The sequence below is a fragment of the Bos taurus genome, chromosome 24 (assembly GCF_002263795.3).
Source record: "Bos taurus isolate L1 Dominette 01449 registration number 42190680 breed Hereford chromosome 24, ARS-UCD2.0, whole genome shotgun sequence".
NCBI lineage: Eukaryota > Metazoa > Chordata > Mammalia > Artiodactyla > Bovidae > Bos > Bos taurus.
This window is the reverse complement of record NC_037351.1, coordinates 24,382,829-24,527,007: the sequence shown is the minus strand read 5'-3', so window position 1 is coordinate 24,527,007 and position 144,179 is coordinate 24,382,829. Positions and strand designations below refer to the sequence as shown.

Genomic DNA, 144,179 nt, shown 5'->3' with positions numbered 1-144,179 from the left:
ATTTAGAATCTTGGTTTAAACACACTGGAATTCTAACACCCATGCTTTTGCTTGCTGCGTTTTGATTTTTAGGACTAAGAGGAGTCCAAGAGGCCAGCTCTGAAGGCAGCTTTTGATGTGATTGTGGAGGTCTGTCACTTACCAGTTCAATTAAAATTGAAAAACATACAGAAAATCCTTGGAAATCTTTGTGGCATCATGGCCCCAAGCATTTGCAGCTGTGCCCATCGAGCTTAAGCTGAAAGAACACTGGCTCGTGACGAGTTTTTGGGTTTACTGAGAACAAATTGGTGGTGTTGATCATCACTGGGACAGAGCAAAGGCAATGGAGAGCCTGCTGGAATCGTGTTCATGGAGACTGATCTTTGTAGCAGTGTTTTATTTTCAAGTATCAGTAGGGAACAAACCTCTGCTGTGTGGTTTTTGCTCAACATTTTCTTTATATAATATAGCTTGGCCAGATTATTATAATCTCTGAGGACTGTATGAATGACTGCAACCTAGAATTTGAAGTCTTTTCCAAAGGGTTTGTTTTTAACCATTGTGTCTGTCTCCTGCTGCTTAAATCCCTCACAGATGCAGGGAGATGGGAAGAGGATATTCTTTGCTCTCCACTGTCTATCCCTCTCTGCCTTCTTATTTATTGTCTTTACTATATGCCTGCGATGCAGGAGACGCAAGAGATGCAGGTTCGATCCCTGCTGTCTAATCCCTGGCTCAGGAAGATCCTCTGGAAGAGGAAATGGCAATCTGCTCCAGTATTCTTGACTGAAAAACCCCATGGACAGAGGAGCCTGGTGGGAAACAGTTCATAGGGTTGCAAAGAATTGGGCACGACTGAAGTGACTTAGCACACACACAAGCACAGAGGTCAGAAACTCTGGGTTGTTGGCCCCTGCCTGACTCTCTCTTTCTGCAAGGCCAACATTCATGCTTTATTTCAGCACCAGATGCCTGGAATTCCATTTTTTTCTTTCCTGAACCCCTGCAATGACCTTTGGCTAGTCTCCTTGCCACCATTTTTGCTCCCCTAGGGTTCGTTCTTCATGCAGTAGAGAGAATGAATGTATTAAAATGAAATTCAGGCTTCCTCTTCTCTTTTGCCATTTCAGGGATGTTATGAATGCTTTAGTATGAAATTCTGCTCATCTGCTTTTGGCAGAGCTAGCTTCTCGTCCTTCAAATCTCACCTCAGTGGACACCTTCTCAGAGGGGTCTTCTCTGATCAGCCTGAAGTGTTTACATCCTCATCTTACTCTTTGTCTCAGGCCCTGTTTTTGTCCCTTGTAGCTTTTATTGCAGTTTGTACCTGTTTTATTTGTCTTCTCCTATAGTATTCACCTTCTACAAAAGCAGGGATTCCAGTAGTTTTTGCTTCCTCCCCATTAAATCTCTCCTACTTAACATGGAATCTTGCTCGTGCTCAATCGCTTTGGGGTTGTGTCCAACTCTTTGTAACCCCATGGATTGTAGCCCACCAGGCTCCTCTGTCCATGGGATTCTCCAGGCAAGAATGGGGTTGATTGCCATTCCCTTCTCTAGGGCATCTTCCCGACTCAAGGATTTAACCTGAGTCTCCTGCATCACAAGCAGATTCTTTACCATCTGAGCCACCTGGGAAGTCCTAGGGAGATGATCTAAATGAGAAGCAAAGGGAGAACTGCCCTTCTCCAGGGACTGCACACAAACCCAGGATTTGGAGCCGCATCTGGCTGCTCTATCTCTGACTTATATGTGAGAGGGGTGGAACCACTAAGCGTTCAGGTCCGCAGACCCAAGATCACAAAATATTCATGAAGTCTCCCATTCTATGCACTTCTACCATCTCTGCAAGCAGCACAGATCAGAAAACTCATCCCCTTCTTATACCCGGAGAACAGAACAGATGTAGAGAGAGATGAAATCGTTTGCCAAAGGTCACAGAGTTCATCATGCTTGAGGACAAGGACCAGGAACTCAAACATTTCTTTATTCCAAATTCAGAGCTTTCTCTAGCAGATGCTTCTGCCTGAAAAGCTGGTGTTTCAGTTCTTGTATGCTAAGCTCTGTTGCAGCATTTCTTCTGATGTATGGCCCAAATTCTGCTTCAGTGGGTCTTGCTCAAAACTCATTTCTTTGGTGAACCATCTTCTAATCTCAAATGACCACAGGCTCTCCTTAGATGGAAGCTCCCAGACATGGTCTTTGAAAAATTACATCATAATCCTAAAAGAAATGAAGGAAATTGAAACCAATCTTTGTGACGTACTGTTTTTATTTGGTTGCTTGTGCTATTTAGATGAGGGGGTTACAGGATAAGGACTATATCTTTTCCATGTTTTATACCATGCTTAATAAGTTCTCAGAATATAATAAATGTTTCACAGGCCAATGAAAAATTCCAATGCACATAACCTACCAGAGAGGTTATAAAATTATTCATGGCTGACATTGATGAGAGGATCAGAGCTTTTACCCTACAGGGAGAGGACTGTGACTGAGAATCCAGGAGTTATTCTCAGGAAAACCAGATATAGCGTATTTCAATAAAACCAATTTCCAGCATGAGTTTATTAAGACATATAGAAATGTACATAATAATAAAGTGCTAATTTATGTTACCCTACGATAAAAATAATAATTGGTGCTGGTTATTTATCACATGATGCACTCATTTTGGAGAAGGAAAAGGTGACCCACTCTGGCATTCTTGATTGAAAAATACCAGAGAGGAACCTGGTGGGCAACAGTCCATGGGGTCAAAAGAGTCAGACACGACTGAGCGGCTAAGTACACACACACACACACACACACACACTAATTTTAATATGATTTTCAAAAGAGGATAGATATTACTGATTGAGCAAGATAACACATGGGGAGGAGAGCATGTATATAGTAAATATCACATATATGTAAATGGTTATCTTGATGGAATTATTTCAGATGTCTGAACAACCGAATAAGCATTGTGAAATTAGTGGAAAATAAACTTTCAAAGATGTTGGACAAATAAAATTTGAAATGGAACCATCTACCCTCTATGACAGTTGCATGGAATGTCAGAGAAAATATTACCTGGATTGAGAGGTAGGAGAAAAGATTATCTGGAATAGGAGGGAGGAGAAAATCCTTTAGTAATTTCTGAACATTTGCTTCCTTATTAGTTGTATTTTCTGGAAGTCAATTTTCATCGCAAATAAAACCAATTACTAATGTGCGTGTTACTGAAAGGTTTATGTGCTTATGTGTCCTGTAATAGTTCAAGAATACTATAGAAGGTGAATGCAAAGAAATTTTGGGGTCAAGGAATGAGTATATAGAACCACTGGGAAGCAGAGGCTGTGAGGGACTGAAGGTGAGGTCAATGGTCAAGGCTGGTACAAGTGGGTGAGAGCAGACTGACCTGGAGGAAGATGTCCTCAAGTAAGAGCGAGGTAGGGGCGTGGACTCTCTCAGTTTTGTGAGAGAGACTGCTAAGTTAATAAATGTAAGGTGCTAGAGGGATGATTGACTTGTTTGATCATATATTAGGTGTCAGGTATATATTTCACCTTGGGGCTCCCCAGGTGGCTCAGTGGTAAAGAATCTGCCTGCCAATGCAGGAGAAGCAGGAAAAGCAGGGGAGTTTGGTTTGGAGTTTGGTTTGATCCCTGGGTCAGGAAGATCCCCTGGAGGATGAAATGGCAATCCACTCCCGTATTCTTGCCTAGAGAATCCCACGGACAGAGGAGCCTGGTGGGTTACAGTCCATAGGGTCACACAGAGTCGGACATGACTGAATGACTGAGCATACATACACACACACATTTTACCTGCATTTCTGTGTATCAAAACACCTTATGTGAACACTCTAACAGACAGGAGCAATTATAAGATGCTCTGAAATCACATTATGAGGGATCTCTAACCTAGTCCAAGAGGATTAGGTTAGGTTTCCAGAAGAAGGTGAATGTCTTAAATCAGAGTGGAGGGGAGGTGGGGAGTAGGCTGGAGAGAGGAGGGCATTCAGAGGGCCCATCAGAATGGCAGAGAAATAAGGTGAATCCCTCTCCCTCAGACTGTAGTCCTTCTCATCAGGGTTATCTTCGAAGTAATTGCCCAGCGAGAGAGTCATCCCATACTTAACCAGAAAAATTGAGTGTCCCCTCCAAAGTTAATGGTACCTATTGTTCTTGGTCATCAATATATCTGGTCTCCTCTCCAGCCACAGAGAAGGCTAAATTTCCCTTATCCCCATGACATAGCCGTGGAATTTGCTTTGGCCCATGACATGTGTGCAGAAGTCAGCTGGGTGGAGGCACATAAATGATAGTGTGCTGTTCTCCCTAATTCTCCTTGTGTCACCGAACCAGGAGATCACGCGCTCCAGACAGTACAGTGACAGGAGGGCAGAGCCTCTGTCCCTCTGGATCGTCACTCAGTGTCTCAGAGAGGCTCTGGGGGGTCCCCTTGACTCATAGCAAGTTTTGAGTGAGAAATAAATTTCTGTTCTGCTAAGCTGCTAAACTTTTTTTTTTGGAGAGGGAATGTTCATGACTGCAACATAACACTGTCTGTACTGTTTGACTTTATCTCTGTTTAAAACCTTTTTGTTTTTAGATTTGTGTCTTGTTTTCATATTCTTTGACTCAGTTTTTGCCATAAAGTATTGTCTAAGGGCTCTTCACAGCATCTAGATTTTTGCTGGAATTAAATGACTTTCGAAAATAGCATACTATTATTTACAAATCTTATGGTAAATTTCAGATGGATGTGGAAGTGTCAGTTGCTCAGTTGTGTCTGACTGGACACCATGGACTGTAGCTCACCAGACTCCTCTGTCCGTGGAATTCTCCAGGCAAGAATATTGGAGTGGGTTGCCATTGCCTTCTCCAGGGGATCGTCCCAACTCAGGGATTGAATCTGGGTGTCCTGCATTGCAAGCAGATTCTTTACCAACTGAGTCACCAGGGAAGTACAAATTTCAGATGGGAAATGCTTCTATTAAAATCCTAAATGGGGGCTTCCCTGGCAGTCCAGTGGCTAAGACTCTGCAGTCCCAGTGCAGGGGGCAGAGGTTCGATCCCTGCTCAGGGAACTAGACCCCATATCCTGCAACTAAGAGTTCACATGCTGCAACTAAAGATCCTGCATGCCACGACCAACACCTGGTGGAGCAAAAAAAAAAAAAAAAAATCCTATATGGATAATATACTGCAAAAATACTCAAAACTATACTGTTACTTTCTATGTTTTCATGCTTGTTTTTTAGTTTTTGATTTTGTTTTACTGGTACAACACATTCTACATTTTTCCTATTGTCACTAATTAAAAAAGAACTTAATTTTCAAGTAACATGACAGTCATATTTATTAGGAAATGTGAGTTAAATCCATATATCCTTCTGGAACTATTTTTCTTTTTATAGAGAATGTTTCCACTACATTGCTAGATCTCACAGTCTGCATTAATTAAAATATGCATTCATACACTTCACTGAAGCCAGAATTTCAATGTTAGACTCTTTTGGATGGTGTGAGAAGGCTGGACCCAAACTTGCAAATTTGGCTCAGTTTATTACCTAGAATCTACTATCAGTTTTGTTTCTCAAAGTAATTCAAATGCAAAGTTAAAAACAGGTTAATGAAAATTCAGGTGTAACTACATCAGTAAACTAGATGATTAAGATGGGTTGTTGACCTGAAACAAGGGCAAAATTTTCAGTGAAATTCTGTTTATTATGTAATTTGAGAAGGATAAAGGGAGCATAATCTTTTCTGGGGTGTTTTAATTTGGAGACCCAGAGAAAGAGTAGGAAATTATAAGATTTCCTCCTTCCTCTGTCCAAGGGATTCTCTAGGCAAGAATACTAGAGTGGGTTGCCATGACCTCCTCCAGGGGATCTTCTCATCCCAGGGATCAAACCCACATCTCTAATGTCTCTTGCATTGGCAGTAGGGTTCTTTACCACTAGCGCCATTTGGGAAGCCCATAGAAGAGCTTGCTTGCCACCAAACATAAAACAGATTGCTCATTCGACTTTTTCTTTCTTCCTTCCTTTTTTTTAGAGGAAAAACAAAACTACTTTTTATTGTAATATTTGATGGTATCTTATTGTAATTTGAAACATATCATGGGATTTATAAAGTGAGCTGCGACCCCTCATAACTTTTAGGAACCTAAAGGACTTGTTTGAGATATCTTCAAACCTTTCTGTGACAGCATTTACATAAGAGCTGTATTTCTTATTATAATGTGTTTATCCTCCTGGACCCAGAGAGTTTACTTACTAAGAGATGAAATGATTTGTGTGCTTTATTGATGAGACTCATCTTATCTATGTTCTATGACGATTCAAGGATAGTATTCGAAATAAATTTCCAGTGTACCTTTTTTTAGTACTTGTTTATGCCTTTCTGTTCCATTTATTTGCAGGCTCACTTTCTAATTTTAAGAAATCCATTCTTTCCTTTTTTGGAGGCCCTGTCCCATGATTAAGCACAATGCTATGTTCTATAGGAAACAGTGGAGATAAATGTTGAGATGACCAAGATGGTGAAGAAATTGGCTGTGTATCATAAACTGGAAAAAACAGTCTTTGTCCTGAGTCTGTCTACACTTTTTGTTCCAGATTCTGTCACATTTCTGCACGTTAGTTCTTCACCTTTCTCTCCCACCCCTATTCCTGCCCTCCCCTCCCTACTTCTCCCTCCTGATACAGCCCTACCTGACGTCCACTATCATGCTCGTTCTGCCTCTAGGCTTCTTGAGGGAAATAAGATGAGATGTTTTAAACTTCTTTTGACAGAAAGAGGCATACTGATCATCCTTTCCCAACTCTTTGTCATGCAGGTTACAACATTACTTCTCCAAGTCAGGCGCTGACTGAAGAGAAACAGAAAATGGGAATGATAAGATCTACTCTGGAAAAACAATTTAGCACCAGACTGTTTCACGTAGCACATATAGCTTACTGCTATATACAAATGTCTAAATTACGTGGTGAGAGAACTAGAGATTAAAAATTGTGCCTCAGAGATAATAAGTGAAAAATAAAGTAGAATAAAGATTCACTTGAGAGCAGAATTATGCCATTACCAGAAAAATTAAATTCTGTATCTTGAGATTCAGCTTTCCCTTGTGGGGTTCATCCTGAGCGCACTTGTTTCCCTTTCGTTCGGTTTCTCTTTCCTGATCTGCGTCCTCTGAGAAATCAGTGTCTTCAGGTAGCTTGCTAGCAGAGCCACTGGCACTCTGAGCAGGAAATCAAAGTCAAGCACACAGACTGGATTGTCGAAGATGGAGTTTGTGGGTGGTCTCCGCAGTTCTTCTCCAGTGATCATTTCCAGTGCATCATGCGGTCTGTAATAGCTACTTGGTGGAATAGAATCAAAAGCTTCGAATGCATATATTCAGTTATTTCAGAGTCTATGCATGTTTACTTTTTTGATTCACATATATATATAAACACACACACACACATATATGTAAACACATGCACAGTACCCTGTTATCAGGATACTGTACAGGGCATGCTTGAATTAAACAGAGCGAGATAGATGGTCCTAGGTGACAATGAACACTACTTTCAAAACATGGGCAACTCACTTACCATTAACATGGTTGATAGAAATTACTCAACTATTGGGGTAAGTCCCCAAATGAGGACACCTTGTATGTTTTCACCTTTGCATACGAGTTGTTTCAATATGCACCAGGACAACAGAGCCATGAATCCTCTCAAACAAGTTATATTGGGGTTTTTATGGTGATGGGGTTTTTGTACTTGAAAGGATTCTTGGCTGTGCTGTCCTATATTGGGGTTTAGAATGTACTATAAAAGTGTACTTATTTTTAAATGTTAGGTAGTGTATTTCTTATTCTAGTTATATTTTACTTTCACTGATGGTGAAAATTTATATTTCTTGAGCACAGCTGAAATTGGAGAAAGGTAAGGCTTCCCAGGTAGCTCAGATGGTAAAGAATATGCCCACAGTGCAAGAGACCTGGGTTTGATCCCTGGGTCAGGAAGAGTCCCTGGAGAAGGGAGTGGCAACCCACTCCAGTACTCTTGCCTGGAGAATCCCATGGACAGAGGAGTCTGGTGGGCTCCAGTCCATGGGTTGCCAAGAGCTGGACACAGCTGAGTGACTAACACACACACATTGAGTGCAAAGGGAAAATGAGGTGGAGAAAAATTTGCTTTGGACAGAAATTTCCATTTTTTTGGTCATGGTAGAAAGGAGACCAAGAAGGATTATGAGCACATGGATAACTTACATTTTTTATTATGACCATGAACTTATCCACCTTATTTTTTTATAGGAACATTCAGGACTTATTTTTTATTAGGGGAGTAAAATATGTTTTATAGGAAAAAAATACAAATCAGCACATCCAAAAATTCACCTCAGTTTAAAAATAGATTGGGATTAGATCTGCACTAAAAGATCTGTGCCACATATTAAGAGTTATCCCTGAGGAAAGATTGTTAGTTCAGTCATTTCATTTTTATGATTCCTTTGGAGAGAACTAGAAACTTGCTTTAAAAAGTTGTATTAGACTTGTGTCAGAGATAACTGTAAATTGCTTGAAAAAGAAGAAAAACAACAACAAAAAATTTCTATAAGCTTTTTTTCCCTTTAAAGAACCACACTGGAATGGTAGACAGCACGACATGGGTGTGTGTAGACACACCCAGCTCTACTGATGTTTGATTCTCAAAGAAGAGCCTATAGCAGCAGATTAGCAAATAAATGTGCATTTGTATATTTTAAATTACAATAAAATCTTTAAGGTACTTTGTGTCTTTTTTCTTTTTAACTTTAATTGACTGGGACAACTTGTCCTAATCTTCTTTCTACCTTTCATTCTGTGCATGATCAGTGGCTCAGTCGTGTGTGGCTCATTGTGACCCTATGGACTGTAGCTCAGCCGGCTTTTTTTTTTTCCTTCTGGTCCATAAACACGCTACAGCTTGCTATGTGTTTAGAACTTCGATATCTTTTATCAGTGTTTTGTAGTTTTCAGGTATGTTTTGTTAGATTTAATACCTAGTGTTTTATCTTTTTTGAGTGACTGAAAAAGTATTATGTATTTTTTTCTGTGTCCATGTGCTCATTGATGGTATAGTGGGGTAGTGTGTGCTCAGTCCTGTTTGACTGTCCTGTTTACAACCCCACCAGGCTCCTCTGTCCATGGGATTTCCCAGGCAAGGATACTGGAGTGGTTTGCCATTTCCTCCTGCAGGAGATCTTCCTGGCCCTGGGATTGAACTTGCGTCTCTTGAGTCACCTGCTTTACCATTAGTGCCTCTTGGGAAGGTATATAGAAAAACAGTTGTTTTTTGTTATGTTTATCTTTTCCTGTTATCTTGCAAAATACACTTATATGTTCCAAAATTTTGGGGGGTAGATTTTTGGAATTTTATCCATAGACAATCATGTTTGGTACAAACAAGGACAAATCTATTTCTTCTTCCTATCTTTGTCTTTTTCCCTCCTTACTTGCTTTATTGCAAGAGTTACCATTTTCAGCACTATAAAGAGAATGGTGAGAGCTGATATCCTTGCATTGTTCTTGCCTTAGGAGAGAAGCATTCAGTTTTTCATCATTAAGTACAATGTTATTGGTAAGTGGTTGGTGGGTTTTTTTTTTTTTTGGTACTGTTCCTTCTTAAACTGCAGTGTTACTATTTCTATTTTTCTGAGAGTTTTTATTATTAATGAGAGGTAAATTTTGTCAAATCCCTTTTCAGTCTCAGTTGATATGATCACATGAAGTATAAGTGGTTGTTTTTCACCCTCAACTACTGGGAGGGAATTCATTCTTTAGGACCATGGCATATATATGGCTATTGCTGTCTGCCCTAAAGCTGACAGTCTTGCAATAATGTCTGGTCATCAGGTCCTTGCAACTCATTCTGTATCTTTCTTAGGACATTTTCTAATGATGTTCTTTCAGCTCCTTTTGCTTTTTAAGCTCTCTTGGGAGTATAGAAAAATCTAGAGGCTCTTCTATATGAGTCTTGGGTGTTTATTGTGGTAGCATAATAAGGGTGGAGAAACCAAAATTATATTGACAAGTCTCAATTCAGGCCTGTTCTTGACATATGTGGGACATGAGATGTCTTAAGTCCAATTATAAAAAAGCTATTAAAGAAACTAGCAAACTCTTAAAGATATGTCCAAACTCTTACCTTAATAAAATAGCTCTATAGTGACAAAAAATGAATACAAATGTGGTTTGTATATGACTGAAAGTCAGCAAAGTATCTAAGGTCGTTGAATTTAATTATTATTTTGCATTTACGTGTGTGTGTGCGAAGTTGCTTCAGTCGTGTCCGACTCTGAGACCCTATGGACCATAGCCCATCCAACTCCTCGGTCCAGGGATTCTCCAGGCAAGAATACTGGAATGGGTTGCTATATCCTTCTCCAATTTTGCATGTATGTGCGTTTTATTGATAGGCTAGTGAGGTTTACATAGGTAAAGATAAAAGCATGCATATTTATATATTCAGTTTAGTTCAGTTCAGTCGCTCAGTTGTGTCTGACTCTTTGCGACCCCATGAATCGCAGCACGCCAGGCCTCCCTGTCCATCACCAACTCCCGGAGTTCACTCAGACTCACGTCCTTCGAGTCGGTGATGCCATCCAGCCATCTCATCCTCTGTCGTCCCCTTTTCCTCCTGCCCCCAATCCCTCCCAGCATCAGAGTCTTTTCCAATGAGTCAACTCTTCGCATGAGGTGGCCAAAGTATTGGAGTTTCAGCTTTAGCATCATTCCTTCCAAAGTATATGTTTATTTCATAAAACTTACTTTTTGTATGTTCATTTCAGTAAAATCACTAGTTATGTTGCTATTATCAATATTTTCACGTAACTTGTATTCTGTTGATAACAAGGATAAATTTTACAGCATTTGCAAATGCATAGTGCTTCTTATGTAGTTTTTTATTAATTTCAATTTGTATAAACTTATGCTGAGACAATAGTAAATAAAATCAATAAAAATTTTAAGGACATATCTATATTTCTACTTCTGTATTTTGGTGGAACCCTACCTTTTATGCTGACAAAAATAACAAATTGTAATATGCAATGTTATTGCCATATTTAAAGGTGGTTATTGCCATATTTAAATTTGTGTTTACTGCCTAATTGGGTTGTTTTACCCCTTGAAGTTTAGCCCCTTTGAAATATGCCTTCAAAGAGGCTAAACTTCAAGACTCAGATGTCAATGCTTTTTACTCTAAGGGGAAAATATATCACGAAGGGCTATTTTTGAAACAGTGGAGTTTACTAGCAAGTGAAATCCATACACAGGTGGTCAAGAAGGGCAGGCTGGAACCGTCCAGCACTAGCTGAAGATGAAATCCACAGGTGGAATTTCTTATTTTTCTTCTTCCTCCTTTTTTTAAAAAGCTTTTTTTCTTTTTTTGATGTGGACAATTTTTAAAGTCTTTATTGAATTTGTTACAATATTTCTTCTGTTTTACATTTCTGGGTTGTTGACCACAAGGCTTGTGGGATCTTAGCCCCCTGGTCAGAGATTGGACCTGCACCTCCCTGCATTGGAAGTCTTAGCCACTGGATGCCAGGGAAGTCCCTCTCCTTTTCTTATGGTATTTCAACTGATTGAATCAAGTCCAGTCCCATAACTAGAATAATATTTCTTACCTAAAATAACCTGACTATAGACTTTAATCACATCTACAAGATACCTTCACACAACATGTAGATTAGTGGTCGGGTAACTGGAGTCTTCTTGACCTCCATAATTGTACGAGCCACATCCCGTAATAAGTCATCCCATAATAACTCTTCCTGTAATATATATAATATATATTATATATATAATATATATATGAGAAGAGTATATTTATATATTTTTCCTCTTGATATATATATATATATATATATATATATATATATATATATATATATTTCTCCTCTTGGATCTGTTTCTCTGGAGAGTTCTGACTAATACAGCAGTTTTTAGAAAGTATATATATTACATTTACTCTATAAAGATTCTATGGAAATACAGAGTACATCGCACCAAAACCCAACTTTGGAAGTGAATTCATTGAGTCTCATTTGTGCACTTTTTTTGCTAATCTCTGTGCTCTACAAGGGAGACCCTGACTCTCGTTCACCTTTGTACTTGAAAGTTCAGCACAGTCTTGCTGACAGAGAATGAATTCAAATGTCAATAAAAGAAAATGACAATAGTTAACATTAACTGAATGCCTAAAATATTCTAGGCAAATGTACTAGGAACTTCATATGTAGCCGACTCATGCAGGTTTGCTTGGGACTGAGGGGTTTCTGAGATATGACACTTTGAGTGGTAAAACTGTAAAGATCCTAGTCAAATTGGGATAGTTCATTATTCTGCCACATGTATTAACTTGAAGCAAACTGTAGAGTAATGAAGAGTCATTAAACAATAAAACATTGTGCACTTATGAAAGTATTATCCTTAAAGCACAGGAGTACTGAGAAAAGTTCACTAGCTGTCTTTAGTCCCACTAAATTTCCAGGTCTTCAGTGAATTCCTTATAAGCTACAAGTTCTTTACAAATGGCTTTTATGGTCTTCCCTTGTGGCCCAGCTGGTAAAGAATCCGCCTGCAATGCGGGAGACCGGGGTTCAACCCATGGGTTGGGAAGATTCCCTGGAGAAGGGAAAGGCTACCCACTCCAGTATTCTGGCCTGGACAATTCCATGGACTGTATAGTTCATGGGGTCGCAAATAGTCAGTCATGACTGAGCGACTTTCACTTTTTAAAAACAAACTTTTTATTTTATATTGGAGTATAGAAGAATTGATGCTTTTGAACTGTGGTGTTGGAGAAGACTCTTGAGAGTCCCTTGGACTGCAAGGAGATCCAACCAGTCCATTCTGAAGGAGATCAGCCCTGGATTTCTTTGGAAGGAATGATGCTAAAGCTGAAACTCCAATACTTTGGCCACCTCATGCGAAGAGTTGACTCATTGGAAAAGACTCTGATGCTGGGAGGGATTGGGGGCAGGAGGAGAAGGGGACGACAGAGGATGAGATGGCTGGATGGCATCACCGACTCAATGAACGTGAGTTTGAGTGAACTCCGGGAGTTGGTGATGGACAGGGAGGCCTGGCGTGCTGCGATTCATGGGGTCGCAAAGAGTCGGACACGACTGAGTGGCTGAACTGAACTGAACTGATAGTTGATTAACAACGATGTGTTAGTTTCAGTTGTACAACAAAGTGATTCAGCTATACATGTATACATATTTATTCCTTTGCAAATTCTTTTCCCAATGAGGTTGTTACAAAATATTGAGCAGAGTTCCCTGTGCTTACTTGTGAAATCTAAAAAAAAAAAAAAAGGTAGAAATGAATTTATTTGCAAAATAGAAACGGACTCACAGACTTAGCAAATCCAGCGTTATCACTGGGAAGCAGGGTGGGGGGACAGTTAGGGAGTTTGGGATAGACATGTACACATTGCTGTATTTAAAATGGATAACCAGTAGGAATCTACTGTAAAAGTGCTTTTTTAACATAACAAAATCTGTGTTTCCTCAAAATGTACAATAGGACAAGATTACAGAGCACTCACTTTATTTCGTTATTTGGAAATATAGTTACTATTGGTAGAGGTTTCTCAAGCTGTTACATTATCTCATTTAACTCTGACAACAGACTTTTTGGGTAGAAATTACTATTCTCTTTTATAGATGAGGAAATGGAGGCTTGGAAGAGTGAGATAATCTGCTTCAAGTCACAGACAAATAACAAAGCCATGAACAGTACAATTGTAGTCTTTGCTCTTTCTAAGGACTTGCCTGATGGCTCAGCAGTGAAGAAGCCGCCTGCAATGAATGAGACTCAGATTCAATCCCTGGGTCAGGAAGATCCCCTGGAGAAGGAAAGGGCTACTCACTCCAGTATTCTTGCCTGGGAAGTCCCATGGACAGAGGAGCCTGGTGGGCTGCAGTCCATGGGGTCGCAAAGAGTTGGACACGACTTAGCGATTAAACAACAACAAAGGCTGCACAAACTGGATCTCAAATAATAAATCTGATGTGAAGAGGGAATGCCCAAAATGTATATGTCAGTGGTTCTCCAACCAGAATCCCACCTCCCGGCTCTGCCAGCATAAAGGAAGGCGCTGTCTGCTCCCTGGTCCCTAATCAATGGGAACACATATTAGGTTCTCCAAAGGGTGCTCTGGATTGTGCTTTGGAAGCAGGACAGAGCAGGCTCAGTGTTCTAGAGCAGGAAGGTATCTTTGCTAGTTAGCAGAGATCTTAGCTTCTACTCAGTCAAATAGCTTTGATTTCCATGAGTGTCTGGAGAGTAGTAAAGTGCCCCAGCACTCTTGAATCCTACAAATTCCCTTTGAAAATCTCTAATAAATTTACAGTCTTTGCATCAGAAGTGTTGGAAGGTTTTAAGTTACTGGACCTTTTTAACCACTCCAGCAAGTCCTCTGGGAATATGACCCTCACATAAGAAGACATGCAAATCCAGTGCTCAGATTTCCTGCTGCAGGGAGCTCGCTTGACTGACAGCCCCAGTGGCTGAGCTCTGAATTGGTCACTGTGTCAAAGCCACTGTCCTCATGGATTGCTGCCAACCAACGACCGAGTGGGTCTCGCGTACTAATACAGACCTGTTCCCTCCAAGTAGGGGACTTTTCTGATGAGTGATGTTGGTTTTAGAATTTCTGACTGACCTCCTTCAAACTTTAGAGGCTAACTGGAGGCTAAGATTCTCCATGTCCAACTCTCCTTTCTTCCCTTCCTTCTTCACTATGGTCAGACCTGAATTGCATTTTTTTTTTTGGCCATGCTGCGTGGCATGTGGGATATTCATTCTCTGACCAGGGATCGAACCCCCACCTCTTGCATTGGAAGCTTGGAATCTTAGCCACTGACCACCATGGAAGTCCCTCGAATTGTATTCTCAAAGTTCTTCTTGTCTCTGCTACTGCCTCCTCCATCTCCCAAATAGGCCTTTTCCTGAATACATGTTTTTTCACGTCTGTACCTATCATGGTGTTTGCTTCTCAGAGGACCTAAACTAACACATATTGGTACTGAATACCCACTGTCTTCAGTTTTGAAGACTTAGCCAAAGTTCTAACCTGAGACAATAGGAAAAATTGCATTTAATATCCTGCTATGTATGCCATGAGTTCAAATTTTAGAGTATTGGATTTCATACCAGATATCTGAAATCAAAGCATTTTGGGAGGAGGTAAGAGAGTAGACTTGTGTCAATGGAGCACTTGAAGACCAATCATTTAGTCTGGATAATTCCCCAGGCTTCCGGCTCAGTTTACTTGTATAAATGGAAATCATACCAACCGTAAAGAAAAGGGAATAATGCTAGAGGATGGTTGACTTGGGACACTGAAGCGAGTTATGTGGCTTCTGAATTTCTCCTTCTCTTACGAATAATGGTCTTGAGTACAACCCTTCTGCATTATGCTGTCTTCACCTGAAATGTGTTAAATTTTTTCATTCTACTCAAGAGAAAAATATCATCACTCCCATTTTGCAGATAATGAAACTAAGGCTGAGAGAGAAGACTGTAACTTGCCCAAATTAACCCAGCTAGGAAAGAATCGGATCAAAGTTTGGATAGGAGGATCAGTGGCTACAGTCTTTACTCTTTTCATCCATTTAAAACCCTATTCAGTAATCTTTAAGGTGTTTCTAGTTATTAATTTTATGGATTTGTGCACCTGAAATTAAAAGGTAACACTTTGCCTAAAAGCACATTTTAACTGTGCATGGGTTTTTTTTTGTCAGTGAAGGGAACTACCTTATTGGACAATTGTAGTTTATTTTTCATTGGCTGCTTTACTGAGCCTCATCAAATGTATTTGCTTTGCAGAGCTGCAGTGGATTAATCTTGAATAAGTAATTTGGAAATGTTTTTATTCATTTCTATGGAAACCATCTATCTGGATTTTCATATATCAAGATCATAGAGATTTGTCCCAGTCCAATTGCAATCTTAGTTACAGCAGTGTCGGCTTACATATTAAGGGCATAGTTTTGCTCTGATGGCCCTTCAGAAATCTGTAATTGGTGTGGAACACAAACACGAACAGAATGTGTCTTAGGAGGTCCTGTGAGTTAGGCTTCAGCAGATTAGCTGAGTCTTTCTTGATGGAACAAGCCCTTTGGAATTTATTAACACTCTGCTTCGTCCATTAACTACTTATGTCTTAAAATCCACTTGGTCTGCGTTCGCTAGCGTTTTAAAGAGTCAAACCTGAATCTGAGACTTAATTGCCATCCATAGTGATATACACCAGACAAATTCCTTCACTTTTTATCCCCAAACAGGACATTTTTTTCCCCCCACTTTGGGATAACAATACTACTTTTATATATTTTCCTTCAGCAGAGAAAGCATATATATATTTTTTCATTCTTAGAATACATCATCCTGCTTCTAGTTTGACTTTACTCCCTACCCCTCAGTGGTTTTAGGGCTTTTGGAGCTATATTATCTCTTTTCTTCTGAAGATTACTGAGAGAGTTGTGTGTTTGTGTGGGGGTGGAGATTGGAGGCTGTGAAGGGCAGCCTGCCTGGAGATTATGAACCATGTTTAAAGAATCATTACTGTGAGAGAGGGCCTATAAAGCTAGGAAGTATGGTAGAAATTCAAGCCAAAGATGTTAATCCTGGGAGAGTGTGTAACAAATATGCAAAAAGATACGTCTCTTATCTATTTGCTATCTATATATCATCTACCTAGCAATCTTTTTATCTATCATCTATCATGTCCATTTGCCTATTTATCTGCTTTTTCTGTTTTTTCTTTTTCCTTTCATGTCCGATAATTTCTTAAATTTCTTAAAATATTGATTAGCTACAACTGATTTATAATATGTAAAGCAGCACCTAGTATGCAAAAGTATTATCAACCTAGAAATGCTAGGCTTTTAACATAGGAAGAAGTCATACTTATTTTCATGAACTCTGTTTATATACATATTTTTAAATTTTTACCATACTTACTGCTATGGTAGCTACATCAGCTTTCTTTTGATATGTCCTTGTATTTAATTTTTGTCTCCTGTTAGGATCATATCGGAGAAGGCAATGGCACCCCACTCCAGTACTCTTGCCTGGCAAATCCCATGGACAGAGGAGCCTGATAGGCTGCAGTCCATGGGGCCGCTAGGAGTCGGACACGAGCAACTTCACTTTCACTTTTCACTTTCATGCATTAGAGAAGGAAATGGCAACCCACTCCAGTGTCCTTGCCTGGAGAATCCCAGGGACGGGGGAGCCTGGTGGGCTGCTGTCTATGGGGTCGCACAGAGTCAGATACGACTGAAGTGACTTAGCAGTAGCAGTAGCAATAGCAGGATCATATAATGAGCTGTTTTTAAACCAGTCTGATAATCTTATTCTTTTATTTGGAATATTTAGTCCATTTATTTTTAGGTGTGTGAGTGCTCAGGCATGTTTGACTCTTTGTGACTCCATGGACTGCAGCCCACCAATTCCTCTGTCCATGGAACTTTTCAGGCGAGAATACTGGAGTGGGTTGCCATGCCCTCCTCCAGGGGATCTTCCCAACCCAGGGACTGAACCCGCATCTCCTGTGTCTCCTGTATTGGCAGATGGATTCTTTATCTCTGTGCCACCTGAGAAGCCCCATTTATCTTTACTGAGCTTACTAATATATTTAGTTTTATATCTCTCATCTTATTTGCTTTTAATTTGGTCTGTTTGACATTTTCTTTTCTCTTTCTTGCTTTTTATAGAATTATTTTCATTATTCTACTTTCCTCCTATTTATTTGTTAATTTTACATTTATTTTTAAAAATTTATTTATTTTTAGTTGAAGCATAATTGCTTTACACTGTTATGTTTGTTTCTGCCATACTACATTTATTGTCAGTGCATGCTAAGTCTCTCCAGTCGTGTCCGACTGTTTGCGATCCTATGGATGGTAGCCCGCCAGGCTTCTCTGTCCATGGGATTCTCCAGATAAGAATACCTGAGTGGGTTTTCATGCCCTCCTCCAGAGGATCATCTTGATCCAGGGACTGAACCTTGAGTCTCCTGCATTGGCAGGAGGGTTCCTTATCACCAGTCTTCCCTGGTGGCTCAGTCAGTAAAACTGACTGATCTGCCTGCAATGTGGGAGACCTGGGTTTGATCCCAGGGTCATGAAGATCCCCTGGAGAAGGAAATGGCAGCCCACTCCAGTACTCTTGCCTGAGAATTCCATGGACAGAGGAGCCTGGTGGGTTACAGTCCATGGGGTCACAAGAGTGACTAACACTTTCACTTTCTTGATCACTAGTGCCACCTGCTAAGCGTGTTGTTATTATTAGCAGCAGTAGTTTAATGGTTAACCTAGAGATCACAACCTGACATGACTTATTAAAATTATTTTTTATCTCTTCTCTAATACTGCTAGAAACTTAAAACATTAAACTCTGCTCCAACCCTGGGTCGGGAAGATCCCCTGGAGAAGGAAATGTCAACTCACTCCACTATTCTTGCCTGGAGAACCCCGTGGACAGAGGAGCCTGGCAGGCTACAGTCCATGGGGTCTCACAGAGTCAGACATGACTGAGTAACTACACCACCACCACCTGTCTTTCGAATTATTCTTGTTATACATTTTAATTATCTCTACATTTTAAATTTCACAATAATTCCCAATTATTTTTGTATGGCCAATATTTATTTATAGTTACCCACATATGTATCATCTTCTGTCTTCTTCATTGTTTGTTTTTTCCATGTTTCCAACTGTGATCATCTTCTTTTTCCTGAAAATCTCTCTTTGGCATTTCTTTTAGTGTAGGCCTACTAATGATAAACTTCTTCAGTTTTTATTAGTCTGAAATTCTCTACTGTTATTTTCAATTTTGAGAGGATTTTTAAAATCAGATATAGAAATCTGAGTTGGCTTTTATTTTCTTTCAGTGCTTAAAAATGTTATTATAAATTCTTTTGGCTCCTATCATTTCTGTTGAGAACTAAGTTGAAAATCTCATTGTTGCTCCTTTGAAAACAATATAACTTTCATCTCTAGCTGTTTTTAAGATTTTTTGTATAAAATAGATAACCAACAGGATGACTTATATCACACAGGGAAGTATACTCAATATTTTGAAATATCCTATTAGGGAAAAGAATCTGAACTATATTCAATATTCTGTGATAAACCATAATAGAAAATAATATAAAAAAGAATATATATATATGTGTATAACTGAATCACTTTGCTGAAACTAATGCAACATTATAAATTATACTTCAATTTAAAAAGAAAAGAAAAGCATACAATGACAAAATATTTTTGCTTTTCAGGAATTTCACTCTAATGTACCACGTGTGTTGCTTTGTTTTATCCTGCTTGGGGTTTGCTGAGCTTCTTGTAACTGTGAGTTGATGTTCTTTAACAGTTTTGGAAAATCCTTGGCCGATATACCTTAACATATGGCTTTTATGTCATCTCTCTTCTTTCTTTCTAGAACTTAGTGATACATATGTTAAACATTGTAAGTGCTTACCAGAAGCACTTTGTCCTTCCTATTCTTTTTTCTCTTTATGCTTCCTTTTGAATGTTTTCTATTAATCTTTCTTCAAGTTTATTAATCTTGTGTTCTGCTGTGTCTAATTTTCAGTCAACTCCATTGACTGAGTTCTTAATGTAAGATATTAATTTGTTTTAGTTTTAGAATAACCATTTGATTCTTTTTAAATTTTTATTTTATATTGGAATAGTTGATCTACAATGTGGTGTTAGTTTCAGGTGTAGAGAAAAGTGGTTTCGTTATACGTATACCTATATTTATTCTTTTTGAGATTCTTTTCCAATGTAGGTTATTACAAAGTATTGAGTAGAGTTCCCTGTGCTCTACAGTAGGTCTTTGTTGATTATGTAGTGTATATATGTTAATCCCAACCTTCTAATTTATCCTTCTCTCTAACCTTTTCCCTTTTGTAACCATAAGTTAAAAAACAACATAGATCCTAGTACTCTGGTGAGATTCTTCATCCTTTCATTTATTTTGTTCACTTTTCCTATATTTTATTTAACACATTGATTATAGCTATTCCCTTGCTAACTCAAAAATCTGGATCAGCAGGTCCATTTCTATTCTGTTTTATTCTGTTGGTTATAATGCATATGGAGCTGTAGTTTTCTCAAGTCTAGGAATTTTTGACTAAATGCACTGTTTTGTGTATTAAATAATGTACTATAGTGGCTGGATATAATTTTATCTCCCATTGGAGCATGTGTCCTCTTTTTCTGTTATGCAGATAGAATGAGGAGGTGGCTATCTCAATTCAGTCATGGATATAGCTTGGCTAGGGTCCCTCTTCCTAGGACAGGCTCTCCCAGGCTTTTGCTTGAGAGCCTGTTCTTTGTGTCCTCAACCTTGAAGTCCAAAGAAAATCCAGCTCTTCCCTTCAGCCATTTTCCATGTAACTATTCTTCCAACTCATAAAACTTTAAAATTTGCAGATGTCCTAAGGGAGTGAGCAGTCATGTATTTGAAGCAATTCTTTTCATCTGGCAAGTCTTGAGATCGTGGGAAGTTTTTCCGGCTTTCTAGAAGTTTTGACCTAGTTCCCCATCTTTCTGTACAACACCAGAACTCCAGAAATTTCTTTCCAGGCAAAGTTGGCTATGTGTTTAGGGCTCCTTGGGGTTTTCATTGTGTCACTTCAGTTCTGTGTGACAGCTAAAGTTGGCTGGTTTCTCTTTCCCATTGGATTGATCCTCTGCCTGGGCTAGGGTTGATCAACATGTGGCCAGGACTTGAAAATGTCCCTAGAGAAAAAATACTGGCCATCATAAATTCACCTCAGAGCATGTTTCCCTCCCTAGAACTTGAGTTCATTTAGTCCTAGTTGCTTTTATAGCTCTCTAATGCCTTGAAAAATATGGAAGTCTTGGCCTGCTGTGGCTTAATTTGCTCTATCTAAACATGAAAATTCCTTGACCTCTCACTATTTCATTTTCTTCATCAATTATTTATTTATCTAGTAGTTTTCTATATGAAACTGGCTTAGTTGTTATTTATTGTATTTTCAGAGATTGTCTTTACAAACATTAACTGAAAAAAGATCCATTCATTTTCTACTTAGTACTGACTTTGTATACTTCCTTTGACCCAGCCTGACTCCCTGGTTCTCCTAGTTGGACATCAACTCTTTTCTGGAATTCCCACTTTGCCTTATGTGTATATCTTTAGAGGATGAGATGGTTGGATGGTATCATCGACTTAATGGACATGAATTTGAGCAAACTGTGGGAGATAGTGAAGGACAGGAAAGACCGGCACTCTGCAGTCCATGCGGTTGCAGAGTCGGACACAACCACGTGACTGAACAACGACATTGCACGTATACCTTGCACTGTAGTGACTTAGGGATGTGTATATCCTATGCAGGGACCATCACAGAGCTTTGTCCATGGTGGAAGGAATACATGAACAAAACAACAACAGCATAAAACATAAAAATGCTCTAGGGATACCAAGAGAATTCTTGCATACTTGTCACTGATGACGAGGTCACCCAAGAAGCAGTATTTGTGTTGTTTTCTGAGCCGGGGGCCAGAATTACACCAGTACCATCCCATTTGTGTACTGGGGCAAAGATTTTCATAGTAATGGGATGTTTATATGAAGAAACAAGAGTTTCTGCATGCAAATTCTGGCTTTCACAGTCATTAAATAGCGGGGACATGGTTAAAATGACAAAGGCAACTAGCTTGCACACACACAGACCAAGACTGTTTGCAGGGTTCGTCATATTAGCAACGGTTAGGTTGTCTTTAAGAAAATCCATATACAACTTACATTTTCAATATGAGGTGGAAATAACTCCACTACTCCAGGGATTCTAATACTTCTAAAGTCAACCACTGCTCATTCATGGAGCACCACATTGGGAAAAGCATTGTGGAGAAATATGCCATTTCAGGCATTGTCCATTGTCCACCAAGGGAATTAGTTAAAACAAGCCACAAATACATCATAATACATCATCAATATAATAAGATATGTGATAGGTAAACTATATGAAAAATATAGATAGTAAATATTATAATAAATACTGTAAGGATTTAGAAAAGAAGATGACCACCCTAGTGATGATCTAGGGAGACTTGGATTATATTTTCTCATCAGACACATAGCCTTAAGGCCTTTGGCTTTAAACTTCTTTCTTTCCTTAGAGTTGGTTTAACATGGCCAATCATGTTGGAAAAGAAATGAATAAATTTGACATGGCATCCCATCCCAGCTGGCTTTAATAATCTGAATTGCTTTTAAGACAAACTTGTGAGAACAAGTAAAGAACTTCCTGCCAAACTATATGAATGTCATCTGGCCTGAAGTGAGAGCTTGGTGGTGGTCTAAATCCATTCACAAGGAGGGTACAATTTACCACAACTATTCTGGCAGAGCTTGGAGGTGGGGGAGTTGCAGCTTTGCTCATTACACGTTAATTGAGGAGAGGGATCAGAGATGGCTGAATAAACAACATCTCTGGAGAGCTAGAAACTTTCATGTATTTCAAAGAGTATGTTATGGTGAAACCATATTAGTAGTTGAGAAGAACATGAATTGTGGAGTAAAACTGGCTTGAGGAATCAGAAAGAACACAAAGGAATGTTTGTTTGAGGATTACATGTGACACCAGTACATAAATCGAAATTTGTCAGTGTTTGAATGTTTGTTCAGCATACTATGATTATTAAAAATTAGTATAGAGACCACCTTGTCACATGGAAACATGTTTATGAAATGTTGAAGATTTAAGAGATCAAGATATAAATTCAGGGACCTTCCTGGCAGTCCAGTGATTAAGACTTCACCTTCCAGTATAGGGAGTGTAGGTTCGATCCCTAGTCAGGGAGCCAAGATCCCACATGCCTTGTGGTCAAAGCCCCAAAACGTAAGCCAGAAACAATATTGCAACAAATTCAATAAAGACTTTAAAGAAAGATATAAATCCAGTTGTACAGAATGCAAAAGTGCAAATGAAAAAGATGGGGAAGAGTCTGGAGCCCAAGAGACAAGTCATTGTGTTAAACGTAATTTTCTTTCATCCCTCCGTATTTCCCAAAATGTCCATAACTCGATTATATTAATCATTTAAAAAACAGGACTTTTATTCGAGAAATATTTCATGACTTCATGGTTTTTTCAAAGACATATTGCTTATTATCTCTACCCTCAAGGAACGCTGAATCTAGTAAGGGGGTAAGACATAAAATCTTATAAATAGTATGGAGTATTGAAAGTAAGAGAGCCAAGGGAAGTCAGATGAAAACCATCACACAGGACTGTTGTGATCACGAAGGCTTAATGAAGGCAGTGAAGTTTGAACATGACCTTTAAAGACAGGATTTTAATAGATTGTGTTGAGCATGAAATGGCATTCTCTGTGGAGAAATTGCACAAGCAAAAGGCAAAGATGGAAAAGCATAGCTGTTTATGTGGAAAAGCAAGGATTCACAATGCTCAATGAGCAGAACAGCAAAGAAAAATGTGACTTGAAAGCGAGACTGAGGCCAAATTTTAAGGTATCATTGCCAGGCTAGAAGTTGGATTTAGTCATTGCATCGTAATAGCTGATTTGTGTATTTTTATTCAGGGTTTACAAGGTGCAAAGTGTTTTCACATTCTTTACATATGATTTTTTCAATAATGTTCTGAAGATGAGATTATCACTCTATCTGCAGATGACAAAACTGAAGTTGGAGGAACTGGAGGATGCCCCAAGTTCACAGAGCAAGTTCCTTCTGCTCATTCTTCCCAGTGGTTCATTCTCAACAACCATATAGCATTTGCCATAATGCACGATTGTTATTCTTCATTTTCCCCTCCAGCACATCCTAGTCACTTGTGGAAAAAGCAGCCAGTTCACCAGGATTTCCTACATGATTTCAAATGATTGATCTAAGAAATTAACTTTGTTACAGGAAAATATGATGGTTGGAGGATGGGCTTAGATTAAAGCCTTAGGTTGAATCCTAGTTCTGCTGCCTATGAGCTGTATATCAAATAGTTTATCCCCTCTGAGCGTGTGTCCTTACTTTTCATATATGATTAACATTTGCTTTATAGAGCTGTTTAGAGGAGTAAATAGGAAAACACATGAAATGCCCAGTAGTGTGCCTGACCCATAACAAACACGAAGTCAGTGGAAGTGTTATGTTGTTATAATATTGCTCATATAACTTTGAATCAGTAACTAAATCCTATTCCTTTATTCTACTTTCCTAATTTAGTTCGATCAGTTTCCAGATGACCCAGATTTGAGGGTCTTGACTGGGAGTCAGGAGCCTGCCATCTCTCTAAATGTAGGGTGACTTCATCCTGCAGCCAAATGTTCCCCTTCCCCCTTGCCTTTTCTCATATGTCACTTTGTTGTACAAAGGGGATTTGGAAGGTCAGAGAGAAAGAGTCAACCTAATAAGTGAAAAATGGAAGGAGAGATCACAATCAAGGACCACTTTACCTAAAGTGATACAATTATTCTGAGCCTGAGTAGACAGTCCTAAACGTCAAGTCACTCCAACCATCTTGTTTTCAATAATATCAGTGAGCTAAAAACATTAAGGTAATGCTACTTCTGCTAATGTTAAGAATTGACATTTACTGAGTCTTTAATATATACTAGGCAACAGCCTCAGAGAAGGCGATGGCACCCCACTCCAGTACTCTAGCCTGGAAAATCCCATGGGCGGAGGAGCCTGGCAGGCTGCAGTCCATGGGGTTGCTAAGAGTCGGGCACGACTGAGCGACTTCACTTTCACTTTTCACTTTCATGCACTGGAGAAGGAAATGGCAACCCACTCCAGTGTTCTTGCCTGGAGAATCCCAGGGACGGGGGAGCCTGGTGGGCTGCCGTCTATGGGGTCGCACAGAGTCGGACATGACTGAAGCAACTTAGCAGCAGCAGCAGCAGCAGCAGACAACTGCCTAGAATAGAATAGGCCACTTAAGCTTCAATTTGTAGATGACTTTTTCCTTAGTCCTACCCCATTGTGTTGTATTCTTGACACACATTCTCAGTCTGCATCTCTAGATAGAACTGAACATTTTGTTTATGCACCAAACCTGAGAGTCAACCAGTGTAGGGAAATTTTATTAAGAAACCCAACCCAATATATGGCTTCTCAAGTGATGCGAGTGGTAAAGAATCTGCCCGCCCATGCAGGAGACATAAGAGATGTGGCTTCGAACCCCTGGAGAAGGAAATGGCAACCCACTCCAGTATTCTTGCCTGGAGAATCCCAGGGACAGAGGAGCCTGGCGGGCTACAGTTTGTAGGGTCACAAAGAGTTGGACACAACTGAGTGACTTCACACGCACATACAACCCAATATAAGGCCCGTATCTAATGCGCAAGGCAGAGTAGCGCTCTACCATTGTACCAAACATACTAAGTATTTGGATATTTTCTCCTCATATTGACCTTTCTTCTTTTTTCTCACTGCCATTTTATTTTCCACCAAAATTTCAGCATTCTCTAGGTCAGGTGCTTCTATGGAAGTCAGGCTTGATCAGTCATGGTCTTCCTTCTACTTCATCCACAGGAACTCAGTCTATTAAGATACTCACCAGTGTGTATTAATTGGCTTTGCTATGCTTTACTAATCCAATTTTAGCTGGTTTGCTTGTTCATTTAAAAATATTTTGACCTAGAGAACCAAGTTTAATCAGGATCCTGGAATTTATAGTGATGCCTTTGAGGATATGCTCAATAAATACTTGATACTTAGCATGTTGATAGTGATAAGTGATATGTCAGGCAGCTGGGAAATTGGAAATTTGGCCCTCAAAGGGGAGAACAAACACAGATACTAATTTTAAGACCACAGACACAGCCTAGTTAATTTTTTAAAATCTGGTCCTTATGTTTTCTCTTCCGGTTTTAGTCTAGTCATGGACTTAAGGAGAAGGAAATGGCAACCCACTTTAGTATTCTTGCTGGGAAAATTCCATGGGCAGAGGAGCCTGGTGGACTACAGTCCATGGGGTTGCAAAGAGTTGGATATGACTGAGCACACACACATGGTCTTAAAGTAGGTGGACCCTGGGATTAGGAGAAAGCCAAGTATAATTTCTTAACTGATCATGATAACTGGTCAGCACTAGAGCTTTTGAGGCTTCAGAGTATTGGAAAGAAGTTCTGCAACAACTGGGCATTGGCTCAGGAGGAGAGGAGGCTGCTATAGAGAAGGGCCTTTCCTGCTATGCTACAGTAGCATGGTGAGCTGAAGATTCAGTGGGTAAAAGAAACTCTATTGCTCTTGCTTCTGTGGAATATTGGGGAGAGTCAAATGGCCCTTTAATTACCAGTTTAGTCATCAATAATGGAAGATTTGCCAGGGAAGGATTAAATACTAGTTTGCAGGCTCTTTGCCTGGAAGTTTGCCCAAACCTGCAATCACGTGCCTCAGTTTCTCCTACTGTCTTCCAGAGCCCCATCCTTTCCTTGCCCTGCACGACTTCCCCCCCGACCCCCAGATTTCTAAAAATAAAATGAACCACTGTATATTTAGAGAGTTGACTTAATTAAATATGTGATTCACTTAGGGTTAGGGTTTAGGGTTAGGGTTAGGGTTTCTAAGGGGTTACCCTTTAGAAAGTGTGCAAGTATTGCTTCATGCATAAGGTGCTTCTAATAATTTCTATAAGTACTGTTATTAGATCTTGGATAAGTATGCCTCATTGTAACATTTTTACAATGGAAAAACCAGATTCAATTCATGATTTATAACTCACAACACTTTTTCTGAAACATTCTGTAGTTTTTAGCATTAATACTACATACATATATGTAGGGCCAGGAAGCTAAATAAATTGATAAAGTGTATCTGCAGAATAAAAATATTTATGCATTTACAAATTACAAACCCTCGAATAACTTAGTGGGTAGATTTATACACATGCTTTATAAGTCAGAATATGAGAGACAGTTGAATTAGTACATAAAGTTTTTATTTAAAGTTTTCCCCTTCCAAGCAAGCTTCATTTACACATTCTAATACTGTACAAAATTTACATTCTCTGTGATTTATTTATTTATTCACTCTTCACTTTCTAATAGCTTACGCCTTTCTGAAATACAGAAAGCTTTGCTTATAGTTCTCATAAATGCTTTTATTTATTTTGGCTAGAAATAAAAAATAAATGAAGAACAAGTCCAAGGAAAGCAAATACCCTTGTATAAACTGACTTTCGGAAGAGATGGGGACTATTGACGATAAAAGGTTTTGAAGGAGACCTTGTATTCTTCATGACATCAGCTGGGAATTTTATCACAAAGTACTGTAACCTTTCTTTCTATGTATTCATATGTGATCAAGGAAAAAGAAATGAAAAGCTGATTCCACTGGATATATATATTTATATATATATATTTTTACAACGGATCCTTTGGATCTGAACATACAAATAAATACAAAAACAACAAGGATTGCACTTTACTGTAGAAATGGCATTGGATTCCAGTATACCCATCCATCTTGACATGCTCCACAGTGAAACCTTGTCACCAGGGCAATTTTAATTGGTGGCTTCCCTATGTGGTTATTTCTGAACGACATACTTTTTGAGGGATTTGAAAACATCTCTGGGTGATTCACAAAATATTTTAGGCTTTGATTTGTTCCTAATTATTGTTGTGGCAGCTCTGAAGAGCTTGAGAATCAAATCCACGTTTCTGCTAGTTTTTCTCTATTGTAGGTCACACTGATATTGTCTCATGCTTTTCTGACCTTCTGCTCCTAAATTCCTTGTGCTTCTCAAGACAGCTAGTGATGGCTCACTTCACTGAGCCCAGGCATCTCTGCTGACAACAAAGAAATGTAATGAGTTGAGGGGAAGGAGGGTTCATCAGGTGCTTTTCTAGAGGCACATCTAGAGTCTTTTCTAGAGCCAAAGGTGTGGAAGAGGGAGAGGTATTGTTTGAGGAGTTACAGTTAGCTCCTTAGGCTCTTTGCGGCCCCATGGACTGTAGCCTGCCAGGCTCCTCTGTCCATGGGATTCCCCAGGCAAGAATACTGGAGTGGGTTGCCATGCCCTCCTCCAGGGGATCGTCCCAATCCAGGGATTGAACTCATGTCTCTTAAGCCTCCTGCATTGGCAGGCGGATTCTTTACCACTAGCTCCACTTGGGAGGCCCTGTTCGTTCCTTATATGCTGCCCCAAATGAGAAAGCCTGAGCCTCTATAAACTGAATAGTGCATTTTGTTTTAATCTTTTGGATAAAACTGAGGACACAGAATTTATGACTCTGGCTAGCCTAGAACTGACAGGGCAGAAAGAAGTTGCTACAAGAGCCAATATCTTTTTCTTCTCCGTCCCCACGAGGTGCTGTAAGGGGCAGAAGGTATATAAAATGAAGTTCTATGGAAACAAAAACATTCCTCTTCAGTCTTACATGATTTTCTTTAACTGTGTTGCCTACAGAATCTGTGAAACTGCCACAGGTTAGGAATATAGAATCAGTGGCCATTTCTGTAATGTAGTATGAGTGTTTGGGTGGGTCAAATTTGGAATCATTCATGAACACAATATCCCCAAAACTTCAACATAGATCACATGCAGGTAAACTACAATGCACAATACTGATCTCAGGTCTCTCGGGGGGCACTCCTCTGTATTTTCTTTCTCCTGTTGAAAGTCGAGATCCACGTGAGGGATTTCGTAAAGCTGAGACAAGTTAAAACCAGTCTGCAATGGAAGAGTCTGTCACCACAGGAAGTTTGATGTGATCCGAGTTACAGACAGAGTTTCCGTTCAAGAACAGGTCTTTTCCTTTTGTAGCTTCTTGTAAATCATCAGACACTAAAGTGGGTTTCGGCAGATGTACCATTAGAATGCATTGTTCTGGCTACAATAGGGATGTCACTTGTCACTGCTTCCTAGAATGTGTCGTTCCGGGGTTTCCTGGTGTTATTTGTTGTAAGGTACGCAGGCGGGCAGGATAACTGTTGCACAGGCTGGCCCTGCCAGCGGTTCTGCCACATCTCCTTCGAGTTCTGTCCAGCTGCCTTTTTCTGGACAATAGCATATTGTGGATGACTTGTAGGCTCCCTGGAATAGAGGGCAGAGAGACTTAGGGAAGGCTATTCAGAGAAGTGCCATGGCAACCTTATTTATCACATCTACATTGGGATGGTTTACAAATCCTTTATGATAACTTAGCCCATGTTGGAAATTATCCCTTGTTTAAGTTTAAAAAAAGAAATAATTATCTTAAATATTCAAATAATTGAAGTAAATTGGATTTTAGATTATCACCTCACTTTTCCATTTCTTATCTTACTACTATAGAGAATCAGAGACAGAGGGTTCAAAACCAGTTTAAAATAAACTGGAAATGAAGGTTTGTCAACTTATTCACATGTTGATTTATTTGTTTTCAAGGGGCCACACGAGAAATAAAAAAATGTCTTTGATCCTCTTTCCTTTGTCAACCTCAGCGGCTAGTGCTTGTATAGTTCCCTTTCTTAACCAAAACAGCCTTTTTTTTACCATAGGCAAGGGAAAAAACCCCAAAATCCCAACCAACATAATCATTTTCTGGTTCCAAACATACATACGTTTGCAGCTAGCAATATACGCCAGCAAATAAGGATGTAGATGAATATCTAATGATATATGTCAATACAGTTCGCTTCCACAAGACTATAACTTTTAAGGCTCTTCAAGACTTTAAATAACAATCTTGTTGGATGCAAAAGAAATGAGGCTAATTAATATTATTAAAACCCCAAATTAATCTTATAAAACCAACACATATATATAGGAAAATACAGTCATCATTTCAAAGGTGGCTGTGTAGACCATTAGACTTATGTGTCTTCTGATATGTCATTTGAATTACATAGCCCCCCTCCTGTATATTCTTGCTATTAATAAAATAAATAAATAAAATTTTTTTAAAAAGCTGAACTCAGGTCCTTACCAATAACAGTCTATAGGAACTATGGAGACAGAGGACTGTTTTAAATATCAACACAAGGAAATCATTAGCCAATACCAGAACGTTGGGTATTCTATAAGATAACTGACCTTGCTGTTTCAACAAGTCAACGATATAGGACAGAACGAGAGGCAGGCGTAATTCTCCAGATTGTGGGGGATGTATGAGATATAATAGCAAAATATAAGTGAGGCCTTTTGAATCCTAATTTGAACACGTCAATTTGAAAAGCAGCTTTTTTTTTTTTCCAGATCAATGGGATAAACTTGAAAATGGATAGGATATAAAGGAATTACTGTTGATTTTATTGGGTGTAATAATAATAATGTGTTTATATAAACAAGTGATTTTTTTAAAAAGAAATACTGGAGCATTTAGGTTGAAATAATGTCTAGAATTTGCTTCAAATTGCTTCAACCACATATTTTTAGAAGCAGGAGAGATAAAGTCAGCATTGCAAAGCACTGATAGATGTCGAAGTTGGATGGTGCACTGAAGAGGGCCCACTGAGCTCTCAGTTCTTGCGTATGTTTGGAAATTTTTATGGTAAAGAGGGGGCAAAGTGGAAAGCAATGGCAAATTACATAATCCTAAGGAGAATCTGTGGATAACCGAACAATTATTTTCCATTTTCTATGCTTTGCCGGTCAGAAACTTTTCAGACTTTCCTAAACAGATTTAACAGACATCTGTAAAACCACTTCAGCCCGACTTTTAACTGGAAAGCATGAGGATGGGAGAGAAGCAGAGACCTACCGCATTTTGTGATACAATTGACCAGAGAGCAAGCCAGTTCTACAGCAACCACACTGATTCTACTTTACTGCTTAAAGTAATTTACTGTGTGCATATAAACATGATGCTCGTAAAAGGTATTTGTGTGGGTGGTAACACATTTGGAGGGACATGAAAAGTAAGCACAAGCAAAAAGGAGGAAGAGGAGGTGAACGTAGACACGTACCATACTCCAGCTGTAGCCTCCCACCAGGTAAATGCTGTCATCAAGCACTGCACAGCCAGGACCACTGCGACCCTCTAAAATGGGTGTCTGGAGAATATTCCACTGGTCACCTTTTGGGTCATAGCATTCCACCAGCATTACATCGAGATGGGAGAAACCTAAGTGACATAGCAAAATGGAATCATCAAAGAATAAGGTCTTGGGGTTCCAATTTAAGGCTAGGGCTTCTTTTAAAATAAATGACCAGAGCCAAGAAATAGACAGCTATACCTTTGAAGACGTATGTATAAATTTGCGGGTGAAATCAGGAGTTGTCAGAAAGATCTAACAAGCAAACAAATAAAAAATCCTCCCAAACCCCAACCTTTGATATTTTGGATTAATTTAAAGCAAAAATGCCTGGCTAGATGTCGTTGGAAAAGGTTGATTTACCTTGGAGTATCAGTAAAGATTTATTTAAATCTTATTAAAAAGCTTTAGCAATATGTAAACTGTGAACTTCCAGATGTTCAAGCTGGTTTTAGAAAAGGCAGAGGAACCAGAGATCAAATTGCCAACATCCGCTGGATCATTGAAAAAACAAGAGTTCCAGAAAAACATCTATTTCTGCTTTATTGACTATCAAAGCCTTTGACTGTGTGGATCACAATAAACTGGAAAATTCTGAAAGAGATGGGAATACCAGACCACCTGACCTGCCTCTTGAGAAACCTGTATGCACATCAGGAAGCAACAGTTAGAACTGGACATGGAACAACAGACTGGTTCCAAATAGGAAAAAGGGTTCATCAAGGCTGTATATTGTCACCCTGTTTATTTAACTTATATGCAGAGTACATCATGAGAAACGCTGGGCTGGAGGAAACACTGGCTGGAATCAAGATTGCCGGGAGAAATATCAATAACCTCAGATATGCAGATGACACCACCCTTATGGCAGAAAGTGAAGAGGAACTAAAGAGCCTCTTGATGAAGGTGAAAGTGGAGAGTGAAAAAGTTGGCTTAAAGCTCAACATTTAGAAAACTAAGATCATGGTATCCGGTCCCATCACTTCATGGCAGATAGATGGGGAAACAGCGGCTGATTTTATTTTTCTGGGCTCCAAAATCACTGCAGATGGTGACTGCAGCCATGAAATTAAAAGATGCTTACTCCTTGGAAGGAAAGTTATGACCAAACTAGACAGCATATTGAAAAGCAGAGACATTACTTTGCCAACAAAGGTCTGTCTAGTCAAGGCTATGGTTTTTCCAGCGGTCATGTATGGATGTGAGAGTTGGACTATAAAGAAAGCTGAGCGCCGAAGAATTGATGCTTTTGAACTGTGGTGTTGGAGAAGACTCTTGAGAGCCCCTTGGACTGCAAGGAGATACAACCAGTCCATCCATAAAGGAAATCAGTCCTGAATACTCATTGGAAGGACTGATGCTGAAGCTGAAGCTCCATTACTTTGGACACCTGATGTGAAGAGCTGACTCATTAGAAAAGACCCTGATGCTGGGAAAGATTGAGGGCAGGAGGAGAAGGGGACGATAGAGGATGAGATGGCTGGATGGCATCACTGACTCGATGGACATGGGTTTGGGTGGACTCCGGGAGTTGGTGATGGACAGGGAGGCCTGGCGTGCTGCGATTCATGGGGTCGCAGGGTCAGACACAACTGAGTGACTGAACTGAACTGAACTGAAAAAGCTTTAAAATAGTAATAGTTAAAGCAAGCATTTTATAGACTGCTTATAATCTGGTTCTTTCCTAAGTGTTTTATATGAAGGAACTCATTTAATCCTCTCAACCACCCTATAGATATTCTACATTATATTCATTTTATAGATGAGAAACTGAGGAACACATGGAATTTTAACCTAAATAAGTCACATAGCCTGTAGCTAGGCTGAGATTTGAAACCAAATCAATAGGCTTCAAAAGTCACTTTTACAGACTAAACTTTATTGCTTTTCTTAAGTGAATATTCAATTCTCTCAAAATCTTTTACTTTTTTTAACAGTCTGATTATGTAAACACCTGTGATGATGTGCTTTAACTATTATAAACTTGAAAATACATACTTAAAAATGACACTTATCCAGTACTTATTACATTTAGGGGTAGATATGTATTGCTAAATAGCACAAAAAATGTCCATATCTAACCTGTGGTTTAAGAAGGGTATATGATTGGAAAATAAATGTATGAACAAAGGTGAAGTTGCTTAGTCATGTCCAACTCTTTGTGACCCCATGGACAGTAGCCCACCAGGCTCCTCCGTCCATGGGATTTTCCAGGCAAGAGTACTGGAGTGGGGTGCCATTCCCGTCTCCAGGGGATCTTTCCGATCCAGGGATGGAACTCGGGCCTCCTGCATTGCAGGCAGACTCTTTACCATCTGAGCCACCGAGGAGTCCCATATATGGGTATATGATTGGAAAATAAATGCATAGAATGGCCTTATGTGCTATGCCCAGATGGCCTGCATTTCATCAGTTTCAAGAATCATGGAAAGTCAGAGCTGGAGGAGATTTGAGAGACCAACTTGACCGTCTTCTTCATTTACAGATGAGAAAACTGAAGCTCAAAGTGATTCCACAGTGTTCTCAATATCACAGCTCTCTCTGCTTTCCTGTGAAATTTAGTGCTACACACATGCACACAAACTACAAAAAACTTGCTGCAATATACATAATAAGGAGGGAAAAGAGCCATATGTGGTTCCAAAAATACTATGTTACTTATTAAGTAAGCAAATGGAAAGAATTTGAGGATCATAGATGGTTTGATATTCAACTCTTCAAAGAAGTAATTCTAAATTTAGACACGAAATTCTGTTTTCTTTAAGAAAAATCACATTCATTTCTTCGTGCAGCTCTAAATTAAAAAAAAAAGTTCTTTACGATGATTACAAAAACAATTTTCTGGAAAAAAAATCCATTACTATAATTTGGTGATAAGGGATAATTTATTTTACTGAATTCATTGTTACAACCAATTGTTTGTGCTTTTCAGTTATTAATGCTCTTGTTTTTTATTTTCTGTAGACATCATTATTCATTTCTTTAATGTGTGTGGTAACTTCAAAATAATCCTATCTGCAGGACAGCCAAAATAAGTGCTTGCCCAAGGGTACTGCTAATTTGCAAAGAGTAGATTTTATTTGGTCAACATGTTTTATACTTGGTTAACTATGATTATCTAACGAGAAACCCCCTTAGCAAGAAACATGAGATGCAAATGTTATTGTGATTTAAAAAAAGAGGACCTTTCAAATGATTTCCTCCAATTGCATATAAGCGATCATTCATTACAGCCAAAGTGTGGATGGCACGTTTTGTGTTCATATCTTGTTTTCGAGCCCAGACATCCATGACGGGGTCATAGCAATATAGCCACGGGACATACTCTCCGTTGTGTACACCCCCTGTGAATTAAACATAGACACACAAGTCAAGAAACTGCCTTGGAACTGAACTTTGCAGCAGAAAGTGGAGGAATGACTTGCCTGAAATGTATATTTTCCCATTGTGCACTGCTCCTGCATGAGCCGCCAGAGGCTGTGGCAAAGAAGACACATAACGCCATTCATTTGTTTCCAGGTTATAGCACTCCACGCTGGACAAGTAACCAGTTTCATTCCGTCCACCAATCACATATAAATGTTTGTCCAACCGGCATGCATAGAAACTGGCTCTTCTACAATGAAAAAAAAAAAAAACAACAACACCCCTCTAAATACAAAGTAGCCCAATCAGTCATCAGGGAAAGTGGGGGCGTCCTGCTTCAGAAAGGGGTGCTGTGTGTGCTCAGTCGCTCAGTTGTGTCTCTGTGACCCTTTGGACTGTAGCCCGCCAGGCTCCTCTGTCCATGGGATTCTCCAGGCAAGAATACTGGAGCGGGTTGCCATGACTATCTCCAGGGGATCTTTCTGACTCAGGGATCGAACCCTTATCTCCTGTGTCTTCTGCATTACAGGAAGATTTGTTACCTGCTGAGCCATCAGGGAAGCCCCAGAAAGGGTACAGAGCTTTGGACATTATACATATGACTCCTTGTGAAATCAGAGACCTTGAATAGTAATCATCCGTAATCCCCATCCTGGTTAACATTATTGACACTAAACTCACAGTAGAGGGGAAATTTACAACTCTTTGTTTCAGCTCTTTTTATCTTGCTTTTATACACTATTCAAGTGTTCACTAATGTTTGGGATATTTGGTACCTTGTAAAGATATCACAGCTCAGTAAGACAAAGTGAAAAATGAGGTAGATAATGTAACAATAATAAATTATCTTGACATTCACTTTCTTTATGGTCCTTCAAGGGTCATTGTTCCCAATTTATAAGAGAACTACATCATCAAAATTTTTCTTCAATTATCTTTTTTTTTCTTTTATCCCCCAGTATGACTGCAAGTAGAGAAACTTATCGGACTGAATATAGTGTTGAAATTTTGCTCTTAGGAATTTCATCTGTGTAGCTTTTGATGTTCTTACAAAGCCATAGGATATTTTTAAATCTCTTTTCAAGAAAGACTATTTATTAAATTACCCCACCTTCCCTCAAAGACAAAAGACACGCAAGTTGTATTGAAAGGACTGGAGACAGGAAGGCCTTTCTGGGGAGAACACAATCTAGGAGTCAGAGACTGAGGACCTGAAGTAGAGTTCTAGCAGAAGACACGGAAAGTGGGGATGCGAGATATAGGAGAGGAAGACGTAAAGCTTAGCAACTAATAACATACAAGAGCTGAGGGAGAAAAGAAGTTGGAAGAGGACTCAAAAAGTTAGTTAGGATGACAAGGTCGCAATCTTAAGCAACACTTTAATCTTCAGCTTCTTTTTTTCTCATTGATGCTACTGGAATAATATACTTCACAAGGATAACATGTGGGTCAATACTGGAAAAGGATAATTGTGATGTGCCAAGCCCTTCAGAGGCTTCCCAGGTGGCTCTTCCCAGGAGGCTTCCCAGCGGTAAAGAATCTGCCTACCAATGCAGGAGACTCAGGAGACACAGGTTTGATCTCTGGGTTGGGAAGATCTCCTGGGGGAGGGAATGGCAACCTGCTCCAGTATTCTTGCCTAGGGAATCTCATGAACACAGGAGCCTGCACGGTTATGCATGGGGTTGCAAAGAGTTGGACACAACTGAGCATGTGTGCACAAGCCCTTCAGAGAACATAACTTATGTTTGATGAATTAATGGTCTTTATAAAATTTTATAAAAATTATTTACAAAATTTTATAAAAATTGATGCCAAGACTCTTGGGCAAAGTCAATAGCAAAATAAAGAGTCCTAGAGGTTTTGAATCAGGTAAACCTATATTGTTTGAAGATTTTCCAAGCTGTGTTTATAAAGTGTCAAGACCTCTGGGAAGCAGTATATAGCATCTTGATGAACAGTTAGGACTCTGGAATCAGATTGCCTGGCCATATGACATATTGTAAAGTGCTTGTCATAGTGTCAACATTTTGTTCACTCTCATGAACTGTCAGTTGACATTATCTGGATAAAAATTTTTTAAAAATCAGCCATTGTGATGTTTGCATATAAACTTCTAATAGCATTTTCAGTGATGACTAAATTCTTTAATTTTTAAACACAATTTAGTACCATATACATGCACACTTAGTCGTGAGGTCACGTCCAACTCTTTGCCAGCCTATGAACTGTAGCCTGCCAGGCTATAGTTCATGGATTTTTCTGGCTAGGATACTGGAGTGGGTTACCTTTGCCTCCTCCAGGGGATCTTCCTAACCCAGGGATCAAATTTGCATCTCTTGTGTCTCCTGCATTGCAGGAGGATTCTTTACCGCTGAGCTGCCGGAAAAGCCCATATACATATGGCATATGTTATAGATGGTGATGTATTCAGTTGTTTTTCCAGTTTTATTGAGGTATAATTGGCAAAACTATAATAAATATAAAGGGTACAGTGTGATGATTTGGTACATGCGTACATTGTAAAATGACTTTCACAATCAAATTAATTAACACTTCATCAGCTCACATATTAACCTCTATTTTTGTTTGGTGAGAACACTTAAGATCTACTCTCTTACCAAATTTCAGGTAAACAATAACTATTATTAACTATAGTTAGCATGCTGTAATTAGATCCTCAAAATTTACTCATCTTGCAATTGGAAGTTTGCATCCTTTCATCAATCTCTCCCTATTTCCCTCACCCTTATCCCCTGGCAGCCACCATTTTAATCTCTATTTCTTTACTTTTGACTTTTAAAATACGATTCTACATATAAGTGATATACAGTATTTGTCTTTCTCAGTCTGGCTTATTTCACTTGGTGTAATCACCTTCAGTCTCATCTATGTTTGTCATGTAAATGGCAGAATTTCCTTCTTTTCTGTGGCAGAATAATATTCCAGTATATATATGTGTGTGCAGGCTTCCTAGGTAGCACAGTGGTAAAGAATTTGCCTGCCAATGCAGGAGATGCAAGAGACATGGGTTTGATCCCTAGGTTGGGAAGATCCCCTGAAGGAGGAAATGGCAACCCACTTCGGTATTCTTGCCGGGAAAATTCCATAGACAGAGGAGCTTGGAGGGCTACAGTCTATGGGATCACAAAGAGTTGGACATGACTGAGCGACGAGCACATACTTGCATATTTATATACACACCACATTTTCTTTATTTGTGTGTCAACAGACAGTTTGTTTCCATATCTTGGCATTTGTGAGTAATGCTGCCATGAACATGGGAGTGCAGGTGTCTCTTTTAAGATCTTGATTTTGGTTCCTTTGGATACACTGTATATGCAAGAATGGGATTGCTGGAATATCAAGTTCAGTTTTTCTGGATAGTCCTGGACTTGTTAGCATCATTGTTTATTTGAGAGTAGTATTTTGGCTATTTTTTTTCCTATATTTTCTTGACAGAAATGTGTGCTGTAGAAAACTCAGAAAGATGATGAAGAGAGCAATAATGGAAAAATAGAGAATGTTACAAAGGAGAACAAAGAACAGGTGAGTTGGATTTCACTAAATAAAGTTTGCTGCTAACCTGGGCCATGTCTTCTGAGGGGTATGTGAAGCTCTGAAATTATAAAAAAGTCTTTTAAATAAAATTATATATATATATATATATATATATATATATATATATATATATATATATAGTGAATACACACACACACACACAATGCTTTTGTTTAGTTGTAAGTCATGTCTGACTCTTTGTGACCCCATGGACTGTAGCCACCAGTCTCCTCTGTCCTTGGGATTTCGCAGGGAACCATACTGGAGTGGGTTGCCATTTCCTTCTCCAATATATTATAAATATGTATACATATATGTTGTGAATGTGCATTTTTTTGGAGGCATATGTTTGGAGAAAAAGATTTTGAAGGGAATTTTTAATCAGATTATTATGGGAATTGAAAACCTGAAAATTTGAAATTTCTTGGTATAAGGACGTAAAAACTCATCTAAACATAAAATTAGGTTTAAAAACAATAGCAAAATTAAGTGCACATAGGTAGACCCCTAGTTCCTTCCATTTTTCTAACCAGATTTCAATTGCTCTCATTGAATATGATGGGTCAAGGTTGCTTTACTAGTGCTTTTACCTTCTCAAGTTAAAATATTTTGTTGAGAAGACTGACATGTCTATGAAAATTTGTGCTAAACAGATATTTCTTTGCATCATTGACACAGGGTAGGTCAATATCCCTCTTCTGTATGAATCTATTGCAAGTTTTGGAGCCTCTGAAACAATTAAGTTAGTAATCTTACTAACAAACCATCATCAGTGGGCCAGTTCCATAATTTGGACCATGTTAGTTGCAATATACTATATTCTAAGTTCTTCTGTGTATTATATGTACTATATTCTGGTCTAGAAGAGAAAAAATGCTAGTCATAACAAGCATGAAACTCTCTATTAAATTAAGTTTAGGTAGTGGAGAATCAGAGAAAGATCTTCTTCTGGCAGTGTGAACTCCTTTTATCTTGTCCACAGTTTAATTTCTCCCTCTTTCTGATCTTGCTCCTTCCTTCCTCTCCTCACCCGAGGGAGCTGTCAGAACTGTCTTTCTATCCCCGACATTCCCAATGTGATGTTCCGTGTGTACTCCTAGCTTTATCCACACAGTGTCACTGTTAGGTTCCAAATGGGGGGAAAAAAATCAGTAGGTTTCATTTCCTGATGAAAAGTGCATTTTTGTGTAGAAATTTTAATAGCTAAGGTTCTGAGTCTCTGACTTATTCCCTTGCATGCCCAAAGTGAGAATTCATGAAATGTATTATAGAAACACTGGGTAGTTAATGGTCTATCAGCAACTGTGAACATTTGCTTGCGGCTAAAATTTCACCACACCAGGTCTCTCCTGGGAACGCTTCCTGCCCCTCCTCCCCACATGAAGAGCACACCTGATTAGGCTACGTTATTTGGGGGCAAAAGGAAGCTTATTGAAGACTTTTTAATGGAATGACACTATCTGTATTTCAAGTTGTTTCTCTCTCCCTCCTCCACCCGGCCACCTCCTGTCCCAATGCCAGAGATGATATTCAATGACTTGTGATAATTTTAAAATGACTATCGATGCCCTCTACAAATACACTTTGAACCTGTGTATAGGACAGATTTTTACAAGCTTTTTCTGAAGCGTAAGGTGGTCAGTTCATATCCTCAAGAGTCATACTGAGAGGGCTTCCCTGATGGCTCACTGGGTAAAGAATCCATTTGCAGTGCAGGAGACATAGGAGATGTGGGTTTGATCCCTCAGTTGGGAAGATCTCCTGGAGTAGGCAGTGGCAACCCACTCCAGTATTTTTGTCTGGAGAATCCCATGGACAGAGGAGCCTGGCGAGCTTTAGTCCATGGGGTCTCAGAGTCCAACAGGACTGAGCCACTAACACTTTCTTTCACTACCTCTGTTTCAACTTTTTTTTTTTTTTGGTTTTATTTATTTATTTACATTTTATTTATTTATTTTTAAATTTTATTTTATTTTTAAACTTTACAATATTGTGTTAGTTTTGCCAAATATCGAAATGAATCCGCCACAGGTATACATGTGTTCCCCATCCTGAACCCTCCTCCCTCCTCCCTCCCCATACCATCCCTCTGGGTCGTCCCAGTGCACCAGCCCCAAGCATCCAGTATCCTGCATCAAACCTGTTTCAACTTTTGACTTTTACCATCAGGTTAAAAATACCAGATTTTGTCAAACAGAATATTGTTTCTCATTGTTTCTTGTAAGGCTGCTAGAAACAAAATATTTAAATTTGGAAACTTCTTTGATGTACATGCTTCCTGCTTTTCACTTACTCTGTGAAACTTAAGCTTTGTTAATGGTGCCTCCCAAGTGGTTTTCCTTTCTCCCGCCCTCCCTCTATCCTTCCTTCCCTCCCCACCCTCTCTTTTTTCTCTTTTTTATTTCCTAGACTAGCTGCTGCTGCTGCTGCTGCTGCTGCTAAGTCGCTTCCGTCGTGTCCGACTCTGTGCGACCTCATAGACGGCAGCGCACCAGGCTCCCCCATCCCTGGGATTCTCCAGGCAAGAACACTGGAGTGGGTTGCCATGGCCTTCTTCAATGCATGAAAGGAAAAAGGGAAAGGGAAGTCGCTCAGTCGTGTTCAACTCTTCCCGACCCTATGGACTGCAGCCCACCAGGCTCCTCCACCCATGGGATTTTCCAGGCGAGAGGACTGGAGTGGGTTGCCATTGCCTTCTCCGCCTAGACTAGCTAGCAGGTAGTATTTCCATAAGAATAACATCTAAAATGTCTACTTTTTTTTGAAAACAAAATTGAAATCACCAAAGCATTTTTATTGATCCAATCGTTCATTTTTGCCCTCTTCTTACTGAAGAATCAAATCCTAAATCTGAGACCAAAACAACTCTTGAGCTTTACATTTATCTTTGTACTCTGTCTAACCCCTTCTGTCGGCAACCTCTTGGTAGCACACATACAATTCATGAGTTGACCTATGGCTGAGTAAGCCTGGAGGTCATGTGCCCATTTCCTTGATGAACTGGGAGGGTGTTCTGCAAGTTCATTATACTCCTTTGGAAGTTCTGATGAGGCAAGATATCTGAGGAATTTGCCCAGCCAGCTCTGTAAGAGTGGGTGACCCTAGAGGTGACTTTCAATGTGTTTCCATTATTCTTAATCTGTTTGGTAACTTCTCAGCATAGTAACAACTTCTCAGCAGTTTGGCAGCAGCTGAGGGTATGAGGGGGAATTCCCTGGTGGCTCAGCAGTAAAGAACCCGCCTGCAATGTAGGAGATACAGGAGACACAGGTTCAACCCCTGGGTCGGGAAGATATCCTGGAGGAGAGCTTAGAAGTGCACTTCAGTATCCTTGCTGGGAAAATCTCATGGACAGAGGAGCCTGGTGGGCTACAATCCATGGGGCTGCAAAGAGCTGGAGATGACTGAAAGGACTGAGCACACGAGCAGAAGGGAAGGAGGGAGGTGGGGAACTTCCGGTGAGTCTGATTCATGATCTATACAATGCAGAGCTAACTCAATTAAATATCTCAAGAAATCTCTTTTCTAATCTGAAGAGTATCTCATATATTTTCAATTTTTTTCCTTCTTTGTTTAATCACCAATTAAACCACACTGGTAGCTAACTGTACTTGCTTGGGTGAATGGAAGCTTGGCAATGACAGAAGAATTTCATTTTAAGTTATGGATTGCTGCCCAGGTCAACCAACCCATAGGAGATATGGAGCTAGAAGATTGACTGGGCATTTGTGAGGTCTGCCTTTTCCCATTCAGCTCGGGAAGGAGCTCTTTATTTGGTCTATCGAGTTGATTGTTCGAAATCTAAAAAAAAACTTCTTTTACTAGGGACCTGACATGATATACCATAATGACTTGGAAAGAAACGTTAAACAGTCCATCCTGTCAACGGTGGCTGCCGGGCGCCGACAGACCATGGCAGGTCTTTTTATCAGGTCAATGAGCTGCTAAAAATTGTCTAAGTAGGACCCTGCCCTGATAGGCTATAGTGCCTCCGAGGAAGTCATTATAGAATATCAAGTAAACAATACACATTTAAAAAAATTACTAATTAGGTTTTGCAGCAATACTTCTCATCCTTAGGGGCTCTACAGTGAGATAATTGACCGTGACGTGAGTTATGCCTCCCAAACCCAAGGCATGAAGGTTAATTATTGTGGTGAACAGCCCCCAGCAAAGGAGACCATGGTGATGAGAAGCTGACATCTCAAACATGTTTTGATGTATATTTAATTTTTTTTAAATAAAACTTTTGGAATAGTTTAGATCAAAGGTTAAAATGATACAGCTAACAATAACAGCAACCAGAAAATAACCCCAAAAGGAGAGAAATAAGGTATGTTGGAGAAAGAAGCTTTCTCCAGGAAAGAAGCTCTTCTCTTAGGAAGCTTTTATATATACATGTATACACAACAGGAGGATTGAGAAATTTGTCAAGATATTAACTGAGCCAGAATAATCCCTTGAGGTACCTTTGAATTAGACAGTCCTCTCTGTGGTCCTTAGACTATATTGTGCCTTGAAAATGACTAAAATGTCGTTTTCAGTGTATAATGTTTAGTCCCTTGAAAGAGAATTTCAATATCCTTATATGGAATGGGACGTTAGATACTAAGTTTACAGCAGAAATTCTTACTCTCTTTTGGCAGTAATGTACCTTTTTGAGTGAATGGTATGATTTGAATTTTTTTAACTTGGAATTCATGATTAAGGATTTAACTTGATCTCAGTGTAATCTGTGGTGCTGGAAAAGACTCCTGAGAGTCCCTTGGACTGCAAGGAGATCAAGCCAGTCCATCCTAAAGGAAATCAGTCTTGAATATTCATTGGAAGCACTGATGCTAAAGCGAAACTCCAATACTTTGCCCACCTGATGCGAAGAGCTGACTCACTGAAAAAAACTCTGATTCTGGGAAGACTGAAGGCAAAAGGAGAAGTGGGTGGCAGTGGATAAGATGGTTAGATAGCATCATCGACTCAATGGGCATGAATTTGAGAAAATTCCAAGACAGTGGAGATAGTGAAAGACAGAAGAACCGGTGTGCTCCAGCCCATGGGGTTGCAAAGAGTTGAACATGACTTAGTGACAGAACAACAGTGTAATCTGATTGAATGTTTAAAAAAGGGGATGTTAAGGTTATGAAGGAATAAGAACAAAAATTATTTCTTGGTTCAATTGAGAAGAGAAAATACGTTGCAGCTTATTGTTACTATTATATCAGAGAATTTGCTCATGAGGATGTTGAGACATTATTCGAAAAGAACCAAGTGTTCAAGATTTAGTATGTGAATTTGCATGTATATATTACGACATGGCCTCCTGCCTAAGTAACAGTCAGGAGAACTGAATGTGTACAAACACAGTTGCCTTATTGTCCTTCGATGTTAGAAAACTTTGGTGAGATAAACACTGCATACATTAGAAATGAGAAGACACCTTGCAAAACTGACTTTTCATTAGGTAGCAAATCACCTATTTTTAAACGTCTGATGGGGAGATGTTTGAGGAAGTAGACATAAGGAATTCGAGGTAGTGAGACTTGGAAACTTTAATATGGAAATATCTGCATCAAAATACATACATTGTGAGAATGGTGTTCTATATTTCAGTGATAAGATTTGAATAAATTACAACTGTGAAGAGTGGAATAGCCATGAAATTGTAGCTCTGCTTGTCAAAAAAACTAGTGCAACATGGAAAAGGAAGACAAGCCATGGATAGGCATTATGCTAAGTGAATAAGTCAGACAAAGATAAATGCCATATGATATCACGTACATGTGGAATCCAAAAAATGCAACAGACTAGTGGATATAACAAAAAAGCAGCAGACTCACAGATACAGAGAACAAACCAGTGGTTACCAATTAGCAGAGGGAAGTGGGGAGCGGCAAGATAGGGATAGGGTATTAAGAAGTACAAATTATTAAGTATAAAATAAGTTACAAAGATCTATTATACAACACAGGGAACATAGCCAATATTTTAAAACTACAAATGGAGTGTAACCTTTAAAAATTGTGATTTTTTTATATTGTACACTTATATAATATTACACAGCAACGATACTTCAATAAAAAAGTAAACTTTAATGTGAAAAAAAAAAAAAACCAAGGAAGACAAGTTATATAAATTCTTTCTTCCTACATTGGAACAAATACTTGACCTATTATTTTTCTCCATCGAGTTAATGAGGCAGTTAATCACAGTTGGCCAGGCCAGTTTTGTATTTTGCCTCCAGTGTCATTCATTGGCTTTGCTTAGAATACCTTATCATGGGAAATCATTCAGTATCCTTCCTTGAGGTCAAGCGGCCACAAATGTTTCAGACACAAGAGATAAACACTTACCGTTCTTGCATGGGCGGAAGTTGTATCCAGCTATTAAATCGGGGGTCGTATCGGCTGACAAAATTCGTACTGTGTTTTCCTGTAAAGATATATTTGAGACACTTAAAACTTAAGATTCCTTTGTTGTTTTGCACATTGAATAGTGTTTTATAAGATGCCCCTGTTCTCTGGTTTAACAAACAGATGAAAGTTAGGGGGACTATCTAACATGGTATGAGAATGAGGAGTCAGAACAAAAATCTATGTGCCACTTTAAATATTTTTCTCCTTTTTCTTCTCTTCTCCTCTACTTTTTTTTGGGGGGATGAGTTAGTATAAAAATAGTGAAGTGAAAGTAATAATAAACATAAGTCAACCATAATAATAAAAGCAGATATGTTTATCAAACTAGTTTTATCCCAAAGTTAGGGTAAAATTTCTGTGTTTCTGTATTTGCGCTTTAAAAACATGAAGTTATTATCTAATCATAATCAGTTCCAGAGACTACATTGAGTGATATCTCTGGTTAAAGTATTTTTGATTTTTTTTAAATCAAATTTAAGAATTCTAGCAGTGGTAGAGACCACTCTGTCTCCATGGAAATGATAGCTCTCACTACAATAAGAGTTTGCATACGAAATCAGTTGTAGCCTATGTGTGTCAAGTAAGTTCTGCTTTTGCATTTGGGGAGCACACAGTTGCTGTAGCAGGTAGGTTTGCTGAAATGTGAAACATGAGACCTCAGAGCTGGTTATTTAATAACCAGGTTATTTCCTCTGTTGAGCCTAAGAAGCATAGTAATGTCTCCAATGTGTCAAAATGAACCCTATTGTACATACAGATTGACACCAAAGCAAGAAATACAAGCAAAGAGTGTGTTACATTTTCTTTGTACCATTTGAGATGATAATCATCTAAAATACCTGAGGTCTTAACTCTAAAAGTCTGTTTTTTGTTAATATATGTGGAACTAACCCTTGAAATATAGGTACTAAAATTCACTGCAGGAATAAACAGATAGGAGTGTGTGTGTGCGTGTGTGTGTACATGCACTCACACAGGCATGAATACACCACACAATTATTAATTGCACAAATACACACTGAGCACCCACTATGTGTCTTACCTATTCTAGGTCTGGGACTATTTTGGTAAACAAAAAAGACAAAGTTCCAGTACTTACAAGGAAATAAATACAAACTTGTAAATTCATCAAGTGAAGATGAATGTTATAAAGAAAAATGAAGGGGGGATCGATAAAGGGAAACTCAGTTTCAGTACTATGGGCACCTGTTCACAGATACACTCTGAAAGTCATGCAAATATCTGCAGAATTAGAGTCTCAGACAGTAGGCAAAGTGAGCATAACCTCTCCCTGGGCTGGCCATGGGTTCAAAACCAGCAAGACTGCAGGGGCTACTTGGACAGAAGTCAGAAGTATATGAAGGTCTGGACACAGTGTGCCTTGTGGACTGATGCTGATTTTTGTCTTTTCTTCTAAGAACATTAGGAAGTCACTGGAAGGTTTTGAGCCAACAAGGAACGTGGCCTCACTTCTCTCTTACCGTGACCACTCTGGCTGCTGTGTAACAGAAAGACTGCAGAAGGGCTGCTCTGGAAGTGGGTGCCATCACAACAATCAAGGCAAGAGCTGGCTTGAATGAAGGTGGAGGCAAAATATGGCCATATTGGCATCTACTGTTTGGTCACAGCCAATACAATTTTCTGATAGACTGAGCATTGGTGTAAGAAAAGGTGAATAATTAAAGATGACTGTCAGAATTTTAGCCATAGTATCTGGTCAGAGGGGTTTCTCTGGTGGCTCAGTGGTAAAGAATCTGCCTGCCAGTGTAGGAGACAGAGGTTTGATCACTGATCTGGGACTATCCCCTGGGGAAGGAAATGGCAACCAACTCCACTATTCTTGCCTGGGAAATCCCATGGACAGAAGAGCCTGGTGGGCTGTAGCCCATGGGTTTGCAAAAGAGTTGGACGTGACTTAGCAACTAAAACAACAATAACAACAACTGGTTGGAATGTCATGCAGTTTGCTGAGGTGGGGAAGACCAGGCAGGAATAGTTGAGGGTTAGGGAGGGAAGCCATGAATTTTGTTTTGGACTTAATCTGCAGAATCCTATGGGATCTCAAAGTGAAAGTGGCTCATAGGCCACTGGCTAACTGAGACTGAGTTATTGTTTGAAATCATAGAACAGGATGAAAATCTTTAGTGAGAGGGTATGGAAATGGAAGATAAAGAGTCCTGGAAATGAACTCTGGGGGAGAAGAAAAATCAGCAAAGGAAAGGAACTGTCAGAAGTAGGAAGGAAAGTGTGGTGGGAGTTTGGAAGCCATGTCAGATAGAGGAGTGAGGAATGGAGAACTGACCATGGGATTTGGAAACTTGGCAGTGACCATGACAAGCCTTGTTTACACAGTGGACAGGAGGGGATGAAAGCCTAAGGGGGGACTCCTCAGGAGAGGCTAAGATATAAGAAAGCAGAGGCAAGAGGACAGGCAAAGCTTTTAGGGCTTTTGGCATAAAAAGATGAAGATGATAGCTGGAAGATGCAGCATCAAGAGAAATTTTTATTTGGTTGTTGGTCATGTTTTTAAATTCAGAAGTACTCCAAAGTACTTGAGGAGGCAAAAGGGAATGAGGAGTAGACTTCAGGTTGGAGCAGAAATAATAATAGGAGGGATTGCTGCTGCTGTGCTAAGTCGTGTCCGACTCTTTGCCACTTCATGGACACCAGGCTCCTCTGTCCATGGTGTTATCCAAGCAAGAAGACTGGAGTGGGTTGCCATTTCCTTCTCCAGGGACTCTTCCCAACCCAGGGATTGAACCCAGGTCTTCCACATTGCAGGCTGATTCTTTTACCATCTGAGCTACCAGGGAAGCCCAATAAGAGGGATATATTTACCTAAAATATATGGGTAGTGGGACTTCTCTGGTGGTCCCATGGTCAAGATTCGTCTTTGCATGCAGGGGGTGGTGGGTCAATCCCTGGTCGGGGAGCTGGGACCCCACATGACTCGAGGTCAAAGAACCAAAACATAAAACAGAAGCAGTATTGTAACGAATCCAATACAGACTTTTAAGATAGATCACATCCAAAAATCTTAAAAAAATAATATCTGGGTAGCAATGGATTTGGTAGTAGCAAGATGAAGATTTTACTGTTTGATTGCTTCTATTCTCATTAGACTATGAAGCAAGGCTATCAGCTGAGAGTGAGGAAGGAGATTTTGGAGAAAGAAGTATCCGAGGAAAGAGAAGGTGTCAAATAATTAACCCAGAGGGTGGAAGAGTGTATTGACCAGGGAAATTTAGTAGTGTTGGCTAGTAGCTAGCATGGCTGTATGATTTTCTATGTCTCCATTTAGTTGCTCAAGGGCAGGAGAGAGATGGAAAGAGTTGGGCTGAACCAGGACCAGGGCTTTACCAGGCAAGAATAATAGGAGAGATGGACACAAGGGCTTCAGGTTTGTGCACTAATGTGACTATAAGGGTGGGCAATAGACTATAAGCTCAGTGAGGAGGGAAGTATGGACATGAGGAACTTCCCTGGTGGCTCAGATGGTAAAAAATCTGCCTGCCATGCAGGAGACCTGGGTTTGATCCCTAGGTCGGGAAGATCCCCTGGAGAAGGGAATGGCTACCCACTCCAGTATTCTTGCCTGGAGAATTCCATGGACAGAGGAGCCTGGTGGGCTACAGTCCATGGGGTCACAAAGAATTGGACATGGCTGAAGTGACTTAGCACGCATGGACATGAAGGGATGATGGACATGAAAATGTGAAGGAGGTGGCATCTCCGTAATAATACTGGGGAGCTGCTACATACAAGGGCAGCAGGAAGTAAAATCTGAAGACACCCTTTAAAGTGGTGAGTTTAAAGCATGTGAGAGTGAATAGAGAAATAGAAAAGCTACCTGCCTCCAATAATATGGAGCATAAGAGCAAAGGTGGGGGACCGAACACAGTCCTCATTGGACAGAGTGGCTGGACTAATAGTCCTCCCAGAGAACAGTCAGACTTTGATTAGAAAAGAAGCTGAAGGGACATTTGGGGAGAGTTTAAGGATTATAGGGATATTGTTGATGTGCAATCATGAGTTCCAAGGATTGCATGGCAGGGTTTGGATCGCCTGGTTGGGTGTCAAATCAAGTTTTATTTGGGGATTACAGAAAGAGTTGGGGATTACAGAAAGATCTAAGAGTGCCAGAAGTAAGTATGACTCCAAAGACTTGGATTTCACAAAGGGAGGCTCCAAATCAAGGAAGGATTATGTCTAGAGTTGGTTTGTAATCAAGTTTTTGTAGAATTTACAATCATTTCCCTGTAGAAAAAGTCATTCTTGATAGTCATGTTCCAAGATTAATTCCCAAATATATCCAAAGATGAATGTTTTTAAGAGGAATGTAGAATACACCCACCACGAATAAGAATGTTTCTCTGTGATGCTTGGTTTAGAATTTCCATTTGGAGGAAGACATGTGCCTCCTTTCAGTAATGGGGCGTAGGACCTGCACACGCTGAGCACTGGTGGTAGAAATCAGCAATCGGCTTTGCTTATTAGTGGTAAATGGTAGTGACCGTCACTCAGAGAAAAGGCTGAGCTAACCACTCGTGTGATGTTGATGGGAACCGAAGAAAGAGCTTTCAGAGGCAAAGTCGGTGGTATGGAAAAGAGGCTAGGATGAAGGATGAGGAGATAAAAAGAAGAAAGATGTTCTGAAGTTGGCAAAGGATGTGCAGAGGGGATAATAAATCTCAGAAGGAATGAGTGAGGTAGAGTGAGGAGAGTGAGATAAAATGAAGACAGTTATTTCCTCCTGTGCCTTTCATTGACCCTACTTAGACGCCTGAGGGGGTGGCCACAGGCAATGGAATTCTGGATTACTCTTCACTTCTTTAGTTTCTTCTCATCTTTTCCATTTTCTTGTAACTCTTCCATTTCTCTCTCTTTTTTTCCTAAGAGGTCCAGTCACCAGACATGATTGTTGTCTATCTCTTGAGTGATAAAGTGGGGGCAAGGAGTGGCAGTTTTTAGCCAGTGGTAGAGGGGAAGGAAGAAGAAAGGAAAGGAAATCTCCCATGGGCAGTTTTTCTGGGGGAGTTAATATTGGTAAGTGACAAATGTAAACTGGTTCTCTGTAAGTTGGGGCATGACAGAATATAGGCATTTATATTAGAGTATTACAAAGCAGTCTATCACTAACGTCATTAGGAACAAGACCCCCCAGCCTTCCCTTGTCATGTGTTAATTTTCATCTGGCTTTCAAAAAACAATTCTGCACGTTCTTTCTTAGATAAACCTGCCTGCTGTGCACTCTTTTCTCTTACAAAAGTTCCACTCTGTTCAAATCACTTCCAGGGAAGAAGAGGTTAAACAGGAGAGTTCATCGTGGATTATATATCTACCAGGGCTTTTTTGTTTGTTTGTTTGTTTTTGGTAACATATGGCATCCGTCATTGCGAAGAGAAGTTAGAAAAGACATAATAAATAACATTTTTTGTTCCTGATCCAAATCTGTTTCTCCCCAAAGCCCAGAAACTGTCTTTCTAACACTGAAAGATATGAGCCAACAAGGCAGATCTTGGGAAAGACTGTCCCTTTCTCTTCAAAGAAATATTCTTGGAGGGTAGCCTGGGCTGTTTTCCTTTAAGATTTTCTAGAATGAACAGATGTAACAATTTTCTATAATTTGCCTTGGTGCAGATGCTAAAAGAGAACATTCACCATAAAATATATGCAGTATATGTAATTTCAGCTGGCTGTTCTGGGGTTTTAAAGTAAAAATGTGTACCTGCAAGCTGTTTTATGGTTTCTCAGTCATAATGATCTCTGTTACAGAGAAGGCTACAATGCAACCCCTCCTTCACGTGCAAGGTTTCCAAAAATATCTTGATACTTTTGCGTGTTCTGCAAGGCGCAGCAAGGTGCAGTGTTCTGCCCATGTTGGGTTTGGGAAGGGTATTCAAATGTTTAGTTTTTCTCTTTGACACAATTACAGAGTAATTGCATCAACAGGGAAGATGGTGGATAATCTGTGGACGAAGCCCTTGCAAAAGATGCTGTAGCCCGAACAGGCTTTAAGTAATAAAGGCTGCAGAGGAACTTCAGCTAAGGTTATCTTCAGCACGACGGCAGATGATGTTTACTTATTGAAACTGTGTGTTATTATCCTGATAAAACGGGAGAAAATTGGTGGAGAAGGTGGTGAGCATTCTTCATAGCTGCCACTTGCTACCTGCCTCCAGGGAGTCTGGGCTTATGCTGGGGGCATTCCTCAGGGGATGGATAAGGAGATGGGGCTGGGCGTCACGGCGAAGCCAAATCCCCAGACAGTCCATGAGTGAACGCACTGCTGCGTACCGTCCTCTGTCAGCTCAACGGTTGACCCTCCCTCCAATCGTCAGCCCCCATCACCGACTACTTCATTTGTCCCTGCTGCACAGAAATATGTTTTCCACGGTAATTACAAGATGGATTGCCACCAGCACCTCTCATCACATACTTGTTGAGCATCTACTACTAAGTGGTTCAATAGTTACCATTAGGGTTCCATTGGTCCTCTCCGCCCAACACAAACAGGAAGTTTTCCACCTCCACGACGCAGTGATGGGCACTGTTGTAGGGCATGACTAGAATTGAGAAAGGAAAAAAAAAGGACATATGAAAATTTTCATCTTAGGACTTGGATCATGAGTTATGTGCTTTCACCAAAATGCACAAAACATGAGACTAAGTCAGAAGGGAGAAGAGCACACAGACAGCAGAGCGGGGCACCCCCCAGTCCACAGGGCTCAGCAGTGTGTTTCCAGCAACTGCCAACCCCACCCCTTTGGATGAATTTTACATAATATTATTCCGCAGATCAATCAAGAACAACGTGTCGGGCTGCTTTCGATTCTTAAGTTCTCCTCACCTGCCTGCTGATGGGGATCGCAGTCTAAAACCATGAATGACACTCCCCAACGGTCAGGGCTGGGGGTTCCGTCTCGGAAGAAATCCCCCAGCATCCACTCGGAGCCATTAAGCTGCTCTGCCCAAACTTGGCTTGCTGGCAATCTTTCCATAAACAGACTCAGGGTGCTTGGCTGTTTTCTATTCCACAGCAATGAGCAAGCTGAATTTCCATACAGTTTTAAGTTTTTAAATTAAGGTCCTGCTGATTTAATGCCTTCTCCAAATGTATACGCTTAATTTCCTGTACAATGTCATTAGCAGCACAATCACACATTTTCTATCTATCTGCTTAAGAGCTCTTCTGGAACAAAGATAAAAACTGTCAGGAATGTCACAAATATCCATTCCCCTCGTCTTGCCCTGCTCTGCCCCGAATGCAGTGCCTGTGAAGAGGGGGAATATGATTCAGAAAACCCACCAAAGCCAGGTTGCCCTGGATCTGTTCTCATGCACGTGTTCGTTGGGGAGACACACAGGACCAGAATGGGACACCCCTGTTAGCCCGTGTGTGCAGTGCTGTGTTCGTCTCTGCTATTATTATATCACATGGTGACTGTAAACGTGCATGGCATTAGCTGTCACACCACGGGCAGTGTGGTTTGGGCCCAGTGACACCAGTAGGAAAAATGATGTCCTTGTTCAGCTCATCATATGGGCACCTTAAATCTAGGTGAGGACAAATGGGGAGGTGATATGCATGTTCAGCCAGGGAACTTATTGCTTGACACGGATCAACAGAGCACTTAAGAAACCAGTGCAGTGGGAAATCAATATGAGTCAGGGCCAGCTCGTACTCTGTACTCTTTTGCCAGTGGTGGGAGAAAGATAGGGAGACAGAGAGAGAGAGACAGAGAGAGAGAGAGAGACGGAGGGAGAGAGATAGGGAGACAGAGAGAGAACGAGCCTATCTTATAACCCAGTTTATCTGAGATGATACATATCTCTCATTTCACTTTGTTTTTAATATCTTCTATTTGTCTTAGAATGTACTTATGCTGGCTAAGATATGTATACAAAAATAAGGAGAAACTGGCAGAGCTTTGAATCCTTATAACACAGCTCCAGAAAGAGCAAATCAGATAGCTTAAGCCTCTTATTAAAGGATTTTAGGAGTTTTTCATTGTTTGTATTAGTTATTCACTTTTACTGTGAATATTCACTGTTTCTGAACTAATAGCCACAAGGGAGATGGCATTGGCATGGAAATCCTGGATTTCTGGGATTGAGTAAAAATTGGGTGTGCCCTGGATTTTCATGGCCCATGAGTTAAGTCAAATGATTTAGGGAGTTATCTAGGGAATGTCCTTCTGTCCCTCAACCTTCAGTTATCTCATTGGAAAACACTTTAAACCACACAGCTCCTGCAGGCTCCACTCCTCAGAGTCCATCGGGGCAAAGTATATGTTGAGTTTGTGGAGCAACTAAAATTGGGTGACTGGTTATGCGTTGAACACCTTTTTTTCTTTTCTTAAATTAATTCATCATTGTTTTCATTATGATGCTGGTTCCAAAATACCAAGCACAAAACTATGCTAGTCATATATTATTTATACCGTGTGTATTGTGAATGACCTGGTACTACTCTGGTTTATCATAATGTCATCTGGTCAGGGTACACTCAGCACAGGTTGTTTCACCTGGATGCATCTATTCATATGAAACATAAGTGTAAGAACAGAGGCCACTGGGAACTCCCTGGTGGTCCAGGGATTAAGACTCCGCACTCCCAATGCCGGGGATCTGGGTTTGATCTCTGGTTAGGGAACTAGATCCCGTATGCTCTCATGTTGCAACTAAGACCCTGAGCAGCCAAGGGAAAAAAAAAAAAGAACTGACTATAACCAACTTACTTACAACAATATTTATTTTACAGTTTTGGTCAATTCAATGCCCACATTTTATCAATAATAAAAATTGTACTATCTTCTTTTTAACTGGAAGTCCAGCTTTATATTAATAATAAAGCACAGACTCTGAAAATAGAACACTAGTTGTGTTTTGTTCTTGTCATTTACTTGCTCCCATTCAGGCAGAAATTAAGTGAAGGAAATAATACGTGATTTATTCTTAAGCCTCTTTCTCATTTGATTACCCCTATTGTTAAGCTTTGTGCAAACAAATGAAATTATTGCACTAAACTATTGAATCCTTCAAAATAAGGGAAGACAAGGTCTTTGAAATGCTCATATAAAGGCTACTTGAAGATATTCTCATTTATCTACCCAGTTTTTTACTCTTGTTTTAAAACCTTGCATGCTATATTTCTTGGCTCTTTCAGCATCTTCATTCCTGAATTATTGTTGTGAATCAAGAAACTATACATACACACAGAAAGTCCTTTGAGATGATTATCAATGTAAAACTCCAAATCTATTAGAAAAATGTTGCCATGAAATCAGTGTTTGAGTTTTGCAGAAGATCTCATTGCTTTGACTTCTGATTAAGCCCGAAGGAAAGCAAAATAAAGAAAGCAGTGAGCAAGACAAAACATCTGTTTAAAATGACACCGGGTACGGCAATTATTGATTATCTTAAATAACAAGAAAGACGTGCCCACTTCCTTCCACATTTCTCTAGGGGTGGACACTGGCCTCGCCCTGCCAAGCAAGTATCATAAGAGAAGTTTGTACTCCCTGTTCATATACAGCCCGGTGTGAGTTTTTAGCGTGTCAGTCAGTGAGTTAGAGGGAAAGGGTAAAGAGAAGCTAATCAGGATGAAATGAGATTAAAGGCTGTCTAATTTTACAGCGACTGTGATCCATCAGCCACTGTGAAAGTGACAGTGGAAATGAATGATGGAGACAGACAGGTGGGGCTGTACATTTCACTGATTTATCCTCAAATGCACTGGGCCTTATTTTATTGAGTGAACATGACCGCATTTATCATTACTGTCATCTAAACCCACTTCCCTCCATTTAAAAAGGTCACTTTACTCACAGGGAGTAAGAGAGAGGCACTTTCAAATCAGATTTAAAATCTAATAACACGTGTTTATAAGGCCCTTTGTGAGAAGTCTCAACTTCATTAAACAAACTCAAAATGCTATAAGGAAGGAGAAAAACAGCCAGAAAACTGAACAAGAAGAAACCTCTGGTCATCTGAGGGGTTCATTCAGTCTCTAAATGTGAAGCAGTTTGTATCATTTTTGTTTTCTCACTCCAAACCCTTGCTATTCTATTCTAGTCTGGGAAATTTCATAAACCATTTGCATTTAATATTTTTTAATTAAGAAAGTAGGAAGCAGGTGATTCTATAAAATAAACTTGGAGAGGATATTAAGTCAGACTATTTACTCTGAAGAATGACTGCTCAGCACACACTGAATAGATGTTAGTCATTGTTACAAGTTGAATCCTTGCCACAATTCACTTACATACCTGCTAATTGTTTTCTCATAATTTTAAAGCCAGAAAAATCTCAGTAACACAAATTCTTTTACCCTTTTCTGTGCAGTGCAATGAAATGTCCTGGGATGTTATTCACAGAATTGGTCTTTGTGGATGTGAAGATGAAAGTCAAACTCTCAAGAGTATTTCGTGTTACTTTTCACAGCAGGAACCACCATTAACCAAACTTTGCGACGTGCCAGGCATTGTGTGGGTTCTCTATACGTATATGTATATATAATTATATTTATATATATGTGTGTGTTTGTGCTCAGTCATGTCCGACTCTGCAGCCCCATGGACTGTAGCCCACCAGACTCCTCTGTCCACAGGATTTTTCTGGCAAGATTACTGGAGTGGGTTGCTATTTCCTCCTCCAGGGATCTTCCCAATCCAAGGATTGAACCCACATCTCCTGCATTGACAAGCAGATTCTTTACCACTAAGCCTCTGGGGAAGCCAATATTTGTGTATAGTTACCTATATTATATTTCTGAAAACATAGCAAAACTTGTGTTTTGTTATTACTGGCTCTTATTCAGGCAGAAATTACATGAAGGAAATAACACATATTATAATACATGATAAAATATAAGACATGATAAAATATATATTTTATTTGCCTATAGCTTTCATTTAATACAGCTAACTACAAGGGTCGCATTAGTGATTCACTTTATTTCTGTAAGAAATACTGAGGCCTTGAGAGGTTAAGTCACTTGTTGAAGGTCAGACTCAGCTAATGAATGGCAGAGATAGAATCCCAACACAGGGCTATCTGGATCCCAACCCACGCTCTCATCCATTTCACTCTACTGATTTTCAATAGGTATGTTCATCCAACCAGCAAGTAATTACCGAGTACCTGTGTGTTCAATGATGGTGTTCCTGAAAGTTCTGTATAATTTTTTGGTATTGAATCATATTTTAAATATTTATTCTTTTCTTATTTAAAAGGATCCTTAATTAAAGCAAGTTGACACTCCTTTATATTTTTTCCCTATAAATCCACATATTCAAAGAGTGGATTTTCTGAAAGTAAGATACATATTTTTGATGGAGCCAGAAAAACACTGACCGAATCAGCCAGGCAAGGATGGGGAGAGTCTATTGGCAGAGGGTTTTTATCTTTTGAACAAAAAGGGCATATTTCAACCTTGCAAGCAGATTCAAAGTACCGTGGGCCCAGAGGCCCTTTTCCTGGCATATAAAATGCACAGGGATCTTGTTGCCTTTATGAAGATCTTAATCTGCTAGAGATCCACATCTCGGTTTTCTCTCATATTTTATATCTAAGGAACATATGCCTCTTTGAACAGTAGGTATCCTTTGCAACCACAGATTTGCATGAACATCCAAACAAAAGACTGCATAGGGCTATGCCAAGTTTATAGGATGACTGAAGGTGTGCTTATTGAATGTTTATCATTTCAAGTAACATTTATGAGCGCTTTGATTTCCTTTTGGCCTCAAATACATAAACTTGCAAAACCGTCAAATATGACATAATTTTTGGAAAAAGTAATTATTGGCCATGTTTTGTAAAAGTACAGTCTTGTAAAAACTAATGATCTGCAGGAAGAATAAGTTTTCCTCAAATCCCTCTCAATCTTTCAGTTCCCTACTGCAGAGGCCAGCCCTGTTGTTTTCTTGGATTTTTCTTCCAGAGAAGTTATATATATGGGTCATTTTCTTTAATACAATTGGCATAGCATTCTATGGGCATACTATTCAGTACTTTGCTTTTTTTGCACTCAAGAATACACTCATTTATTCATTCCCCACCAATCAAAGATCTGTTTGGCTGCTACCCTATGCCAGGCAATGCTCTACTTGTTGGGGAGGTCATGACAAACAGGATCAAGGAATATTGTGGTCAGGGAAAGCATGTAACCAACATGGACACAAATAAACAGGCACTTCTATTTCAAAAGATAAGTGTGTTGAATAAAACTGGGTTTCCCTGGTGGCTCAGATGGTAAATAATCCGCTGCAAATGCAGGAGACGAGGGTTCTATCCTTGGGTTGGGGAGATCCCTTGGAGGAGGAAACGGCAACTGACTCCAGTATTCTTGCCTGGGAAATCCCATGGACAGAGGAGCCTGGCAGGCTACAGTCCATGGGGTCGCAAAAGAGTCAGACACGACCTAGCGACTAAACAACGACAACAAGGAAGAAGAATAAAGCGGGGTCCATGGAGAGGAAGGGAGAGAGTGAGGAATTTTGACAGTGGTCAGAGAGGCTCTTTCTGAGCAGATGACTTTTGAGCAGAGACCTGACAGAGTGAGCAAGGCAGCCACAGGGGTGGATGCAGGTATAGAGACAGGAATAACAAATGTGGGGTACAGCAAGTACACCAAGAAGCCCAAGGACAGAGGATCTGAGATAAGGTCTGGGAGGGAGACCAAGGCCAGATCTGTGCGATGGTGCAGCCTTGGTCAGAGGATAACCCCTGGATTGCCTACCATCCCCTTCTTTTCAACAGCCACACTGTGCTCCATCTGAGGGGAGTCCTGGGATGTGTTCCATCCCCTTCTGATTCACTCACTCAACGAATATTTACTAAACATTTATTATGTGCAGGCACTTCTCTGGTTGCTGATAATAAAGCAACGAATGAAGCTGACAGTACCCCTGCTCTCCGAAACTTCACTGACAGGAGCAGAAGAATCTGTACAAATACACGATGGAACGCCCAGGAACACAGCCAGGTGAGGATGGACAGTGTAAAGAGAAAAGCTAAAGGGACCAAGTGTTAGAAAGTGAGTGCCTGGCCGTGGCTCGACCTGGGGTCATCAGGGAAGGCCACTCGAGACTGTCACGGAAGGTGAATTTTGAAGGGTGAGAAGGGGTCATTGTGAGAAATCTAAGGGGAAGGGGTTCAGTCAGAGATTCCAGAGCATTAATGAGCTGGACGTGCCTGAGTAACCTTGAGAAAGCCTCCATGTCTAAATACACCAAGGGTGAGGGCCAGAGAGGCATGGGAGATGTTGGGGGCATGCAGAGGCAGGGTAGGTGGGTCTTTACAAGCCAGATTAGTGGTGTTGATTTTATTTTTAGCATGACGGAAAGGCACTGGAGAGGTTTTAGCAGCAGCAGGACGTTATCTATGTTTTAAAAACATTGCTCTGGCTTTTATGATGTTGTGAGAGTGAACGAGGGAAAAAAAGAAGATGAGGCAGGATGCTCCTTCTGTGGTCCAGGTGAGAGAAGATGAAGGCTGGGTGAGAGAGGGGTGAGAGGGCTGGAGAGTAGGGGCGTGGTGAAGTTTGCCGCTATTATTACAAGCAGGTCTCTGCTGAGTGTCCATGTGGGTACACAACACGCATACACAGGGTTTATCTGTAGGATTAATTCTTCCAAGTGAAATTTCTGAGCCAAAGGATGGGTGTCTTACTTGTTGATGGATGTCATTATATGGCACCCCTTTTAACATCTGTACCTTTGCCAACATGGTAGGTGAACAAATTGCTGTCTAGTTAAAATTTAAATTTCCATTTGTTTAAATATGAAAGAGCATTTTCCATATATTTCAAATCCATTTGTATTTTATACATTTCTCTACTGGTTTTTGATTTCTTGATATCATAAGTTGCCTCTAAGTATGTGATTTCTGTTCTTAAAGTGTTTTATGGAATTATCTAAATTGGCAAAATAAATGATATTTTGGAAGTATGGCATTGCTGGAATATGTATTTGGGCAATATTTACTCCTTGAAGCAAATTCACATAGCAGTTACATGCTGTTGATAAAAAATATAACCTGAAAGAAAGATGCCTCATTTTAATGACACTGAATGAGTATTTCTTGCCATTGGATTGTAGAAATTTTTTTTTTTTTACATTTTCTTCATTTTTATAGTAAGTATAATCAAGAAACATAAATCTTTTAAAATTCACTAGTTTAATCCTACCATCCTGTCTTTCTGCAAAGATCTAGCAACTTAGCCAGTGCTTCTCTGGAGACAGAATCAGACACACAGTCAAACTCTTGCATTAAATGGAGCACATGCCTGATAGATATTATTGAATAAATAACACATGAAAAAGGCTCTGCTACTTTTTTCTATTGTATTTGGATTGTATTATCCCTGCTTTATTGTTTACTTTCTAAGTTGTGTCTGACTCTTTGCGAACCCATGGACTGCAGCCCACTAAGCTCCTCTGTCCATGGGATTGCCCAGGCAAGAATACTGGAGTGGGTTGCCATTTCCTTCTCCAGGGGATCTTCCTGATCCAGGGATCGAACCCACGTCTCCTGCATTGGCAGGTGGATTCTTTACCACTGAGCCCTGCAAACTACCAATAAATGGACATGGTTTGTGTATTGGGGGATGATTTAATTATGGATGGTCTGTCTGGAAAATTAATCCCGTAAGAAATTCACATGGTCTGAATCCTGTGATGAGTTGGTGGAAGTTCTGAATTAACCCAAAGATGGCCAACACTTTCTCCCTCACTCCCAATCTGTTCTGCACACAGAGATTCGGGTTCCCATAGTCTCACTGGAGACAAACTTGTTGACGTGAGTTTGAGATATATCAATCTGAAAATAAGGGTCCATGTGTTAAACTTTGGAGACTATGCAAGAACCAAAAGAGTCTGTTTCTCTTTCATAATTAAAAAATGTATCTGAGGGAGAGTTTTCCTGAGTATTACTTTGTGATCTTCTCCTCTGTGCCACTGCTGTAAATGCATGACTTTATCCTACACTTGCCGAGTCATGAAATAGTGTATTAGAGACATGGATGGACCTAGAGTCTGTTACACAAAGTGAAGTCAGAAAGAGAAAAAAAAAATCATATATTAACACATATATGTGGAATCTAAAAAATAAAACAGATGAACTTATTTGCAAAACAGAAATAGAAACAAACGTGGAGAATAAAGGTATGGACACAAAGAGGGGAAAGGGAGGGTGAGAGACTGGGAATTGGGAGATTGGGATTGACATATATACACCATTGATACTATATATAAGTAGATCACTAACGAGAACCTACTCTATGGTACAGGGAGCTCTACTCAGTGCTCTGTGGTGACCGATGGGGAGGAAATCCAAAAGAGAGGGAATATCTGTATCAGATAAGATCAGATCAGATCAGTCGCTCAGTTGTGTCCGACTCTTTGCGACCCCATGAATCGCAGCACGCCAGGTCTCCCTGTCCATCACCAACTCCCGGAGTTCACTCAGACTCACGTCCATCGAGTCAGTGATGCCATCCAGCCATCTCATCCTCTGTCGTCCCCTTCTCCTCCTGCCCCCAATCCCTCCCAGCATCAGAGTCTTTTCCAATGAGTCAACTCTTCGCATGAGGTGGCCAAAGTACTGGAGTTTCAGCTTTAGCATCATTCCTTCCAATGAAATCCCAGGGCGGATCTCTTTCAGAATGGACTGGTTGGATCTCCTTGCAGTCCAAGGGACTCTCAAGAGTCTTCTCCAACACCACAGTTCAAAAGTATCACATATAGCCAATTCACTTCACTGTACAGTAGAAAGTAACACAACACTATAAATCAACTATACTCCAATAAAAATTAATATAAAAGAGTAAAATAATTTTTTAAAATGTCTTTTGTGTGTCACTCAGATCTGTGAGCTCCTTGAGGCTAGACTGTGACATCCCTATAGCTTTATGGCCACACCAGTGTCCAGTACATGGGATAATACAGCCTCAAGCATTGCTAGGGCTTTTATGCCTATTGCAGAAATTAGAAATGTTAGTGAATCAATAAATGTTAGTAGCACAAAAGCGTGAATATTATGAGAGAATGTGGCAATTACTTCTTTGGCAGGTGTAAAAAATGTATGAATGCGAGAAGATGTGAAGGAGGGAGGAAGTGAAAGAATTAAAAGGAAGAAAAGGAGAAAGATACATGCCTTAGATCAGGATTTTACGTTGTCTAGGAGGATGTCGCCCTACACCCAATATACATGTTAAACAAAGGAAATTTGTAAGTTCTTCAAAGACTGTGACATATTTCTTTAGGAACTATCATAAGCCTAATTGTGCCAAGGTCAAAGGTTTTTCAGTAAATGTTGATTTACAGTTTTAGTTCTGAGTGCTTTAATGGAGGGAAATGCTAATAACCAGCAAGACTGAGGAGTCTGAAAAAATCAGGCTTCTCTTAAGCTATTCAACCAAAACTAACTTTTCAAATTATGACTCTATCGTTACAATATTAACTACTGTATTTTGAATAGTTCTTGATATGTTAGTTAGAATAGTTTTATTTTTACTTTTGGAAGGTAAAACATCTTTGGGAATGAACTCTGTGTGCATACGTGCTCAGTCACTCATTTATGTTTGACTCTTTGCAAGCCCATGGACTGTATCCTGACAGGCTCCTCTATCCATGGGATTTCCCAGGCAAGAATACTGGAATTTCCTCCTCCAGGGGATATTCCCAACCCAGGGACTGAACCCAAGTCTCCTATGTCTCCTGCATTGGCAGGCCTGCTCTTTACCATTGAGCCACCTGTGAAGACCTGGGAATGAGCACTGCAATAGCTTCAAAATATTAGTTTTTGCCCCCCTGCATTTCTAAAGTGTGTTTTCAGAGGCATGCTAATGAAACATGCTAGTGCTTTGACGTCTCCTTTTTCCTAAGTGCCAATAAGTGTCTTCCTGATTTTGTCTTTCTGGAGGACTGAGAAATTGCACTTTTCTTTGGTCTACACCCAAAAAGACTCACTAAAAATAGAGTCAACTCTATAAATGAATTAAAGCCATAGAGCAGCTTATATTATTTAAACTTGTGCAAATACTTGATGAAGGTCAAAGGAGCCAGGGCTATTTATACTGTGGATGATATGGCAACAGGACAGCAAAAATGATTGTGCAACAGCTTAAATTCTCTTGGGTGATGGCTCTATTGTTGTTCCAAGTTATTGATGGCAAGAGGAAGGAAATGGATATGGTACATATAATGAGAATTTGTAAGGACGTATTTTCTGATGTGGATCACACACACTCATTATTGGAAAGTGAACTCTGGTCAGTCAGTTAGTCAGTTCAGTCGCTCAGTCGTGTCCGACTCTTTGCGACCCCATGAATCACAGCACGCCAGGCCTCCCTGTCCATCACCAACTCCCGGAGTTCACTCAGACTCACGTCCATCGAGTCAGTGATGCCATCCAGCCATCTCATCCTCTTTCGTCTCCTTCTCCTCCTGCCCCCAATCCCTCCCAGCATCAGAGTCTTTTCCAACGAGTCAACTCTTCGCATGAAGTGGCCAAAGTACTGGAGTTTCAGCTTTAGCATCATTCCTTCCAAAGAAATCCCAGGGCTGATCTCCTTCAGAATAGACTGGTTGGATCTCCTTGCAGTCCAAGGGACTCTCAAGAGTCTTCTCCAACACCACAGGTCAAAAGCATCAATTCTTCAGCCCTCAGCCTTCTCCACAGTCCAACTCTCACATCCATACATGACCACTGGAAAAACCATAGCCTTGACTAGACGGACCTTTGTTGGCAAAGTAATGTCTCTGCTTTTGAATATGCTATCTAGGTTGGTCATAACTTTCCTTCCAAGGAGTAAGCATCTTTTAATTTCATGGCTGCAGTCACCATCTGCAGTGATTTTGGAGCCCCCAAAAATAAAGTCTGACACTGTTGCCCCATCTATTTCCCATGAAGTGATGGGACCAGATGCCATGATCTTCGTTTTCTGAGTATAGTGAACCCTGGTAGTTCACTATAAAACTTAGGAGATAGCAGCTCATTCATTCACTTATTTCATTCAAAAATACGTATTGAGGAATTAGTTGTTCTGCTACACTCTGGGACGCCACTCCTGTATTTCAGAGCTCACAGTGCAGAGAAAAAGAGAATGTGTAAATAAAGAAGTAAGACACACGTGTTCTAGGAGAAGAGCAATGGAAGAAGTGGGATGGAAATAAGTATAACCTCAGGGAGAAAGTGAGACTTGAGATAAATCATAAAACCAGGACTGTTGGGGTAAATTATTTCCTTCCCTTTCTGTGCAAAGCAGCACTTTGTAGGTCAGTGTCTGGCAGACAGTTGTTGTTCGATAAATGACAGCTTTGTGTTAAAAAAATAAAAGACCTATCTCAGGCCATTGATGCAAGAGTTTCTAAAAGTGGTTCCTAAGCTGGGTCCTGGTGGTGGTATGATTTTGTGCACATACATACATTTTGCCTATGTATACACAATGACATGGAAGACTACTAGTGAGTCGGGATTTTTTTAAACAGAGTGGTTGTGGAACCACTGGGCATTTTCCATCCACAGAAGAACAGAATTCTCCCATCTGGCTCCCTTGGGCCAGTTGTTCCTGTGTCTCCTAGGGATTTCTGGGGACAAGGAGAAGTCTGAAGACACAAAGCTGGCAGAAGCCGTCAGTGCTCGGAGTGTTGAAGAAGAGAGTGGGGGCAGGAGTAGCCCATATTTCTGGATTTGGTGGAAAAAATAGCACCCAGGACCTCCCTGTGGGCTGAGCTGTGGGCCTGCTTGGCTAGAACTGCCATGAAAGGTTTCCCAACCAAGAAGATTAATTGCTAGGGCAAGGTGACCCTAACAGAAGCCATGTGGTGGACAGTGGGACGCCTTCAGCAGGTTCATAACTGGGACTTCCCTGCAGGTCCACTGGTTAAGACTCTGCACCTCCAAGATAGCGGGGTGGGTTACATCCCTGGTCAGGGAAATAAGATCCTGCATGCTGCATGGCTTACAACCAGAAAGTAATAATGATCATAATAAAAGAAAAATAAATAGAAGTTTTTTAAATTAAAAAAAATTAAAAAATAAGAAAGAGGTGTACAACAGTGTCTATAAAGACAGCTCATGAGAAAACAAAGTCAGCTTTACAGCATTTACCTCTTGAAAGTCAGGTTCTAAAAACACCAGGCAAATAAGAGCTTTCCTCTGTCTTCCTCCCCTTCTGCTCTATCTCTGGTTGAACCAGACTACTTGCATGGTTGATTTCCATCCAAGGGTGAGTCAGTCTTTCTCACCTTCATGTCAACCTCAGTGTGCAGGAAAGATTTAACACAGCAGGCCTGAAACTGCTATCCTTGGAAAAGTCTGGCCTTTCCTAGAAAGGTTGCTGCTGCTAAGTCACTTCAGTCGTGTCCGACTCTGCGACCCCATAGACGGCAGCCCACCAGGCTCCCCCGTCCCCGGGATTCTCCAGGCAAGAACACTGGAGTGGGTTGCCATTTCCTTCTCCAATGCATGAAAGTGAAAAGGGAAAGTGAAGTCGCTCAGTCGTGTCCGACTCCTAGTGACCCCATGGACTGAAGCCTACCAGGCTCCTCCATCCATGGGACTTTCCAGGCAAGAGTACTGGAATGGGGTGCCATCGCCTTCTCCGTTGGCTAATGTTAGGGAACTTAGATTTTAAGAGCAGTTCACTATCTTAGCTAAGAGTGGCTGTCTGTGCCCAAATTGTACAAACAATGAGATTTATGCTGTTTTTCTTTTGGGAGTATGGAATTTTGGTATGTGCTAGGCATACATCTACCTGACTAGTCCCCAGTGAAAGCTTTGGGCACTCAGCCTCTAATGAGCTTCTCCAGTAGACAACGTTTCATAGGTATTGTCATGATTGTATGCTGGAAAGAATGGGTGCAACTCGTGTGTATCCACTGTGAAAAGCCTGGTTTCCTCTGGACTTTGCCCCATGCATCCTTTCTTATTGCTGATCCTGCCTTCTATTTCCCCCCTGCAATAACTCACAGCTATAAGTAAGACTATATGTTGATTCTGTTAGTCCTCCCAATAAATCACTGAACTTGGGGAACCACAGGAGACAGAGACACTTCAAGTATATTTAGAGAACAAGGTTTTGATTGACTATCCCAAGACACCTGGGGTTGCTTTAAGAACTTTTCCTGTAGCCACAGGGAGAGATGAGGCATCCAATACAGAGGTTTTAAAAAATCAGTGGTTGGGAGAAAAAGTTGTTTTTGGTTAGTCCCATATGTGAAGTTCTCTCAATAAACTGCAGATATAGGTATGAATGACATGACTGCTTCTGGGCTCTGGGGAAGTGTGGTCAAAATCAATGTGCAAACGCAGCACAGTCTCATTATAGGTACTGGATTTATCAGAGCTTTTTACATTATGGCCCTTTTTATTTTCTTGGGGAGCTTGCAGTTGTTATATTATTTGAAACACTAATACAGAGACACAGGAGACCATCTGTAAGGAGTGCACAGTGGTCCAGGAGCTTTGTGGCAGAGAAATCCAGAGAAGGGAGAAGTCACTGGGGCTTGCCTCCATCAGGTAGTGATACACCATCTTTAATCTCTCCCTAGCCATTCCATCCTCCTGCTGTGTTCACAGAGTGCTTTGCCTTATCTTAAAAAATAAAAAAAGTGACAGAAAATGAATACTTCTTTATCCTGCTGCTCCTTCCAGGTATCCTTAGAGCACCCCATCCCCTGGGCCATAAACACAGAGGTGGACACAGTGAGTGACTGGTCAGTCTCAAGATGGCCCCATGGTCCAGCCAGCCCCCTCAGCGGGAATTTCACCCTGGCTCTAACAAGAAGAAATCTTTCCTTTCTGGCCACAGATCCTGGAGTTTCTTGTGAAAATGGAGAAGCAAACCTGAGTAAGGAGAAATGAGAGGAGAACAGGAGCCAGGAGAAATGAGACCAAACTTTGACATTTTGTTTCTGAGTTATCCATAAGGTCAGAGCAGCTCTCCTCTCCTGTTTAGATGGTCTATAAACCCCTTTCCCCACTGGCCTTTTAAAAAGCCTTCCAACAGTCTCCTTTACCCCTTTTAGTTTAAGCTTCACAGGGCTCCCAGAATGATCCTTCAAAAACCAAGTCAGATGATGACATTTATTTCTGGTCAGTCTTTTCCTTACTTGCCATTGACCTCAGTAAAGTTTGAAGTTTTTGAAATGACCTACCAGAACCATAAGGCCAGGCTGTTGGCCACCTTCAACCAACTTTTCTACCACTGTCTCCTTCCCCAGTGGTGCTCCAGCCACACTGATCTCCTTGGGAATTTCCCCTATGACCCCAACACATTCCTGGTTGAGGACTTTGCTCTTGCTGTTTGCTCTGCCTTATATGTTTTCCCTTCATGCATTCCCATGGCTCACTCCTTCACTTCATTCAGTGTCCCTAGAAAGTGAGACCTTCCCAGGTAACCATTAAAAAAGGCCTCCTCTGTTATTCATCACTCTTTTACCCTCTTGTAGTATTCTCAATAGCACTTGGAAATGTTTATCATTAGACAGATCTTTTGTTTATAAAGTATTTCCATACTAAATATATTAGTTGCATAGACAGAAAACATACTAAAATATTCGGTTCCTGGCTGCATTAATGCCTTGCTCATCACTGAATCCCTAGTGCCTTGAAAAAATATCTTGCACACAGAGAACACCTGATAAACATTTGTTAACTTGATACAAATCATTAAGTTATATTGAATTGGATTTCTGTAACTTTCAACCAATACTTTTACATTTCAGATGAAGAAAGTAAAGCAATTTAGTTAAGGCAGACTAACAATGCAATATGCATGTGGCTTTAGCTCCTAGGTTCAGTCTTGGAGACTTATGTGCAATCTGCCTTTTAAAATGGAAGGCAGTAAATTGTCATACAGATCTAGGTTTGGTATCATTTAACTGTGTGAGTTTAGAAGTCGTGGTTTTCTTCATCAGTAAGATGTGAATTATAATATCTACCTTATAGGGCTATTGTAAGAATTCAATTAAATTGGATAACTTACAGAATGCACCAGGCTCATTACAGACAAACGATAAGAGTTAGTTCTTTTATTGTCCCCTTTCCTTAGTTCTTCCTTCAAATATTCTTACATTGTTTAATTTTATGAAGGACACAAAACCCCAAAGAAGCAAAATTCCTTCACTTGTGATAACTAGTTGACAAAAGCATGAAACTGTTAGAGCACGAACTTGATAGAGAATGGACTTTAAAACACAGTTTTGGTTTATTGGGGGTAGAAATGTATGGTCCTCAAAAGATTCACATTTGGCTGTGACTAGGATGAAGTGACACAGGTCCCCATATTATCAACAGGTATGCTGATGATCCTTGTGTGATTTAGCCTAGCTTAACATGTGTTCCGTGAGGATAAGAGATTTCATTTAGTTTTTACCTAACATATATCACACATGGACATCACCAGATGGTCAATACTGAAATCAGACTGATTATATTCTTTGCAGCCACAGATGGGGAAGCATGATACAGTCAGCAAAAACAAGACCAGGAGCTGACTGTGGCTCAGATCATCAGCTCCTCATTGCCAAATTCAGGCTTAAATTGAAGAAAGTAGGGAAAACCACCATGTCATTCAGATATGACCTAAATCAAATCCCTTTATGATTATACAGTGGAGGTGACAAATAGATTCAAGAGATTAGATCTGATAGATAGCATGCCTGAAGAACTATAGATGGAGGTGCCTAACATTGTACAAGAGGCGGTGACCAAAACTATCCCCCCAAAAAAGAAATGCAAGAAGGCAAAGTGGTTGTCTGAGGAGGCCTTACAAATAGCTGAGAAAGAAGAGAAGCAAAAGCCAAAGGAGAAAGGGAAACATACCCAACTGAATGAAGAGTCCCAGAGAATAGCAAGGAGAGATAAGAAAGCCTTTTTAAGTGCACCATGCAAAGAAATAGAGGAAAATAATAGAATGGGAAAGACTAAAGATCTCTTCACGAAAATTAGAGATCTCAAGGGAACATTTCATGCAAAGATGGGCTAAATAAAGGACAGAAATGGCAAGGTCCTAACAGAAGCAGAAGAGATGGCAAGAATACATAGAAGAACTATAAAAAAAAAGTTATTAATGACCCAGATAACCATGATGGTGTGGTCACTCACCTAGAGACAGACATCCTGGAGTGTGAAGTCAAGTGGGCCTTAGGAAGCATTCCTAAGAGCCAAGCTAGTGGAGGTGATGGAATTCCAGCTGAACTATTTCAAATCCTAAAAGATGATGCTGTGAAAGCGTTGCACTCAACATGCCAGCAAATTTGGAAAGCTCAGCAGTGGCCACAGGACTGGAAAAGATCTGTTTTCATTCCAATTACAAAGAAAGGCAATGCCAAAGGATGTTCAAACTACCGCACAGTTGTGCTCATTTCACATGCTAGCAAGGAAACACTCAAAACCCTCCACACTAAGCTTCAGCAGGATGTGACCGAGAACTTTCACATGTATAAGCTGGATTTATAAAAGGCAGAGGAACCAGAGATAAATTGCCAACATCATAGAAAAAGCAAGGGAATTCCAGAAAAACATCTATTTCTCTTTCATTGACCACGTTAGAGCCTTTGACTATGTGGATCACAACAAACTGTGGAAAATTCTTAAACAGATGGGAATACCAGACCACCTCACCTGTCTCCTGAGAAATCTGTATGCAGATCAAGAAGCAACAGTTAGAAGTGGACATGGAAAAACGAACTGGTTCAAAATTGACAAAAGACTACATCAAGGCTGTATATTGTCACCCTGTTTATTTAACTTACATACAAAGTACATCATGTGAAATGCTGGGCTGGATGAATCACAAGCTGGAATAAAGATAGCCAGGATAAATATCAACAACCTCAGATATGTAGATGATACCATTCTGATGGCAGTCAGAGAAGAGGAACTAAAGAGCCTCTTGATAAGGGTGAAAAAGGAGAGTGAAAAAAACCTGGCTTAAAACTCAATATTCATAAACTAAGATCATGGCATCCAGTCCCATCACTTCATGGCAAATACATGAGAAAAAAGTGGAAACAGTAACAGATTTTATTTTCCTGGGCTCCAAAATCACTGTGGATGGTGACTGCAGCCATGAAATTAAAAGAGGTTTGCTTCTTGGAAGAAAAGCTACGGCTAACCTAGACAGTGTATTAAAAAGCAGAGACATCACTTTGTTGACAAAGGTTCATATATTCAGAGTTACGGTTTTTCCAGTAGTCATGTACAGATATGAGTTGAGCACCGAAGAATTGATGCTTTCAAATTGTGGTGCTGGAGAAGACTCTTGAGAGTCCTCTGGACAGCGAGGAGATCAAACCAGTCAATCCGAAAGGAAATCAACCCTGAATATTCATTGGAAGGACTTAGGCTAAAGCTGAAGCTCCACTACTTTGGCCACCTGATGTGAAGAGCCAACTCACTGGAAAGGACCCCGATACTGGGAAAGACTGAAGGTAGGAGGAGGAGGGGGTGACCAAGGATGAGATGGTTGGCTGGCACCATCGACAAACGGCCATGAGTTTGAGCAAACTCTGGAAGATAGTAAAGGACAGGGAAGCCTGGCGTGCTGCAGTCCAAGAGGTTGCAAAGAGTTGGACAGGACTTAATGACTGAACAATAACAACAACAACATATATTAGACACCTACTTCATGCTATGTATAAAACAGAGAAGAATGCAGTGGCTTATGTCCAATGAAGGAAAAATTTATGTCACATGAAAATGTAATGCAAAGTAGAATATCAGTTCAGTTCAGTTCAGTCACTCAGTCGTGTCCGACTCTTTGCGACCCCATGAATCGCAGCACGCCAGGCCTCCCTGTCCATCACCAACTCCCAGAGTTCACTCAAACTCATGTCCATCGAGTCGGTGATGCCATCCAGCCATTCCATCCTCTGTCGTCCCCTTTTCCTCCTGCCCCCAATCCCTCCCAGCAGCAGAGTCTTTTCCAATGAGTCAACTCTTGGCATGAGGTGGCCAAAGTACAGCTTTAGCATTGATAAAGGACAGAAAAAGTAGAGGATAGGTAATGACATAAGTTGAAAGTACAGAGAAGGATGAGACAAATGAGTAATTTTTTTTTAAGTTGTCTTGTAAAATAAGAGCTAAAAGGAGATTTGTGATGGGTCTTTGAAGGAAGGATGGGAAATGGGGCGATGCTGAGGAGCTCAGGGAATTCCAGTCAATGCCATCTGTGTGCAGAAAGGCATGGTGGCTGGGGAACTGTTAGGGAGCTTGGCTGGGTTAGAGTGTAAAGCAAGGTTTGAGAAGCAATGGGATGTCAAGTTGGGAAAGCAGAGTGAGACAAGGTCATGGAGGTGCCTAAATATCAAAGAGTCAACTACTCTCAGTAGAGAGGCTGTGAAGATTTCAGGAAGGGAGTAAAGTCTTAACCAAGTGAACAGGGAAAGGATCTTGTCCTTAGATCATGTTAACATTCTTTCATCACCTGGGCATGTTTCTGCTAAAATAATAGTAAGTCCCTTACACTTGAACCTTCAAGTTGAGAGCTTTCAAAGATGCGAATGTGTATCTGGTTCCAGCAAGGAACCAGATGCTGATGTTGTGCCAACAACATCAGGCTTGAGTGAAACTGCAGCTTGTCTCCATCTCTTATTGCTGATAATCTTTCAGCTCTACCATTACCTACCTCCTCTAATTCTTCTCATCAGTAACTCTTTTTGCCTGTTCACTCAATGCCAGCCCCTGTATGCCAGCTATTAAAATGAAAGTACTATTGTATTTTTCAAGGTACTGTGCTGTAATATTAAAAATGTTTTATCTTGGGGATTTGTGTTTTATGCATCATTTGTGCGAAAGGTAAGTATTATAAACTTATTACAGTACAGTACTATATAGACAATTGTGTTAGTTGGGTGCTTGGGGTAAGAGGTACCCAACTTATGAATGCACTCTTGGTACAGAACTTGTTTGCATGTAGTGGACTTACTGTAATAAAAAAAAATAGCCATCATCTTAAAGATCATAAATGCAACAAAAGAGATAAAGGTCTAAAGGGAGCAAAAAAGAAGAGTGTAAGCATCTTCAAGTGTCAACCCAGAAAATGTAAAACATAACCACATGTAAAGGCTAAGAGCTGAAGACCCAGAAAAAGGCAGAAATCAAGAGAGGGAAAAAAGACCATTAACTTAAACATGACAATGGCTATTATTTGTGGACAGGGAATAGGCAAGAAGAGTTTTCATAATAACATAGGGGAAGAAAAGAGAGAGAGTAGTCCTCATAACTAAAAAAATTAGTTATTACTGTAAACAAGACTGTCCTTCAAGCATTCAACTTACTGTGGCTTCTCCTTTACTTCAAGTTGATAAAATGGGAAGTGGCATAATATCTCTTTGGCAGAATGATAACTACTCTAAGCATTGTCACTCTACAAAGTAGGAGCCACAGTTTAGTTCTTACTCTCCAATAAAATAGCTAATGAATCGTCGTCGTCCCTCAGGAAAAGCATCTGAGCATCTAAGGCTGGCAGTGAGGCCTAAAGCCATTATTAAGCCTTTCTCTTTTCCACTTCCCCCTAGCTGTCAAGTCCTTGCTTCCCTCCTGACTCAGCTTAGATACCAATACTTGCCTTTTAATAATTTCCTGGCACACACACACTCAACTCTATTATTCCTTTCTCCATTCTTCATACTTGTGTAGAAAAACCAAATCTTGGTTATATCCAGCCACACACAACTCCAGCATGTGGCTGGAGATATATTTTTATGACAGCATTTAAAATTCACGTTATTGTTGCCTGAAATTCCTACTGTGTTCCCCTACACCATTTATTATCACACTAAGGTCTAGGACCAAACTGGGCCCACCACCTGTTTTGGTAAACAAAGTTTTATTTAAACACAACCATAGCCACCAGTTAATATATTGTCTGTGGCTGCTTTCTTGTTACCATGGCAGAGTTAAAGAATTGCAACAGATACCTAATGGCCTGCAAAGGATGAAATATTTATAACCTTGCCCTTTAAAGAAAAACTTTTCTGACCTTTGTCCTAAATGACTATTTTGTAGCTTGCTCTCTCTCAACTCTGTAACATCTGCTCCCTGATTTACTTTTAGCTGATAACATTGCTTTCTATTTCACTGAGAAAATGGAAACATTTAGAAAAGAACTCCCACAGGCTTCCAGCATCGTACCTATCAAATTACCTGCATCAGTATTATCTATACCCTACCTTTCCTTTTGCTTCCTTTTGTTACTAAGGGTGGATGGACCATCCACACTCATTTCTAAAGTCAGGCCCTGCATTTGCATCCCATTCTCTCTCAACTATTTGAGGATATTTTCTGAGCAATCTTATCCTGTCTTGTGTCTTTCATTGCCCTCCCTCCACCCCTGACTCCCGCCCCAGGCTCTTTATCAGATCTCCCCTACCAGCAGAGAAACAAGGGCTGCTTTGCCACCTTAAAAAACATTCTTGGATCAATATCCTTGTCTTCCTCCCTATCCCATTCCTCTGTTTTCCTTTATATAAATAATTATTGAAAGAGTTGCCTTTACTCCAGGTTTCCAATTGTTTCCCTTCCATCCTCACTTGAGCCTTTTCAATAAGGCTTTTATGAATAGCTTCATCATTTCACTGAAGCATCTGTTGTCAAAGCCCATGTTGATCAGTGAAATGTCATTTCCCATCGCTCATCTCATGAGATCTAGCTGCGTCAATTTGCATCGACCACTCTCTCCTATACCTGTGTCCTTCCTGGAGACCATTCTCTCTGGATCCTCCTTCAACCTAAGCGGCTGCTTTCTAGTTTGACTCACGACTGGTTGCTGCTCATCAACTCAATCTGTTAATGCTGACATGCCCTAAGAGCATGACGTTGAAATCTCTTCTCACGTCCATCCACCTCACTGTCTTGGTGATCTTCCAGCCACATGATTTTATTCACGTCAATACAGCTCCACTTGGGTACCAAATGTGCTCTCAAACTTAACATGCCTCCAAATAAACCCTGCCTTTTCGCTCCAAATGTTTCCATCGAAGTCAGTGTCAATTCCATCTTTCTACTTGCTCGGGACAAGAACGTCAGAGGCATCCTCGACGCTTTTCTTTCTCTTGTAATAAGCTTGGTAAAAATAAATCATTCATTTCTCATGGGATAAAAGGTATCCTTTTAGACTTTTTCTTTGCCTTCTCACAAACACATAAAAATGGTATGCATATGATACATCTGCTTTTCTAATCTTCTGTCACCTTAAATGTATGGTATTTTCATTAAGAAAAATATAGATTTTTCCTTAGTAGTTTTTAACAGTGGTATGTATATATTTTATTTTATATTATTTATATATAATAATATAATATATATATATAAATTATATATATATGTATATATATATATATATATTTTTTTTCCGGTATGGATAAACTAAAACTCACTCAACATCCCCTAATTGTCAAACACCTGAGTTTGGTTCTTATTAATTGCTCTTATAAACAACACAGATGTGAATGTCTTTGAATGTGATATGTAAATGATTATTTCCTCAGAACAAATCTTAGAAGTAGCATTGCAGACATCAGGACCATTATGTTTCTTAAATGTTTATTTTTTTGTAATTTATATATAACTGTATAAAAATAAAGAAATAAATTTTCTGGATTTCTAGATGAGCATAATGTACTAAGATATAGTGATGAAAGTTACCCACCAAACTATGGATGATTTAATAATGTTCTTTCACTGACTACATTTGAATTACAGTTGTGAATCCAGTGCATGTAGAAGACGTTATATATTTGATTTCTAGAAAATGTTCCTTGTGGTTGTGGATTCAAGGTCCTTGTGGTAGCTCCGTGGCTCCCTAGGAGTTCATAGACTGGCAAACCCAGCTTTGGTTACTGATTTAGAGAAGCAATTCTCTTAGCATGTGATCATAAATGGAACCTATTTCCTCTCCCATCCAAGTTGCTCACTTCTTGACATAACAAACTGTTACAGTAGGAATATTAATTCTGGTACTAAGCAGGCAAGTAAAAAGAGTTCTCATTAAAGCAGAGTAATTATACCTATGTAGTCAGAATAAAGTAGGATTTTAACTGAGGGCTGTTTAAGTTAACTTCCTCGATCGAATCTTTTTATGTGCGGTGAGGGTTTCCCTCTGGAATTCATGGCAATCGCTTTAGCATTCCTCAGGCATTTGAAGACATGTGGAAGGAGTGTCTGTGGACTGCCATGGCGGCAAACGCACACCGCCGCACTCTGCTCAAACACTTCTTGCACTGTTGCAATTCTGAACTCAACCACTAGATGGTGTACACTGTTCTCTGCTGGCCCCCCAGAAAAGCATCAAGAACTCTGCTCAAATATGGGGCTCTAAGTAAAGCCAACAAAAACAAAGAGGAAAACCAACATCCATACAACAAGTTTTGGGGGATCTCTTTAAAACTCTGGTGTCCTTTCCCCACCCCGCCCCCCGCCCCCCGATGCAGGCCATGCTGAGTTAGAGAATAATATCAGTGTTATTTTCTTTACTTCATTTCTCCTAAGTAATTCCAAATATCTGAACTGGACAGAATCTATCTCTGATTCTCTAGCTATTTGTGGAAACCTCCTTTTGAACTTCATACTTCAGTGCTGAAGGCAATCTAAATAGTTTATTTCCTCTTTTAGAAACTCATATGGACCAATACTTAGCAGAGACATCCTATGCTGTTATTATCTAAGACAGACTTTTTCACATAGATCAGATTTTTCAGTAACTTAAAAGATCTTCAGGTTAAGTCCTGTGGTGTTTATGTGGCAGAGATGTAATAAACTAGAATTTACTGCTGTTCTTTTGTCTATAGGAAATTTTGACCCATGCATCAACATAAACTTGCATTTCTATTTATAGTATACACACAATTGGAAAAATGATTTGGCTTCCTTTGCTTTTTAGGGAATAATTCCATACAAGAAGCAAACATTTTTAACTGGTAAATTGCTTTAAGAAGCAAACATTTTAAAGAAGCTGAAAGAATAAATAAAATCCTCTTCCTTAAATTTCTGCCAGGTTGTTACAAATACATAAGCATTTAACTATTGATGATATTTTTTTAGTAGCTTCAACTTATCTTTTATTCTTTGGTGAATTCATCTTGAGTGGTCTTTGAGCTGTGGGTTGGGATCCCAACTCTACTGACGGTGAACATGCTCATTTGCTCAGTCGTGTCTGAGTCTTTGCAACCCCATAGCTTCTCTGTTCACAGGATTTTCCAGGCAAGAAAACTGGATTGGGTGGCCATTTCCTTCTCCAAGGAATCTACCCAACCCAGGGATTGAACTCAAATCTCCTGCATCTCTTTCATTGGCAGGCAGATTCTTTACCACTAAGCCACCCGGGAAGCAATGAATTCATCTTCAATACAGTAAGTTGCCTTCCGTTAAGAAAGCAAATATTTTAGTGAAGAAGTTGATGGAATAAAAAAGTCTTACCTTAAAGTATTCCCCCAGATTTTGTAAATAACACATGCATTTAAACTATGGATGATCATTTTAAAAAGATTTTTATTGGAGTATAGTTGCTCTACAATGCTGTGTTACTTTCTGCTGTACAGCAAAATGCATCAGCTAAACACATATTTATCTCCTCTCTTTTTTGGATTACGTTCCTATTTAGGTCACCACAGAGCACTGAGTAGAATTCCCTGTGCTATACAGAAGGTTCTCATTAGTTATCTATTTTATACATATTAATAGTAGTGTATATAAGTTAAGCCCAATCTTCCAGTTCATCCCATCCCCACTTCCCCTTGGAATCCATGTTTGTTCTCTATGTCTCTTGGATGACCCTTTATGGATTAAGTAATTTCAACATATCTTATACTCTTTCTTGTCATATTAACCTGGGTCCCATGAATCATAGCTCCTCATCTCAAGTGGAATTTAGCTTTCTGAATCCTTAATAGTCAAAGATGCCTGTAACAAATCAATATTATCATCCTTTGCGGGGAAATACCATTCAAACCAACTGGGGCCTCTGAGCTGACAAAAACTGCTCCAAGTTCATGTCCACTAGCCAATAATGAGGCGAAAAAATGTCCATAGGTGTAACTTCAGTTGGAGAATCTAAAAAGTCAGTGAAATTACAAGGCTTTAATGGTGCTTCTAAAAACAGTTCTAATTTTATATTCTCATTTTTTGAATTATATTCACTTGACATTTAGAAGCAATTTTAACAGAAATTTTTTTATTAACTGAGAAACAAGAATTCTTGGGCTCTAATGATAAATGATGACTCTTTTAAAAATACAGTCAACTCTTGATTACTCAGTGATCTGGTTCATATATTATTTTAGTATTATTATTTCTCCTGTTACGTTACCTCCTTTAATCCTGCTCTTTGGTTATTTAATTCTTCAGGGAGTAGGTGAAGCCAAAGGACAGTGGTAAATGCAAGTAAACTGGTCATGTATCAGCTATGAAAAAAACTGATTAGTGTGCGTGTGTGTGTGCTTGTGCGGTAAGGGAAAGGGATGATAAGGCTAAAATTTTATAAACTGTCAGGTATGTAGTTTGCTTGAATTCTAACAATCAATTTTACCCCTTTACTCATACAATTTAAACTTCCCCAGTGGCTCAGATGGTAAAGTGTCTGCCTGCAATGCAGGAGACCCAGGTTCGATCCCTGGGTCGGGAAGATACCCTGGAGAAGGCAATGGCAACCCACTCTAGTATTCTTGCCTGGAAAATCCCATGGACAGAGGAGCCTGGTAGGCTACAGTCCATGGTGTCACAAAGAGTTGGACATGACTGAGTGACTTCACTTTCACTCATACAATTAATATTTAGAATTTGGTTTTTGTTTTACATTATATTTTAAAATTTACTTTTTATTGGAGTACAGTTGCTTTACAATGTTGTGTTAGTCTCTGCTGTACAGCAAAGTGAGTCAGCTCTATGTAGACATATAGCCCCTCTTTTTTTTGAATTCTTTCCCATTTAGGTCACCACAGTACATTGTATTTTGTATCTAGTAAATATTTTTAATATTTTTCAGATATCGCTTTTGTAGATATGAACCGTTTACACTAAGACTCCTAAAGCTTTAGGTTTAATTTCTTTTTATATCCATATTCTTATTCACTCTGCTGTCCTCATTTGCTAGTCTAGGCTGGGCCTATAAGAGCAAGGCCAGTAAGAACTCCCAACTAAACAAGATCTTCACTGAAGATTTGTTGCAGTTCTAGAATTTTTTTTTTAACCTAACCTCATTACTCTAAAAACCTAGAATATTATTCTGCTTCATTTATATGGCTTTCTCATTTTTGTTTTATAGCATAAGTTGCATTGACTTTTTTACTAGAGAATTTTACTAGGTCTTTGTCACTCAAGTTTTCATCTGCTTTATAATCGATAAACCTTGAACCACTTTTCTAATACTTTTACTATAATGTGGTACCACCTCAGCCCTACCTTAGTAATATTTTTACCTATGTCAAAAATCTTTTTCCAACTAACTAAAACTTATGTACAAAAAGATTGCTTGTAAATATGCATGTAAATAGTTCTGTTAATAACCCACTGTTTTACATTTGGTACATCTGTGTCTGCTAATTCAATTAGCTTTCTCACTTTTTGGCTTGTTTGTTTGGTCTGGATTAAAATTAGACTTTAAAAATAAAATTTAAAGAAAAAAAAAAAAAGAGCAAGGCCAACTCTGATTGAAATGAAGGGCCTCTCTCTCCAGATTGGCTTTCCTAATTAATGATGGTCAGTGTGTGAGACCAGCAGCTCCAAAACCTCTCAGGCAACATGTTGTGTATATGGGTCACAGCATATGAAGTGAATGCACTAAATATTTTGGTTCTATTCGGCATACTTTTAGTCCATGAAAAGTATTATCTGTTCCTATATTGTTGTATTATGGGAAGTCTTAAGGAAAAAATAATGGTATTTTTAATTTAATGGTACAACTACAGTTTGATGATAGATTTAAGTCATAAATTGAAATAGAAAAAAAAAAAAGTATGGAAGTGAGAAGGCCAAGCTGCTAACACTTTTACTTTTTTCACTTTCTTCTTCCTTTCGGATCTCAATTTGCTTACACGCTGACTTTAGAATTTGTACTTCTAGCCGTTTCTCCTCTGTCATATAGACCAATATTTTCCAGTCCTTTCTGGGTAACTTCCCTTAAGTCTCTCCTAGTCTTTAATTCTTCCTTCTTTCATTGATATATTCACCAAATATTCACTGATCACCTACAACATGCCAGGCAGAAAGCTGAATATGATGAATATAGACACTACAATTCAATGTTTAAGACTAAACTTATCCCTTCCTTCTGTAAGCTTGCTCTTCTTAGCTTCTTCTTTTGAGCAAAAAGGCATTAGTTCAGTTTAGCCAATCAAGCCAGACTATCTCTTACCTCCTACTGTCCAGCATGACAAATGAAGTTTAAATTCTACTTATGAAATGAGATTTAATTTTGCCATTCTTTCATTGTTTTCATAGCCGTTGCAGTAAATCAGGCTCTAATTATCTCCTGCGTGGGTTATGTAATAAACGGTTACCCTGTCTCCAGTCTCTCCTTTTCTAATTCACCCTAAATTAACTTTTAAAACACAGATTTAATTATGTTATTTCCCCGCTCAAAGATTTTTGGTGACTCCCCACTGACTACAGAATAAGATCTAAACGGTTTTCACCTGACCCTTTACACCGGCTCTCAACCCACTTTTCAGCAGTTCCCTACTCTTTCCAGTTTCCTAAGTTTAAAATGTTTCGTTATGTTCTGCTTTTGTTATGCTGTCCTCTCTCTGCGTGGAGTAATACTCATCATATTTGTGTGTCATTTTCCAGTTTACAAGGGACTTTTTCCCAAGCACCTTCCATTAGGTGGGATCATATCCCAGAATTTAAAACTGAAACAGCCTGGGCTCTGAAGATGTAAATAATTTGATGAGGGCCTCATGATTAGTAAGAGAGCCCAGATACTAAACGTCAAGGGGACCCAGCACCAAAAAGCAAACTAGATTGAGGTGCAGCATTTTTACTGAATAAAATGAATTTGAGACCTAGATTGCCTTTGGTATTTGGTGCATATATTTTATCTAGGAGCTTCATTTACACAGAAAGCCAATTCTTCCTTTCTCTCTTCCGTCCTTTCTTTCTCTGGCTGCTTTGGGTCTTAGTGGTAGTACTTAGTGGTAGTGGGCTCAACAGTTGTGTTCAGGCTTAGCTGCTCCAGGGCATGTAAAATCTTCTTGGACCAGGGATTGAACCCGTGTCGCCTGCAATAGCAGGTAGATTCTTATCCACTGGACCACCAAGGAAGTCCCAGAAAGCCAATTCTTAATTGCCATACATCTTTGGATTTATTATACTCTAACAGAGTTTAAAAACAATTTTAACTTTAATTTTATAGTCACTATGGTAAAACTCTATCCTATTTTCAATCTTTGTGTATCTTTATAGTGATATAAATAAACTCACAAGATTGGTACTGCCTAGCTTTCATGAACATTTTGTAAAAAGGCAATGGCACCCCACTCCAGTACTCTTGCCTGGAAAATCCCATGGATGGAGGAGTCTGGTGGGCTGCAGTCCATGGGGTCACTAAGAGTCAGACACAACTGAGTGACTTCACTTTCACTTTTCACTTTCATGCATTGGAGAAGGAAATGGCAACCCACTCCAGTGTTCTTGCCTGGAGAATCCCAGGGACGGGGGAGCCTGGTGGGCTGCCGTCTATGGGGTCGCACAGAGTCGGACACAACTGAAGCAACTTAGCAGTAGCAGCAGCAGCTTTCATGAACATTTTGTAAAAATAGCACCTGCTAGTTTCATCAAAATGTATAACACACTGTACTACAATTTGATGGGGTTGCAAAGAGTCAGACATGACTGAGAAAGTACCTGTTTCATGCCACTATGGTAGTCCCTTGATAAACAGTCCATACAAAAGAATACATTTTAAAAGCGTGCCACAGTATTTGAATGTGAACTATAAAATATGAGTCTAACCCAGAAGTCCACTATTCAAAGACCTGAATGAATTGGAATTTCTCTCATCATTAACAACGATAAGTACCTTGAAGCCTCACCATATAACATTTTATGTATATCTCAAACAGCTTGAAGTGACTTTTATTCAAATTGATCACTGTAGGAATAAGATGTAAAGGTAAACTGGCTTTGTTGACTGTCTGTTTATTGATTTCCAGGGCTCCTTAAGCTGCTATTGTAGTTTAGGTACCACTCAGTCATTTCTTCAATAATTATTACATGTACTTGACATAGTGGCTATAAAGATACATGAGGGACAGATGCTTTCAGTCTAGGAAGATAGACTAGACTAGGTATTTATTTATTTTTGTTTCATATTTGTACCTTTTAATTTTGTATAAAATATGTTAATACAAATAATTCTTTAAAAAGTGCAGTATATTTTACTTTTATAGATATTATTGACTTTGTTGCTTTTAGAAGAAACTTCATATTAAAATAAGTATATTTGGGAAATGTTAGAAAACATGAAATACACACACACACACACCCTATAGCTTAGTCGCATGACTGGGTTTTCTCTTCTTTTTTTCAAAGTTTATTTTACTTTATATTGGAGTATAGTTGATTTACAATGTTGTATTAGTTTCAGATATACAGCAAAGTGATTCATTTATACATGTACATATATCTATTCTTTTTAAAATTCATTTCCCATTTAGGTTATTACAGAATATTGAGGAGAGTTTCCTGTATTATACAGTAGGTCTTTGCTGATCATCTGTTTTATTTACATGTAGTAGTGTGTATATGTCATCCTAAACTCCTAATTTAACCCCCCCACTCCAGAAGGCAGACATTTAAGCAATTATAACACAAACAAACAAAAAGCTTTCGGAAGGTAGGTCTGGGCAGGGAACTGTGACAACACAGAGGAGAAACCAATTATTTGTTAGAGGGGGGTCAGGAAGTACCTTGGCACTTGGTCAGAAGGACATTTATGGCCATGTGGGTGTAACACTATATGCTCTTGTAGTAATCAGTCGCTCAGTCGTGTCCGACTCTTTGTGACTCCATGGACTGCAGCACGCCAGGATTCCCTGTCCTGCACCGTCTCCTCGAGCTTACTCAAACTCACGTCCATTGAGACAATGGTGCCATCCAACCATCTCATCCTCTGTTGGTGCCTTCTCCTCTTGCCCTCAGGGTCTTTTCCAATGAGTTGGCTCTTCACATCAGATGAGCAAAGTATTACCTAATTTTATCTTGACCTAGCACATTATATAGAACTAATTCCTGTATGTTTCCTGGGAAAACTGTGGCAACCTTAATAAGGGCGATGTCCTATTTGTATCCTAAACTCCAAGCACAAAGCTCGAAACAGAGCAAGTGTTGCATAAAGTGAAAGTTGCTCAGTCGTGTCCAACTCTTTGCGACTCCATGGGCTATATAGTCCATGAAATTCTCCAGGCCTGAATACTGGAGTGGGTAGCTTTTCCCTTCTCCAGGGGATCTTCCCAACCCAGGGATCAAACCCAGGTCTCCTGCATTGCAGGCAGATTCTTTACCAGCTGAGCCACAAGGGAAGCCCAAGTGTTGCATAACTTACATGGAATTAGAACCAAGAGCATTCTGTACAAGCAATGGCCTAGTGTCAGAAGGGCTGCATCTCAGGGATCTGAGTGTAGTTTGGAGAAGCTGGAAGAAAGGAGAGGGATGGGAGAACGAACATACAGTGAATCCAAGGAGGCAGGCTTTAGAAGCTGTGCTGGGTTGAAGCTCACCTTCGGGGAATCTTGTTTTGGGAATTTGCTGAAGGTTTTGTGCTAGGGATCCACAATGTGAATGGAGATTAAGAAATGGATTAAAGTGGATACAGAAGATAAAAGTGACAACACGCTGGTAAGATGAAAAAGGGATTGGAGGAGAGGGACACCTAGGGATGTCTCTTAGGTTCCCAGGTTGGGGAGATGCAGATGTCATTCACTGCGATGGAGAACAGCGAAGGCAATGGGTGTGAAGGCAAGATAACAATTTTAAGGCTAAGTGGAGATGTTCAGGAAGCACTTGGAAATACAGTTATTGGTTGCAATAGAGAAGTCTGGGAAGGAAATGCAGATTAGGGTTAGGGGTAGGGTCAAGGTCAGGGTTAATGGTCTATCATGAGCTGTTATGGATGCCATGCTGCAGGAAAGGTGTTCAGGATGAGACGAGGGCTCAGGATGATAGTCTGGCAAACACGAGTGCTTACAGAGTAACTAGAAAAAGTGGCATCCAGGATTACCTGAGAAGGCACATTTTTTTTTGCAAAGTTACATTTTTGAAGTCAGAAGATGACTTAACCAGATGGATACAGTTTTCATTTGAGATGAAGGACATATTAGAGGCACTAGGAAAGTGGTACCGATGAACCTATTTGCAGGGCAGGGAGAGGGACGCAGACATAAACAGACATGTGGACACGGAGGGGAGCGGGGACAGGGGGCTGAATTGGGAGGTTGCATCAGCACGTATACACTACGATGCGTTAACTAGATAGCTGGGGGCAAGCTGCTGTACAGCACAGAGTGCTCAGCTTGCGGCTCTGTGATGACCGCAGGGGTGGGATGGGGGAATGGCAGGGAGGTCGAAGAGGGATACATGTACACACAAAGCTGATTCACTTTGTCGCACAGCAGAAACTAACATACCACTGTAAAGCAATTTTTAATTGGATTAAAAGTATATCAAAATGAAATTAATTTTTAAATTAAATTAAAAAAAAATCCTGCCAGCAGGAAACCTGGGCATTTCTTAGTACAGCTGGCCCCTGAGCAACGCGGAGTGTTAATCCAAGAGTAATTCACAACTGGCCCTTTGTGCCAAGATCACTCCACATCCATGAGTTCACCCAAACACCAAGGCGCAGTACTGTGATATTAGTATTTACTCCTGAAAAATATCTGAGTGTAAGCGTTTCCATGCAGTTTGAACCCACATTGTTCAAAGATCAACTGTAAGTGTGCAGAGTAACACACCCCTTGGGAAGTTTTCAAGAGGCAAAGGGATGCCCCAGGTGTCTGCCAACCCTGATGCCCTGTTACCACAGATCATATGAACCTGCACAGGTAAGAGATCAGAAGCAAGCCATGCATTTAAGGGGTAAAAGAGAGGGGGAAATGGCTTTCAAACTAGATTTATATTGGGGTTAATAATACTCATTATAAGTGATGCGTTTCTGACATCCACATTCCCTGAGCATTGGTTAGGGCTTGATGTCCACGAAATTTACAGTTTTACCTGTTTTTCAATGAGTCAGCTCTTGCCCACCTGATGTGAAGAGCAAACTCATTGGAAAAGACCCTGATGCTGGGAAAGATTGAAGACAGGAGGAGAAGGGAATGACAGAGGATGAGATGGTTGGATGGCATCACCGGCTTAGTGGATATGAGTTAGAGCAAATTCTGGGAGATGGTGAAGGACAAGGAAGCCTGGCATGCTGCAGTCCATGGGGTCACAAAGAGTCAGACATGCCTTAGCAACTGAACAATAATTCACTTCAATAAGGGCTCCTCTTCTCCTACCCTGGGACATTTGTTTTAAATGAATTATTAATCAAACTCCGCTTTTTCGCATGACTGGTCTTCCTCAGTTGCCAACCTGAACATCTCTGTGTGACGAAAATGTTAAAACACCTAATGCCCCAGTGGAGACAAGTTTGGGGACACCTTCTCCAGAAGTCCCTTTCTGCCTTCAGATCTCAAAAACAGTGAACCCACTCTCCTGATTCACCCATTTTGAATCTGCAAATACCCATCTGACCTTGAAAAACAGACAGTGTGACTCACACAGGGCCCTCCTGGGAAGGCATTTTCTTTTATCATTTAGTGCCCATCAGAGGCCCCAGCTCAAACCAATGTCATCCCGCAGACATGTAGCACCTTTTCTTTATCAGCAACGAGCCTCAAGTCTAATGCAACATGGACCACAAAGACGAAAAAGGGAGAGAAATGTAACTAAAAGGAACTTGGGAAAAGGGAGAGGAGCAGTACAGTACATGGGCAGATGCGCACAGAGCCCGACAGGGATCTACACCATTGAAGACAGTGGTCTCATTCTCATCTCAAACACACTTGTGCTTTCTGCCAATGGTGAACCAAACCATGAATTTTCACTTTGTCACATAATGTGTGCAAAGCACAAGACTGTACCATGGAGATTGTCTTCAACATGGCAAAGAGAATCACAGGGAAGACAAGACATCCATCTTCAAAAAGGTAAACAAATCCTCACGGTCATTCTTACTGTGGGGGATGGACTTAGGATAACACTGGCTTCAGGCTTGGCCTGTACCTGGTGGGTAGGTTTGGGGGGCATCTCGTCACTGTCTCCTTGTTACCAGCCTCCATTTCAGTTTCTTTACTTGATAGTGGTCCAGTTTGACTCAGAAGAAAATATAATATAGCTCAGGTTTTAAGGAACTCTGGTAAGCCAAACTAGGTATTACAGTTACAAAGAACTGAAAAAATGTATCTGTATTTTCACACTGTCAGTTGAAGAGCTTGGTGTCTACTTAAAGGGGGCTTCATGAATGCTGAGCATCTCCTGACTGCCCTGCAGATCCACTGTCCATGTCTGGGGACCCTCTTGGTTCTTTTGAGTGCTGATGCCCCTGACCACATCTCAGGGCTCCCTTTCCTCTGGCTTCTGACTGGATTTGGTTTCAGAAGACTGAGGGAGGAAGAAGAGAAAGGTCAGGGTATTTCTACCCCTAGCTTCCTTCTTCTGGGTCAGTGTGGGCTACCTTCCTTGTTGGAACGAAGCTTCTACTGAGGTCGTTTCAACATCGCCCTCTGTCTCTGGTTCTGGAAAGTTCTCCCTCCCTTTGCCTTTCAGCCCTAAGGCTGGTGTCAGTGTCCCACTGTCTTAGCACTGGCAAACAAGGAAAGGGGGTACACTACTCCTTGAGATGCTCTTAGCCCTTGCCTACATGTCTCTAAGTAGCTCTCGTAATTAAACATCTTCTGTTTCCTGGTACTCACCAAATATGCCTTAGCTTTAATATGGCACCTGTGAGTTCTCACCTCTGCATTGTTTGCAAACAAGGAATTCATTATTTTCCATTCAAAATGGCTTGAGTGAATGTAAAGCTTCTGACATATACTTTTCTAAATAATCCAGCTGAAAAAAAAATACCATGTTAAAAAGAGTTCGAATAATGTCAGTTACAGGTCAGAGAACTCCTAATAAGGTTTCATGGAACATGGCTTAATAGAAAGAGCACTAAACTAAATTAGGTCAGAAGCCACGGGTCTGAGTCACAGATTCATCAATTATTGCACGACCTTGGCAAGTAACTTAACCACTCTGAACTTTAGTTTTCTCATATATCAACCAGTGATAATAATGTCTGTCCTGTTTATCACACAGGGTTATTGTGGGGAATCCCATGACTGACCGATGTGAAAATGCTTTCCAATTGTGAGGACTAGATAGGGATATAACCCAGAATGTTTCTGAGGATAAAATTTATCCAATAAAAAAACTTATTCAATAAAGAAACACATAAAGTTCCATTACACTAGAAAGTCCACAATACCTGTCCATTTTTATCCTTAAAATCACAGTGACAAGATAAAAGCACTGTCCAGTTTAAGAGGCAGGTTCTGAAGCTAACTGGTCCCTAATTTGACCCCATCATGAATAACCTTGGACATACTCCTCGCATATAAGTTAAATAAGCAGGGTGACAATATATAGCCTTGACGTACTCCTTTTCCTGTTGGGAACCAGTCTGTTGTTCCATGTCCAGTTCTAACTGTTGCTTCCTGACCTGCATACAGATTTCTCAAGAGGCAGGTCAGGTGGTCTGGTATTCCCATCTCTTTCAGAATTTTCCACAGTTTATTGTGATCCACACAGTCAAAGGCTTTGGCATAGTCAATAAAGCAGAAGTAGATGTTTTTTTGGAACTCTCTTGCTTTTTCAATGATACAGCAGATGTTGGCAATTTGATCTCTGGTTCCTCTGCCTTTTCTAAAACCAGCTTGAACATTTGAATGTTCACAGTTCATGTATTGCTGAAGCCTGTCTTAGAGAATTTTGAGCATTACTTTACTAGCGTGTGAGATGAGTGCACATCATGAGAAACGCTGGGCTGGAAGAAGCACAAGCTGGAATCGAGATTGCCGGGAGAAATATCAATAACCTCAGATACGCAGATGATATCACCCTTATGGCAGAGAGTGAAGAAGCACTAAGGAGCCTCTTGATTAAAGTGAAAGAGGACAGTGAAAAGGTTGGCTTAAAGCTCAACATTCAGAAAACTAAGATCATGGCATCCAGTCCCATCACTTCATGACAAATAAATGGGGAAACAGTGGAAACAGTGGCTGACTTTATTCTTTTGGGCTCCAAAATCACTGCAGATGGTGATTGCAGCCATGAAATTAGAAGATGCTTACTCCTTGGAAGGAAAGTTATGACCAACCTAGATAGCATATTCAAAAGCAGAGACATTACTTTGTCAACAAAGGTCCATCTAGTCAAGGCTATGGTTTTTCCAGTGATCATGTACGGATGTGACAGTTGGACTATAAAGAAAGCTGAGCACAGAAGAATTGATGTTTTGAACTGTGGTGTTGGAGAAGACTCTTGAGAGTCCCTTGGACTGCAAGGAGATCCAACCAGTTCATCCTAAGGGAGATCAGTCCTGGGTGTTGATTGGAAGGACTGATGTTGAAGCTGAAACTCCAGTACTCTGGCCACCTGATGCGAAGGGCTGGCTCATTTGAAAAGATCCGGATGCTGGGAAAGATTGAGGGCAGGAGGAGAAGGGGACGAGAGGATGAGATGGTTGGATGGCATCACCGACTCAATGGACATGAGTTTGGGTGGACTCTTGGGAGTTGGTGATAGACAGGGAGGCCTGGCATGCTGTGGTTTATGGGGTCACAAAGAGTCGGACACAACTGAGCGACTGAACTGAGCTAAACTGAATACTCCTCAACTTGGTTGTATCATCAATAAAATTGGATGATAAGGATCTCAGTCTCACATTGCTACTGCAAGTATTGAATGAGATCATCGTGAGAGCATGGAGCACAGTGTCTTCCACAGAGAATTCCTTCATCTATGTTAGCTTCAGCCACGAGATGGAGAAAGAGTCCCTCAGCAGAGACAGGATGAGACAAGGTGCAGTATCCAGCTTCTGAAGTCAAAATTTCATGTCTTGGAATATTATCTCATATATTTATTAACTGTAACTTTGAACAAGTTATTTAGTCTTTCTAAGCTCTAGGTTTATACACACACACACACACACACACACACATATATTCAATAGGCTAATTCTATCTGCCTTAAAATGGAACCTTGTGAACACCAAATAATAGATATGTAATGTGCTTAACTGGTGGCTCAGACAGTAAAGAATCTGCCCACAAAAAGGAGACTCGGGTTCAATCCCTGGGTCGGGAAGATACCGCTGGAAAAGGGAATGGCTACCACTCCAGTATTCTTGCCTGGAGAGTTCCATGGCTAGAGCAGCCTGTTGGGCCACAGTTCATGGGACTGCAAAGAGTTGGACATGACTGAGTGACTTACACACACCATGTGCTTAACACAGTGCTGGATACATAATACAGTGCTCAATTAAAACTGTCATTACCATTTTGGTGTTGCTAAACTCAAAACCCCTCCTTGTCTTTTTAGCTCTTACTTCTTTTGGATGAATAGTCTGCAAAGAGGCTGGTTTACATAATAGGTATTTGCAAGTTCAAAGATAGAATTGAGATAAGCAGAGAAACCTAACTACACATATTTAAGGGCTGGACATGTCTTTGAAAGGCTGATGTCTTGGCACAAGCAGTATATGACCTTGTGGAGTAGGGAATGGTTACCCACTCCAGTAATGAGCCAATGTTTAGCCGCTTTTGGTACTTGTCTGCGGCCCTGGAAAATGAGAGTTAATCCCCTGATTCAGGATTTGCCCAGTGTCTGTGGGGTGTACCTGTGAACCAGGCGGGGAAGTGGAGGTAATTAAGAAGGCAAATATAATATCTGCCTCCATGTTGCTGCCTGAGAAAGTGTTTCATTTATTTTCAGAACACAGTCTGTCTTGAAGTTAAAAATGAAGGTCACAAAATATTCCCTTTGGGAGTGTATGGCTTGCGACTTAAGAGTGTGATCTCTGGAGTTCAACTTTGGCTTTGTTTTTTATTCATGCTTTTGGACAAGTTATTTTACCTGTTTATTCCATGGTTCCTCCTCTATAAAATAGGAATTCAGAGTAGAACTTGCATCATTGGACTGATTGTTGAGAGGACTAAATGAGCTAATACATGTATAAATGTCTTAGGACAATAAATGTTAGTTATGCTTACCAAGATAAATATTGCTTTATTACAAAGTGGTGTGGTTTGTGAATAAAATAGAAATGTCCTTAGATCAGAGTGCAAGAGCTAGAAAATTATGATTTGCAGGTCATATCCACCCCTCCACCTTTTAATTTTTTTTCCTGTAAACCTAACCTCATTGGAAACCAAGTGAAAAAATTATTTGTTTGGCTTTGCTGGTCTTAGTGCGGCATGCAGGATCTTGGGTCTTTGATGTAGCATGTGGTACCTAGTTTCCTGACCAGGGATTGAACCCAGGACCCCTGCATTGAGAGTGTGGGAGGCTTAACCACTGGATGACCAGGAAGTCCCTCTCCACTTATTTTTATAAATAAAATTTTATTGGAACACAGTTGCAGTTATTCATTTACTTACTGTCTATGGCTGCATTCATGCTACGTTGGTAGCTGAATATACCTGTGATGGAGATCTTATGGCTACAGGCCTTGAATATTTACTATCTGGCTCTTGATGGAAAAATTTTGCTGACTCCTGGACAGACAGCTATTACTAACATATTCTTCTCAAAGGGAAAATTTGGCATAGAAATTATTTATTCTGTGGAAATATGTTTATATTCACACATTTGCACTCTGTCAAGTGACATATTATGCACTGCAAACAAGCAGCTCGGAAGACCTTGGAAGGTCTGCTTTGTGCTCTCCCTGCCCCCACCAGTTCTGCTTAAGGAAGCAACGTGCATGAGGTGATGCTACTAACCTACTTTGAGCAGAATAAATATCTTGTTATTTTCCAGTAATGTTAATGAGTGTTCACGCTTCCAGCCGCAATTAGGGAATTGAACTCTCTCTCATCCTTGACTTTTCTCAGACCATGATAGAATCAGGCATTGGCTATCATTTCTGTAAATAACTGAACTTTATTTGGTAAAAGGAACAAAGTTGTTCTTAAAAAAAGAGATATGTATTTCATGTTTCTGTTCCTTTCTTAAAAAAAAAAAAAACAAAAAAGAATACATCAACATATAATAAACTCTGGAGAGGATGTGGAGAAAAAGGACCCCTCTCCACTGTTGGTGGGAATATAAATTGGTGCAGCCACTATGGAGGTTCTTTAAAAAACTGAAAGTATAGTTACTCTATAATCCAGCAATCCCACTCCTGGGCATATATCCAGAGAAAACTCTAATTCAAAAAGATACATGTACCCCCAGTGTTCATAGCAGCACTATTTACAGTAGCCAAGACATGGAAGAACCCCAAAAGTTCACTGAGATGAATGGATAAAGAGGAGGTGGTATATATACACAATGGAATAGTGCTTAGCCATAAAAAAGAAGGAAATAATTTCATCTGCAGCAATATGGATGGACCCGGAGAGTATCATTCTAAATGAAGTAAGCCAGTCGAAGACAAATATCATCTGATGTTGCCTATATGTGGAATCTAAACAAATGATCCACGTGCACTCATTTACAACCCAGAAATAGACTCACAGACACAGCAAACAAACTTATGACTACCAAAGGGGGCAAGGGGAAGGGATAAATTAGGAGTTTCAGATTAGAATATACAGACTACTATATATAAAATAGATTACTAACAAGGAAATACTGTATAGCACAGGATACTATACTCAATATCTTCTAATAACCTATAGTGGAAAATAATCTAAAAAAGAATATATATATATATATATATATATATCTGAATCACTTTGCTGTGCTCTTGAAACTAACACAGCATTATAAATCAACTATGTCAGTCACTAAGTCGTGTCTGACTCAGAGACTCCATGGACTGTAGCACGTCAGGCTTCCCTGTCCTTCACCATCTCCTGGAGTTTGCTCAAACTCACGTCCATTGAGTTGGTGATGCTATCCAACCATCTCATCCTCTATAGACACCTTCTCCTCCTGCCCTCAATCTTTCCCAACATCAGGGTCTTTTCCAATAAGTCAGTTCCTCACATATTTTAATAAAAATTTAAAAAACAGACGAAAACATTTCTCCTAGGGAACAGAAATCATTAACAAATGTTTCATGTTCAAAAGGATGTCGATCTCAGAAAAGGTAATATGGTTAACTCCATGGAAAAAAAGGCAAAATAAAAAACACTCTCCGACATACATCACAGCAGGATCCTCTATGACCCACCTCCCAGAATATTGGAAATAAAAGCAAAAATAAACAAATGGGACCTAATTAACCTTAAAAGCTTCTGCACATCAAAGGAAACTATTAGCAAGGTGAAAAGACAGCCTTCAGAATGGGAGAAAATAATAGCAAATGAAGCAACCGACAAACAACTAATCTCAAAAATATACAAGCAACTCCTACAGCTCAACTCCAGAAAAATAAACGACCCAATCAAAAAATGGGCCAAAGAACTAAATAGACATTTCTCCAAAAAAGACATACAGATGGCTAACAAACACATGAAAAGATGCTCAACATCACTCATTATCAGAGAAATGCAAATCAAAACCACTATGAGGTACCATTTCACACCAGTCAGAATGGCTGCGATCCAAAAGTCTACAAGCAATAAATGCTGGAGAGGGTGTGGAGAAAAGGGAACCCTCTTACACTGTTGGTGGGAATGCAAACTAGTACAGCCACTATGGAGAACAGTGTGGAGATTCCTTAAAAAACTGGAAATAGAACTGCCTTATGATCCAGCAACCCCACTGCTGGGCATACACACTGAGGAAACCAGAAGGGAAAGAGACACGTGTACCCCAATGTTCATCGCAGCACTGTTTATAATAGCCAAGACATGGAAGCAACCTAGATGTCCATCAGCAGATGAATGGATAAGAAAGCTGTGGTACATATACACAATGGAGTATTACTCAGCCATTAAAAAGAATACATTTGAATCAGTTCTAATGAGGTGGATGAAACTGGAGCCTATTATACAGAGTGAAGTAAGCCAGAAGGAAAAACATAAATACAGTATACTAACGCATATATATGGAATTTAGAAAGATGGTAACAATAACCCGGTGTACGAGACAGCAAAAGAGACACTGATGTATAGAACAGTCTTATGGACTCTGTGGGAGAGGGAGAGGGTGGGAAGATTTGGGAGAATGGCAATGAAACATGTAAAATATCATGTAGGAAACGAGTTGCCAGTCCAGGTTCGATGCACGATGCTGGATGCTTGGGGCTGGTGCACTGGGACGGCCCAGAGGGATGGTATGGGGAGGGAGGAGGGAGGAGGGTTCAGGATGGGGAACACATGTATACCTGTGGTGGATTCATTTTGATATTTGGCAAAACTAATACAATTATGTAAAGTTTAAAAATAAAATAAAATTGGAAGAATAAAAAAAAAATAAATAAAAAAAAATAAAAAGCTGAAAAAAAAAAAAAAAAAAGTTTCAGTTAAAAGACAAAATAATAAAACAGAATGTGGAAAATTAAAAAATTTTCCAGAGGTTAAGAAAGGTTATTCCCGCCAGTGAAAGTGCTGGATACTGCCACACTTCTGGCTTCATCTTTTTTTTTTTTCTGGCTTCATCTTGTACCCACATCCACTCAAGCTTTTCAGTTCAGAGCTGAAACCAGCTGGAACAAGGCATGGAAGATGAATGCCCAATGCTGAGATTAGCAAGTGAACTGGATGTTAAAGATACATATAAATTATGAGAACTATTGTTGATTACTTTCTGAATTAGATCAAGAAGTCTATTTACATGTATTTGTAACAAACACAATATAGGATATCAAACCTTACAAATTGACTAATAAGATTGAAAGCAAATAACCATTACACGTCTCCTTAATTCATCTGCACATGTATCTTTTGGTTATCATGCAGGTGGGGAAAATGATTTGGGTTTTTGACAATAATAAAGACAAAAAATGATGCCTTATCATTTTGTTTTTTAAATGCAAGCTGTAACATGGAAGAAGTAATTTAATCCTAGGAAATTTTATGCACAGACAAGAACAGCTACTGATATTTGGTAAAGTTAATGATTTCGGTAATGAAAAACTTCAAGCAAATTTATGAATGAACAGGAAACAAAGATCTGAGATTTACCAATGCAGCCAGGCTGAGGAATACCTTAGCGTCATTAGTACAAGATAAATCAGACGACCACGCTGAGAGAGCAAAATGCACAGCCTTCCCCTCTTTAGGACACTGTGTTTTGACACACAGGCCTTATAATTATAATTTTTGCAAGTGAAGGAATTGCAAGACCCCAGGAAGTATAAATCACCTCTTTCTAAAGTAATTTTCACCTAAAAATAACCCAGTATGTATCATATTCTTTCTTCAATCTTCCATTAACAACAAAGGGGGCAGTGGAAATCTCAAGAAACAAACATACGTATTTAGGATATTAATATATTCTGCTTGGGCAGAGAATATCCCATTTTATTCTGTATAAAATGCAGAAGTCTAGTCTTGCTTCACCTTTAACACTTTTTCCAGTTTGCACTCGGTCATTACTACTGTAATGAGGAAGAGAAAAGGGTACAGGCTCTGGAGCTTTATTTGGGTACACATTTTGGCTCTGCCATTTACCATCTGCGTGACCTTGAGCAAATGGCTTAATGTCTCTGTACCTCCATTTCTTCTTCTGAAGTAGAAATAATCACAGCGCCTAAAACCATAAAGTGCTGTTGTGAGACTCAAACAAATAATGCAAGTGAAGTGCCTAGAATGTGTGCCTTGCACACAGCAAGTGTTTAACAATTCTTTGTTTTCGTATGTGTTCTGATATGTATCACTTGTCAACCACAGTGAGCTGAACTGTGTCTCCCCAAAAGATATGCTTAAATTCTAACCTTATTTGGAAATACAGTTTTGGCAGATGTAATCAAGTTAAGGTGAGGTCATAGCAGATTAGGGTGAACCCTAAAGCCAGTGACAGATGTCTTTATAAGAGAAAGGAGAGGAAGATTTAGACACAGATGCGGAGGAGTGGCATGGGGGAGATGTCCAGGGAAAGACCGAGCACAGACAGAAGTGATGAAGCTGCGAACCGAAGAATACCAAGGACTGCCAGGAGCCGCCAGAAACTGAGAAAACGCAAGGAAGCATTTCCCCCTAGCATGTCTGGACACTTAGATTTTGGACTTCTCGTCTCCAGACCTGTGAGAGAATAAGTGTTTATTATTTTAAGCCATCCAGTTTTGGGTACTTTTTATGGCAGCCCCAGGAAATGAATGCAGCAGGTAACCTCTATGAAAAAGTAGGGACTCGTAGGAGAGAATGAGGTGAAGTCACGGCACCTAGAAGAGAACCCACAGGTGGCTCACTGGGTGTCCTTTGAATTGAGTTATTTCATGGAGTCACCTCTTTTTAACCTTGCTTAGAGGGGAACAGCTTTGGGCCGGTAGAGCTGGGGTGGCAGACAGCTCTCCTAAGTGACAGTGACCACATCATACAACTTTATCTAGAGCTGTGCTGTTGATACAGAAGCCATTCGTCACAAAGGGCTATCTAAATTTAAATTCATCAAAATGAAATAAAATGAGAAATTCAGTTTCTCAGTTGTATCAGCCACGGTTAACATGCTCCATAGCCACACAGGGCTCCTGGCTGCCATATTGGATTGTGCAGTTACTGAACATTTCCATCACTGCATAAACTTGCATTACACAGCACTGGATGACATTGGCACTATAATAGGATTTATTTAGGAGGCAAATACAACAAGCAGACAGGTTGTGTAGAAAAAGGAAAGTGTCATACTCTTGTAATAGAGGTAGGCAACCCCATCATTTATGAAGGACAAAAGGAGAAGTGAAGATTGTAGAACTGATACCCGGACAACTGCTCACAGGATATCTCTCTTGTTGAATGGTCTATTGTTTTCTTCTTAAAGTCACCTACATCCCTGCTTTTCTGTAATGTGGACAAAGAATATTTTATTCAATTTTTGTAGACTGAAAATTAGTACCATACAAAACTAGCCTATATCCAATGCCAAACATCACTATAGTAGAGTATGGCTTACCTTACCTGCATCTGGTTGAGATACACCTCACACGGAATTGGTTAATTTTTTGGTCCCTCGACACTGTGAAGGAGGTAAATGCTACAAAGCGACAAATAAGATCAAGAAATACGTGAGCTACACAATCTCTCTCCTCCTCTTCTGATCTAATCATACAGTTGAATAAATTGCTATAAAATACCAAAAATAAAACTAAAAACAATGACTGAATCATTTTTTTAAAATCTCATGTACTCCGTGTTCAGGTAGCAAGAAATTTAATTCCAGTCCAACCAGTCTCCTGTGATTTTTTTTTCCCTTTCATCTAAGATATTTTTAATGCTCAGAGGCATTATAATAGAAAAGCATGTATTTTTGCCTGGTTTATACCCATCATCCTTACCATTACAACAAGACAAAAGCATTAAAGTAAAATTAATCATGTCAAAAGATTTTAGCAAAAACAAGTGAGACCATGCATAAAGCATCGCTTTGTCTAGTGTGAAGTCACGCTCTGATTAAAAACATATAATGAAAGTGAAAGTGATACATCATTGCCTTAGCAGTAGGATTTTCTGAAAGTGCTTTGCAGTTCTCAACATAAAAATGTGGCAAGACTTTTGTCTTTGAAACTCACAATGATTATTGTTCTAGCTAAATAACTGGGATTCAATCTTAAAATCTTTTCTTTAAAGAAATTAAGACTTCATGACCAAAATATGGCCTGTCAGTAGGATTAATAGTTAGTACACACTGAAAGGAGTAGTAGTTTGCCTTGACATCCAGACACAGTGATCAGAAAGTATCTGCTCAATATTCCTCTTTTACAAAGCCATCTTTAATGCCAGCTAATATGGTCAGGCCTTTAAGATATCTTCTGTGAAGCACAACTGTTTGCTTCATCAAAAGCAATCTCACTAATAAGTATTAAAGCATGGTCACAGAGTGATCATTCCCCCATAATGGAGTCATTTTCTGTATGCCACACAAAGCCAAAAATTCTACCTGACCAGATATTCACAAAATATAGATTTAGCTCCTTGATGCCACCAGGGTTATGTTGTAAGTGTGTTTATTTGCCCTTTCCTTAGTTACTCGTTTATTCTGACAGAGTTACTTGCATATAATAAGCTTTCTTTTCACTGTTTTGTTGTAAGTTTAAAAGTCATTTCAATTCCCTTTTATCATCTCTATTGATGATAAAAACCATTCTGTCCTATGGGAATTATGTGTATCTCTATGATTTATATTTATATCTGTTTTGTATAAACTATATAGATGTATATTAGTTGGCATATAATAAACAGAATAGTAAAATTACATAAACTCAGACATACTTAAACTATTTGTGGGAAGTCAAAATTAGAAAAATTCCCTTTCAAATGCCTTATACTAATATTTGGAGTATACTTTAAATTTTTTCCTTTAATATACATGTTTGTAATCTTCTATGAATAAAGATCTGTCCCAACAATAAAAGTCACACTGATGCAGGAAGAGATAGAAAGATGCATGGAGCAGCTGTGACTTCTGACAGATAACTGTTCATAAGAGAAATGAGAATACTTTGATTGAAGAAGACGGAACCAAATACTTGTTGAACATAAGGATGCACTGTTGTAACCATTCAGGCTATTAAACAAGTTTTTGGTTATTCTTTATTTGAGAGCTTGGGAGGATTTCATTTCTCTACCTACTTTGAAGTTAGGCATGGCCAGGTGATTTGTTTTTGCCAATAAAATGTGTTAACTCTTAAAGAGTCAGTGTGACTTAAAAAGCTCAAAGAGTCATTATGAAATTTTTCTCTCCCTTGCCTTGGCAACCATAATAAGCCAAATAGTAGTGGAATTTCCATCAACGTGAGTACCGGAATGAGAAGAAACGGAACAGAGCCCTAGGTAACTTATCACAGACATGTGATATGGAAAGAAATAAATCTTTACTTATAGAAGCCACTAGGATTTAGGGATCGTTGTTACTGTCTAACCTAGCCTAGCCTCTAAAAGATATAGGCATTGGTACTAAGAGGACCCAGGAGCTGATGACAAGGAAACTGACCCTGGAAGGTGGAAAGATGGGAATGCACGTTATGATATGGAAAACCACTTTGTGGGCACTCAAAGCCAGTGCTCTGGGACAACCCAGAGGGATGGGGTGGGGAGAGAGGTGGGTGGGGTTCAGGATGCAGGGGTACAAGTGCACCTGTGGCTGATTCATGTCAATGTGTGGCAAAAACCACCACAATATTGTAGAGCAATTATCCTCCGATTAAAATAAATTAATTAATTTTAAAAATTTTAATAAAAATATAACATATCAAAAAAATTGTTGTTTGCTTTTACTTGGGTGGCTCATGTGTTACTTAATAAACATCCACCTCCAAGAGAAGAGGTTAAAAAACAGATAAGAGAGATATCAAAAATGTTGATAGTGTGTATTGGTTGCTGTTGGCTGCACTTGGCTAGATCTACAAAGAAGAGATGATCTCACACAAAAAAAGTCTGCATATTTATAAGTAGGATTGAAAGAAATAGTCTCGAAAACCAGGAGTGTGCAACGTTAGAAGAAGCAATGCTTTTCAGACCCATCTGGGAAAAGGTGAAATTGGAAAGAATTTTGAGCAAATGACATAAATTCAAACTCAGCTTCTGTCTATCAGTAGAGGAATGGATAAGGAAGATGTGGTACATATATACAACAGAGTACCACTCAGCCATGAAAAAAAAGAGAACAAAATAATGCCATTTGCAGCAACTGGATGGATCTAGAGATTGCCATACTGAGACATGTAAGTCAGACAGAGAAAAACAAATATCGTATGATATCATTTATATGTGGAATCTAAAAAAAAGGTACAAATGAACTTATCTACAAAATATAAATAGAGTTACAGATATAGAAAACAAATTTGTGGTAAGGGGAGGAGGTAAAAACTGAGAGATTGACATATACAGAGTACTATAGATAAAATAGCTAACTAAAAAGAACCTACAGTATACCACAGGGAACTCTGTGATGGCCTCCATGGGAAAAGAATCTAAAACAGAGTGGATATAGGTATATGTATAACTAATATGCTTTACTGTACCCTGAAAGTTACACAATATTGTAGATCAACTATACTCCAATAAAGATTTTAAAAACCTCAGTTACTGACAAAAAAAATTAAAAGTATGGCTTTAGAGTTCAGGGTTTCTGAGCCCAAGCCACCCATTTTCTTTGCTTGGCCTTACAATAAACCTTCCTTTGCTCCAAACTAAAAAAAAAAAAAAAAGTGTGGCTTTCACTGTAATTTTACTACTTTAGAGTATCTTAGAAGAAAGTTTTAATGAAGGGTAAGACATCCAGTAAACTCTTCTAACTCAGGGAAAAGAGTAAAAAGAGAACTTCCTCAGTAAAGCCAGGTAGATATCCAAATATATACAGTAGTAGGAAGAGAAAAGAAAGAGAGAGATGAGAGAGAGAAATGGGGATAAGAAAAAAAGGAAAAAGCAATATAAGAATATATCAGAAAAGTGCATATGGTCATTGGCCATGGAGTAGATGGAAATATAAGAAGACAGCTGAGTTTATTTAGAGGATGAATTACCCAAAGACTCCCCAGTTTGGACTACAAGAGGCTGTGACCATTAGTGACTTAAAATAATCATCATCTGCTACATATCTTAGACATGAAATGTACTTAGAAAACTCTTCCACTCCTAGGAAGTGCAGAACCCTCAGGTTGACTTCAGATAAGGAAGAACCTCCCATACAGTGGAGCCATGGCCACAGAGAGCAAAGGACGGTGAACAGAATTAGGGAGGACTCTCATCAAGAACATACATTTGGATAGTCAACTTTCCAAATGCCTATTTGGTGGGGTTGCTAAAGTGCTATGCTCTTTCTAAATTAAAGAGTCTGTTGTGCTCAACTTGTGCCTAATCCATCACTGTGCATTATGTGCGAGGGAGCCAGAAAATTTGTCTCTTTATTTGGTTTCCAGGTCAAGTGAAAGTGTGAAAGTGTTAGTTGCTCAGTCGGGTCCGACTCTTTGTGACTCCATGGACTATAAGCCGCCAGGCTCCTCTGTTCATGGGATTCTCCAGACAAGAATACTGGCATAGGTTTCCATTCCCTTCTCCAGGGAATCTTTCTGACCCAGGGATCGAGCCTGGGTCTCCTGCTTTGCAGGCGGATTCTTTACCATCTGAGCTACCAGGGAAGATCAAGAGGTGTCTCAAATAAACCCCGTGACGGAGCTGAAATGACAAATGTCATTTTTAATTGCCAGTGCAAGATGCTTGCGGCTCATTCTTGGCTCTGCTGCACTGATGGTTGCTACATGTTAAGATGGAGCCCTGTAAGCCTGGATCCCTGAATGACGCCCTCTACCAACATGTGCTGGCATGTAGCATGAGTGAGAAATAACTTTTTTGCTGATTTAAGATTTTAGGGTTGTTTGTTACCACAGCATAATCTAGCCTGTCCTGATTGACACACAGATCTTCAGGCTAGAAATAGAAATTTCATTGTGAATCAAAAGTGTGTCTTCTTCAAATGGCCAATAGACATATGAAAAGATGTTCAAAAACCACTAATTATCAGAGAAATGCAAATCAAAACTACATCAAACTGGTCAGAATGGCCATGATTAAAACGTCTACAAAGAATAAATGCTGGGGAGAACATGAAGAAAAGAGAAATTTCCTACACTGTGGGTGAGAATTTGGTAGCTGCAGCCACTTTGGAAAACAGCATGGAGGCTCCTAAAAACTAAAAGTAGAGTTTCCATATGATTCAGCAATCCCACTCTGAACATATACCTAGAAAAACTATAATTAAAAAAGACATGTGCACCTCTATGTTCATAGCGGTACTATTTACAATACCCAAGACATAGAATCAACCTAAATGTCCAACAGATGAATGAATAAAGATGTGGTATATATACCAGGGAATATTACTTAGCCATGAAAAGGAATGAAATAATGTCATTTGTAGCAATATGGATGGACCTAGAAATTATACTAAGCAAAGTAAGTCAGAAAGAGAAAGCAAATACCATATGATATCATTTATATGTGGAATCGAAAATATGACACAAATTAACAGATCTACCAAACAGAAATCAGACTCAACAAAAGTAGAGAAAGTGGAGAACTGACTGTGGTTGCTAAGGAGGAGAGTGGTGGGATAGGGTTGGTGGGGGCGGATTGTGAGTTTGCAGTTAGCAGATGCAAACTATTATAAATAGGATGGCCGAAAAACAAAGTCCTAGTATATAGCCCAGGGAACTATATTCAATATCCCATAATAAACCATAATGGAAAATGATCTACATGTATATTATATATACAATATAACAAAGTTACTTTGCTATACAGCAGAAATTAATATTGTAAATCAACTATACTTCAAAAAAATTAAGAAAGATATGTAATTAGATTAAAAAATAAAAGAAAATGTATACCTGTTACAGAAAGAAAAAAAAGCATGTCTTCTTTCTCAAATCTTGGATCATAAGAGCAGAAGATTCACTTCTGTCTAGTTGTAAAACAATACAAAATCGAGTCAAATGGAATAAAAATGTATCAGGGAACAACTATATTCCAGATACTGAGCCCAGAGCTTATATTATTTTTATTTAACTCTCACAATAAATCTAAGAAGTGAGTATAATTATATCTACATTGTGGGTGACAAGGATCAGAGAGGAAGCACGGGGTCTATTTCAATTTAGATCTGTCTGTCCTGAAAGATGTGGCTCTGCGTGTGTGCGTGCGCATGTGTGTGTGTGTGTGTGTGTGTGTGAGTGTGTGGTTTCATTTTTGATACTGCTACCAAGACAGATTTAAGCTGTCAAGAAATCTTCATAGAATTATGGCTTGTCAGTAACCTTACATGTAAATTTCATCACTTGCACCTCCTAATTTGCAGATTAGTCCACAAACCAAGATTATATTCTTGACCTCTAGGAGTAGGGGATTCATTCAATTAACCTGCAACAGTTCTACTCTCTGAACATGGAACTAATCCCAGTGCCTTGGATCCGTTTAGACTGTCATGGGTGTGATGGGTCAACACAGATTAAGTCCCATTCATCTGCCTGGAGTCTTGACTAATAGCACCTGTTGGTGAGATAGAGAGGCAGCCCCGTCTGATGAAAACCCAGAGACCAGTATTCTGTTCCTCATCCTACCACTAAATCGTCATGTGACTCTGGGTGCAACACCTCTGCTCCGTCAGTCATTTAAAGTGAAAGCCAACATCATGAACATGCTGTAGAAAGTGCCTACAGGATCTGGTTTCTGCTAATCTCTTTAGCCCCATGACATGTGTTTCTTTCCCTCACTCTGAGTTTAGCCAAGCACCTTCTTTCTTCAAGGTCTTAAGTGTTTCAGTGGCTAACTTGTGTCTGACTTTCTGTGACTCCATGGACTGTACCCTGCCAGGCTCCTCTGTCTATGGGATTTTCTTAACTAACCTGGGGGAATCATCTCTCACATCTTTACTTGGGTAGCTGGCTACCAAATTCTCACCAACAGTGTAGGAAATTTCTCTTTTCTTCATGTTCTCCCCAGCGTTTATTCTTTGTAGACGTTTTAATCATGGCCATTCAGAGCAGTGTGATGTAGTTTTGATTTGCATTTCTCTGATAATTAGTGGTTTTTGAACATCTTTTCATATGTCTATTGGCCATTTGAAGAAGACACACTTTTGATTCAGCATGAAATTTCTTCTGTTCTCAGCTCACATGTCACCTTCTTTGGTGATATCATTCATGACTCCTACACTAGATCTGATCTCTTCATTCCATGATCTTATATATTTTATACCCTTCCTTCGGAGCACATCACATTTTGTTATTATATACTGCTATCTGAGATTATTTATCTAGTTTACTTTTTGTTTTATATTGGAGTATAGCCGACTGACAATGTTGTGACAGTTTCAGGTGAATAGCAAAATGACTCAGCCATACATATACATGTATCCATTCTCTTCCAAACCCCCCTCCCATCCAGGCTGCCACATAACATTGAACAGAGTTCCCTATGCTATACAGTATGCCCTTGTTGGTTATCCATTTTAAATATAGCAGTGTGTACCTGTCGATCTCCAGCACCCTAATGGGATTATTTATTAATGCTGATTCCTCCAGTAAACTCGAGGTTTGGTGAAGACATGATGCTATTTGCTTTGACTCAGCACTGTTTTTTCTGCATCTAGAGCAATGCCTGCTACACAGAAGGTATCAACTATATTTGCTGAATGAATGAAATTAATGTGCAAGATGAGAGGGTTGAGTGAGAAGATCATTTAATTTTTCAGGGCTCACATTCAGTGGTTTGCTAGACTTTGTCTGCAATTTGCCTAGGATTGACACAGAGCAAATCTGAGCAGCCTGTATCACTCATAACTCCTTCACGCCAGATTCAGTAGCAAATACCACAGCTGGTGTGTAAAGAAGGCATCATCGGAATTATTGGTACCCATTCTGTCCTCTGGAGAAAAAGCAATTGCTATATTCAAGGGAGGTATATATAAACCAGAAATAAAGCCAACCGGTTTTTCTAGGCACCCAACTTACTTGAAATACAATATTTGGAGTGACCACGACACATATTTTTTTTTAAAAATCTATGAAAAATCCACTAATGCACTGGTGCATGAATACACAGCAGCAAATAATTCAAGATATATAGCAATGTGCAGCCATGGGTCCCAAATTAGAATTGAGCTCATTGAAGATAAAATTAGATGCTAACATATTTTAAAAGTCCAAACAGAACTCTGTCTCCTTTTTCTTTGTCCAAAGTCCTAGAAACCATTATTCAATGAACTGAAATTCAAAATTCCAAGCTAATAGAGAACAACTGCCATGCTACTTTTTTTAAAGTAGCATTTTAAATCACTGCGTTTCGATCACTGTGTTTTCATTAACACAAACAAAAATTAGAGGCGTATCTCTCCTCTCGGTTCTTTTTCTTGAGCCTATCTTAACAATTCTTTGAAATGGTTCTGTATAATATGGTTCTTGGTTAACTCTCCAGTCCCACCACATAATTCCTCGACCTCAGGCTCTCCTATAGATACACAAATTCATTTCAGTTTCTAGAAGGTACCAACTGTCTCTTGCTGTTTGGCACTCCCAGTATGGGGCCCTCTTATTAAAATACTTTATCATTCATCTCTTGTTAAAAATATTTGTTTATTCATTTATTTATTCAGTCTTAGTGCAGTACTGCGGGGTCTTTAGTCACAGCATGCAGGATCTTTTTAGTTGCCACATATGGGGTCTAGTTCCCTGACCTGGGATTGAACCCGAGCCCTCTGCAATAGGAGCTCTGAGTCTTAGCCACTGGACCACCAGGGAAGTCCTGATCATCCACCTCTTTGCATCAATAATTCCTAGGCATTTTTCTCAGTTTTGCAGAAGGTCACTTTTACGGAAGCCTTCCTAACCTCCCATGTATAGATGAAGGGTACTTTCTGGGCTCCCATGTAAGCCCAGCTTCTCCTGTTTATTTCTCAGCACAATCTTGCTTTCATTGCCTCCTTGGGTTCTTGAGAGGAGATTTGATCACCTTCTACCTTACCACCTAGCACAGAGTAGGTATTCAATAATTGCTTGCTTCATAAAGGAATAAGGTCTGCAGTTAAGTTTAAATGCTTCCCAGGCATTTAGAGTCATTCTGGAAGTACCTAGTTCTTTTCTGAGGTTCTCTTGCAATGCAAAACGCACTATCCACAGACTCTACCTACCTGTCTAGAAATTAAGCTAAACAAGTGGGTTTTCGTTATGGGTAATAAAGATAACCCGAATAAAGGGAACATAAAGGTATAGAACCCTCAATTAATTTTGCTTTTTATTTCTTTCAAAGCAAATCATCATAAGAAGTGATTGTTTTCCACTAACTTGCCATCTCCACCTCTCCAATATATCCTCAAAGAACAGAAATGAACTGAAATCAAGAAACAGAAGCCCAAGAAAGGAGTCCAATTAAACTGTCAATGTGCAGGTTTATTATTCCCTGAGTAACCAGCAATTAAACCATTCTCCGCTGCTCAAATATTGGCTAAATATCAAATCTACATTTATCTTTTGGAATTGAAGTTCAATGTCTGACGCAAGATGTGTTTTCTCAGTATTCTTTCTTCAACGTTTATGGAAGATATGTTTTTTTTTTTTTTTTAAATCAAGCATCCACCAGCCTCTCATCTCTGTGACTCTCCTAAAAGAAATTGATGACACCCAGCCCCCAAACTATTCCTGCATGGACAGGATCAAGTTCAAGGTCCTCCACAAACCAGATAGGAAGCCCAAGAAACCTCTGTACAATGGTTCCCTTTATTTTCTATGACTGAAAAAATACAAATTCCCAAATCCTTGCACTTCCAAGTAGAGGGCAGAGTTGTAAATTGAGAGGAAGAGGAACAAAGGCGGTTCTCCGCCTGCTAACAGAGGCATCTGAAAGCGGCCAAAAGGAGGAACACACCTTTCTAACTCAGCTCTTCTAATTTTCCTTCTAACCTTACTGAAGGGAAATCATTATCGGCATGTGGAGAGGGAAATCTATATTTTGAAATCCCTTTTCCTGGAATTGCTCAAGGAAAACAATAAGAAGCCCCGAATAAGTAGAATCTCTTATCTGGAATGTCAGCAAAACAAGGTCAATTTCAGGGAAACACTTTACCCACCAGTAAAGACAATGGTCAGTGGGGAACCCAAAGAATTGACAGCCCCTCAGTACCATCTTGTGAGAAGGAAGGCAAGCTGCTTCCACACGAGGACTTTGTGAAAACTTTGAAATGTCAGTCATACATTACAGCAGTTCACAGCAGCCGCAGGGACCATTTTCCTTGATCTTTACAGGAAGGATTTAAGGCCTGCAAAGTGCAAGAGGCACGCTTTTCGCATTGGCCATTTTAGTATTCATGTCTCCTGTACCGCTTCCTAATAAGTTAAGAATGAAACGGGAGACTGCGTGCAGGAGTGAGAAATGCAAGAAAAGCAGTACTGTAAAATAAAAATGAACAAAAGTGCATTTCAACTTCCCTTTCATTATTAACAGTCAAGAGAAACAACAATGCCAATTTTCTTGTTAATACTTAATATTTCACACTTACAAAAGGACTTAACCTTCATTTTTACAGGGTATTTCTTAGAATGTTGCTGATAGAGGCTGGGGAGCTCCGTTACAATTCATAATGTTAATTTTACAATGTTATATAAGTGATTTTTTTTTCCCAAAGAGAAAGATAAAAATGAAGGCTGTGTTAGCATGTTACCAAAACAATTTTTTTTTAGAAAGATAAAAATGAAGGCTGTGTTAGTATGTTACCAAAACAATCTTTTCAGGGAGAGTAAGTGTTCCCTTTGCTGTTTGGTTAGACCAAGCCACTGGTTAGCTAGACTGTTGAATTTTATTTTCTTTATGTTAGGTAGAATCACCTTTTCACTTCCACTGACCTCCACCATATTCAATTTATTGTTATTTGTGGACCCCTTCAGATAGTGTTTCTAAAACATAAATAAAACAACAGAATAAGAGGTAAAGAAAGTTGTGACTGACTTTCCTCTTAATTCTTCTTTTTCTTCTTATTATACATGTGCAAGGGGTATGACTCCCATAAGTGGGCATCTGTGCACCCACCTGGGGATGACATCCTTCTAAAAAAAACACACTTGTGAGACAGGCTAAAAATGCTCAAGTCAAGTGGGCAAAGGATTCTACGATTCACAGGCTCTAGGCAATCTCAGATTTTAGGTTTCCGCTGGTTAACTTATTTGTTAGTTCTTATGAAGAGAGTCATTCAATACATAAACAGACTCCACACCAGGAACTGTCTACAAGCATTAATTGGCATCTTCAACTTCCTGTCAACTGTCTTAGCAGTTCTTTGGGGTCAAAATAAATGACCATGAGCAGTTCTGCAATCCCTAATATTTCATTAGATTTGGGGAGAATTTGGACACCTTCTTATCCACTAAGAAACACTTTTTCACTTATTATTGGGGACTTCCCTGGTGGCTCAGCAGTAAAGAAACTGCCTGCAATGCAGGAAATGCAGGTTCAATCCCTGGATCAGGAAGATCCCCTGGAGGAGGAAATGGCAACCCATTCCAGTATTCTTACCTGGAGAAGTCCATGAAATGAGAGCCTGGAGGGCTACAGTCCCATGGGGTTAGATGGCCCCAACAGTGTGGAAATTGATCAGTTAACTGACATATTAATTCAATTTGGCCAAATGAGATGCCTTAATTAAAAAATACAAACCAGCAGCAGAAATCATCTAAATAGACTGTCTATATTTCTCCCATAAACCTGAAAAATATGCTTTCACATGGGACCGTGTAGTCACAGCCCAGAAGGTAATAAACTTGATTTCTTAGAGTGCAAGCCCAGTGAAATGGAGAGTATCAGTAGAGTAGACATTTATTTTAGAGTTATGAGCCTAAGTATAGGAAAAAAGATCCAAGAGTTTTGAACATGTTTCTATTAGAGCTTTTCTATACATTAATGTCTTTATTTCCTTCCAATTTCAAATCTGATGAAGTCAACAGAACCCATATGTCTTTACTTCTTAGTCTGAAGACGTCTACGTTCAATGCATGAAAACTAGAGAAAATGGTCTCCGTACTCCAGAATGGTGGATTTAGTACTGGATCTGTTACAGTGTAATTTGTCTCCCCTCTGCTTGGAGAGCTTGAGTTGACTGATACCTCGAAAATACAAAGGTACATACAGTCCTTGTGCCAATATTGGTGGTAGTGTTACAACAATAGCAGTAACATTTGCAATTTTTTGAGTTCCTGCTGTGTGCTTGATGGTTTACCAACACAATTTTATTTTAAAAATACTGAAAGGATGTTGACAGAATGAATAAGCCATGATTCAAGACATTTACATGACTTGCTCAAGGTCACAGACATGGGTTCAAACCTAGGTCTGACCAACTCAAGTTCATGCTTTCTTACTGCACTTCACTAAGTAAAGAGTTAATCAGGCAATATAAGGAAATGAAGTAGGGTGACCCTATGTTCTGGTCCTACCTGTTGTCCCAGAAGAATTAACAGATCCCCATTTCAGACTCTAAGCTTCCCAGGTTGAACAATAAATTAGATGAGCACTCTCTTTCTGAACAAGGCTTGAAAGGAACATAAGACTTTTCATGAGTTGTTCATAATGTTTTAATTAATCTTTTTGCCTTTAATGAAGGCCTTCAAACCACTAGATAATTGGACCCTGCCTGATGTACCTGGGAAAAGAGATGTATTTGTGAACGAATATCATTTATTGTTTGGGTCTAATATCTCCCTGTCCCCTGGCCTCTGTTTTTGTCCTTTTTCATCAAGAATCTCTTGTCCTTCCTCTTCCCTCTCACCTCCTCTGGGTATCCACATCTCATTCTGTGTAGACATTCTCTATTGATCAAGTATCAGAAAATTGATTCTTTGGTTTTACTTTAGCTTGAGTTTCTGATGCATCTTGAAAAACACAGCTTGGGCACTCATTTTGGTTGTTCAGGTCATGTCCAACTCTTTGCGACCCCATGAAGTGCAGCACGCCAGGCTTCCCTGTCCTTCACTATCTCCCAAGTCTGCTCAAACTCATGTCCAGTGAGTTGATAATGCCATTCAACCATCCCTGGTCACCCCCTTCTCCTCCTGCCCTCAATCTTTCCCAGCATCAGGGTCACTCATTCAGATGTTTCAACTACTGTGAACAGTATTTTGTCAAAAAGAGAATGAATATCATTTGAGGGTATCTCTAACTTACTTTTGTTTTTTCCTTCCTAATCTGGCAGCTACCCTCCACTACTTCGTTACTACAGCCAGAGTGTGTAGGTGTCCAGTGAGCCTTCCCATTGCAGTTTCTGGACAATGCTACTACAGGTCTGCAGGTTTGCTGGAGTAAGCCAGCTGCGAAATGTATTATTCCAAGCACCACCTCATATGCCTCTACTCCTCTCTTGCATTTGTGGGCAAACTGTTGTCCTCTTTCTGTTGTTTTAAAGGGCTTTCCGTAAGAGGAGAGGAAACGACTTTTTAAAAAATCTGCTAAAATATATAACTGCTTCAAAAGACACATGCAACAAGGAAATCTAACTTTCACTTTGGCGGGTTTTAAATGTATGGCTTTGATTTATGGATCAAAATTGCTCATTTATTATTTTATCTATACAGCTCTGGGCAATTTTGACAGTTAAAATTTAGTTTTATTGACCAGTGCAGCCACTGTGCCCACGAGGGGACTGGTGCACACAGCCTGCTGCACTCAAGAAACGATGATTTTTGATTCCATGACCGAGTCAGATTGGGAATCATAACCGATGTAACAATAAGTTCCAAATCTCAGTGCCCAAGGCAAGAGGTTTGCTGTAAAACACAATCACCCTTTAAGGAAGGGAGGAGAAAAATCTTGGGTGGAAGTCTGCAAGCACAATTTAATGCAGTCAGGCTTGGACTGGGGTATCTCTGTTCTTTTGAACAGTGGACATGGGAGCAGTGGAGCATGGGAAGGGGGTGGTTTTCTAAAGACTGGAGACCACAGCCTAAAGGTTAACGAGCAAAGACGCCTCTAAAGCAAACCCAATGTTAATTATAGAGACAATGAACTCAGTAACCATTTGGACCTGAGGAAATTTACTAGCTGACTGCTGTTCAGCAAGCTTTCCCTTTTCAAAGAGCAAAAACATAACTGAAGAATTTCTCTTGAAAGAAACACAAGCAGACACAGCAACTTGGTGCAGATTTTAGGCCAGTTTTTCGTTTAAGCGTCTTCCCACTACCCAGTTGGCCACCTCTGCAATGTCAATTTAGTCTTTCACTCTAGACCTCTCGTGATACATTCACAGACTTCCAAAGGGTAACAAATCAATAAAATGTCTAATTTGATTAACCATGTTTTCCAATCCAGATAGCTCTATGTTGAAATAAATAGGTGGGTAAATAAAGAAAGAAAGGCACTCACTTGTGAGGATTTTCCAGGTCTTCTTTTCATCATCGTAGTACTGGACCAGATTGCTGGGGAGCCGGTCCGGCCCAGGAGGCAATCCACCGACCAATAACAGCATTTTCTTGTTAGAGCGAATTCTTCACCCAAAACAAAAGAGGAGATGAATAACCACATTATTGTAGAGCCTTTTTAGTGGCAACAAAATCATAACCATCAAAAGAATGTTCCCTGCTTGCAGATTTCTATTTCATTTTTTTCCTGTTTCTTTTCCCATTCATTCTCAACCAAAAAAAAATTTTTTTTGAACCAAGCAAAGAAATGATCAGAAGCACGGCATATCCCCATACTCAAGGAATAATAAGCTCCTTTTATGCAATTTGTTAGAGGTTCATTCTAGAACGACCTTTTTCTTATATTATCCCTTTAAATCATCACTCTTTACAGCTGAGTACACATGAAATGCTCTGGAGTTGTACTAAGGTTAAGCATTAAAGTTGCATGTCAAAAATCGTATTAGTCAAAATCATTATTATAAACCATTCTCCACTCAAAGAACCTTGAAAAAATTAAGGTTATGCAGAGAGTTTGTGAGCCAACTCTTTAATCACCCGGCGAACTTCAAATACCAGTTTGGTACAATTAATAGCACAGGGGCTAACTGGGGTGGGTTCACCAGCGCCAACAGGACTTTTTGTTTAATTTAGATGAGACTTCTGCCTTCATGCTCTTCCCAGCTCCTCCTCCCCCTTCCCCCATCCCTGGGCACCACTGGCAACACAGCAGCACCAATTGGTAAAAATGAGACTGTGAGGTTGTTCTGAGCCTCCCCGGAGCGGAGCCCTGCCAATGCTTGCCACTGATCCAGCGGCATGAACTTGCTCAACTGTGCAAAGTCACTCTAATTCCCTCCCTCTGTTTTTCTACCTTCTCCCCCCAGGGGGCAACCACTGAAAGGAGTGACTACCCACCCATCAAGAGCTGGCAATTCGCTGCTATTAACCGTGACTGTGATTCCCAGGCTGCCTGGCAGTTCCTGAGAACAGGCCTGCAACATCTCATATGCAGTAAAAGCTATAAGATGCACCCTGCCCTGCACACTTGACCTGATGGATGTACGATCCTGGGAACAGTAATGGATTGAGCTCACTTGCGATTGGAGGGAGAAGGGGAGGCCCAGACCCCCACAAGGGCCCTGCTGATTTAACGGTCGCTTTACATATAATTGAACTTCTCATTTACCTGAAAGGCTGAAGGTGGTGGTGGAAGAAATGCAACAACCATGATGGAGGGAGTAAGTCAATAAATGTAAACGGGTTCCTCTTAAATATGATCACCACCCACTGTGTGGCTCCGAATCTATGCTTACACGTTCATCACGGTTGTTCTGATTCAAGGATGCTTGGCGAAGTATGCCCTTGTGGAGAAGTGCTGTTTGTTGGTTAAGAACCTAACATTCAGAGAGTTAACTTAATACAGTTAACGACATTTCCATGGGAAGGAAGGGAACAAGAGAATTCCTTTAATGAAACTCTGGTGCCATTGAATGCTTCATGTATGGCTCATCAGAAAAAAACACTTTCTGGAGAAACTCGTATCAGGGACTCATGCCTGGGGGCAGCTGTATTTGTAGAATATTTAATGTGACATCAGCTTATGATATTAATTTTGTCACAAACAAAAATAAACTCAACTATTTTGAAGTTGAAGTACTTTGGAACTCTACTCATATATCTTATAGATCAGTAGTGAAAGTGAAAGTCACTCAGTTGTGTCTGACTCTTTGCAACCGCATGTACTACACAGTCCATGGAATTCTCCAGGCCAGAACACTGGAGTGGGTAGCTGTTCCCTTCCCCAGGGGATCCTTCCAACCCAGGGATTGAACCCAGGGCTCCCACAGTGCAGGCAGATTCTTTACCAGCTGAGCCACAAGGGAAGCCCATCATACAGGCTATATGTATATGAAGGTGATCATATAGATCAGTAGTTGGAAAACAGTAACAATATAATAGTAAAAAGCTCCATATTTTGAGGATTTCAGTCATTAGGGAGGTTTGTTGACAAGGGTTAAGGAAACTCAGTGCAGTACATATCTCTCTTTTACTTGCAAATAATACGTAACTCAAGTGCCATATCATCTCCCAAATATCTGTTTACAGAACTAACATAAGACTATTTTTTGTTGTTGTTCTGTAGTTTTAGCCGAAATAACCACTCTGTGAGTACAAGATGACAGCAACTGTATTTTTAGACTGCTGTCAGTTTCCATGTGTAGACACACCCGTTCAACCAGAAGTCGCGATTCTGTGGCTGTCGTGATCTGACGCATGGACATGCTCTAGACTGAAAGTAGGGGTGGCTGTGCTTTGCTGCTCAGTCGTGGCCGACTCTTTGAGACCCCACGGACTGTAGACCGTCAGGCTCCGCTGTCCAGGAGGATTCTCCAGGCAAGAAGGCAAGAATACTGGAGTGGGTTGCCGTGCCCTCCTTCAGGGGATCTTCCCAACCCAGGGATCAAACCTAGGTCTCCCACATTGCAGGCGGATTCTTCACCGTCTAAGTCTGCAGGGAAGCCCAAAAGTGGGGGTAGATGGACTAATGTCTACCCATTAGATATAGAGGCAAGGCTTCATTGGAATGGTATGACCAAAGTCAATTATCAAATGTTAATTCGGTCTCTGTTTTAATATTTAAATAAATGTACGGCTTTAAAAAATGTGTTTCAGGAGCGACAAAGGGAGATAAATGCATGGCTCAAATGATGCTCAAGTAAGGGTGTTTGATTCACTGATAAGGCCAATTTCCCTGGACCAGTCTCACTGGTGATTTTCAATATCTCCTGAGACGGACCATATCTCCAGATGAGGAGAGGATCAAGGGTCTTTGTCATTTCTGCCCAAAGAGCCAAAGAAGATGCCCAAAGAAGATGGAGAGTCTTCGTCCTTTCTGTCCCCTACAAACTGGACTGGGATTATCAATACATAAGCCACTGATCAGCTGGCAAACAGTAACAACTGCCGTCCTGGCAGCAAAGACACGACTCAAAGGGTTAGCTGGCAAAGCAGCTAGGAGAGACTCCGCATCAACTAGGACATGTCTCTGAACCAGCCAGGCCTCCTGAAGAATTACATGGAAGGAAAGGAAATCCCCCATTGGCTGCGTATTTTCTGTAAGAGAACAGTGCTCTGAGGTCATTACGATGACTTCCCTGGTGAGTGAAGACACATTCTAAAGCTTTTGCATTGTTACATTTATATCATCATTCATTCAATTTATGGCATTCTTACATGGAGTATTTTGTTCCTAAAGCTTATGTTACTCCATGTTCCAACCTGATATTAATGCTATTCAATTCTAAATAAAGTTCAATACTCTACCTTGTGAAGGTGAATCATACAGAAAGCAAAAATGGGATAAAACATGTGAGAAGTAGCACAGCACAGAAGAAAGAACACATAAAACAACAAAATGCATTTGAGTGGTTTTCTTGGCAATTTCTCCATCGATTATCAAAACGGCACTGTCTTAGGTATAGTTCACTCAACAGGGGAGTAAGAAAGTTCTTAGAGTCAAATAAAGTGGCAGAAACAGTGTTCAGACTTAGGTCTTCTAAATACCAAGTCACCGATCTTTTTAAAATTCAAATCACTTAAAAATTTTTTATTTTAACATAAATTCTGGTTAAGACCCAGGTGACCCGGATTCTAGGACTAATTTTGTGATTTAGCAGAGTGACTTTGTATAAATTACTTGGCTTCTTAGAGCCTATGTTTTCTTATCTTTAAATAGAGGAGTAATATCTGATCTGCATGAGGATTATATGAAACAATGTAGTGAAATGTTCTATGTAAACTCTAAGGTAAATGATTTTTAAATCAATCTTTAGTATTCACAGTACAATGTGGGCTTTATTTCATTATGCCAAACCTGATTAGTTAAAAAAGAAAAGTGGTATTTTTCACTGAGATTCTTGTTGAGTTCATATATATAAATACAAGCTAATTAAGAGGATTTCACTACCTAGCTGTTATCTTATAATTGTATGTCCTTAGAAAATTATCAATTAGATTATAATGGGTGTCTTTGAGCCTTGTTATAAGAAAATATACTTTGGACATGACATAAAACTGTGAACCTTTAAATAAAGAGCCAAATAAAGAGACCTAATAGAGATTACTCTACATTTCTTATTTCTTAAGAATAAAACAAATGAGAAAAACCAACACATATTTTACTTTGATATAAACGCAATGTCAACTATTCAATTACTCCTAGAAACTAATATACGTGAATAATTCCTGTGGAAAAGCTCCCATTCTTTTTACAGTGTGCAATTATAATAGTGACAATCACAATAATGACAGATAATAATGAATGCATATCAGATATTGAAACCTCTGATTATCATGCCATTTATTTGATGTGTGTGAACTTCAATTTGAAAACATGAAAAAAGATACCTTGTGAACTAGAAAAGTAAAATTAGAAGGATCTGAATTAACTTGCTGAGGGGGCTTTCCATTATTCTCTTCTAAACAATTCCAGTAGAGCTTTACAGGTTTAATTTTAGATTAGACAAAATCTACAATATTGCAATAGAGTTCCTTTATATGGCAACATAGTATACTTTTTAGAAGCTCTTTACATAGGAAAGTAATTTAGCCAAACTTAATCTATTCTCTTTAAGTCTGTTAATATTTTTTAAATATTTATTTTCACTCCTCATCTTTGCACTTCCTAGACCAAAGTAATACATTTAAAAGGTAAGTAATTAGAGAAACTTAAAGAGCTGAGAATGTCCTGATTAATAATACAATTTGCATGCCTTTGGGTTCTTAGATTCCTGCTTAGAAAAATATAAGGTTAAAAAGGCAACGGAATTTGAAGGTCTCCTTTGTTCCAGCTCAGTAATCACCCAACATTTACCATGTGTCACATTTGTACGTGTGTGTGCGTATGTATGCGTGTGTGCTCGTGCGCAGAGGTACTTTGGTTCCGGGGATGAATGATTGAAGAATAACCTAAAATCTCCTGGTATAAACAAATTTTTCATCATACTGGTGTTCTAAGTATGGTAAAGTCTCATTTATTTATATTTCAGTGATTTGGAACTTTAATAATTGGGAAACAGGCCAGGTAAAGTTTTCCTTCGCAGGATACATATAAAAAGTTTTTATTAACTAGGTTGCAAGAAGAGTTTTAACCAATTTAAGAAGTCAGTTGGTCTGCTGGCACTTTAGAGCCACCCACCTACATTTAGGCTGTTTTTTTACAGATAACAAATTATTCTCAACTATTTATTAAATAAAATGTTCTGCAGTATTCTGAAAAATCATTAAGTCAGAGAATTAAAAGAGAAGTTTAAATTTGTCTTCTTCAGCAATTCCCAAGCCTGGAAAGTCATCAGAATCACCTGAGGGGATTAAAAAACTCAGATTTTTGAGATTAAATTCTTAGGTCTCAATTTCCAGAGGTTATGTTTCAGTGGGATGAGGTCTTAAAAATCAATAATGTTACAGTTTTCTGGTTGATTCTGACACACAGGCAGACTTCAGGCCACTCATTTGGTTCAGTTCTCCATATAATGTAGAAATCCTTTCAATAGTTTTTTTTTTTTTAAATAAGTAAACATTATTATTAACTTGGAAATTTATAAGGAAATGGATCTTAGTTTTTCAAATGCACTCTACTGTGGAAAGCTATTGGACACTTGTGTTAAATCTATTTTTTCTTCTCCTGATGCTGAGCTGAAAAGTCTTTCAGAGAAAAATAACAAGTGCCCGGCTCTTTGTCATGGCACTTTTCCAATACTGGAAGATAGTTGCTATGTGTCTTCTCTTTTCCATGTTGAAAATTTCCCTTTCTTTCTGAAAAAGTTTTAATTTTCTTTACTATGCTGTTCACCTTCTTGAGTGTATTCTAGACAATCACTGTCCCTTTAAAAAATGTGAAGGTCAGAACTGTACACATATAACAAATACAATATGTGATGGACATACTTTTTTTTAAGGCTTTCCAAAATGACAATGGTCTTTCAGCTGGCATGGCACAGTGTTGGTTCCTGTACAGCTTCCAGTTGACTACAAATACAGATTTTTTTTTAAAGCAAGACAAGCCAGATATTCAAGTCAGTTTTTCCCCTATCCTGTATTTCTTTTAGTTAAGTATTTTAAACATCAATGCATGACTCTTTTTAAATGCTTGTATGTCCTCTACTGATTGAGACTTTGTTTCATCTGTCATTTAACAATTACTGAGTTTCTACTATGTTCCAGTTTCTACTGTGTTTTAAACACTAAAAATCATAGTGTGAACAAGAAGAAAATATTCCCTATTCCTCATGGTAGTTACTTCCATCCTAGTGGGGACATCCATCAGAAACATCATGATTCTCCAAGTAGGACAGCCTGGTTGTTAAGGGTGTAGATCTGACAATTAGTGAGATGTTTGGCTTCCACTATTCTGAGATGGGGCTTCCCAGGTGGCGCTAGTGGTAAAGAGCCCAGCTGCCAATGCGGGAGACTTAAGGGAAGCCAGTTGGACCTCTGGGTTGGGAAGATTCCCTGGAGGAGGGCATGGCAACCCACTCCAGTATTCTTGCCTGGAGTATCTCATGGACAGACGAGCCTGGCGGGCTACAGTTCATAGGGTTGCAAAGAATTGAAGACGACTGAAGCAACTTAGCATACACACATTCTGAAATGAGTGACCTTGGGCTAGCCTCTTTGCCCTCTTGAATCTCGTTTGTAAAATTGGATAAGAATAGATCTAAAGCATAGGTTTGTTTAATGCTCAGGGCTAAACACACACACACACACACACACACACACATATACATGTAAACCATTTATAACAGTGCCAATCAAATGCTATCTATCACCATCACTTTTCTCTTTGTCCTCCTCCTTCCCATCATTGCCGTATCATCGATGTAGCTATTCTTTTGTGTAATATGCAGGTAGATAAGTGAGTATCCCATATCCCCATCAAAATTTTATTACTTAAAAATAATAGCATCACATTTCCATTGTTTATATATTTTAATTATCCCAATTCATTCTCTCTGAAATGATACATAAATATTTGGATTTTTACCCTGTAGCTCCCCATATACGGTCTTTAGAAGTGTGTGTGTGTTTAAACAAATGTATAATGGAAAAACTAAGCAGTTTTGAAGTGGCAGTGTAAATGGGGGTAAGTCTGTGCATGCTCAGTCATGTCTGACTCTTTGCGACCCCATGGACTGCAGCCTGCCAGGCTCCTCTGTCCATGGGATTCTCCAGGCAAGAATACTGGAGTGGGTTGCCATTGCCTTCTCCAGGGGATCTTCCTCACGTAGGGATTGAACCTGGGTCTCTTGTATTACGGGCAGACTCTTTACTGACTGAGCCACCAGGGAAGAGAGATGGTAAAGAATCTGCCTGCAATTTGGGAGACCTGGGTTTGATCCCTGGATTGGGAAGATTCCCTGGAGGAGGGCGTGACAACTCACTCCAGTATTCTTGCCTGGAGAATCCCATGGATATAGGGGCCTGGCAGGCTACAGCCCATGGGTCACAAAGTGACTGAGTGACTAAGCACAGCACAGCACACTCCTTTGGAACCACCATACATTTATAACTAGTTATATATTTTTTTTCAAATGTTCAAGCTCAAGCATCATTTTTTGCCCTGCCTCACTTTTTTTTCTCAGAATTTCCTTCCTACACCCTTTACTTTTTCTTCTTCATTCTGAGTCTGATTTGCTCTTCAGGTCTATGGGACAGATAGCATCCTGGGATTTCCCTTCCCAACTCTTGTTAAATGTACATTTTTGTTCCTGGATCCTATATCTTCCTTTTCTTCAATGATTTCTTGGTTCTGCCAAAGCATATCCTCTTGCAGTTTGCTTAAAACACTAGTTAATTAATTAACCTTTTACCAAGATACACAGGAGATGTGCGAAAAATGGAATAACCATGCTCAGGTTCTTGACTGGTGATTTGATTGAGTAGAGAATTCTGGATTGAAAATTATGTGTCTGTGCAAAGAATTTGAAGTTTTTCCATCCCTGGGGCTCTGCTATTTCCATTGCTTAGCCAATACGGTGATTTCGTTTCTATCTGTTGTGCTGAGTACCTTGAATCTCGAATCTCATGTTCTTCAGGCAGAGAAACTGTCTTTTTCTTAATTACTCTGCTCTTTCTGCCTTCCTTTTCTAGATGTTTTAGACTTTTTGGATTGATCCAAATATATTTTCACACTCAATCTTTTCAACCTGCTTTTGAAGATTCTTTTGTTTTATCTTTAACTTCTTCTGGATGTATTTTACCCTTTTTATAGCTACTTCATTATTCTCCTTTTTGAGTCTGAGGATATTCATTGGGCACCTTTATTTTTTATTTTTAATTTTGGAGTGGTAATGGCGATGGTTGTGGTTGTGGTGATGGTGGTGGTGGTTGGTTGGTTAGTTGGTTGATGTGTGCTATTTTCTTCTCTTCTCAGAATTCTATTTGAGTTTATTTTTTTTTGTTTTATTTTAAAATTTTATCTTTCATATTTTCATAAGAAATGGACTTACACTTATCTCAGTTTCTGTTCATACTTAAGATTCATGTAGTAAAGTGTGTTTGGACATTTTATGTCATTAGACAAGATTGTTGACTTGCAGGCAATATTCTTGAGTCCAGAGGCTCCACTTCCCCTTTTTTCAGAGAATAGCTCATAGTCTTCCACCTGGTCTGAGGGTGAAGGATGCTGACTGTCCTCAGGGGTTACTCATGGGATCTGACACTATTAAAAATTAATATACTTCTAACCACCCCTGACTTTCGGTATTGCCTTTAGCCATGCCCTGCAGTAGACTGGAAACTCCAACTCTCAAGTCCCGAGAGTTTCTGAAATGCAAGTCAGTTCGCTTGTTGTTACTATTCAAGACCTTTAGGTTTTTAGCTTTTTCCATGCTCATAACCCCATCAATTGACATGTTCCCAAACATATTAAGATCCCTCCTATTAAGATCCCTCCTCTGCTGCTATCTTCTCTCCTTTTATCTCTGCTCTTATAAGTCTATTTCATCTCTTTGTTATCTTTTTTAGAAGTGACCTAGAGAGAGAGGAGATAGTATGGTTAGACAACATCTCTGATCTATAGCTGTGATTTTGATTTTAAACAAATCCATCCTTCAAAAGCCAATTTTAATATTTTTACGATTTATTTATTTTTGGCTGCATTGAGTCTTCGTTGCTGCATGCAGGCTATTCTCTAGTTGCAATGAGCGGGCTTGTCAATGTGGTGGCTTCTCTTGTTGCAGAGCATGGGCTCTATGTGGGCAGGTTCAATAGTTGTGGCTTGAGGGTTTAGTTGCCCCGAGGCTTGTGTCGTACATGTGTCCCCTGCTTTAGTAGGCAGATTCCCAACCACTAGACCACCAAGGAAGCCCCAGGCTAAGTTAATTTTAAGAGTCAGCCAGATCTGGATTTAAGTTCTCTTTTTTACCACTTCATGTATTTTCTATCCTTAGGCTGGTATTCAACACCTTGAAGCCTCAGTTGCCTCATCTGTAAAGTGGGAATGTTTTGAGTGTTAAAGTCATCTAAGTGTAATGTTTGAAAAGAAATGGCTGCAACTCATAAATAGAGTCACCTTGTACAGCCAGTCTCTTAAGCAAAGGAAAGGCATTTTGTGCTGCTCTTGCCTTTAAAGACGATGCCTCTGCACAGTGAGGAGAGACAAAATTGATGCCCCCAACATAATCCAGTAGAGAGAGGCTGGAGAAGACAGGAAGAAGTTTTAACTTTCCCATGACTTTCCAACTTCAGTGAACTTTGCTAACCCTAGTATTAGGCTTAGTATTTTATACAAGCATTGAGTCAAGGAGGCATTTCGTATCTAGTGATACAGTAGTGATGTATGGTAGTGACCTGAGAGGCAGGAAAAACTGGGAAGATGTAAAAACCACCTCTGCGCCCCCAGGATTCACAGAAACAGACAGGTTTTGAATTTCCACAGGCCGTGGGATTGGAGGGGTTTGTAACAAATTTACCATATCTTTAGCAGATCTGAAAAGCCACCAGATGACATCTGAGTTGCATATGGAAAATACTTATATAGTCCCATAGTAATCAGGGTTTCCCAGGTAGTGCTAGTGGTAAAGAATACTCCTGTCAATGCAGGAGACTCAGGAGACATGGGTTCGATCCCTGGTTCAGGAAGATTCCCTGGAGTAGGAAATGACCCCACTCCAGTACTCTTATCTGGAAAATTCCATAGCGGAGCCTGGCGGGCTACAGTCCATGAGGCTGCAAAGAATAGGACACGAATGAGTGACTGAGCACTGAACACATAGTAATCAATCGATAAATGGCAGCTATTATTATTATGAATCATTTATTAACCTTTGGCATTTTGTTTTATTGCTTAGAAGTCTTTTCATATACCATAGGTGCACTGTTTATAAGCAGTCAGAATATTTACTAAGCAAGTCTAACAAAAATATAAAAAACCACTGGGCTTCCTGCAATGGTATTGGTCTAGATCTCATTCATAAATTTAACCTACTCACTCACTCCTGGCTGGGAGCTCCTTGTTAAGGAAGTCTCCAAACCTTATGATATCCAAGTCACCACATTTTACAGTAATCCTGACTCTTCTCTCATTTTCCTGTTATAGTCAATGTTCTATCAAGTCCAATGCTCTATGGATTCTGGAGCTGTAACACGTACAGACCACTATATTTAAAATGAATAACCAATAAGGACTACTGTAGAGCACAGGGAACTCTGCTCAGTATTCTGTAGCAACCTAATTAGGAAAAGAATTTGAAAAAGAATAGATACATGTATTATGTGTAACTTAATCACTTTGTTGTACACATGAAACTAACATAACATTGTTAATCAACCAATATAAAAATATGTATCTCTTCATTTCAACCAAACTGCCAGTAACCTGATTCAGCTGGGTTGGCTTTCTCTGGAGCTGTTTTAACTGTGATGTCCTTGCTTTGTGAGCTTCTGCTCCCCTCTAATCTAACCTACATGCTTTGTCAAATGAATTTCAGCAAAGCCTGACATTAATGATCAATTACATTAGTCCTTTTTTTTTTTTATAAATTATCAAGGAATTCCCCATCGCTTATCCTCTGTAAAATACACATATCCTCCATGTTATAACCTCCCTTTTTCTTTCTTTGTCTCTCTCTTTTTCTCATAGGTAAGTGCCTTGCTTGAGATTCTTTTCAGGAATAAAGTGTTTCTGAGTTAAGATCTGAAAAAAACATGAAAGACAAATTTAAGGAGGAAACTGCTTAGACTATGGGGAAAAGTAAACAGAAGAAGATCCTGTATCAATGGCCAGAAGGAGACTTTTTTGCAAATCAGCTAGCCTTCCCTAAACTTCCAGCTAGAAGGGTACCCAAAAGTCCCCAGAGGAGAGCTGCTACCTTTTCTTAAATTTTTCCAGAGAAGTAAACTCCCTGGAGAACGTGTTCCAGCTGATTTGATGTTGTATTTAGGTTTCTTTATCATAGCTGTTCTTGGTAATTACACAGCAGCTTTCCTGAGAAGAGCCTTTAAATAGACCTGCTAATGCCTCTCTGAGGCAGGAAAACACAGAGAACCATTATCCCCATTTAACAGATGAAAGAATAGAGGAAAAGGGGCTTGGACACCTTTTCCAGTGCCTCAGGATGGGCTTTATTTCCTCCATTTCACAGAGGAAATATCTCCAGGGCTTTCTCACACAACCCTTCTGTGATTTTCAGGTCTGGCTGAAAATGCCTTCACTTCTCAACTTCTGACACCAGGGTCACCCCTTTTCCCCACCAGCTACATTGTGACTGGAGAATGTCAGCCATGTACAGTACTTTCTGTGCTTAGTCGTTCAGTCATGTCCGACTCTTTGATGCCCTGTGTAGGGACTATAGCCCGCCAGCCTCCTCTGTCCATGGAATCTTTCAGGCAAGAACACTGGAGTGGGTTGCCATTTCCTACTCCAGGAGATCTTCTCGACACAGGGATGGAACCCTCGATTCTTGTGTCTCCTCATTAGCAAGCAGATTCTTTACCACTAGCTACCTGGGAGGATTATACAGTATTTGTTGTCCTTGTTCAGTTGTTGTGTCCGACTTTCTGCAACCCCACGGACGCCAGGCTTCCCTGTCCTTCACTATCTCCCGGAGTTCACTCCAACTCACGTCCAGTGAGTCAGTGATGTTATCTAACCATCTCATCCTCCAACACCCCCTTCTCTTCTTGCCCTCAATCTTTCCCCTGCTGCTGCTGCTGCTAAGTCACTTCAGTCATGTCCGACTCTCTGCGGCCCCAGAGATGGCAGCCTACCAGGCTCCCCCATCCCTGGGACTCTCCAGGCAAGAACACTGGAGTGGGTTGCCATTTCCTTCTCCAATGCATGAAAGTGAAAAGTGAAAATGAAGTCGTTCAGTTGTGTCTGACTCCTAGCGACCCCAGGGACTGCAGCCCACCAGGCTCCTCCATCCCTGGGATTTTCCAGGGAAGAGTACTGGAGTGGGGTGCCATTGCCTTCTAGAATCTTTCCCTTAGTTTTCCTAAAATGGAAGTGACTTTAAAATTTGTTTGATCATAAAGACAACACATGCTTGTTGAGAAAAATTCTAAGTTTACTTAAACACTTAGTAGTATACAGTAGGTACTCAATAAATACTTGTAGGAATGAAAAAATGACAAAGAAAAGAACGAACTGGTGAAAGGAGTCAAAGTCACTTGCAATCCCACTATCTAGTAACCTGTCATTGTAGGTTCTTATCATCCTTTTTCCCCTCATCTGTTTTAAGGTCCAATAAGGTGGGTGTATTGATGGAGGTGCCAAAAGGCAAAAGGGAAAGAATAAAAGTTAACATTTCTGAACCAAAACATGGAAGAGTCAGAGGGTGACATATTGGAAAACAGACAGTCTTATTGATTAGCCCCCAAATCTAATGTGCTACCTAGGATCAGTGTTGCCTCCCAGAATGAGAGCTACCCATGACAGAGATAAGTTACTGAACTCCAGTTATTAGCACAATATAGTATCTTTATGCTCTCTGCCATATCTGTATATTATTTACTTAATATTTTATTTAAAACTGATCACTTTGAAATGCTTAATTCTAGTCTATTCAAGCCGTTCCCAATGGTGGCTGCTCTTTAAAATCACCTGGGAGAGCTTTCATGAAATATTTAGGGTGGGAGCACCTCTCAGAGATTCTAATTTCATGATCCACTGTGGCACCAGCATTGGTGTTTCTTTAAAAATCTTAAGCATTCTGTATGATTCTAATATGCAACCAGTATTGAGAATCATGGTTCTAGCAATTACTTTATGAATCATGGGCTTCATGGGTTGCTTTTCTCTAATACATGTTAAGATATAGTAATACCTAATGATTAAAATAAATTAAAAAATGATTTCTCACGTACCCTCTGAAATGTCTCACATCCTACCAGGGGCAGGCAAACTATAGTTGAGAACATACCTTAATAAACAGAAGAAATTAGGACTTTAAAATCTGAACTTCTGAAAAACTAGTCACATTCCAATTGAGCTACTTCTTACATGTTTGACCATGAGAAGCTCGATATATTTAATGACTGGAGGTTTGCATGTTACAATTGTAATGACCTATCTTCCCATCCACTTACTTCTTACTCCTGCCCCTGTAGCACACTAGTGAATTCTTCCTCAAATCTTCACTGATACATACTGATCTCAGAATGTCACCGTTATTTTTCCTAACAATTAAAATAAATTAAAAAATGGTTTCTTATATGCCATTTGAAATGTTTCACATCCTACCAGAGGCAGGTAAACGATAGTTGAGGACACATTGTAATAAACAGAAGAAACCAGAACCACATTCTCTGACAGGCAGGGTGCGGTAGTTTGCTAATGTTTTTGCCACATTTCTCCTGATACTAAAGCTGTACACTGGTTCATGATGGCAGAGGCAGGTATGACAAAAGTGTCTTAAGGTCTTCATCTGAATCCATGAATAGTAAGTCTCCCCAAGGCTTAGTTCATAAGGCAGTTGGGTCTATCTTTATACTGTACACAGCATTTCACACTGTACTCCTGGACCTTGGCATCATGAGGGACATCGGCTTTCACCCAACTTCATATTTAATACTCAGCGTTTTCCCCGCTTCACCCCCCTCCGCCCATCCCCAGATTAAAGTTTCCTTTAGTAACTAGGAACAGTTGAATATCTTCTTTGCTTGATTACCTATATAATCTCTATCTCTAATACCGAGTACTTAGTGACTTTCGTCTAAAGAGCGTGAATTGCAATGGGAATGGCATCTCATTAATCCTCCCCATTCCTGGGTGGAAGTTTCGTGGCAGGTATGACCTCTGAGACTAATCTGTCTGCCTCCAAGTGAGTGGTGGGGATATTCCTGCTCACTATCACAGATGCCACCAACACGTTGGGAGGGACACCAATGTTTATGTAACAGGAGAAAATTCTTCTTCTTGCCCAAGAGAGATGTGGTTCTGTGCAACCTGTTGCCAAGGAGAGATTCAAGCTCTTAGTGACAAAGGCAGATAAAGCATCCTTCTCATGCCAGGGACAGACACGTAAGTAATGCCTATGTATAAACCTCTAATGGAGCTTCCCAAGTGGCACTAACGGTAAACAATCCACCTGCCCATGTAGGTTAGACATAAGAGATGAGGGTTCGATCCCTGGGTTGGGAAGATCCCCTGGAGGAGGGAACAACAACCCACTCCAGTATTCTTACCTGGAGAATTCTATGGACAGTAGAGCCTGGTGGGCTACAGTCCATGGGGTAGGACATGACTGAAGGGACTTAGCATGCAAACCCCTGCTGCTGCTGCTGCTAAGTCGCTTCAGTCGTGTACGACTCTGTGTGACCCCATAGACAGCAGCCCACCAGGCTCCCCCATCCCTGGGATTCTCCAGGCAAGAACACTGGAGTGGGTTGCCATTTCCTTCTCCAATGCATGAAAGTGAAAAGTGAAAGTGAAGTCGCTCAGTTGTGTCCGATTCTTCGAGACCCCAAGGACTATAGCCCACCAGGCTCCTTCACCCATGGGATTTTCCAGGCAAGAGTACTGGAGTGGGGTGCCATTGCCTTCTCCACGCAAACTCCTGATAAAGGCCAATTATTAGACTATGCTGCCTCTTGAAAGCCAATCTCATTATTGAGACTTCTCTCCCTCTTTTCCATCTGGTTGCCATTTTGAAGAGAAAAGAATGACTTCCTTTTCTTCCAAGAGTTCTTTCTTGGAAGAGTTATTTCAAGAAAAAGTACAGAAAGACCCCAAATCAGAGAATGACATTGAAAATAAAAGTTCAGGATGTTACATATCTCCCACTGAAGTCATTTGTATCTGACTGTCAAAGACCTAACAGTAAAGATGAATATTTTAACAAAATCACGTTTCTCCAAACAGAAGTTCAATCATTTAGGATAAGAGGACAACGGCCTGATTCCACATCAAGGGTCTAGAGACTGATTTTATCCATTCCTCTGACTCCAGGGAGAGACTTCTCGTGGGGAAAGTAGGAGGCTCCTTCTGAGAACGGGAGCCAGCCTCCTGCCAGGCAGGCTGTTTCCGGTTGGAAAGTCACTGCAGGAGTGGCCATGCAGGGAGACGGGGAGAAAAGTTAGTTAGTAACTGAATATATTACGCCAGGCTTCTCTTGGACTATTCACGGCAACAAAGAGGTATCCCTCTTGGAGATAAGAGATTCGCAGCCGACACCTTTCACATGGGCTCAGAATTTATTTTTAGAGGAACAATAATGTTATGAAATCATCCTGGGGTTAAGAGAAATGAAGAAGGTTATCCTTACTTCGGGGTAGATAAGCAGCAAGGGACTGAGGCAGGCCTGGGGGCTGTGTGCTGTGGAGACAATGAGGTGTGGCTTGTGGGAACCAGCTTAGGGACACCCTGCTGCGGTGGGTGAAATAGGAATTTCTTATCCTTCTCTTCTTTTCCTCTCCCTCCCTATAGGGAGCCAGTTCTTTCTGTTCTTTGCTGCTTCACCGCGGCTGGAGGGGCTAAATGCTAAAGAAAACCCTAGCTCAAGGGCCCGGTGGGGTCTAGGAGGTCTTCCGAAGGCGCCAAAGGAAAGCGCATGCGCAGAAGCCTCTGCGATCCCCGGATCAGCCAATCCCCCACAATATCCTTCTCAATCATCAGATCTCTGATTGGCAGAAACAAATTATTCTGGGAAAATTCACCACATCTCTGAAGCTGCATTGTGGACTCGATACTGTGTGGCTTTAAATTATTCTGAAAATTCTCTAGAGCAGCAAGTACCCAAATTTTATCACCAGGAAACAAATCCCCATAGAGTCTGGTCATTCCAATAACTTGCCCTATGACTTATATCCTTTTTACTCACGTCAGTGAATCAAATTTCTTTTAATGCAACAAATTTTCCTTAAACTTATCTTCCAGTAAATGACGACCCTATTTTCTTCCATTGTCTATGGAGCAAACAGGAAAACAGAAGCGTCTGTTTAGTCGCCTGATTTTCACATGAATGCACGCTAAGTTGCTTCATTCGTGTCTAACTCTTTGATACCCCATGGACTGTAGCCTGCCAGGCTCCTCTGTCCTTGGAAATTTTTCAGGCAAGAATATTGGAGTGGGTTGCCATGCCTTCCTCCGGGGGATCTTTGCGATCTGGGAATCAAACCCGTGTCTCTTAGGTATCCTGCATTGGCAGGCAGGTTCTTTACCACTAGCGCCAGCTGGGAAGCCAACCACTGGTAGCAAAACAGCCTGGGGTGTTGCTGAAAATGCAGATTCCTCAGTCCACGCTCCAGATCAATTTAGAATCTCTGGAGTAGGACTGGGGAAGACTTGGGTTAGAACAAAGTTCTGTGGTTGGTTCTTCAAAGAACTATTGATTTAGACATGATTTTTTGGGGTGGAGGAAAGCAGGCCTACATTTTCTTTCTCTTCTAGGTTTGTATTATTGAAAGAGAGAGATATATACACATACATACATACATATATAGATATATATATATTGCTGACTTGGATAATTGCTCAGCTGCCTAGATAATTTTGCCGGTACAGATCTAGTTGAAAAGTAACATTTCAATTAGTTTCTTGAACCTGTTTTATAAGTCCTTCTGTCCTATTCTTGGCCCCTGTTATGGACTGAATGGTGTTGTCTACAAGTTTATATGTTGAAGCCCTAACTCTCAGCATGATCATGTTTGGTGATGAGGCTTTTAGGAGATAGCTACAGGTAAATAAGGTCATAAGGGTAGGGCCCTTGTCTAATAGAACTGGTGTCTTATGAGAGAGCTTCCCAGGTGGTACAGTTGGTAAAGTCTCTGCCTGCCAATGCAGGAGACACAAGAGATGCAGGTTTGATCCCTGAGTTGGGAAGATCCCCTGGAAGAAGAAATGGCAACCTGCTCCAGTATACTTGCCTGGAAAGTTCCATGGACAGAGGAGCCTGGCAGGTTACGGTCCATGGGGAAGAAGAGGAAGAGACCCCAGAGCTTCCCCTCCCCCACTCCTCCTCCCACCCCCCAGCTGTACACACACAGGAAAGACGATGTGAGCAGACACTGAGAAAGCAACTGTCTGCACACCAGGAAGAGAGCCTTCACCTGCATCAGGCCCTGCCAGACCTTAATCTTGGACTTCCAGCCTCTAGAACTGTAAGAAAACAAATTTCAGTTGTTTAAGCTCCCTGGTCCCTGTTATTCTGCTATGACAGCTCAAGCGGACTAATTCAGTCCTCATTAACACAACTGCTTGGAGGAAGGATCTTCCAATTTCACCACACAAGAGCTACACTTTGTAGCAGCCTACCACCCGCACACCGTGTGGGGAATTTGGAATATGGGATAACACTCCTCATCTCCTCCTCTGCTTGGTGCTCGACTACTTATGTGCATGTGTGCTAAAACGCTTCAGTCACATTGGATCATATGGACCCTAGCCTGCCAGGCTCCTCTGTCCATGGGATTTTCCAGGCAAGAATACTGGAGTTGGTTGCCATGCCGTCCTCCAGGGGATCCTCCCAACCCGCGTCTCTTTATTCTTCTGCATTGTCAGGTGGGTTCTTTACCAGTAGAGCCACCTGGGAAGCCCATGCGGTAAATATTAATAGTTAACCATGTTCCACGGAGAAGGCAATGACACCCCACTCCAGTACTCTTGCCTGGAAAATCCTATGGACGGAGGAGCCTGGTAGGCTGCAGTCCATGGGATACCTAAGAGTCGGACACGACTAAGCGGCTTCACTTTCACTTTTCACTTTCATGCATTGGAGAAGGAAATGGCAACCCACTCCAGTGTTCTTGCCTGGAGAATCCCGGGGACGGGGGAGCCTGGTGGGCTGCCGTCTATGGGGTCGCACCGAGTCGGGCACGACTGAAGTGACTTAGCAGAACCATGTTCCAATGAAGAAGAGCAGCTAGGAGGGATAATAACAGACACAGAGAGTGGGGAGCCATGATTCCCATCAGCGTTTGTGGCACTCTAATTAATGTATATAAAGCCATAGACAAATTTCTTTGTGCTTTCAGAAATTTTAAATGTTACTCATGCTCTCAGATTCTAAAGTTTCCTTGCTGTAAAAAACAAAAAAAATGGGAAGGATTCTCCAGAAAAATCTTTCTCAGGTGAGATCATGCTTTCTAGGTCAAAAAGACTATTGTGTCTGGAACCTGGGCTCTCAGTTTGATGAAGCTGCTGCGAAGCTTGAGGGGCTCTTTCCTATACAGGGGGTGCCCCTTTCTTGGAATGGGTTTTTACTTGCTGCTGGTTTTGTTGGCTGCTTCCTAACTCTGGAGCAATCACAAATCTTCAGTTTATTTGAGTGCAACAAAGTGCTGTTTATTTCAGTTTTCCTTTGTCTGCTTTCTCTTCTAAAATTTTGAGTATAAGAATGTCTGGGTGACAGCTGAAATTTGCCAGGCTTCTCGGGGTTCTGAAGGGCTTCCCTAGGGCTCAGTCAGTAGAGAATCTGCCTGAATGCAGAAGACCTGGGTTCAATCCCTAGGTTGGAAAGATCCCCTGCAGAAGGAAATGGCAACCCACTCCAGTATTCTTGCTTCAGAAATTCCATGGACAAAGGAGCCTGATGGGCAATAGTCCATGGGGTCTCAAGAGTTGGACATGCATGACCTAGCAACTAAAGCACCGCCACCACTCAGGGTTCTGAAGTGACTACTTTGAATTAGGTAACTACTCTATACTTCTGCCGAGGAAAGGACGTGTCTGCCTTCTTGATACACAAAGTGACTAATTTAGGTGATGCTCTGCTTTCCTGAGATCTGTTGGTAATGCTACTAAAAACTATAAAGTTGTAAGTTTGATAACACTTCGTCCCTTTGAATAACCAGATAAGATATCTATGTTAAAATTTCTACTGCTTTGCACTCAGATCTATGATGGTGGTCTGGAGTCTCTTTGTTGTGTAGTAGTCATGTAAATCTTTTAACAGAAAGCAAGAAGTTGATTGTTTGAAGCGAACGATAATCAAAATAGAAACTGTTCCATCCAGAAGCATAAACATGAAGCTTAGGAAACAATTTGCTGAACATTCTGCCATATCCACACACTCAAAGCAAGAGTTAGTGAAGTAACCTATGGGAATTGCCTGGTGGTCCAGTGCTTAGGGGTCTACTCTTCCGTTGCTGTGGGCCTGGGTTTGATCCCTGATCAAGGAACTAAGATCCCATATGCCTCCAGGCATGGCCAAAAATTAAATGAATGATTTTTTTAAAATAAAGAGTGAAGTAACCTAACCTACTAAGAGTAGCAAAAGTAATTTCTTGTTAAGAGCAGTAGATATTTTTTGTCCCTAAAGAGAACTGCAAGGACACTGTAGCAAAGGAAGATAAAACAGAACAAGTTATTCTCCCGATAAACTTAGCTTTTCCAAGTCAGAAACTGCCTTGGTGATATGAGGAAGGAAGCCTGAAGGTGCATGTCAGCCATGACTGAAGATTCTGGACTCGCTGTTTCCTGCTGATCCCCACAAGGAGCACTTCTGACTCCCCTTTCAAATGAAAGCATCTGTTTTTCAAAGGTTTTTTTTTTTTTTTTTTTTTTTTTAATTTCTCCTTCTTCTGCAGCAGTTCTAATGAATTATCACTGTCTTGGCAGTCGAAGAATTTTACCTCATTTCCTTAAAATACTTATTGTATAAACACAGTTTGAATAAAAATTCTGACCTGCCTTATAGATAATATAAATTAATACTTGAGTAATAAACATTTTTTCTTTGAATAAAAGATTTGCTACACCAAGGAATCTTCCTACACTTGAGGAATATAATGCCTGAATCAACACAAAGCCAAAATAATCACATGAAGAAGAAAACAAACAGCATCAAAGTCAACCACAGACACTGTCCTCTGCCACACTAAACACCCAGAATTTTACACACTAGACATATGTGCTACATAAAAGTACTCGTAGAATTTTCCACTGTACATCTGCATGCATTTGTTTTAATTTTTGTCAGATAGAACACCCAATTTCTGCAGAAGGTGGCCCCAGCTTGACCAAGGAACCAGAAGAAGCCCTCCTAAAAAGGTCAAAAAGACTTCATCAACTCTGTAAGAAAAAGAAAATAGCGCAACTAGAAAGTGGCCAAAGGAGTTGATAAACCTTTTTTCCCAAAAAATATACAAGTGGCCTATAAGCACATGAAAAGATGCTCAACATCATTAGCCATTGCTGCTGCTGCTGCTAAGTCGCTTCAGTTGTGTCCGACTCTGTGCGACCCCAGAGACGGCAGCCCACCAGGCTCCCTGTCCCTGGGATTCTCCAGGCAAGAACACTGGAGTGGGTTGCTATTTCCTTCTCCAATGCATGAAAGTGAAAAGTGAAAGTGAAGTCCTCAGTCGTGTCCGACTCCTAGCGACCCCATGGACTGCCGCCTACCAGGCCCCTCCGTCCATGGGATTTTCCAGGCAAGAGTACTGGAGTAGGGTGCCATTGCCTTCTCCGCATTAGCCATTAAGGAAATGCAAATCACAGTGAGATAGCACTTCACATCAATCAGGACGGCTATAGTCAAAAAGACGGGTGTTAAGTGTGGGTGGGGATGTGGAGAAATTGGAACTGTAATGAAAAATGGTATGCACACGCTGCTTTGGAAAACAATCTGATGGTTCTCTTGTTCAGTGTTAACTGTGATACAATATGACCCTGCAATTCTACTCCTAGGTATATATATCTAAAAGAAATGAGAAACATGTGTTCACAAAGAAACTTACACATAAATGCTCACAGCAGCATTATTCACAGTAGCAATAAATGGAAACAAATCAAATGTCCATCCACTAATGGATCAAGTGTGGTTTATCTATACAATGGAATACTATTTAACCATAAAAAGGAACGAAGTATTGTTACATGCTACAGCATAGATGGACTTTGAAGACATGCTACATGAGAGAAGCCAGCACCAAACGCCACATGTTGCATGATTCCATTTGTTTGAGATGTTCAGAATAAGAAAATCTATGGATTTATGGAGACAGAAAGTAGATAACTGGTTGCCTAGGGCTGCAAAAGGCAGGGCCAAGTCGGGGCTGATTGCTAATAGGTCTTTAGGGCTTCCTTTGGCTCAGCTGCTAAAGAATCTGCCTGCAATGTGGGAGATCTGAGTTCAATCCCTGGGTTGGGAAGATCCCCTGAAGAAGGAAAAGGCTACCTACTCCAGTATTCTGGCCTGGAGAATTCCATGGACTGTATAGTCCATGGGGTTGCAAAGAGTCAGACAGGACTGATCGATTTTCATGGGGTCTTTTAGGGAAGGAGTGATTAAAAAATGTTCTAGGTGAAAGGCTTGTCTTTTTTTTTTTTTTTTAATTTTATTTTTAAACTTTACATAATTGTATTAGTTTAGTACCCCTGAACTTGGTGATGGACAGGGAGGCCTGGCGTGCTGCGATTCATGGGGTCACAAAGAGTTGGACACGACTGAGCTGTGTCAGTTCATGAACTGAACTGAACCCCTGAACTTGCAGTTAGTCTCAGAAGTGAAGGTGGTCTTGGGGAATCCAGGACACACAAAAATAAATAAATAAATAATAAAATTAATTGTGGTGATGGCTGCCAACACCACAAATATACTAAAAATCATTGAATTGTACACTTTTTAAAATGGGTGAATTGTGCTGGATGTAAATTACATCTCAGAAAAGCTGTTCAACCTGAATCCACAAAGGCTTTTCTAACTTTTTTCAGTTGCTGACATGGATATATCAAAAGGATGGACCAGACTCAGGACGGGCCTCAGCTCTGCAGTCTACTCAGAGGTGGATAAAACAAACACTGTCAAGCTGAACCTCATCACTGTGAGAGCAGCACTTGGAACTCAGGCTGTGAGAATCCGGTTCTAGAATAAACATCCTGTATGGAGTTAGGAGTCCTAACAAGTGAACAGAAGGGCAAATTGATATAAACAGAATTATGTCTATAAAAATAAAAGCTATCAACAATTATGCATTTACTGTCAGGCACTATGTCAAGTTCAGTACATGTTTTCACCCAACATTCAGGATTGCCCTGAGGAGATGGGTATCTTTACTGACATTTCAGAGATAAGCAATCTGAAAACAAGTTAAGTAAACTGCCCAAGGAGAGCCAGCTTATATGTGGTCAAGGTGGGATTTAACCTGAATCTGTCTGACTTTTAGGTCTTAATTACTATGCAATAGAACTGTTTAAGATATTTGCACTATAGCATAACATTTTTATCTGTATCTCCTATTATGTCATATTCTCTTTCTCTCCATACACATATCTCCTATTACTCTGTAGTCCGTGTCTACGGATGTCATTTTGGAGTGAACCCTTGTGAAAACCTTAAGACAGGGAGTTTATAGGAATTGCCACTGACAGTAGCGATACTGTTGTCATAGTAACCAATCCACCAAACTGGTCCCTGCAAGGAGCCGCACACTTCTGCCTCTATAAGGCACCAATACTGGCTGAACTCCCTCACAGCATCAAGGACCCTCTGTTCATGCATATGGGGTAGAAAGTACTGAGGTTCTGGTGTGCATCTTAAAGCATGAAAGTTCTTTCTTCTAAGTTTCGCTCTCTGACTCAAACATTTTCCATTTCCTCTTCTAATCCTTTCCATTTACTCAGGATGTCCCAGGGACGCTGGTTCTGAGGGGTGTGAAAAATCAGGGCTAGTCAGTATCCACAGCTTTGTTCTAAGCAGGAGTTACAAATATGACTACTTTCTGTTTGGTGAAAAAGGCACACTCCCAAACCAGTAATTCCTCACTCAGTGCTGACTCTGAATCTTTGTCCCTGCCCCAAACCTACACACAAGACCTTTAGCTGATTAAAAAATAAAAAACAACAAAACCTCTCAGGAGCCACTGTACAGAAAATTTCAAGTTGACAGCCGACGGTGCACACTATGTCAGGGGGCTATGCACACAAGACATCCACACGCATCCAACCATCTGCATTTTTCAACAATGCCCCTACATTTTCAATAACTCTTTTCTTCTCTAACCTGGGTCTTTCTCTCTTCCTTCTCATCTCCATTTCACTGGCCTCGCCTGTCTTCAGAGGCACCTGAAGGCACATAAGGCAGGGAAGTGAAACCGACTGTAATTCTTCAGTTCACTTCCCTGCAGCCTCCAGTGAGCCAGTCTCCATACGGTGGCCCAGCTGAGCTCCGAGGAAGCCCGGGTCCCTGCGCAGGTGCAACCCACCAGCCCGCTGGCAGGCGCCCTGGGAAAAGAGAGCCAGTCAGGGACACCAGAGGCCCTGCTAGCCGCAGAAAACCAAGCTTTACATCGAATATATAAGATTAAAAAGAAGAGGGCCTCTCCTCTGTGAAAGAAAGAATAGGCGACTCTTGTAGTATCTAAAAAGGCCATCATTTTCCCTTTGAGGAATTAAACATAAATTGCTGGGAGCAATCAGAAATTCTGATTTCCCCATTTTCTTCTGATGCCCTTGTGATCACCTTCGGATCCCTCCAACTTCACTCTTAAGTCCTTACAAGTCTATTTCTGTGCTATCAGTGAAATCACAAATCTGTTCAAGAGTGTTCTTGATGGGCAAAAATGTATTCAGGTAAATCTGCTTAGTGTATCTTTTAAAATTAAAAATCAATTACAAATAGCACTTTCTGTTCGTAAGCGTGTTGTTTCTTTTTTCCATGTTCTCAGCTGATCCTTACCAAAACCCTGGGAAGCTGAACTATATAATTCTTAACCCATTTTACTCAGCTAAAGTGGAGCCAAGATACACACTTAGGTTTATGAATTCAAAGGTGGCAGTGTTTCCAGTATAGTGCTGTTCATTTAGTCAGTTCAAACAGAAAAGCCTGCTGATTTTTTCATATGGGATTCATCCATGTAGTGGTTAATCCTTAGCAGGGCTGACAACTTCCTCTATGATTTCGACAACACTTCTTCCATAGTCTCTAGCCACTCATTTGTTTTTCCAGCTCCTGGAAGGTACCAAAAACTCTTTGCTGCCTAGTATTCTCTCAGCTTGTAACTCCCCGCTTCCAGATCCTGCCTTCCTCCAGACCCATTACCCTGGCCATCTCAATTCTCAAAGCTCATCTTTCTTTCTCTTTTTTGGAATGTAATTTCTTTACAATATTGTATTGTTTCAACTGTACAATGAAGCGCATCAGCTACATGTATACACATATCCCCTCCTTTCCGATCTCCCATCCCACTCATCTAGGTCATCACAGAGCACCGAGCTGAGCTCCCTGTGTTATACAGCAGCTTCCACTAGCTATCTATTTTGTACATGCGGTGGTAGTGGTATAGTTGCTCAGTCGTGTCCAACTCTTGTGAACTCGTGGACAGTAGCCCACCAGGCTCCTCTGTCCATGGGATTTCGCAGGCAAGAATACTAGAGTGGGTTGCCATTTCCTTCTCCATTTTACACATGGTAGAGTATATATGTTAATACTACTCTTCCGATTTGTCCTAGCCTCCCCTTCCCTCCCTGAGTCCACATACCCATTCTTTACATCTGCATCTCTATTCCTACTCTGGAAATAGGTTCATCTTAAACTTCTTCTGTAGAGGAAGAATTCTTTGGCCACTGTGACAAGTTACAGCACCTTGTTATACCAGCTCTCAGAACATAGCACTTTCCTAATCTATAGCATGTATTATCAGTGTGATTAACTTGTATCATTATTCACTCTTTTTTCTTATATGCAAACTACATGAAGTCATGACTGCGTCCACGTTCTTTACCCTATATCTCAGAGCATAGCAGACTTTGGTGTGTTATACCTGTTTGACACATGTTTGGGGGCTATTCCACAACAGAGGTTCTTGTTAGCAGTCAATTCGATGCATCACCCCGAATTCCCACCGTGCGCATGGCACGGTCATTGGCCTAGTTTAGAAAAGCTATCCAAGGTCATGGAAGTCCCCCCGTTTCTCAGGTCTGCTAATTATACTGGGAATTAAGATTCATGATGGAGAAGGAAATGGCAACCCACTCCAGTGTTCTTGCCTGGAAAATCCCAGGGATGGGGGAGCCTGGTGGGTTGCCGTCTATGGGGTCGCATAGAGTCGGACATGACTGAAGCGACTTAGCAGCAGCAGCAAGATTCATGAAGAACACACTCAGATTTTCTTCTCCTCCTGTTGGCATAACCTTGAAACTCACATTCTGAAAGTACTACATTATCTAGCAAAGAACAAAGAGTTATTTATAAACATTTTAGCTAGATTACAAATATATAATTATTGAACTGGATCAAGTTATAGGAGTGAAGGTTCCATGACTGACCATTTTCTTCTTGCTGAATTTTTTTTCTTTTGAGGAATGAGGTTATTTTCCCTTTTAGTGGAACACTGTAATTCTGTAAATTATATGTTCATTATGTAGTGACTTAAATGCTTCTTAATTTGTGCTTATGAGTCCAACAAATATTGAATGTGTCCACTCTCCAAACTTTAGAATTTTCTTGCTTATCCTCCCTTACTATTAGTTCTCTTTTTGTTTCTTTTTTAGATGGCTTATTTCTTAATACTTTCTTTGATTTACTGTATTTCCATGTACTTTTGTTACTGCTATTTTTTTTTCTTTTACTTTCCTATGATTTATTTTTTCTTTTACTTTCCTATGATTTATTTTCTTTCTATCACAAATATTTGCTATTTCCATTCCCCAACTACTGTAGGTTTTCTCTAGTACCTTTATGCTTTACTTCTAATATTGCAAATAGTTCTAACATGATTGTCATTCACATTTGTGAATAAATAAGCCCTTCTGATATTTACAGCAAAATAGACATATTTACTATATGCTACAACTGAAAGTCCTTCCCCTGGTTAACTTACTCTCCTGTCCATATCAAAATAGTGGTTATTTGGTATTTCATTAAAGAGAAATCATCATTAGTAATCCATGCATCATGAGTTATCTTGGATGTTAATGGAAAGGACACAGCACTGAATATATTTTCTGGAATTCTAAATGAATGAAAGAAGGCACAAACACTATGGTGTAGCAATTCTTAAGATGATTTTTTTTAATTGTCAAGGATTTTTTTGTTTTAATTATTTTTTTTATTGAAGGATAATTGATTTACTTGAAACAAAATATAAACAGAATAAAATCTCAATTAGCATAATCTTATTTTTTGTTAATGAAACATACAGGTATTTTTATAATTCGGGCTTCTACCTGTTGTATTTATCAACTGTAAATATTATCAACATGCGCTTTCTATTGTTTTCACAGAAACAAAGCTGATAGTTCTCCAGGACTCCAGTGCACACAGAGGAGGAAAATCTCTTGGTTCCAATTCAAGCTTCAAGGCTTTGTTTCGGTTTGTTTTATTTTCAAAATTAGTTTTCGTAGTTAAACTGTAAAGTTCTTGGTTTTTTTTTTTAAAGATTTTTTTGGATGTGGACCATTTTAAAGTCTTTGTTCAATTTGTTACAATACTGCTTCTGCTTTTTTTATGGTTTGGTTCCTTGGCCATGAGGCATGTGGGATCTAAGTGCCCTGACCAGGGATCGAACCTGCATCCCCTGCCTTGGAAGGTGAACTTTTAACTATCAGACCCCTAGGGAAATCATTTTTATCAATTTATTTAAAATATATCAGCTCACCTTACTTTTAGAGTCAATAATCATAGCACTAAATCTCAGCAAACTCATTATTTAGCCCCTTAGTCTCAGAACTAGTTAACTGAGTATGTAGACCAGTAGGAAAGAATTTGAGCTTTCTATTCTCTTCCTCTCACTTGGTGGTTTGAAGATGAGTTAGAAAATTGCAAATTTTAATCACTACTGTGCTGTGGTAAAACAAAGATGTGGAGGTGTTGATTGGAGTTTCCTTTTCCTAGAAGTCATATGTACAATATTCACTCATATTCATTACAATATTCACTCAAGAGGCTGTACTTCAAAGGATGACAATTACTTCAACTCACCATTATTCAGATAATTGGACAACTTATTTTCTCTGAGCCTCAATTGTCTAACATTTAAAAGACTGAAAGGACTAGAAAGAATGTAAGTAATATATTAAGCACACTCATGCTCAACTAGTCAGTGCTCAACTAGCGATAGGTATCATTATTATTGATAAACAGCAGCTGTGTGCAGGTGTGTGTGTGTGAGCATCTTTAAAATCATCTCCACTTTTATCTTCTGTTGGCTTTGTCAATTCATATGAAACTGAAACAAATCCTAAGTGTCTACCCACAATTATGTTTAAGACCAATACCAATTCATATTGAACTCGTATTTTGGGGTCAAGGCTGATCTAGCTGGGAGATAAACACATAAGCCAAACCCACACCAGCACACATGCTCTGCTAGGGGTTACCCACCTTGGAGAAGGCAAAGAAGTTCTATAGACATACTCAATCCAGCTGATTCACTTAGAAATCAGAAGTCCTGACAACAGTGCCCTTTGATCACAGCAGCTGGAGATACAGGTTGGCATTTAGAAAAGTAATTGTTCCTGTGTTCATTTATATGTCTAGATTAGTTCATTCAATATGTGCATGTTAATCTCAGAAAGCAGTGCATTAAATGTACCTGGCTCCTCTAATTTCCTACCAGAAATCATTAAAATACCATATCAATGATATTAAAGCCTATCCTGAATAATGACCAGTCTATGTTAGCTGGGTCTATATCCAGTATGTTTGTGAAAACGAGCAGCTCATTCACTGTTTTAATTAATCACCATTTACCTTCCTGGGATCACTGTTTAAATTTTTAAGTCTTACTATGGAAGGCTGAAATTTTAACTTGGCAGGGTAGAATTATTTAGATGTGAACTCTTTCCAAACAGAAGCAAGAAGACCAGTGGGATTCTCTCTACTAGAATAAGGATAAAGTGTTGTGTCCATTCTGTTCACTGATGTAGTCTAAGTGCCTAAAATGGGTTTTGGAAAACTATGACTCACAGAGCAAACCCAGCTTGCCTCTTGTTTTTATATAGTCCCCCCTGCCACCCCTAGAATGGTTGTTACATTTTCAAAGGGTTGAAAAGAATCAAAAGAAGAGGAATATTTCATAACATGCGAAAATCACATGAAATGTTGATGCTCACAAATGTTTTATTGTAACACAGCCATGCTCATTCACTTATATATTATTTTTGTGTTACCATGGCTGTTTCTGTGCTACCAAGGAAGAGTGATGTAGTTGCAACAGAGTTAATATGACCCTGAAGCCAAGTATAATTACTATTTGATCTTTAACAGGAAAAAAAAAAAAAAGCTGACCTCTAGTCCAGAGTAATACCCCTCCTTAACTTCTTTTAAAATCAGATACATTAAAATTTAAGCTTACTATATAGCACAGGGAACTCTGCTCAATATTCTGGAACAACCTAATTGAAAAAAGAACTCGAAAAAGAAGAGATAACGTGTATACGTATAACTGAATCACTTTGTCATACATCTGAAACTAACACAACATTATCAATCAACTGTACTCCAACGTAAAATAAAAAGTTAAAAAATAAAATAAAATTTAACTCTCACAAATGTCTTTCCAAAAGAGAAGTCTTAACTTTACATTTAACTCTAAGGCTAATCAGCAGATTATATGATAGGATAGAGAGGCTCACAGTAATAAGTAGAAACATCATCGATGAGAACACAGGCTCAAGAGCCAAGGTGCTTGGCTCAGACTTTGGCTCTACCACTTACTAGCTGTGCCGCTGTGGGCAAAATGCTTAACTGCTCTGTGCACCAGTTTTTCCATCTATAAAACGAGGCAAATGATGGTATCCATCCCTTAGGGCTATTATGAGCATTAAATAAGTTTGTGTTTGTAAAATGCTTAGAACATTATCTGGTATGAAGTAGCTACTGTAACATATTTTTCACTGAATTTTTAAGGTAGAAAGTTGAGATAACTTAGAAATTAGCTAAGGTAATGAGCGAGCCCAATGTGTTCAAAATGGGGAAAAAGACAAAGGTGAGTTGAAATTCGAACATGTCCATTGTGGTCAGTAAGTACTCTGAGCCAGTGCAATGCAGTAAGATCTACTCTAACTGCGTTTTGATTGTAGGATATAACTATTTGTCTCCCACACCTGTGACATAATTCTGTAATCAATGGTCCTGTTTGAGATAATAAACAAATTGTATTCTGAATGGCTGAGTGACTTCTGATATGAAACTCTAACTACCTAGCAAGTTCTTATCTGAGGGTACCAAATTGACATAAAGGGAAGCAATGATTTAAAGGATTCATGGATACAAGATTAGTTTGCTTTGTTGAGGTTTTATTCAGGTCTTAGGAAGGGAACCAATGGAAAATATTATCCTACATTTAAAGAAACACTTTCTAAGCATCAAAACCAGGAGGCAAAACTATGCCTTAAGGAATTCTAATGGCTTTTTAATCATTGCAAGTCATTTTAGCAAATAGATAATTAGTACTCCTGATGTTTAAATAGATTTTTATATCAATTTATGTGAAATCTTTAAAAAGACTGAAGAAAGTGAATTCTTTATAAAGTAACCTTTTATCTTCTATAAAATATAATCTCTTGAAAACTGTACTTCAATACAGGACTGTATATGGGACTGCAATAGCTTGTAATTAAATATTAAAAAATATAATTATTTTTACAAATGCTTTTCTGTCACAGGTGTTTTCCTGGAGGAGGTTCAGTGAATTTTTGCTATGTGCAATAGGAATCAAGATTAAAGAACATATTGGGAAAATGTAATACTGAGGCTTTCTTAATTAATAATTTCCATTCCTTCAACTTTCAGTAAATGTTTATATAACTGTTACATTGTGGGAGGTGCAATGAAAATGTAAGAGATCCAGTCCAATTTGATTTACTTGGGCCAATAACTAAATTATGCATAACAACTTAAAAAATACAAATAAAAAACTTTTGGGGGTTTCTTGCACTGAACTTGCACTCTAAGTTTTTGATATTTACTTTTTAATGCACTAAATGTTGCAAGTCATGCCACTTTATTAAATCTTTGTGCTTTAGAAGCCTTTAATAATAGCTATTCTAGAAACTTTTCCAAAAATTTCTGTGTCCCATTTCTTGCAATAAAGCGAAATAAAAATAAGGAGTAAGATTTCAAAATATTTTAATTTTTGTCCAATCATGTCCTGTGATCTTAGTTATGTGTATATTTGAATATAAGATAATAAGTCTTATTTTTTAATATCCTCAGTGCTCAGTTCGCTAAAATAAAATAGAATCTGAGTATAAATGGTATAATAAGAAAAACTAACATCTAAGACAAAATTAAATTAATTTGCATATTTATAAAGTCTTTATGCTTGGCTTACTTTATTTTTTAGACTTAAAAAATTCCAAATTACTCAATAATTTAAAAATTTTAAAACATATATAATTATTATATTAATATTCCTACATTCTATAGAAAACATGTACTCTTAAGTAAATTCCTTTGAAGTTATTCTATTTGCTTGAATTTTGAACTTATTTCAATAGATTGGCCAGTTTTAATTTTTCAACTCCTTCTCTGAATTTGAGGAGCTCTTTCATACTTAAGACTTTAGAAACTAAAGGTGGATAAAAAGTAGTAAATACAATGCCCTTCCATCCAATTGCCTTCAATAAAACTGATGCAATTTCAAAAATAATTGTTTAACACATTTATCCCTCTGTTAAACTACATATAAAGCTGAGAGAACATTTTTATATTATGCTGACACTGTAATAAATGGGCTGATATCATACTATTGGTTGCAACTTACAGCATTTTTGTCTACATTAAAGCTAAGGTCTTGGTGACTATTCCTGCATTCTTTCTGTGAATTAAAATTAGAATAATGTAATTAGTCCCCAAAATTAAAATGCTACAGTTCCTAATAATGGAACAAAGTCCAAAATTATATTACTTTGAGATCAACAATAGGTTCACATGAACTGTTTTCCAGATCTGCTTTTTAAGGAAAATACAGTCTCCTTCCTATTGCGGAAGTATCAGATTCTTGCAGCATCCATGACACTTGTAAGCATTCAGTGGTCAGACGGCACTACATATCCTTCAAATGATATGGCCCAGTGAAGCTGGACTGTGTGGTCACGGAGCCAGGCAGCCTGGTATCTCAGCCATCCACCACGACAGAGCCAGAAGGCCCCAGCTGGCGTGCTGAATCCAGACTAAGGTGAGAAATGGATTTTTCATTTTGAAAGTCAACTCTTCTAACACTGAAACCTAGGACGTATTTATCAGGTAAAAGTGCATTGAGGACTTTAGGCTTATTTATTGGATCAAATGTATAATTCTCATTTTTTCCTCCAGTTACGCTTAGGACAAGTTAAATCTTATTTTCCTTCTGGGTTTCTGAATTTACACTAGATAGTACATTTTAAAACATATGAATACATGTGTGTTCAGGACTATAACTTAATATGTAAGATATATGCTAAATTAAGTATACCTGTAAGTGGTTCAAAAGTCATAAAAGTTAAAATAACAGAATATTGATCACCAATGTTCCTTGGTGTGATGACATTTGCCCGTCACATTAAATTTACCAACTTGATCTTTAGACAAATGGGAACTCTTACAAAATAAAAATACATTTCAAGTCCTAGTTGTCATTTGGACTTCTGTATTCACTATTCAAGCACAAGAGTTTGGATTCTTGCTTGTGTTATTGTCTTTCGTGTGTTATTTTCTGACACTACAAGTTATTAATTCATTTCTTACCAACATTAGAAAAAGCAACTTACAAGATTTCTAAGTTCAAGATTTCCCATGCCTCCCGTGGGCCTCACATGACCACCAGTGCTCCCTAAACAACAGTAGAGAATATCTTCCAGTTTCCTAAACTTCAGTTACCCAGGTCTGGTAGAAACATCATGATGGAAAAAATAAACCTTTAATTCCATAAGGGTGCAGAAAGTGGACCCCATCTTCCAGACATCCTTCTGAGTGGGAAAAGGCCATGATGGATTCTTAAACCATGTACTTTCTAACACAGCACTTAGTGGATAAGACTGGGATACTTGGCATCTAGACTCATGATGTTTTATCCTCAGAAACTGAGAAGAAGACACTGCTTCTTTTCTAAAAAGAAAAAGCAACCCTCTGCGAGGGCTCATTAAAAAGGGTTTTAAAATTGGAGCAAATAAAACAGGGTTGTCAATTCTTACAGTCTTTTTTTTTTTTTAAATCTCAGCAGCATTTTAAAAAGGCATTGTTTTTCTCTCTCCCCTTGGACAGGAAATCCCACTTTCAATACACACGTGGGACACATTCCAAATAGCAACAACAACAATTCTCCAACTCCTTTGTGACTTTAGAGCAGGCGCACAGACCTAACTGCAGCTAGATTAACTACTCCTCTTCTCAGTTTTCAACTGTGCTCCCCTTTGACATAGGAACTACTAGGCAGGATTCACTCTGCCTCCTGGAAATCTCTTGCTCGGCTCTCCTTTAAAAGTGAAAAGGATAAGGTCTTCTTTTTTACATACAAGACAGAAAAGTTTGTGTGGGTGATGCCAGAATTTCCAACAGCGACCCTAAAAGACAAAGCCTTTTAGAACTCTAACCTCCAACGGGAGCAAACCTCAAACAAACAAACAAACAAACAAATAACTTGAGTTGTTGGAATGAATGAAAAGCTTGTCTTCTGGAGTTGTCCCCTGGCACTTCTGCTCGCCCGAAGCAGGGAAGGGGTGGAGTGGGCGGGGGTACTTCTCATCACAGGAACCTTTCCTTAAGCCAAGCCTATTTTGAGAGGTAGAGGAGGACTGAGTAGGAAGACTTCTCAAGCTGTACTTCCAATGGCCCGGACATTTGGTCCCACCTGCCTGTCAATTTCAGCTCAGGAGCCCATTTTCCTCTCTGCAGATACTGAGAACGTGGACTTTCTGGCAGTCGGGGATGCACGGAGGCCAGTTTCCCGTTGACCTTTCAGGGACTCTGAAATCAACTTTCCCCCTCACAGTCTGAATTGTTTGTTTTCGGTTGTTTTCAGCCTGCAGGAACCTCCTGTTCAGCACACCCCTCTCCCCTCTCCTCTGCCCTCTCCCCTCCCTCCGGCCTCTCGGGCTTCCCCCACCCCCCACCCTCCCCCCACCTTTGTTGTCTCGTACCTGCTGGCCAGGCTCTGCCTGCAGTGCTGCCTGAAGGGCATCAGGTGGTAGTTCATGGCGTCCAGCAGCAGCTTCTGGCAGACCGGGTCGGTGCGCATGAAATCCACCGACTGGACCCGCTCCACCAGCTCGGGGGCCGGGATGAGCGCGAAGCGGAGGCGCTTCATGAGGTCGGGCGCGTACTGCATGCGGGTCTCGCGGTCATGCTCCAGCCAGAGCACGGACATCTGGAAGAGCGCCAGCTCCGACTCCACGGGGGGCGGCAGCGAATCCAGCAGGGCGCGCATCTCCTCGAAGTTGAGCAGCAGCACATCCTCCACCAGGTACTTGTTGGCCAGCTTCTTGGTCTCCTCCAGGCCGTGCAGCGCGGCGATCTTGCACACCTGCTTGTAGTTCTGCACCGAGATCTGGTCGTTGAGGAACTGCACACAGAGCTTGGTGACCTGGGGGATGTGCAAAATCTTGCTGACCGACAGCACCTCCTCCACCGTGTCCAGGGAGAGGGTCACGTTGGCCGTGTAGAGGTACTCCAGCACCAGGCGCAGCCCGATGGACGAGCAGCCCTGGAGAACCAGGTTGTTGATGGCCCGGGGACTGGTCAGCAGCTTGTCGTCGGGGGAGGAGGATGGAGTGCCGGGCTCCTCCTGCGCTGGCGGCGGCGGCGGCTGCTGCTGCGGCGGCTGCTGCGGTGGGTCCTTGGGGGCCCCCAGGCCGTCCTGGCCGCCGACCCCTCCCCCGAGAGGGGGGTGACTGGAGAAGAGCGATCGGAAATACTGCGAGCAGGAGGCCAGCACGGCCTTGTGGCAGTGGAACTGCTGGCCCTGGGCCGTCAGGGTCACGTCGCAAAACAGCTGCTTCCTCCACAGCAGGTTGAGGCCGTGCAGCAGGTTGTCGCTGTGGCTGGGGTCGAAGGTGGAGGTCCGGTCCCCGGATCTGGACATGGCGAGCTGCCTCGGCGCACCTGGCTTTAAACCCGCCTCCGACCTGGCAGACAGGGGTGGGGGATGGGAGGGAGGTGAGCAGGGTGGTGGAGGGGGGTGGGGTGTGGTCGGGGTGGGGCAGGGTATGGAGGGGAGGGGAGGGCGAAGAACCACGGTCAGTGCTCAGCTCAGGTCTCCGGACGGACCCGACCCTAGGAGGCAGGTCTGAAGGTGCTGGATCCGTGAGCGCCACCGCCCGCCCCCCGGGGCCCTGTCTGGGGGTCCGGGCGCCCGCTCCTCTCCCCGCTCCTCTTCTCTCCGCGACCCCCACACTTGGTCCCTCACTTTTCCTAAAACCACCCGGGCTCGGCTCTCGGCGGCGACAGCGATGGCAGCAGCGACGGCAAAGTGGCGGCTGAGGCCGAGACACCTCGTGGGCTCGTGTCCATGCCGGGCCGGGGCGGGAAGAGGCCGGGGCGTGGGGAGCCCGGGGGGCGCCCCCAAAAGCGCAGAGGCGACCGTCGACGGAGCTTCCAGGTCACCTCGGCGCCCGCAGCTTTGCGTTTCGCAGTTGGTCCAGTTTTGGGGGTGGGTGGGTGGGCAAGGGGGCCCGACAAGCGTGCGGGAAGGGGGGTGATCCTTAGCCCTCCAAACGCTGGGAACCCCTTCGATTATCCGCGCTGCCCCGAGAAACTCCCGGGCTAATCGTCTGCGGGAGCAGATAAAGCCCTTTCTTCTCCCGGGAAAGTGCAGCGGAGCGCGGTGAGGACCAGCTCAGTGGACTCGGCAGAGGCGGGAGCTGTCCTTATCAATTCTAGCTCATTTCCCTCACCCCGGCCCTGCCTGCTTCTCTGCTTTCGCAAACTGTTGGCTTTCCCCGTCACCACTCAGTTTTGCTAATTTTTCAGAGACGCCTTTAAACCTGGCAGGAGAATCCCTTCAGCCCCCCACCCCCGAGATCCCCCCAACCCCCCTGGCATTTTTAAGCGCGCAAGTTCGGGCGTGTGTCTCCCTTTCTCCGCCTGGGCGGCCCCGAGGAAGATGAGGAGGGAGGAAGTGGGACCACTGGGATGGATTAAGAGCCAGAGCCCGCAGGCCCGGTGGGATTCGCGTGGACGGTTCTCCCTCCCGGGCACGAGGCGCAGTGGCTTTAACTCTTGGAACTACGAGAAGTTCAAGTGTACGGGCAGGTGTTGGGGGAGGGGTGGGGGCTGTCCGATGGTGGGGGGGGCGGGGTCTCTGCCTCCCACCCAGCATCGCCGCCCGAAGCCGCGGCTTCCTTCTGAGTCCCTGGGTGCAGCCCCCGGCGGCCCCCCACTCGAGCACCCCCACTCCCCGCCCCACCCCCGCCAACCCGGCCCTGGAACTACTTCTGTAAAAAGTCTGAGCCGCCCGCATCTCGGCGGAGGAGGGCAGGAGGTGAGGGAGGCGAGGCGAAGTCGATACGCCGGGTCCTTAACCTGTAATTGCACCTTCTAGGGCTGAGCAGAAAGGGCTCCTCTCTGCCCACATCCCGCCCGCGCGCCCGGGAGACCCGCCGCCGCCGCCGCCGCCGCCGCCGCCCGGCTCCGAGGGATCCCGCCGGACCGGCCCCTTCCACTGCGGCTCACTCTGCCCTGCCTGGTGCCAGTCCTGGATCGCCGGCTTCCTATTTCCACCGGACTGGGCTGCTCTCCACTCACTTTATCATCCCGTTCCAGGTGGACCCTAACCTCCCGCGAGCTCCCTCCCCCAGCAGCACCCGCCCCCGACCAACGATGCGCCCCCCCAAAGCGCAGGCTCTCCGAAACACCTCCCAGAGTCTCTCCCTTGAAGTGGACCCGGTCATACCTCCCTCTCGCTGTCCCCGCTTCGTTGTCTCCCCCCCGCCCCCCACCGCCACATCTTTTCCTGTTCCCCTTCCTTCTTGCTCTCCTCCTTTGCCTTTCCCCCTCATCTGCTTATTTCTTGCAATTGGAGTTTTATTCTTTATGAGCGTTTGCCACACAGCCATCCCCCCCACCCCTCTGAAAGACTCCGTCCCCGGCCCTCCCCCTCGCCAACAACCCAAAAGACAGAACAAAATACACACAAGGCAGACACAAGGCCAGAAACTTACCTGCTTTCAACCAGCTGCAAAGTCAAGGCTCACTTAAGCTCCCCCCCAAAAATCAATTGTCCTTCCTTTTTAAAGGTTTGCTCTCTCCTTGGGAG

General features: G+C 40.3%; 1 protein-coding gene across 1 annotated transcript; it reads right to left on the bottom strand.

Moving 5' to 3' along the window:
* Positions 1–28,932: 28,932 nt before the first annotated feature.
* KLHL14 (kelch like family member 14) lies at positions 28,933–142,007 on the bottom strand. Its single transcript, NM_001192466.2, has 8 exons — positions 141,067–142,007; positions 107,533–107,654; positions 50,809–50,898; positions 44,270–44,348; positions 34,421–34,611; positions 34,181–34,339; positions 30,927–31,084; positions 28,933–29,073 (listed from the first exon to the last, which is right to left on the bottom strand). Exons 1-8 carry the CDS (start codon positions 142,005–142,007, stop codon positions 28,933–28,935), a joined length of 1,881 nt encoding a protein of 626 aa, NP_001179395.2.
* Positions 142,008–144,179: the final 2,172 nt, after the last annotated feature.

Bases quoted from the DNA above. Each gene is read 5' to 3' on its own strand.
- KLHL14 (NM_001192466.2), bottom strand. From the start codon at position 142,007: ATGTCCAGATCCGGGGACCGGACCTCCACCTTCGACCCCAGCCACAGC. The intron at 107,655-141,066 runs GTACGAGACAAC...TTTTGGGTGAAG, and splicing joins AGGCAGAGCCTGGCCAGCAG to AATTCGCTCTAACAAGAAAA. The intron at 29,074-30,926 runs GTACGTGTCTAC...CCTCTATTCCAG, and splicing joins GAGGCTACAGCTGGAGTATG to GGAGCCTACAAGTCATCCAC.